This window comes from Brassica napus, chromosome C1 (assembly GCF_020379485.1).
Source record: "Brassica napus cultivar Da-Ae chromosome C1, Da-Ae, whole genome shotgun sequence".
In the NCBI taxonomy this organism is placed as follows: Eukaryota; Viridiplantae; Streptophyta; class Magnoliopsida; order Brassicales; family Brassicaceae; genus Brassica; species Brassica napus.
The window spans coordinates 24,762,846-24,907,024 of record NC_063444.1 but is presented as its reverse complement, the minus strand read 5'-3'; the positions used below and the strand labels follow the sequence as shown (position 1 = coordinate 24,907,024).

The 144,179-nt window shown below is 36.9% G+C and overlaps 8 protein-coding genes, 1 non-coding gene and 3 pseudogenes across 11 annotated transcripts; 5 read left to right on the top strand and 7 right to left on the bottom strand.

The window, feature by feature from the left end:
* The first annotated feature begins 11,238 nt into the window (after positions 1 to 11,238).
* Positions 11,239 to 11,827, top strand: LOC106373510. The gene is made up of 2 exons (XM_013813673.1): positions 11,239 to 11,718; positions 11,780 to 11,827. Exons 1-2 carry the CDS (start codon positions 11,239 to 11,241, stop codon positions 11,825 to 11,827), a joined length of 528 nt encoding a protein of 175 aa, XP_013669127.1.
* A 9,615-nt stretch (positions 11,828 to 21,442) lies between these two features.
* Positions 21,443 to 22,692, bottom strand: LOC125575212 (annotated as a pseudogene).
* Positions 21,443 to 23,835, bottom strand: LOC106373511 (annotated as a pseudogene).
* A 350-nt stretch (positions 23,836 to 24,185) lies between these two features.
* Positions 24,186 to 25,850, bottom strand: LOC106376472 (dnaJ homolog subfamily B member 13). Its single transcript, XM_013816562.3, has 2 exons — positions 25,116 to 25,850; positions 24,186 to 24,887 (listed from the first exon to the last, which is right to left on the bottom strand). The coding sequence occupies exons 1-2, from the start codon at positions 25,700 to 25,702 to the stop codon at positions 24,443 to 24,445; spliced, it is 1,032 nt and encodes a 343-aa protein (XP_013672016.1). The 5' UTR covers positions 25,703 to 25,850; the 3' UTR covers positions 24,186 to 24,442.
* Positions 25,851 to 28,279: 2,429 nt separating this feature from the next.
* LOC125580732 lies at positions 28,280 to 29,239 on the top strand. The gene has a single exon (XM_048745757.1). It carries the CDS (start codon positions 28,280 to 28,282, stop codon positions 29,237 to 29,239), a length of 960 nt encoding a protein of 319 aa, XP_048601714.1.
* A 13,594-nt stretch (positions 29,240 to 42,833) lies between these two features.
* LOC111202317 (TORTIFOLIA1-like protein 4) lies at positions 42,834 to 45,027 on the bottom strand. 2 transcript variants are annotated; one of them, XR_007318661.1, is made up of 5 exons: positions 44,747 to 45,027; positions 44,279 to 44,654; positions 43,599 to 44,184; positions 43,443 to 43,505; positions 42,834 to 43,282 (listed from the first exon to the last, which is right to left on the bottom strand). XR_007318661.1 is itself a non-coding variant. In XM_022695018.2 (3 exons), exons 2-3 carry the CDS (start codon positions 44,590 to 44,592, stop codon positions 44,172 to 44,174), a joined length of 327 nt encoding a protein of 108 aa, XP_022550739.1. In that variant the 5' UTR covers positions 44,593 to 44,654; positions 44,747 to 45,027; the 3' UTR covers positions 43,739 to 44,171. The 2 variants fall into 2 exon arrangements, 1 of the variants encoding a protein (XP_022550739.1); XM_022695018.2 differs by lacking the exons at positions 42,834 to 43,282; positions 43,443 to 43,505 and having other exon boundaries at positions 43,739 to 44,184.
* A 9,853-nt stretch (positions 45,028 to 54,880) lies between these two features.
* On the bottom strand, positions 54,881 to 58,029 carry LOC111202315 (protein NRT1/ PTR FAMILY 2.10). The gene is made up of 4 exons (XM_022695015.2): positions 57,250 to 58,029; positions 56,671 to 56,888; positions 56,039 to 56,592; positions 54,881 to 55,962 (listed from the first exon to the last, which is right to left on the bottom strand). The coding sequence occupies exons 1-4, from the start codon at positions 57,401 to 57,403 to the stop codon at positions 55,041 to 55,043; spliced, it is 1,848 nt and encodes a 615-aa protein (XP_022550736.1). The 5' UTR covers positions 57,404 to 58,029; the 3' UTR covers positions 54,881 to 55,040.
* Positions 58,030 to 79,551: 21,522 nt separating this feature from the next.
* On the top strand, positions 79,552 to 81,895 carry LOC111213633. The gene is made up of 8 exons (XM_022715430.1): positions 79,552 to 79,689; positions 79,772 to 80,036; positions 80,139 to 80,226; positions 80,309 to 80,427; positions 80,509 to 80,593; positions 81,213 to 81,336; positions 81,428 to 81,643; positions 81,746 to 81,895. The coding sequence occupies exons 1-8, from the start codon at positions 79,552 to 79,554 to the stop codon at positions 81,893 to 81,895; spliced, it is 1,185 nt and encodes a 394-aa protein (XP_022571151.1).
* Positions 81,896 to 82,728: 833 nt separating this feature from the next.
* LOC106421078 lies at positions 82,729 to 88,947 on the top strand (annotated as a pseudogene).
* Positions 88,948 to 92,332: 3,385 nt separating this feature from the next.
* LOC125580718 lies at positions 92,333 to 95,385 on the top strand. The gene is made up of 5 exons (XM_048745721.1): positions 92,333 to 92,972; positions 93,546 to 93,679; positions 93,799 to 93,946; positions 94,858 to 94,964; positions 95,115 to 95,385. The coding sequence occupies exons 1-5, from the start codon at positions 92,630 to 92,632 to the stop codon at positions 95,154 to 95,156; spliced, it is 774 nt and encodes a 257-aa protein (XP_048601678.1). The 5' UTR covers positions 92,333 to 92,629; the 3' UTR covers positions 95,157 to 95,385.
* A 2,990-nt stretch (positions 95,386 to 98,375) lies between these two features.
* Positions 98,376 to 101,180, bottom strand: LOC125580717 (E3 ubiquitin-protein ligase SIS3). 2 transcript variants are annotated; one of them, XM_048745719.1, is made up of 10 exons: positions 100,888 to 101,180; positions 100,747 to 100,785; positions 100,498 to 100,564; positions 100,352 to 100,425; positions 99,902 to 100,040; positions 99,718 to 99,810; positions 99,570 to 99,635; positions 99,341 to 99,463; positions 99,141 to 99,254; positions 98,376 to 99,013 (listed from the first exon to the last, which is right to left on the bottom strand). In XM_048745719.1, the coding sequence occupies exons 1-10, from the start codon at positions 100,914 to 100,916 to the stop codon at positions 98,678 to 98,680; spliced, it is 1,080 nt and encodes a 359-aa protein (XP_048601676.1). In that variant the 5' UTR covers positions 100,917 to 101,180; the 3' UTR covers positions 98,376 to 98,677. The 2 variants fall into 2 exon arrangements, with proteins under 2 accessions (XP_048601676.1, XP_048601677.1); XM_048745720.1 differs by having other exon boundaries at positions 100,498 to 100,609; positions 100,751 to 100,785; positions 100,888 to 101,178.
* A 6,683-nt stretch (positions 101,181 to 107,863) lies between these two features.
* On the bottom strand, positions 107,864 to 107,970 carry LOC125581092. The gene has a single exon (XR_007318803.1). It is a non-coding gene; the product is annotated as a small nucleolar RNA R71 (small nucleolar RNA).
* Between the last annotated feature and the right edge of the window lie 36,209 nt (positions 107,971 to 144,179).

Genomic DNA, 144,179 nt, shown 5'->3' with positions numbered 1-144,179 from the left:
TTGAGGAGAAGGTATACAAGCCCAAAGTAATGTACCATGCATTACCTTAGCATATGACACAGCCTATCAGCGGAAAAGAACTTGTTGGTTTTCCCAAAAGAGTGAAGAGGATCCCTTGAGGTGTTTCTTTTGAAGATGTTTATGATGAACTTCGCTTCAATTAGTTCTTCAATAACACCAGAGAAACCACTGAAGAGGTTAAAGCAGTGTTTGATAAAGCTTGAAGTGCATCTAAAGGGGTAAAGAAACTAACAAAGCAACAAGACCGTGAGAAGTTTGTGGTTCCCTGCAGTATATCAGGAGTTAAATTTCATGATACTCTATGTGCTACATAATATGTGGTTAGTATTATGCCTAAGGACATCACTGAGAAACTAGGACTTTCCACAGAAGTAACTAAGTTTAAACTGAAATTTGCAAACCTCTCCAGCAAATCTCTACTTGGTGTTGTCAACAATCTAGAAGTGAAAGTTGGGAACTGCATTGTCCCTATTAACCTTCATGTGTTTCTTCTATGCCTCTTTTTCTTGAAAGAGCTTTTCTAGCTAAATTGGGTGCAGTATTTGAAATGCAAAAGAGCATAATATCATTTGCAAACATCGATGATAATGTCTTTTATAAAATGTTACAACCACACCGAGGTATTCATCTAGCTACTTACATTGATATATCTGATGATCGTTTGCGTGTAGCTGTTTCTCAGATAGATTTAGGTGACTAAAAGTGATTTCAAGAAAGTTCTGGATGGAGACATCAAAATAAAATGACTAAAGTCTGAGAGAAAGGGAAAGAAGAAGAAGGTGAAGAGCAAAAGGACCAAGGCCGATCCTCATTTAACACTGATTCCTCAAAGTTGTTATGATGGGGTCATTGAATACAAAGTGCGCAACAAGGGTTCCGAGTTGTTTTCACTTCTGAGCTGAAAGACTAAGGAGAGGATGCAGTCAAAAGTTTCATGGGCAGTGTAATGAAGCTGAAAATATTGGCATTAACGATTGTTTTGGAGAAAGTTTCATTTCTTATCTTGACTGAATCAGCCTCCAAAAGTCGAGCTAGGGATTTAAAACAATCTCTTGGTGGAAAGCAACCCACTGGTCAATGATTATGCTGAAAAAGTATGTGTCGTGTTATTGAAAGTGGCGATCGACACTGACAATGGTGGTGATTCACACCCCGTCGAACACATGTATTTTATGATTTTTCATACTTTACGAGTTTTATTTGACCAAATTTAGACTGTATAAAACTGAGACAATGTTATTTAAGTCTAGAGAAGGTAGTTACTGAAAATGTGTTCTATTTTAAGTGTAAGTTGTTTCATTTTATTGAGTCAAAACAAAGTCAGTTGGGAACTATGAGTTTTTCTTGGATTAATCATCTAACTGTTATTTATTGCAGGTTGTATTACATAGAAAAGTCAAAGTGGATCGATCTGCCAATAATATCCATGCTTGTCCGAGTATCTGAAGGATCTAAAACTGGCCTCCAACATTAATCAACTTCAGTCTCTTATCCTAAGACTTGGTATACACTGGATCGGATTCATTTTTCAGGTCAGAAAAGACATGTATGTGTGACCTTGAAACTGTCCATTAAGGCAAGCTTTGATCAATAACTTAACTAGTTTCATACATAGATTTAATACCTTGAGTTTGAGGCTGATCAAGATTTCCCCAAAACACTTTTTCAATGCAATAGATAGCAAAATACTAGAGGAGACCTGCCAACTAAAATAATAAAACTTTATTCTCTTTTAAAAAAAGAGGTTAGTCAGACACTAAAATACTAACAATTAATCAACTAATTACTGAATAGAAGGTTCTCGATCAAGTATAATGCATACGGGACTGACAAAAGGAATAAGGCAAGGTTGGTTGCATGTTGTAATTGGAAAAAGAAAGGATGATTATTCAGATACATTTGCTCCTGATCATAACAAACTGAGGAAAACAAAGGAAAAACTTGATGTGGTCAAAGAGAAACCAAAGCTCAAGAGTGAGTATAGAGACAATTACACTTTTCCAACTAAAAACATGGAGCATAATAATCAGGTTAAATTGAGTTGTGGTCATGTTGTTTTGAGAGACACCACAAGCATTCTCCTACTCAGCTGCAATGGACTAGTTCAACCACCATAAAAATTAATGAGGTTCATGAATGATCTTGGAGAATCAATCTTCTTTCTGATCAGGATAAGCAAAGAACACATGCTGACATAACCAAGGTTGAGGTGTGTGTAAGCTTCAGAAGGGAAGAAGCAATCCGGCTCAAGCACAACAAAGTGGACAAACTTTCTGACTTAGGATTCATTCCATGGAGCAAGTCCAAGAAGTTGTTGAGGCAGGAAGAAGGATTAAAAATACTTTTTGTTTGACCCTAGATAGAATCTATGTGTGTTGATATCTCTCACGGCCAGAAGATGCACTTTGGAGTTGAATGATCATGGTTCTATCATCCTAGAAGGTTCAGATTTTAGGACAAATTATTTTTAAAGAAGAAGGGTCTAACACCCGCCCCTTCCCCATATCCGACCGGGGTTCCCGGGCACGGGGTTAAGGACACACATGTCTACATTCCCGACATCTCCGTGTGTCCCGTTACTGGTCCCATGAGTTTCAGGTGCGTTTCCTTCGTTACCATCGACACTTCCACTTATAGTTCTGCGAAAAAGGAAGGGAAAAGAAGGGTGAGTAAAGAATACTCAGTGAAGCGATTCCAGACCGGTCTCCCCCATGAGCCTTTATACTGCTCAATGCAAAACGAGAACCGGCTAGTCACTACACTCAGTTAGGTACAACTTAATTAATTAGCTGCAGTCGCTCCATTTCATGAAAACAAGCAACGCAATGAACTCAGTCATCGCTCAATACACATAATTCAATTTAAGACTCCAAGTAACCTAGAACTCTAGGACCTACACAGCTCAAGCGATCCATTCCATCCCTTTTCTTGTTGCGTTCTTGTGGAGTCGCCTACCTTGGTATGCTCAACACCCGGTTCCTTGGATGCGGTCCGCCCTTGCAGTGTATTATGACCCCTTTCTGCCAAGACTCGGCGTGACTCAATCTTACCGCGCCTTCTAATCCTAATCCGCCATTTTTGAATGCTATGGCCCTGCATTTCCGCCGTTTTTGAACGCTACGGCCGCCGCGTTTCCTTTCTATCCACCCTTTCCGGGTAATTTACAATTCATTCAATCAAATTTAATTTTCTTTATCTTTCCTTTGTTCTTATACCTTAGACTCATTCTTTCTTTCCTTATTGACGCCACCCGTTCTCGGTGTCACACTCAAGTCAGTAAACATCCATTCACGGATGTCCTACCATTCATCTATTCAATACGGTTAACAATACTCTATGACTCTAGGTGTAATTCTTTCTATACATCCTAGCTTTCACACACACTCAAATCAAAAAATCAAATCAGAGAATCATATCAATATCACCACATCAACACAAGGCAGTCCATTTAAAGTCCTTAATCAGTATGGGCGTTCTTATGCAGTATGATCAAACAACCTAGCATCAATCAGGATCTAAACAATCCCAGCTCCTCATTCAACAATATAAAAGAACATGAACGAGATCTGGGTAGAACACCTTACTTTAGCCTAGATCTGGATCTGGATCTGGAAAAAAGAGACAAGAGAGATGAGATCTGAATCAGCAACACCACACGGCCACCACCACCACTCGTGGCTGCTCACGGCGAGGAGAGAGAGAGTCAGCTGGGAGAGAGAGATAGATCGCGAGGAGAGAGAGAAGAGAGAGAGTCGACGGCTAGGGATTCCGGGTCTCGGGAATTCTCTGCAGGGCTTCGCTTCTACTTTCTGATGAGAGAAAAGAAGGAGGAGGCTCTGCATTTATAAGAGAAGGCATGGAAAGCCTAGGGTTTTAATACCAAATGGGCTGCAGGACGGGCCTTCCCTTTTTAATCCACAAAACTTTTTGGGCTTGAGTTTTGGGGTGTTACAGTTCTCCCCTTGTTAATCGGAATTCGCCCCGAATTCCAATCTTCAGGCTTCGAACCTTAACATCCCAAAACCAGAGGTGAGTTTCAAACACAATCAAGGGAGGCACACATAAAACACCCTACTTGCTCAGGATCATTTAAAACCTACAATGAATTTCAACAAATGAAATGGAGTAGGACTACAATAGTTTAATACAATTCAAGGTATCGCCCAAATCCATAGATAACCTTATAATAAAAAATGAAAGCTAAAACCCATGCGAAAATAAGGAAAGTTGTGTCCTACTCCTACTAGCTGACTCTGAGATCACCGCTAGCCACTTTGAGGTGGGGACTTGCGTTCTGCCTCCGTTTCAGGACCAATCACGCGCACTCCCAGTCGGCGACGCCGACTCCTCTTCCCACTCTGAGTCTTCCGATGGATCCTCTTCCACTTCCATTTCCTCCTCAGAGCTCGATGGCGACGACCCGACGGGTAAGTGTCCGTTCTGCCTCCATTGCCTGCCCGGCCATCCGGTTCACCAGAGCGAATTCCCATGGTTCCAACACACCAATCAGCTTGCCTTGAATTTCCTCGCGGAGCCCTGCCTTATACCACCGGCACCAATCCTCCGCTGACTTTGACTTGCATATTTTGGCTGTCTCCAAGAATTCCTCGGTGTACTCCCGGACCGAGCGCGGTCCTTGCTTGGCTTGCATCAGTGTCCCACACCGACATACCCCGGTTATGCTCCTCTGGCGGTCCGCATCAATGCAGGGAATCTTCCTCGGATGTCCACGCTTCCTTGTTGGCACACTGTCCTCCATCCTAATCGTTCCAAGACCTTCCCTGGTCAACCCTGACTACCTCGGGCACCCACGGCCCCTCTTGGGTGGCGTCATTTCGACTTCAGGCGCGAACTGGAAGGTTCCATGGCCTTGGTACATCCGCCTATACTCTGCCGCCCTCTGGAAATGAGGCATCAGCACTTGACGCCTCACGGTTGTCTCCTGGATGTGGGCGTTCGGAAAGAGGTCGGGTACAATGTTACCCCATGCGTCGTAGTAGGGCTTGCGGGCATATGCCCTCGTTCCTTTCGGTCCATAGCGTAAGCATCTTTCTCCAAACTCGTGGTGCACTGGTGGAGACATCCTGCAGTGTAAAAGAATCCGATCAGGATCATATAGCAGCCATGAATAGGTTGCAGTTTTTAATCATTTCTCAAGTATGTAGTGCTGCTTGCACAATTGCGTGAGATAATAACACGGTGTATTCCTCCTCATCCTTCTTACCCTACGAAGTCCTTATTAGCATTCCTCATTTTGCCCCAAAGCGATCCTCCAACGTCTTTAATAGCATCAACCTTTTTGCTCCATGATGGTCCTCCGTCATCCTTTTTACCCCAAAACGATCCTTTTTACCCCAAGATGATCCTCCATCGTCCTTAACAGAAATAACCTTTTTATCCCAAGACGATCTTCCATCATCCTTAGTAGCAAGCATCAACCTTTTTAACTTAATCCATTTCATCCGGAATCGGTTTTTCCCCTTGTTGCAGCCACGGAAATTCCTACAACTTGTTTACCCCATCTTGAATCATCAACTTGTCCGCTCCTTTTGCCCAGCCCCCATGGCCTCCCTCGGTTTCGCTCTTTCCTTTGTTGGCGGGGCCCACGCCAATATCTTCTCCTTTCCTTGTATTGTTTTTTATACTGGGAGACAAGCTTCACTGTAATATCAGAATGACACAATGCTACTTCTTCGCAGAGATATCTCTTCCGTGGAGCTATACACGCCTCGACTTTGGGTCCAATCCTCGTTCCCCCTCCTCATGGGTCCGACGGGAGATGGTGATGCCGACGGAATGTAGAGCCTCAAGGTAGAATGCCCAATCTTCCATTCCACCATAGTCCGTCGCGTTAGGCAGATGAGCCCTTTGTATACTTGTCTTACAACTCCTTGTTTATCCACCATATGGCCTCAAGAACCCCACCACATCACGGTTCGAGGACTTATTCGTTGATCCGATCCCAGCTGAAACTTTCGAGCTGATTGGTGTCTCTTTCAACACTGACTACAACGGGTCCAACAGGACCATAAGGGAAGTAATGAACAACAGCGGAAACGCTGATCCCTTAAGTTAGTATTAAAGGACCTTAACGGCTAGGGCTTCCGATCTAGAGAATTCTTTGCAGGGTTTTGCTTCTACTTTCTGATGAGAAAAGAAGGAGGAGGCTTTGTATTTATAGGAGAAGGCGTGGAAAGCCTAGGGTTTTAATACCAAATGGGCTGTCGGGCCTTCCCTTTTTAATCCACAAAACTTTTTGGGCTTGAGTTTTGGGGTGTTACAAAGGGGATGGTGCGATCTTGATCGGCCTCAAACTCAAAGTTTGAATCCAATGTATGGACTAGTTAATTTATTGATCTAAGCTTAGCTTGATGGATAGTTTGAAGGTCTCATTGGAATGAACTATGCGGTTCTGGACCGAGAGAAGAGACTAACTCTTTGTACGGCCTTGAAGTAGCCTGAACCAATTGTCGAACATAATGGAAGACCTGACTATCTTCCTGGATGACATTACTTCCAATATGACGATGTATTAGCATGCAACCAGAAAGACGAGTTGATTTAGACGATGGAGACGCTTGAAATGGATCATGTTGGGCTGGAGCTTAACTTGGGGAGGATGGGATTTTGAGAGACTTAATGATCAAACCACAAGTCGCATGGATTGGATACAATAAATAGAATATCAAACCAGAGCTTGTAACCGTCCAAAAGGAGTGGATCGAGCCATTGGTTCAAGACTAGACCAATTTATATTGTTTAGTTTATTTGGGCTTCTCTTAATTATGTAAACCTTTAAGATTAGGATTGGTGATTTATAAACCAACGAAGATTAGTATTTGGGCTTTCTAAACCCACGAGGATTATTTTTGGATTTCTTAAACAAATTAGAAATAGGAATAGGATTTCATTTTCATTAACCATTAACCACTTTGGTATAGGATTCAGGTTTTAAGTTATAGACATTATACGCACCTTGCCAACGATTTTGTAACATTCAACCATCTTTGTAATAACCTTTTTCTTGCTGCAAGAAAATTCGTATATGTGAATATTTTGTCTTTTTGTTCACATGGTGAACAAGTTTATATTACACTAAAAGAGTAATCTATTGTGATATACCTTAAACACAAGCAGAATTATCATGTATCTCAAAAGCAGCAAAACAGTTTTGTGAGCAATCCAAAGCTTTTAAGCAAAGTTCATCTTCATCTCCTATCATCCACTCAGCCTTCCATCTTCATCTCCTATCATCCACTCAGCCTCCTTCAAGTGATCCACAGAGAGTCTATCCAGAACTTTATCATGTTCCATAAGAAGTTCGACAAAAGAATATCCTTATTATTTTCTGATTCCAAGTTTCTATTCCTCTTTTCATCGTGTCTCGTTCTTATGAATCTATCGTTTCGTCTCTATAAATCGAGTCTATTTGAAGTTTTGTGTGTTCTTATTACTTTATTCTTTATTCAAACCAGTTATAAATTTAGATTATTCAACCATTTCTTGATGTGCAAGTTGTAAGGTTGGTATATTTGGATTCACAGACAGACAACGAGTTTGGTAGTGGGATATAGAAACAGACTTATGTATTCCAGAGTTTGTGTGTGTGGAGGTGCGGACAACTTAGTCTACATGTTGCAATGTAGCCGTGAGGTCTATAAAAGAATAATGGATAGTGTGTGACTCATCCCATATATGAAACCTCCGTTGGGAAAGCCTAATTAAAGGTTGAATGAGCAGTTATCTCACACTTAAAATTATTGTATTAAATGTATTAAGTGTCGTGCTTGTTATATGTATTAAGTGTCGTGTTTGTTATATGTAAGGATTAGATTATCTGGTCGAATTGTTATGTCTGAGTCCATAAATTTGCGCATTTATACTACAAAATCCTCACTGAGTACCTCTATGCCGCTCATCCATTTGTCTTCCCTTTTTGGGTGAGCTAGATGAGAGATTGGATTTGTAGATGGATTTGTGCTATTTGCAATCATCTTAGTTCTCCTTTCGGTTTTATTTTACATTTGTTCTTCGTAGTTTTATTCGACTTTTCAACTTGTTTTATATTGGTTATTCAGACCCTGGAAGCTTTGTTTTAGATTGCAACATTCATAATAAGCGATTTCCTCGATCGCTTTGTGATCTAGGCTCCAGCGTAAATCTTATGCCACACACTGTCGCGATTTCTTTTGGGTTAACAGAATTTCAACCTACCAGGATTACTTTGGTTCTAGCTGATTGGTCCATTAAAATACCCGAAGGAATTATTGAAGATGTACCTATTATGATAAACAGGTGTCACATACCTACAGACTTTTTGGTGTTGAAATATAGGCATGAACCAAAAGACCCCCTTATCTTGGGAAGACCATTCGTAGCCACAGCCGGCGCAATAATCAACGTCAAGGAAGGCCGCATCTGTTTGAACGTCAGAAACCTTCTTATGACTTTCGACATGGAGAAGATGATCAAACGTCCTTTAATCGACAACCAAATATTTTTCGTTGATCACGTTGCTGGGCTAGCAGAAAAATCTTTCTCTGGTATAAGCTCATATGACCCCTTAGAAAAATCCCTTACCGCCTCCGTAGATGATATTCTCAGCACTGAGAACAAAGTTATTGAATACGCTCGGTTATTGGACGCATGTGGCGAGATCATGAGTATCGATGCAGAAGAAAATGATAGCACGAAAATAAACGTCAATATATTTACAACACACTGTCGATCGGCAGCCGCTAGCGTTGGATAGTTGGAGTTCAGAGAAAGTTCCGAAAGGCTAACTGAAACAACTACCAGCTCGGCTTAAATATGCTTTCCTTCAGGAAAAATCATATCCCGTTATAGTAAACGCTAACCTTAGTAATGCGGAACTTGCGTTGTTATTAAACAAACTTCGCAAGTACATGAAAGCTATTCAATATTCTTTGGATAATATTCCCGGTATATCACCTGATATGTGCATGCACTGCATCCATTTAGACGATAGTTCAAAGTCATGAATTGAACATCAAAGAAGGTTAAACCCAAACCTTAAAGAAGTTGTGAAGAAGGAAATCATCAAACTCTTGGATGCTGGAATCATCTACCCTATCTCGCATAGTAATTGGGTGAGCCATGTGCATGTTGTACCAAAGAAAGGAGGTTCACTGTGATCAAGAATGATAAAAACGAACTTATTCCTACGAGAACCGTTACCGGATATCGGATGTGAATTGACTACAAGAAGTTGAATGCAGCCACTAGGAAAGATCATTTTACATTATCGTTCATAGATCAAAAGTTGGAAACACTGGCGAATCACCAGAGTACTATTTCTTTCTCGGCGGATATTCTGAATTTTTCCAGATCCCCATAGATCCCGATGACCAGGAAAAGACGACTTTTACATGTCCTTATGGAACCTTTGCCTACCGGAGAATGCCACTCGGCCTATGTAATGCTCCTGCAACTTTTCAAAGATGCATGATGTCGATCTTCACGGATATGATCAAAGATTTCATGGAAGTCTTTATGGACGACTTTTCAGTTCACGGATCAAATTTTAAAAATTTCCTAGACAACTTGTGTAAGGTTTTGGCTAGATGTGAAGAAAGGAACCTCGTTGCCACTTCATGGTTAACGATGGAATCGCCCTTGGGCACAAAATATCTGCCGCCTGAATAGATGTAGATCGTGCCAAAATAGAAGTTATGACCGGTTTACCTGCACCCACTACTGTAAAAGACGTGAGAAGTTTCCTAAGACATGCAGGATTCTACAGGAGATTAATCAAAGATTTTAGCAAGATCGCTAGACCTCTCACAGCATTTCTATGCAAAGAGGTCAAATTAGACTTCACACCAGAATGTTTGAAAGCTTTCGAAGAAATTAAAACCGCCTTGATAACCGCTCCCATCGTGCAAGCTCCGGACTGGAGTCTCCCATTTGAGATAATGTGCGACGCGAGTGACTTCGTAGTCGGAGCTGTTTTAGGTCAAAGGAAAGATAAAAAGCTAAATGTTGTTTATTACGCGAGCCGCACGCTGATGACGCACAGAGAAACTATGCAACAACGGAAAACGAATTACTCGCCATTTTTTCGCATTTGAAAAGTTTCGCCAATACTTGGTTGGTTCAAAAGTTGTCGTCCACACGGATCACACTGCATTAAAATATTTAACGTAGAAGAAAGATGCAAAGCCAAGACTTCTGCGCTGGATCTTGTTAGTCCAAGAATTCATTATAGAAATAAAAGATAAAAGAGGAGTGTACAACGGAGTGGCAGATCATCTTTCCCGAATAAGAGTCGAGGACGACGTTCCAATTGACGACTTCCTACCAACGGAAAATGTATATCAAATGGACTCTTCATTCATCGGGAATATATGTATTACATCTGAAACAATGTCGACCGATACAAGAGATGGAATATCGACCGCCATCATGTACGAAACTCCGAACGATACCTCTCATGTATCATCGATGGACACTAACGGACATCGGCATGAAGACTCATTACCCAATAAGACTTTTATCACCTGGAAGTGAGTGTTGCTTGCAAAAGACTCACGATATCTAAACCAACTCCTACCGGAGATAACAAGCCGATTCTAGAGGTGCACGCAATAAAAGGAAATATCACAGATAAACCCTGGTATGCTGATATAGTAAATTATCTTGCTGCTGACGTAGAACCAGAAACTTGCAAAGGGTATTCAAAGAAGAAATTTCTGCGAGAAGTCCGCAGATACTACTGGGATGAACCATATTTATAAAAACATTGTTCAGATGGAATCTATAGACGTTGTGTTGCAGAAATCGAAGTCCCGGATATCTTATTCCATTGCCATGGCTCTGACTAAGCCGGACACTTCGCCACCTTTAAGACAGTATCAAAAATTCTGCAAGCAGGTTTTTGGTGGCCAAAAATGTTTCGCGACACTCATGCACACATAGCTAAATGTGAAAGATGCCAACGAAGAGCAAAAATCAACAAACGACACAAAATGAAACAAAACTTTATCATTGAAGTAGAATTTTTCGATTGCTGGGGGATCGATTTCATGGGTCCTTTTCCATCTTCATGTGGAAATAAATACATTCTAGTTGTTGTTGATTATGTATCCAAATGGGTTGAAGCAGTAGCTTCCCCAACAAATGATGCATCAGTTGTTATCAAACTTTTCAAGAGTATCATATTCCCGCGATTTGGTGTCCCTCGAGTAGTGATAAGCGATGGTGGTTCCCATTTCATCGATAGAACATTTGAAAATCTTCTCAAAAGCATGGAGTTCACCACCGTGTTTCACTCCTTATCACCCTCAAACGAGCGGCCAAGTAGAGGTCTCTAACCGCCAAATAAAAGAAATCGTTGAAAAGATTGTAGGAACCACGAGAAAAGACTGGTCGAAAAAGTTAGATAACGCTCTGTGGGCTTACAAAACAGCTTTCAAAACCCCTTTGGGAACAACACCATTCCATTTACTCTACGGAAAAGTTTGTCATTTACCAGTTGAGTTAGAGCACAAATCAGTTTGGGCAGTAAAACAAATAAATTTCGATATCAAGCCAGCTGCCGAAAGAATACTGATTCAACTTAACGAGTTAGATGAAATTAGACACCTTGCGTATGGAAATTCAAAATTATACAAGGAAAAGGCGAAAGCCTATCATGACAAGAAAATCATCTCCCGACATTTCGAACCTAACGACCAGGTACTCCTGTACAACTCCCGTCTGACACTTTTTCCTGGAAAACTTTGTTCCTGATGGACAGGTCCATACACGGTCAAAGAAGTACGACCTAACAGAGCCATCACCCTAGAAAGCAACGAAGGAAATGAATTCACAGTAAATGGACAGAGAGTAAAACACTATTGGACGGAAGCAACTATCCCGGACAGTCAAATTCTACGATTGGACTCCCCAATCGCCGATTAGCTCTATTTGAAAGTCAAGCTTACGACTTGAAATAAGCGTTGAGTGGGAGGCAACCCACTAATTCATATAGGATATTCTATTTAGTTTTTAGCTTTCTCTCCTTTCAAAAAAAAAATAATAATATAACAATCATATAATAATAAAATATATAAGTTAAACAATCAAGATTTCTCTCCGTTGATCGACATTCACACCTTGTCATCGATCAACGGTCTGTGTTGAGACACGGGTATATTAAAATCGACACCTCTTCGACTTCTCCCCTTGCAAAAAACACCCCGAAACAGACACCCTTTGATTCCTCTCTCGTTTTTTGTACTGTTTTTGGCTATTCTTGAGCCCAATCCACTCGATTTTCATCTCTCTATCTGTTTAGTTCACTCATTCAACCGATCTACAAGGTATGACTTTGAAATCTCTTAATTTTAAGGTTTTCTAGGGTTGATACTTGAGATGAACTAGAAAACGAAATTGTTGTTCAATTTAACGACATTAGGACTGCTAGAACTATGAGAAACGAGTATTGTGCTGATTTGTGTACCTATGACAAAACATGAACTCGAATTGCGATGTTGAGATATTTGCAGGTTTCGGACTGAGCCGTCGCTCGACAAAACGATACCACCGTCGATCGACGTTTCATTCACTCTATCGATCGATGTCGACAGTCGTGTGTCGATCGACATCGATCTGCATTTCATCAGTGTTCTTGCCAACTTCTGACTCTTATCTTGTGATTTTTGTTTGCAGATGATAGACAGAGAGAGGTGAACAAAGAGACGTTTTTATCGTGCCAGAAGTTCCAACGCACACCCGGAAACAGACCGCTATCCTTGGCCAAGAGAGAGGGAAGGGGTACCCCTCGAGACCTTTGAGCACTTCGCTTACCCTCACACTGCCATCAAAGACATCAAGTGCACCCACCGTGAGATCATGGACGAGTGGGACGACTATGACAGCCTGTTCTACAATGAGTGGCTGAAGGTCTCCATCGAGCCCACACGTTTCATCGAATGGGCGACTATACGGAGACTTGGGCTCGAGACGGATCTAGAGGAGATGATCACCGAGCTGGGTTTGGGTACTATGGCTACACACTTTTACGACCTGTAGAGACAGTTCATGGCTTCAGTGCGGGTCATTTACGCCAACGATCGGCTGAGGAGGGTGAGCGAGGGCATACTGACCTTCATCGTCCGTGGCATTAGATACAAGATCCCTCTCCTCACACTCTGCGACATCTACGGGTTCCAGAACAGGCGATCTCTCACGCTGCGTCGTTCCCCCCTTCCTCGGACAGTCAGTGTTTTGGGGACATTTGGCATATGGCTACTTCAACTCCGGCACAGCCACGCAGACCAACATCCGCCATCCCACCGTGCGCTACTTCCTCAAGGTCCTTGCCAACACGCTGTTGTGCAAGATGGAACCGAGCGAGGTTCGGGTACATAAGCTCACACTGCTCTACTACACGGTGAGGAGTCTAGTCCCATCTGGTGAGATCGAGGAGCCAGCGGACGACCTATGGCCCAACCTTTGGGCTGTGTTTGCTGAGCACTTGATGAAGCTGAAGATGAAGCCGATCGGAGGTAGTGGACGGAAGAAGGAGCGAGTTGGGAGTCTTCTTACTCCGCTCTTCATGCATCTTGGGATCCCTCTGGCAGAGGCCACGGTCATCAGGACCCGAGCCTACATGGACACTGAGCATCTGACGTATGCGCATTGGCTGAAGGACGAGTGTTTCTGGAGTTTCAGCGATGGCACAGGGACATACTTGCTAGAGTTGCCACAGCGGTCTGTCACCGATCTTCAGAGCGATCTCGCTCGACTTGAGTTCCATCCAGATACGCTTCTCCTCCGCAACCCGGCGAACATACCTCGCATATGCCCCATGCCACGAGCGGCCAGAGCAGCCGAACGATCCCAGCCGGCGATTCTTGACTTCCCGCAGGATCATGGAGACTTCCAGCGCGTTGTTGTGGACGCCCTTCACGCCATCTGGGCAAAGGTATCACAGTGTCGTTGTGTCTCGAGAGAGAGTGTACGAGCACGATCTCCATCAGCTGCATGACAATTGCACCAGCACGACGACGACGAGTCCGACGACGACACCGATGAGGATTAGTCCTCATATTTCTATCCCTTAACTAATATGTTTTCTTTTTCTTTTCGAACTATTAGGATTTGTGTTTGCACTCATATTATTATGCTATGACTTGAGACTATTTATTTGCTGATTTTTATGTGTGTTTGGATTGTCTAACAGAGCTAAATGGCTTAATGATCTGATGGGTTAGGCCACAAACACATTAATCACGGTGCAGCATTTTCTGTCTCAGTACCGTCGATCGACACGAAGGTCACGGTAGCGATCGATCCCTCTATCGGAATGGCGATCGACACCAAGAATATGGTGGCGATCGATGCTTGAGACAGACTGGTACAAAATTCGTTTTTAAGTCTAACATTTGCTTTACGTACTTATGATTTATTCCATAACCGAACTTAGACTAACTATCACTCGGGATAGTGTTGTTTAAGTCTGGGGGGCGATTACTAACGTTGCATTCTATGTTGAGCTTTTATAAAAAAAATGGAGTTTTAATTTGGGTTTTATTGAGTCAAGAAAAAGATTATGATCATATACGATTTGAATACTACTCTAACCACTTTCTAGCACCATCTAGATTTACTAAATGCAGGATGTATTAGATAGAAACACCGTAGTGTATCACATAATACTTACATCCACACTTGCTAAGAATACCTGAAGAAACCAAAGCTGATCTCCAACCTTAATTTACTCTACTTGCTTATCTTGGGGCTTGGAATACATTGGATCGAAATCTTCCTGTAAGTCTGGAAGGTATTAAACTTAGTGTCCCTAGTTCTCTCTCCACCTCTCTTTAGCATCAATAATTATAAAATATTGAGATGATTTCTTGCGGTTTAGAGGGGTAGAAGTGTCTCATGCGACCCCGTTATTCTACTCTAATAGAATGATCACACATCGTTTGTAAGCCAGGGGTAGATACATTATCGATGACCCCACTCTTCGCCTACAACTTTGCAAAAAAAAAAAAAAATCTCGATTCAGAAAAGAGAGAGAGAATTAGAAAGGTTTACTTATAGATCCAGATGCTTACTTGAGTTGATTTCATGTGTTCAGTGATTTATATTCCCAAAAAGCCTAAACATTTACTTTATGCAGAAATGAGGTCAGTAGAGGGGTATGTCATGAGCTACTAGTTAAGTTGTGTGATTGTATGGTATGGTGACTAAGCTAGGGTGTAGAACATTGAAAGCATCTGAAGTTAGTGATGAATCATTTCCATCTATCATAAATTCCAGAAGCGCAAGCAGTTAATTTTAAACCAAATGAGTCTCTGCTGTTTTAAAATCCTTCTCAGACACTTAATTTTATGTTTTGCTTGAGGACAAGCAAAATAATAAGTCTGAGGGTGTTGATATGTCATGGATTTTACCACTTTCAACCATGATTTATATATGTTTTTAGAGTCTTTTATATGCATTAGGAGTCTTTTCAGAGCTTTTACCGATTTTGGTACTCATTTGAGAGAAATTGTGATTTTGGAGCATTTTGGAACCTTTTTGAAGAGTTATGCTAAAATCACTAAGGCGAATCGATTATTAGAGATAACCATCAATTGACAGATCACTTCACCATTGATCGACAGAGAGCCACGGATGTCGATCGACAGCGAGCCATCCGCGAGAACATTATTGAAGGAAATTAAAAGTTTTACCCAAAACCCGAAGTTAATGCACTATAAATCAATGGCCGCATCTTAGGCTATTTATTAGAGTTTTGTATCATTTTAGAGGCAGACCTTCTTGAGACTTGTTCCACCATTGTTACACACTTGAAGAGGAGGCATACTTGATAGCTTGAAGAGTTTAGGAGAGGAGAGAGAGATTTGAACTTCATAACAGAGAAGATCTTGAACTCTCTTATTTCTTACTTTGTCTTGTTACTTTTCATACTCATTTCACTTTAAGTATTATTTAGACCATCATGACTATGTTTCTTATGAATATGTCTTAGTAGTTCTATGTTTCTTCTCACTTTGTTTCAACGATTTCATAAAGTTTCTTTGGTGCAAAAAACGTGATCTTTTTTTACAAAATTCTGCCACCAGGAGTCAAAAATATCTATTCATAAATGTTTGATAGACTTTGCGACGATATACAAAGCGCACTTTGTCAATTTAGTAAAACCAGCAGTGCGAAGAAACGAGGGTATAAAAGATAGACGTTGAAATCTCGTCCTCACTCCGATAGTTTCATCAGAAAACCAATTCGTATGAAAATCAGTCTCAGACTTTTCGAAGTTCTTTGATGTTAAGTCGAAACCAGCCATTCCTAAACGCCAAATAAGCTTTCGATAAAATACTTACTCATACTCACAAAAATCTTTGACAGAATACAAACTTTTTTTTGTAAAAACTAACATAACGAAAATTGAAACTAAGGTCAGAAGACACGAAGAGAAGGAGAATGAAGAAGAGGCAAACCCGAATCTCCGATAAGGCTAAGGTATGTCCGACTTAGAAATTTTATCATACTTGTAATTTTTCTTAGGAAGGGAATGAAAACGCTTGGAAACTGCCGTGAATTTTAGGGAACTTAGAATCTAAGTGGATAGTCTAGCAAGCTAAGTCTTAGGCAATTTTTACAGTCTTGTCTGCTGTTCTTTAACTTTCCATGCATAATTTGCCAACCGATCTAATATCTCGTAAAACCGAGAAATGATCGCCACGCATTCAAGCATACTCATCTCGCTTCCTAAAGAAAGAAAAAACGTACATAACCCTACTACACAACACTTAGCCCGTTTTCTTTCGTAAAAAAAAAGGGAGTAAGTATGTATACTATACTCGTATACTCCCATGCTTCAAAAAAAAAATTTCTTCGGCATCAAGAAAAACACTTTCGACAAAGCAAACTATCGCAGCAATAAGTAAAAGAACACTTAGGCAATGCGATACCCCGTAAAAATCGTTCCAAAAGGCAAACGACAATCTATGATTCGTCTAAAAAGATAGCAACGTAACCAAACCGTCACAAACATAGCCTTGAAAACTATACATCATCTCTTGTTGCAATCTCACGATTAGAAAACTTGTACCAACGTCAAACTAATAACACGACGGTTAGCAGTCAAATCGAATTATACGAAGCAACTTTTGGAAATAAACATAACGGGTCTTATGTTGGGGTCAAAAACGGTTATCTCGAAATCAACGTCTAAAAGTTGCACTTCTGTACGAAAGCTTTTTCAACAAACTCTCGACAAAAGTTTCGAAGCAGAAGACTCGAGAGAAACGGATCACGGAACCAAACGAGCAGTCCAACTCGCCCGTTTGGCGAGTTGGATATAACGCACCGTCCGACTCCTCCCGAATCGTTGTAAGACGACGCGGACCGGACCTTAAGCCTTTTACCAAACCTCGACGGATCAATCCCTCTTTTTTGTATTGATCGGAGTTACCATTGGAGCCTTACAATAAGAACCACGAAGACTCGTTTTCCCGAATGAAGTCCATGTTTATCGTATAAACGGCAATGGTTAACTTAACACCACAATTGTCTAAACTATACGAGAAGTGTGGACTTCCTCGTTAAATCGACGTCGCGTCAAGAAACATTTTTCGAAGAAGTCGTAAAAACGTCTAAGTCGAAAAATGGCCCAAAGAGGCCTAGAACACGGCTAAAAGCCCACTTGCGATTTCATACGAAATTGAACCCGGCAATGCTATGACGGTGTATCTTTACTTGTTGAAGGCTCTACTTTCAGACCTAGATGGTCTTCCATAACCCTAGGTAGAATGCTGACTGATGCTCATGTGTCGCATAATGCATGTGGGAACTCAATACCCTTCACCAGACATGGTATTGCAAACTTCTCAGGACCACTCTTCTTCTTCAGTGTAATCTTATTCTTCATCTTATTTTTGGCCTCATGGAACATTCTCCTAATGTCCTCTTCAGTTTCCTTGGTCTCTCTGAAGAACATCCACAATCTGTGGGTGAAGTAAGCTTCCTCGACTGGTTTCTCCAGTGGAATCCTAAGGACTCGCTTAAGAAAACTATCCATATCCTTCTCATTAGCTCCCCTCTTCAGATGTTTAGCAACTTTTTCTTTTCTCTTTCCCAAGGTTCTCCCCATAGGAGCCTTATCAACTTGCAAAGGCTCAGGTGCATCTTCTGAATGTGTACTTGTAGTCTCTGGTGGGTTAGCTGAAGGTTTTGGTTGTGGCATGAGTGCATTGATTTGCGCGATGTCGATTTTTCAACAGCACTCGGAATGTGAGAGGTGCTCGTCGATCGATGGGTGCTGGAGGTTGTCAATCGGTGGTGGTCTCTCGTTGTCGATCGATGGCTGGCTCAGTTTGCCGATCGATGTTGACATGTAAAGGGCTGGGCGGATGTGGGTGTCTTGCTGCGAACTCCTCGTGGGTCATGATCCTCACGGCATTGCACGATGTGGCTGACTCTGTAGGTGTCGTCGATCAATGCTCTGGAGAACTTGTCGATCGGTTTAGGTTAAAGTCCGTCGATCGATGTTCAAAGTCTGACGCCGATCGACACCAATGCGATCTGCCAAAACTCATCGAACTTTCTACTTCGAAATATCATTCTTGCAGCTTCTCATGCTTCACCACTTGCAAGAAATCATCATCTATGATGGCATTCACGTGGTGCTTCATTGCATCATCTCCTACCCCCCTTGCTAAGGATTTTTGCCTCTTAACAGCTTTTCATGTCTGAACAACCTGCATCTCCAGCTTCTTCACATGAGTGCTCAAAGTCTCAAACTTTGTGTTCAGATTGTTGTAGACAGAATCAATCTTCCCATTGAAGTCCACCGTCATGTTCTGCTGTCCTTCAAGGACCCGATCAAGTATTGCTTCAATTTTACTCTCCTGAGTCTGTGGTGGTGGCTTCTGGTAAGATGAGTTCCCATAACTATTGCTGTTGTTGCTGCTGTAGTTATGGCTGTAGGGTTTCTGGTACTGTGAACTCTGGTTGAAATTACTCCTATGTCCATTGCCATAGAAGTTCCCGTTTCCATTCTTTTTTCCAGACCTCTGGAATCAAGCTCCACTGATGAAGTTCACATCCTCCTCTACTCCTATTCTATCCTATGTATCTACAGCATCTGCATCCTCTACTAAGCAAGCATGCTTCCTGAGAAGCTTGTGAACATTGTCCAGCTTTGCTTTCACCTCATCCATCTGCTCCTTTCCAAGGATGGCTGCAGATTTCCTTCTCTCAAAGTCAGTGTTCTTGGTTCTATTGTTGGATGCCAAGTTCTCAATAAGTCTCACAGCCTCTTATGGATTCCTAGTGTTGAATTTCCCTTCACTAGAAGCATCAAGAGCCATCTGATATTGCACTGTGATGCCTCTGAAGAAGGTGTTGAGCTGCTACACTTCATTGAATCCATGGTGTGGACAATCCCTTTGGTAATACTTAAATCTGATCCAAGAGCTTCTGAATGACTCTGTAGGCTCCGGGCGGATGTAGCAATCTTGCTCCTCAAGTCTTCAGTGTGTGCCTCATCAAAGAAGTTACATAGGAATGCGTTCTTGATGTTGACCCAGGATGTAAGAGATCCTGGTGGTAACTGCTTAAGCCAATGTGAAACCTCTCCAACAAGTGAGTACTTGAAGAGCTTGCAGAACAGGTGGTCTTCAGGGACTCCATTGACTTTGATAGCAGATATAAGATCCTCGAACCTCTCAAGATGTTCCATAGGATGCTCGTGAGATAACCCACAGTAGGGAGCTTGCAGAATAAAGTGTATATGCGTTGCACTTTATTGTATGAATCTTGTTGTTTGTGATATGGCACATTCTTGTGTGAAAGCTGTTTTTTTTTGGGATTGTGCAACGCATATACACTTTATTTTCGAGCTCTACAAAAAGATGGAATATTTTACTTAAGCATATTTCATGTTTTACAGTAAAAAGTTTGTCTAATACTAGATGGGAGAGTCGAATAAAAAGTGTAAAAGCTATAAGATATCAAGCTCCTCAAATAAGAGCAGCCTTAATTGAACTATATGATTTGTGTGATGATGCTATTTCAAAAAGTGAAACTGAAAGTTTGGTTGATGCACTTGAGAATTTTGAGTTTTTGCTTGGTATTGTTATTTGGCATGATATTTTATTTGCTATTAATATGGCAAGTACGAAATTACAAGATAAAACCATATGTATTGATAATGTCATGAAACAAGTAGAAGGTGTAATGTCTTTTTTTGAGAAATATAGACATGATGGATTTAGCTCTAGTATGAACATGGCTAAAGATCTTTCTCATGAGATGGGTATTGATGCTATATTTCCCAAAAACCGTCGATGTTTTAGAAAAAAACAGTTTGATAAAAGTTATCATAATGAAGTAATTCAAACATCTGAAGATGATTTTAAAATTAATTATTTCCTTGTTGTTGTGGATATGGCTATTACTTCGTTGAATGATAGATTTGAACAAATGAGAACATTTGAAAATGTTTTTGGTTTCTTATATAATTCAGTGAAGTTAAAGTCACTTAATGCTTTGAATTAAGAGAAAATTGCACTAATTTTTATAGAACATTCTCTCATTATGATTCGTCGGATGTTGATTTAGATGTTTCCTCTGAGTTAAGAATGTTGCAGGTGAGTTTGTCCGATGAAGCAATGACTTCGTTTCAGGTTCTTGAGTTGGTAAAAGCTATGGGTTGTTATCCAAATGTTGATATTGCTTACCGAATTTTACTAACCACACCTGTGACAGTTGCATCAGCTGAAAGAAGTTTTTCTAAGCTAAAGCTGTTAAAAAATTATTTGAGATCATCAATGTCTCAAGAAAGGTTGAACGGTTTAGCAATTTTATGCATTGAAAATGAACTCTTGGAGGGTATGAATTTTGAATTAATTATTAATGATTTTGCATCAACTAAAACTAGAAAAAAAAATGTTTTATGTGATTATCTTTTCGTTTTTAAAGAATTGATACCTCTTTTTCTATTTGTTTCAGGTCATAAAATTAAGTGGGCATGATACTCGTCGAAGAATTGATCACAATCAAGGCAATGGAACGAAGAAATGTTTATAGAAAGGGTTCATATTCCAAGTTACGCCCAAGACTATAAAATAGTTTAAGACGGTCCTGCCAGTAACACTGTGCGGAAATTAAGCTGTAATAGTACACATACAGAGTATTTGTTTAGGAAAAGACATTTATTAATTAGTTTCAGTCGTATGGTTTAACGATAAGAAAAGTTATCTCTGCAGACAATTATGAAATAAAACCCAATAAAATAAAATTAATCTATAAACTTAAGATCCACCAAATAATAAGAATTAAGGTCCATGAAATAAAGTCTACTATATTAAGGGCTTTCATTATATTTCAATTTTGTTAAATATATACTTTTCAATTATATATACTTCAATTTATAATATCCTCACCATGCAAAATACAATTTAATAATTTTAATATATTATTTTTATACTTATCACATCCCGCGCAGAGCACAAAATACCAGGCTATAGACGCGGGTCTTATCCTAGTACAGAATATTTGTTTAGGAAAAATGCATTTATTAATTAGTCTCAGTCGTATGGCTTAACGATAAGAAAAGTTATCTCTGCAGACATCCCCCATTCATCAGCTTCCCCAGATTCCAGATCACGTAGCTGAGAACCCGTGCAGGCATATGATTCTTCATATTCAAATTGATTGTCGTTAAGAGTCAGCGTCTTTCAAAAAATTTGCTATAGCCTTTGACTCAACCCTACTACTGATAGAAAAATCATTTCCACTTTCATTTACCTCTTCACTTGGCCTTCTCAGCACAGATTCATAACTTTCATGGGTAAACTCTGCTGAAGCCTCCTCTCTCTTCCAGCCTTCTTAAAAACAAAGGTCCTCAACAGTCTGCAGTGCTCCCTTGTAGCTTAAGTGCTCGCATTTTTCTCTCGCAGAGGTTTTGCAAGTGACAGAACTCCTTCTCAAGAATCTCCATGATCTCCAGTCCTTTAATTTGTCTTCTCGAACCCAATTTGTTCCTCGCTAGAGGATCGTGTGAAAATCCATGAAAGAAATCCATCCGCAACAGAAGACACATTACTGCCATTAGCTATCTCCCCAGAACTTGATATAGCTCCATTGTTCAATGCTGAGCCCATATACTTTTCTTGGATGCCTGAATATCGACTCAACCCAAAAGTCGCTGACAAGTGTTGCAGGAATCTAAGAATTTTACTGAGCGGGGTAGCTTCCAAGAAGCGAATGCATGTAGGTGACTGACCCAAACCACGATTTAAGAGCTGTGAACCCGACGGTAGATTTCGGAGTTCATCCACAGTAAATTGTATCACCTTATCGTAATGGCTGGCAGCTAAATAATCGTGCATGATAAGTAACTCAAAGGCTGTACGGAATTTTACGAGGAGCTTTGTACGTTCAGGATCATCAGATATTGGCCATTCTCATCACAACCGTTGCAAGCATCTCCAAGATTTTCTTTCTCTGGTGAAGTATCCATGCATCTTGGAAGTAGTAGTCACCATCTTCCATATAATCTCCAGAGTGAAACTCATTAAACTCAGTATTATGGATTGTTTTCTGGCTGCAAAGCATTTTCACCGCAGCAGGGAGATCCAATGGTTTCCATGGGGAACTAAGAAGCAGTTCAATCCTTTCATTGTGGAGGCTTTTGATAGGCCCTGATTAGGGTTTATCTGAAATGACAGAAAGGGGGAGAGAGTAGAGAGAAGGGGATAAGAGGATAAGAGTTGTTTGATTAATTATCTCATAACCATACTCGGGAATGAATTCCCTCAAGTAGCCAACAAGTAGTAAAACGACAGAGTATTACTTTAATGAAACGACATCACTTTATGAACTAATAACCAAGAGACTCTCTCTCACTTAAGAGTCTCTTCCTCCTTCTTCATCTTCTTCATTTAGCCACTTCTCTTCTCACGCTTCGATCTTGTTCTCTTCTGAGCAAAGGCCAATGGAACTGCAAGCTTATCAGCTTTCAGGCAAAACCATTTGCATATTAATTAACACGATACCAATGTGCTCCCGTACAATAATCCATGAACTTCTCACTACACCGGTCGCAAACCAAGAACCTCCAGATCATATTAGCCTCACAAAAGGACAAAGCTTCACTTATTATATCATTTGCATTTTCATCCTTTGATGCACTAAAGTGACTCTTAAGATCACTGACCTTGACTCTAGGCAAATCTTTCCTTCGTTTCTTTGCTCTTGTGAGGAGCCGTTTTTCCTTGCGTTTCCATGTTTTCTCCTCTCCCCGCTTCTCTGACCTGAACCTAGTGTTGAATCCGATCCCTTGTTGTTAACATTATCTGAGGAGGAAGATTCTGACTTCTGCTGCAACAACCTAGCTGCATCGACCCTCACTTCAATCTCCTTCCTCCTCTCTTCAGGAGTCTTGGTAGATTTCTTAATCTCGTTCGGTTCGGCCTCCTGGTCTGAATCAAGTTACTCTCAATAGGGTCCTAAAGGGGAAAACTCGAAGTTTCCCTTCACCATTTTCCAGGTGTTTCACCCACGTAGATTTTTGTATCAGTGACCTGAGCTCATCCTGCACATTTGCAGTACGAACCTCCGGTGTCAATATCTTGTGCTAAGTCTCAACCTGAAGCAAGATCGATCGGATTCTCAATCGAGAGAGCTCGGTGATACTCTCTCTCTCTCTCTCGCATCGTTATCTGCCTCGTAAAGCAGATTAGCAATAGATAGAGTTTGGTGATACCTCCACAGATTTTCTAGTAGACTCAATACCTCCTCGTAGAAGCGACCTTCACGCACACAGTTAATTAGATTCTTCTGACCCATCCCCGATTCAGCTCAAACCTAATCGAATCCGCATGAAAAAGGATCCCCGATTCAGTTCAAAGATGGTCAAATCAAAAATAAAGTTACAGTCAATATATGGCGGAGGATTGACGGATGGTGAGTAGACCGGTACCAGTTGCATTCTCAATTGGTTTAGACTGACATGTCTTGGCTTTTGTATGGATTGGTTTAACCGTAATGAAAGTAGTTAGTTCTTTGCTCAAGAGGCCTAGCCTTCACTCTTGACTAGTAACTACCCTCACCACCTTCCTACTGCCTGTCTGATATAGACACTCTGCTTAGATCTCTACTCTAAGCTTATCAGACCTCAGTTATGAAGGTAGCAGTAATAGCGGGGGAACATTTGAATTTTATTAGTAAGATAAATAGATAACAAAGCATTCTCCAATATTTGCATATTAAAAGGCCTCCAACCAAATCAAATAAATAGAATTTAGAAAAAGGGAAAAAAAAATGTCTAATTCCAAAAGCAAAGCTTGAATCTGTTCTTCGGCTTTCAAATCCAAGCCCCCTTAGAAGAATCCAACCATCCTAACATTCACAATCTATCATCTCCTCTACTTTTGCTATCTACATTTCATCATCATCATGAGACCCCACCAAGAACTCTCTTCAGCTCGGATTTCTGTTCTGCTGTCAGCTTCGACGGATATCTCACGTTAAGCTTCAACCTCAGGTTACCTTTCTTTCCAGGTTCTTTAGAGATTGGCATCCCTTCGTTCGGAACAACAACCTCGTGATCGGGGTTGATGATATCGGTTAGTGGGATCATGAGATTCCTTCCATCAAGCGTGATCAGATCAAGGGTCTTACCGGTCAGTGCTTCAAGCAGAGTGATCTCCTTACTGACCAAAAGGTCGTTTCCGTCTCTCTTGTAAACAGGATGTGGCTTCTCCTCAACCACGAAGATGATATCTGCAGGTATGATTCCAGGCTCTTCATTGCCTTTCTTAGGGAAAGTGAGCTTTGTGCCTTTCTTCCACCCGGGTTTTATCTCTATGGGCAATATCTCATCAACCACCCTCATTTTACTACAAAACCAAACAACACAGAGTCATAACAAGTCTTGAGACATCAGCCGCTTCCGAATCATGCACATTATTCATCTTATATAAGCTCAAATTCAACTCTATATATGCAGACCATTGGCCACCAAGAAGCAAGTAATAAACCAAAATCTATGATACAAGATGAGCCAGAAACGTGAAACCTATCATCTTTTAGCTCATTGTATTACGTTCGATGAGAAGGAAGCATACCCAGAAGCATCGTAGACATTTCTAGATAACCGCATCTTCTTCTTCACACCTTTGTAGAGATCCTCCAAAGTACAAGGCAATGGATTCTCCACGGCTGGAGCTTTCCTCAGCTCACTGGTATGACCACCGGCGTTGAAATGACCGTTCCTGAAACTCCCATCCCTAAACGTTCTGTGTCCTCCTCCTCCGCCGCCTTCAGGTCCAAAGATCTCGGCGTAGATGTCATCAGCGTCTCTAGGGTTGAAACGGAACGAGGCGGCGTTAGGGGGATGCTGCCTGTGCTGGTGGTAGAAGTGCGGCGTCCTCGAGGAGTAAGAAGAGGAAGCCTCCGACGCGTTGGAATCTGGGATTTTGCCTGATTTGAGGCCTTCCTCGCCGTAAAGATCGTAGATCTGGCGCTTCAGAGGGTCGGAGAGGACGTCGTAGGCCTCGGAGATCCGTTTGAATTTGGCCTCCGCTTCGTCTCGCCTTGTGGAAGGGTTCTTGTCGGGATGCCAGATCATGGCGAGACGCTTGTAAGCTTTCTTTAGATCATCCTCCGTCGCGTTGTGATTTACCTTCAGCATGTTGTAGTAATCCACACCCATCTCTCTCTCTGTGCGGTTCACGATGGTTGGCCGTCGCCGGAGAAAGAAGGGGAACAGAATCAGAGACAGATGCGTGGAGACTAGGAAAGAGGGAGGTTAGTTTCCACGTTTCCGTTTTCATTAAAAACTCTTTTTTTTTTCTCTTGTTAACAATTATTTAACAAATATTTTAAAACATCATAACTGTAACCGAAGATTCATACATTAATTCTCTTGGCCAAACTATATCTAAATCAATACTATTAAAAGGGAAAGAGTTTTAATAAACGAAAAAAAAACAAAAATAGCACTAAATCAAGTTTTTGTTCTCAAACTAGCACTCAAGGTCAAAAGTCACAAAAATAGCACTTAATGTTTTATCAAAAGTCACAAACTTAGGGTTTATAGTTAAAGGGTGGGGTTTAGGATTTAGGGTTTAGGGTTTAGGGTTTAGAGTTTAGAGTTTAGGGTTTAGGGTTTAGGGTTTAGGGTTTAGGGTTTAGGGTTTAGGGTTTAGAGTTTAGAGTTTAGGGTTTAGGGTTTAGAGTTTAGGGTTTAGGGTTTAGGGTTTAGAGTTGAGAAATGAGGTTTTGCGGATAAGATTTCAAATTTTGAAAAATAAAAAAATTAAAATTTTCAAAAGATAAATTTAGAAAGGTGCTATTTTGGTCATTTTAGTTTTTGAGTGCTATTTTTGTAATATAAACTTAGAAATGTGCTATTTTGGAGATTTACCCTTAATAAATCTACTTATGAAAATTGTTTGGACTCTTTCCTTTTATTAAATTTTGGTCTTCCCCTATATATTATAACAAGTAACAACATGTGACCAACATGTGTGCAAATCGGTTTACATTATTTAAATTTGTACCATTTAAATCGACTACTAAAACATTATACCAAAACTATAAGCCACAACGATTTCTAAACATGTCACATTAATATCAAGATTATAAAACATTACACTTATGAAACTTATACGAATTACACTTCATCATGCGATTGCTCAACTTCTGTTTGTTAAAATCAAAAACCTTCTTGGATGGTCTCATGTTGCCCTTGCATGTCGACACACTTCTTGAAATATCACTTATTAAAAAATCAAACATGAATGTATTAAAGACCTAAATCACCATAGTTTTCACAAGATCATACCGCATTATTCATCACATATTATGTTATACAATATATACGATTAACTTCAAATACATAAAAATGGTACAATTTGAAAAAGAGTGTTTCTAATCACAAATTTAAACGATAAGGTTTGTTCCTATATCACAATTTAAAATTTTAAAATTTAAAATCGTAACAAAATATGTAAACAAGAACGAATATAGTGTGAATATGCTAACTAGATATATTCTTAGATTTGTTGTTAAAAATATATACGATTATCATCTTACAAAATATATATATATATATATATATATATATATATATATATATATATATATATATATATATATATATATATACGATTATCAAACCAAAAAACACAAAAAAATTAAATAACTTGGTCTATGTTACGAAAGTAAACAAAAGCGGCCACCGTAATGTTTGAAATAATTAAAGATGTTGGTCCCGCTGCACTATTTGCACAGTAAATTTTCTTCTATATATACGAACGTTTGCGTTCGTTTATAATGTACACCTAAAAAACACTTCTCTTCTATTCTCTCTCTGTATCAGTGTTATTTCTTTCTACGGGTATAAAATTTTGCCCTTATTTAAATTTCTGCGATACAAATAAATTCCAGTTATTTTTATAACACGTTATCAGCACGATCACTCTGCGATTCGGTAAAATTTATTTGTATCATTTATACCCTGTTATAATGGTCGGTATACCGCCTCTACTATTTTTTTATATCATGTTATAATGGCCGGAATACCGCCTATATTATTTACTAGTAATTTAATTTATTTATTGGTCGGCAGAGCCGCCTCATATTCTGTTTATTATTTATTGGTCGGCCGAGCCGCCTCATATTCTGTTTATTATTTATTGGTCGGCTGAGCGGCCTTATATTCTGTTTATTATTAATTGGTCGGCCGAGCCGCCGTATAATTTATTTATTACTCTGCATTGATCGGCTGAGCCGTCGCATGATTTTATTGTCATATTTTTTTACTTTTATGAAATTTTATAGATTTGATTGACCGTTTAAACGATATTTTCAGACTAATTTTTGGTGCACTCGATTTAACCCCAACGGTCACAAAGAAATTTTTTCAAAAATTTTTCCTTTCTCCAACGGTTATGAACAGTGTTTTTCACCTATAAATACAACTCATTTTCACTCCATTTCATCATCCAAAACATTTCATCTTCTCTCAAAAATTTCAAATCGCTCTCCTCCGATTTTCCATTTCAAGAAAGATGATTCGCGCACTTTTGTTTTTATGTGCCATTTTTATTTGTGTTTCTATTTATGGTTTATTCGTTGGAGAATTTACTCCGAGTGAATTTAAGATGAATATCGGTTTAATTTTCTTTACATCGCTTCTCCTTGTAATTGCTTGTATGATTAATGTAAACGGTTTTTAAATTATGAAGTTCTAATAAAATTATTATTTTGTGTTTTAGAAATACAAATGGCAAACATCGAGAAACTCCAGTTCCCGGCTCTGAAAGTAACCGGCGAAAATTATGTCAGATGGGTCACAAATGTGAAACCTTATCTTGTAATAAAAAAGATAACCGAAGCGATAGAAGTCGGTAACAAATCGCCACCCGAGCATATAGCCGAAGCGATTATCTTCCTGAAGAAGCATTTAGATGAGAATCTAACTCACGACTATGGAGACGTTGAGGACCCAGCCGTACTATGGCAAGCCTTGAAAGATAGGTTCGATAATCAAAAGGAAATCAATCTCCCTCACGCTCTTGAAGAGTGGAAAACCCTGAGGTTTCAGGATTTCCAAAGGGTTAGAGATTACAATTCCACTATCTTGAGGATAGTTGCACAATTAAAATATTGTGGTAACCCTGTCACCGAAGCAGAAATGCTTGACAAGACATATAATACTTTCCACAAAGAACACAACGTCTTATCCCGAATTTACAGAAAATGTGGGTACACCAAATTTTCTGAATTGATGGTAACACTCATGTTGGCTGAAAAGAACGATGAGTTACTAATCAAAAACCATAATTCCCGACCTACGGGAGCCAAGGCATTTCCCGAAGTGAATGCTACGGCGGTAGAATATTCGGGAAGGAGAAACCAGACCAACCGAGGTCGTGGTCGGCGTTTCAACAACAAACGTGGAAAGCCTTACTATCCTAAAAGTATTAGATCTAACAAATGGGTTAGATCTGAACAACCTCCTAAAGGCAAAGAAACCGAAGAGGATACCACAAAGAAAAGTGAGACTGTATGTTACAGATGTGGATGTAAGGGACATTGGTCCCGTACCTGTCGTACTCCCCCACATTTGTGCAAGTTATATCAAGAGTCCATAAAAGGAAAGGCTAAAGAGGTGAACCTCACAGAAAATGTTGAAGGGACTTCATACCTTGAATCCTCCGACTTCGCTAATGAGCTGGACTAGATTACTCCTGAAGAGAATCGAAATGCCTATGATAAGAGTATTGAATAGTTTTCAGTATTACCATGTATAATTATTACATTTCTTGTTTTAAACAAATAATGATGTTTTAACATCACCTTAATGTATAATTATTGTGTTTTTCCTTATATGAATGAATTTTATGTTTCCTTTTATATTTATGACAATTTCAGAAATGGATCAGAATGGTAATGAAGCAAAATCCAAGAAACGGATTCGTGAAATATGCATACCAGATAGTGGAACAACGCACACTATTCTGAGACAAAAGAGATATTTCTCTGATATAAAACCAACAAGAATTGTCGTCAATACAATATCAGGTCCTGCAGACGTGATTGAAGGAACTGGTAAAGCAAACTTTACTTTACCGAATGGAACAAAATTTTCCATAAATAATGCTCTATATTCTCCAAGTTCTAAAAGGAATTTGTTGAGTTTTAAAGACATATATCTTCACGGATATGATACTCAGTCTGCAACTGAGGATGGAAAGAAATACATGTATGTAACTTCTGAGAAATGTGGCAGAAAACACATATTGGAAAAGTTTCCAGAGCTTCCTTCGGGGTTACATCATACTTATATCGATGAGATCGAATCAAATCTTGTAGTAGAACGGAACCCAGAAGAGTTCACGTTATGGCATGATCGCCTTGGCCACCCAGGAACTACAATGATGCGTAAAATCATAGAAAGTTCACATGGTCATCCACTGAAAATCCAGGAGATTTCTCAAGGGAATAAAATGACATGTGTTGCATGTTCTCTAGGAAAATTGATCGTAAGGCCATCGCCAACCAAAATCGATAAAGAATCACCAAAGTTCCTTGAAAGAATTCAAGGCGATATATGTGGACCTATACACCCACCTTGTGGACCATTCCACTATTTTATGGTATTAATTGACGCATCCAGTAGATGGTCACACGTTTGTCTATTATCATCTCGAAATGTGGCATTTGCGAGATTTCTAACTCAGATAATCAAACTGCGAGCACAGTTTCCTGATTATACTATTAAAAGAGTTAGACTAGACAACGCTGGTGAATTCACATCCCAAGCATTCAATGACTATTGTATGGTAATGGGAATTGAAGTTGAACATTCGGTTGCTCATGTTCATACGCAAAATGGTTTGGCTGAATCTTTAATTAAGCGTCTGCAATTGATTGCAAGACCATTGATCATGAGATCAAAACTTCCAACCTCTGTATGGGGACATGCCATTTTGCATGCAGAAGCACTCATTCGGATCAGACCGAGTGCATACCATAAGTATTCCCCACTACAGTTAGCGTTTGGTCGAGAACCAAACATTTCCCACTTTAGAATCTTTGGTTGTGCGGTATATGTGCCTGTAGCACCACCACAACGTACAAAGATGGGACCACAAAGAAGATTGGGAATATATGTTGGTTTTGATTCCCCATCAATTATAAGATACCTAGAACCACAGACTGGTGACGTCTTTACAGCACGTTTTGCTGATTGTCATTTTGACGAAAATGTATTCCCAGTTCTAGGGGGAGAAAACAAAAATGTTGGAAGTGATATAAAATGGAGTGTACCATCATTGTTATATCTTGATCCTCATACTAAAGAGTCAGAACTAGAAGTTCGACGAATTATGCATTTACAGAGTATAGCTAACCAGCTACCTGATGCATTTGTAGATACCAAGACGGTAACTAAATCTCATATACCAGCTGCAAATGCTCCTGCTCGTATCAAAATGCCAAATGAACAAGAAAAGGAGGATGACACACGAGAGCCAAAAACACGCCTGAAGCGTGGTAGACCTGTTGGTTCTAAGGATAAGAATCCTAGGAAACAGAAGAAAGCTGAAATATATGATGCACCCAAAATAGCAGAAAATATTTTGGAAGAAATAAATGATAAGGATTCTGATGAATCAGAGCATCATGAATCAGAGCATCATGAATCGAAAGATAATCATGAGATTTCTATTAATTACATCCATAATAAAAGGATATGGAATAGAAATAAACAAAATGACCTTGATGATGCTTTCTCATATATTGTGTCAAGTGAAATAAATGAAGAAATCGATGATCCAGAACCAAAATCTGTCTATGAATGTCAAAAAAGACATGATTGGGAACAATGGAAAAATGCAATACAAGCTGAACTTGATTCGCTTAATAAACGAAAAGTATTTGGATCTATTGTGCTCACACCTGCAGATGTGAGACCAGTTGGGTACAAATGGGTTTTCGTTCGAAAGCGAAATGAGAAAAATGAGATTACGAGATACAAAGCTCGTCTAGTGGCTCAAGGTTTTTCTCAAAGACCTGGAATCGATTATGAAGAAACGTATTCTCCAGTTATGGATGCCATTACATTTAGATTCTTGATGAGTCTAGCAGCTGATAAAAATCTAGAGATGCGTCTCATGGATGTTGTTACAGCTTATCTATATGGATCATTAGATACTGATATCTACATGAAAGTTCCTGATGGATTTAAAATGCCAGAAGCATTAAGTTCCAAACCTAAAGAGTATGTGCAATAAAATTGCAAAGATCATTATATGGGTTAAAGCAATCTGGACGTATGTGGTATAATCGTCTCAGTGATCATTTAACAAAAGAAGGATATGTGAATGATCCTATATGCCCATGTGTTTTCATCAAGAAAACAATATCCGGATTTGTAATAATCGCGGTATATGTTGATGATCTTAACATCATCGGAACTCAAAAGGAAATACAAAAGGCATCAGACTATCTCAAAGGAGAATTTGAGATGAAAGATCTTGGACAGACACAGTATTGTCTTGGCCTACAAATAGAACATTCACAAAATGGTATATTTGTGCATCAATCCACATACACTAAAAGAGTGTTGAAACGATTTAACATGGATAAATCAACTCCTCTTAGCACCCCGATGGTCGTTAGGTCACTTAATATTGAAAGTGATCCATTTAGACCACCTGAGGAGAAAGAAGAGATACTTGGTCCAGAAGTACCATATCTAAGTGCAATTGGAGCGCTGATGTACCTTGCAAATTGTACACGGCCTGATATATCATTTGCTGTGAATCTTTTGGCAAGATTCAGCTCATCTCCAACTCGAAGACATTGGAATGGGATTAAACATGTTTTTCGTTACCTCCAAGGGACCATTGATTTGGGCTTATTTTATCCTAAAAGTTCAAAAGGTCAAATGGTTGGTTTTGCAGATGCAGGATATCTTTCAGATCCACACAAAGCCCGATCGCAAACAGGATACGTTTTTACGATCGGAGGCACTGCTATATCTTGGCGTTCCCAGAAACAAACGCTCGTGGCTACTTCTTCAAATCATGCTGAGATAATTGCACTCCATGAAGCAAGTAGAGAATGTGTATGGCTGAGATCAATGAGCCGACACATCTGTTCAAGCAGCGGGATTGGCGAAAATACGGAGCCAACTATTCTATATGAAGATAACGCGGCATGTGTTGCTCAAACGAAGGAAGGATATATCAAAAGCGATAGAACGAAGCATATTCATCCGAAGTTCTTCTCATACACTCAAGAGCTCGTGAAAAGAAAAGAGATTGAAGTAAGATATGTCCAATCATGCGACAATGAAGCTGACCTCTTCACAAAATCACTCCCTACCTCGGTATTCAGAAAACACATCCATAACATTGGGATGCGCCATCAGAAGGATCTATGACTGTTCATTCGAGGGGGAGCTTACGTAGTTGTACTCTTTTTACCTTACTATGGTTTTTCCCATTGGGTTTTCCTGGAAAGGTTTTTAACGAGGCAACAAAGACGTTAAGCGAGAGCGGATAGTGACACCGGCCCCCAAGGGGGAGTGTTACGAAAGTAAACAAAAGCGGCCACCGTAATGTTTGAAATAATTAAAGATGTGGGTCCCGCTGCACTATTTGCACAGTAAATTTTCTTCTATATATACGAACGTTTGCGTTCGTTTATAATGTACACCTAAAAAACACTTCTCTTCTATTCTCTCTCTGTATCAGTGTTATTTCTTTCTACGGGTATAAAATTTTGCCCTTATTTAAATTCCTGCGATACAAATAAATTCCAGTTCTTTTTATAACAGTCTACAAGTTTTTTTATTATGACAGAAATACATAATTATCCTTAATTCTATCAAACAAAATATCTAATCAATTCTAGTTATATTCTCTACCAAGATTTTTGGTAACCTACATTGATTACCAAATATTCTATCCGAACTTCTCTTAACCTGCATCGACTACAGACCTCTCTTATTATAAATACTGACCATCTTGATACCCTTTTAACATCAATTCTATCGAAACAACAACAAAAACACCAGAAAAAAAAACAAACAAACTATTCCAAAAACATGGTTAACTGACCATCTTGATTCAGATGTCCTTCTTGAAAGACGTCGAACCACACAAGACTGTTTGACGTGTACAAGTGAAAGTGAGTGGAGACAATGGAATACAATTGTTGGTGATTCACTGGAAGTAGTCCTATCGAATGCACATGTAAGTGTGTTTTCCTCTTTATAGATTTGCGATTATAGATCTCTATGTTTATTTTTATTTTAAAGAAATACACTAACAGATTCATTAATATTTTTTAAAGGGTACGGAAAAGCTATGCCTCATGCAAAAAGACTTATATGGATGAATTGGCTAGCACGGTTCTTTGCTTTCCTTCAAATACCCGATGATTTGTTGGGATAAAATTGAAGGTTGCAAGCCATCCTAATCACATAAGGATTTGGTTTACTAAAGTGATTAGGATATATGTGTTTTGTTATGTCATATAAGATTAGGAGTTTCCTAAGTTCTATATAAGCCAATACTGACTTTGTGGTTATTGGCGTGAGAGTTTTGAGTGATTTTGATTGAAAGGTTTTGAGTGAATTTTATCCTTTGATTGATTAATAAGAAGTTGATACTTATTAAACGTGTTCTTGAGTTCCTTACTGCCTGTGGTTTGTGAGATAATATTTGGTATCAGAGTCTTACATTATTTCTGTGAGATTACTTACTTATCACCATGAGTGACGACGTGAAGACAGAACCCATGGGCGACATAAAGACCGGACCCTCCTCCATCAAATTCCTGTTGATAACAGCTTCCAACTACACCGTCTGGTCCATGAGAATGAAGATAGCACTCAAAGTCAGTATTGGCTTATATAGAACTTAGGAAACTCCTAATCCTATATGACATAACAAAACACATATATCCTAATCACTTTAGTAAACCAAATCCTTATGTGATTAGGATAGCTTGCAACTCAAGCTAACTTCAAGTTTATCCCAACATTCTTCCCCTTAAGCTTGAAGTTATCTTGACTCACCATTTGAACACCAATCAACTTTCTCATCTCAACAAACTCGATTCTTCCAAGAGACTTCGTTAGTATATCCGCTTGTTGCTCATTACCCGGAACATGCTCGACTTCCACTTGCAGGTTGGTGATATAGATACAGCAAAAGCGGTATGGGATGCAATAAAGGCAAGGCATGTTGGAGCTGAGAGAGTAAAAGAAGCTAGATTACAAACTTTGATGGCCGAGTTTGATAGATTGAAGATGAATGACGAAGATAAAATTGATACGTTTGTTGGGAAACTATCAGAGATCTCATCAAAGTCTGTTTCATTGGGGGAGATAATAGAGGAACCGAAGTTGGTAAAGAAGTTTCTGAAAAGCTTGCCAAGAAAGAGATATATTCATATTGTCGCCTCTCTTGAACAAGTTCTCGACTTGAACACAACGAGCTTTGAAAATATTGTTGGAAGATTGAAAGCGTATGAAGAAAGAATCTGTGAAGAAGAAGATGAGCATCCAGATGAACAAGATAAGCTGATGTGGGCAAGCTCCAATCAACATCAGACTGGTTACACTAACTCTGGTGGAGCCAGAGGATAAGGACGAGGAGGACGCTCTGGTTGGAGAGGAAGAGGTCGCGGAAGGTCCGGGAACTTTCACAGCCAGCGAGATGCGTACAAGCAAGGGCAAGGACATGATCTATCACACATCACATGTTTCAACTGCGACAAACAAGGACATAATGCGTCTGATTGCCCTGATAAGTCTCTTAATCTCCAAGAAACGGTTGAAAACAAGACAGAAGATACACAAGAGGCTGATGAACTAATGATGCATGAAGTGGTCTATCTGAATGAAAAGAACGTCAACCCGAATATGTTTGATACTACTCTTGATACAAAGAACGTTTGGTACCTTGATAATGGAGCAAGCAACCACATGAGTGGTAACAGAGTATTCTTTGCTATACTTGATGAAACAATCAACGGAAAAGTGAGGTTTGGAGATGATTCTCGTATTGACATCAGAGGGAAAGGATCGATTCAATTAGTGTTTAGAGGAGGTGAGAATAAGATCTTGAGTAATGTGTATTACATTCCAGGGTTGAAGAGTAACATAGTTAGCTTAGGTCAAGCCACCGAAGCTGGCTGCGAGGTTAGTATGAAAGGAGATGCACTTATGCTGTATGATCGATATGGAAAGCTAATGTTGAGATCAAACCGATCAAGAAACAGGCTATACAAGGTTGCTCTTGAGGTAGAAACTCAAGACTGCCTACAGATCTCTAGCCATACATCCGAGACCTCAAGATGGCATGCACGCCTTGGACACATCAATGGTGATACTATGAAGGTAGTGATCAATAAGGAACGAGTTACTAGCATACCTACACTAACGGTTGAGAAAGAGACATGTATGTCTTGCCTCCTTGGAAAGCAAGCAAGGAAACCTTTTCCTCAAGCAACTACATATCAAGCTACTCATCCTCTCGAGCTTGTTCATGGTGATCTCTGCGGGCCTATCACACCGCCAACCCCAGCACACAAGAGATACGTGATGGTACTAATCGATGATTGTACTCCCTATATGTGGACCATGTTGTTACAAGAGAAAAACGAAGCCTTTGAGAAGTTTAAAAACTTCAAGAAACTAGCTGAGCATGATTCAAAGGCCGTGTTGAAGACGTTTCGGTCAGATAGGGGAGGAGAATTTTGCTCCAAAGAGTTCCTTGCGTACTGCGATGAGAATGGTATTAATAGGCACTTAACTGCTCCATATTCTCCTCAACAGAATGGGGTTGCCGAGAGGCGCAACAGAACACTTCTGGAGATGACCAGGAGTATACTGAAGCACATGAAGGTACTTAATGTTTTGTGGGGCGAAGCTGTTTGGCATTCTATTTATTTGATCAATAGAGTCGCAACAAAGACTCTAGACAACAAGACACCGTACGAAGCTTTGCGAAGTAAAACACCTAATGTTGCACTCCTTAGATTGTTCGGATGTGTGTGTTATGCCAAGACTAATGCGGTAGGGAGAAGAAAACTTGATGATAGGTCTAAGGTTCTTGTCCATCTTGGAACAGAACCAGGCTCTAAGGCCTATCGTCTACTTGATCCTACTAAGAAGAAAATAGTGGTAAGCCGTGATGTTGTTTTTGATGAGAGGAGAGGATGGAACTGGACTAATGACGAGTCCGTTGAGGACAATGACGATGGAGGAAGCTTCACAGTTGAGTTCAAGAAGATTGATGGTGTGACTCAAATAGAGGATGAGACACAGACTGATGTCCAAACTGGTGATATAAATGAAGAGGATGATGACGATGAGAGTAGTAATGATCAAGGAGAGCAACCACAGTTGAGAAGATCATCAAGGACTAGTACAATGCCTGGTTATCTCGACGACTACGTCCTTATAGCTGAAGCAGAGTGTGAACGTCTGCTGACGATTGTGAATGACGAACCTTGGGACTACGCTGAAGCTAAGGAATTGAAGGTATGGATTGATGCTTGTCAAGATGAGATTTTCAGTATTGAGAAAAATAACACATGGGAGCTAGTTGATCTTCCTGTGGGAGTCAAACCTATTGGTTTGAAGTGGGTATTTAAAATTAAACGGAACGCTGATGGAACTATCATAAAATACAAAGCTCGGTTGGTTGCAAAGGGCTATGTGCAGAAGCAAGGAGTTGATTATGACGAGGTCTTCGCACCAGTAGCTCGTATGGAGACTATCCGTTTGGTTATTGCTGTTGCTGCTTCAAAAGGATGGGAAATACACCACCTTGATGTTAAGACTGCATTCTTACATGGAGAACTAAGAGAAGAAGTATTTGTCGTGCAACTTGAGGGCTTTGAAGTTGCAGGAAAAGAGGATAAGGTCTACAAGTTGAGGAAGGCACTTTATGGGTTAAAACAAGCGCCTAGGGCTTGGAATATCAAACTAAACAAGATCTTGCGAGAACTCAAGTTTCAGAGGCGTTCAAAAAAAAACGTCACTGTACCGAAAGGAAGAGAAGAACGAAACGCTTGTTGTTGTGGTATATGTGGACGATCTGCTTGTCACGGGAACATCAGTGCACTCTATAAACCGGTTTAAGAAGGAGATGGCAACGAAGTTTGAGATGAGTGATCTCGGGAAGCTGGCGTATTATCTAGGTATTGAAGTATGTCAAAGCAAAGAAGGTATCGCTTTGAAGCAAGATAGATACTCTCGAAAGATACTTGAAGAGTGTGGTATGGACGCCTGCAATTCATCAGCTATACCTATGGATTTTAATGTGAAGCTATCAAAATCAGTTGAGGAGAAGAGTATAAACGAGAGAGATTATAGAAGAAGCATTGGTTGTCTGCGGTACTTGCTCCACACGCGTCCGGACCTATCTTTCAGTGTAGGAGTGTTGAGCCGATACATGCAGGATCCTAAGGAGTCGCATGGTGCTGCTCTTAAACAGGTGATGCGTTATCTGCGAGGTACTATTGAGTATGGTCTCACGTTTGCACAGTCTACGAGTTTGAAGCTAATGGGTTTCAGCGACAGTTCTCACAATGTCGATAATGATGATGGCAAAAGCACTACGGGACATGTGTTCTACCTGAATAGGAGTCCCATAACGTGGTGTTCGTGTAAACAAGAGATCGTAGCTCTGTCTTCCTGTGAGGCCGTGTTTATGGCGGCTACAGAAGCAGCTAAACAGGGGATATGGCTTCAGGAACTATTGGGAGAAGTCATTGGCCGACCAAGCAAGAAGGTTGTCATAAAGGTCGATAACAAATCTGTGATTGCTCTTACTAAGAATCCAGTGTTTCATGGAAGAAGCAAGCACATACATAGAAGGTTCCATTTTATTAGAGAGTGTGTTGAGAATAATCAAGTGGAAGTCGAGCATGTTCCGGGTAATGAGCAACAAGCGGATATACTAACGAAGTCTCTTGGAAGAATCAAGTTTGTTGAGATGAGGAAGTTGATTGGTGTTCAAATGGTGAGTCAAGATAACTTCAAGCTTAAGGGGGAGAATGTTGGGATAAACTTGAAGTTAGCTTGAGTTGCAAGCTATCCTAATCACATAAGGATTTAGTTTACTAAAGTGATTAGGATATATGTGTTTTGTTATGTCATATAGGATTAGGAGTTTCCTAAGTTCTATATAAGCCAATACTGACTTTGTGGTTATTGGCGTGAGAGTTTTGAGTGATTGTGATTGAAAGGTTTTGAGTGAATTTTATCCTTTGATTGATTAATAAGAAGTTGATACTTATTAAACGTGTTCTTGAGTTCCTTACTGCCTGTGGTTTGTGAGATAATATGATTCACTGATGCTTATCCCTTTTTACAGAATAAAAAATGGAAAAGTAGAACTTTCTTCAAGCGGTATGAAGAAGAAACAAGGGAGAGAAGATTTACCGGTTCAGATTAGAGGAACCACTCGGCGGCGAACTCCTACGAAATAATGAATCGCCGTCGGAGAGATTTTTTTTTTAACTTTCGATATAAACAAGAAGAAGTCTTTATCTCTTTGTTGTCGGCAGAGAGAATTTGTTGACTGGGGTTGGGCCGGAACATAATTTAAACAAAATTAAATTTAGAACCATTTTAAATTTAAATTATGAAAAATCCCAGAAACTTAAGACCATTATATACATAAATAAACACTTATTTTAAAATCTAACTTTTAATAATGAAACATATGTCTCAAATTGATAATTTTGTTTATATTTATAGATACTGTTAAAAATAAAAAGAATATTTTTACTACTTTTTTTTAGCAACTAATATTTTTACTACTTGGGTTTATATTTGGGTAGTTCGGTAGTTGATAAACATACAAATAAATGTAACCAAAATATTTGCTGATAACACTATATCTACCTCATTTTCAAATTTCTATACTAATAAACACAAATTAATCTTCAAATAAATTTCGAACAAATTCCACAAAAACACAAACACATGATCAAATTTCATATAAATCAATAGTGCATATGCAAACCAGATATATTTGTCATATAATCATCAAAATTATATGATTCAAAATCGAAATTTCATAATTATTAAAAATAAATCAAAAATAAACCGGCGCTTCCCAAGCGCGGGTCAAAATCTAGTTTTAGATATTAAATCAACAATACTCCTATATATTAATTAAGAGGTCACTTTAATGACTTTTTCTTACGTGTCGATCATAGGTGAACTCTTACAAAATTGTTATAATTTGATTGGTCGATGATTTTTAATTTTTATTTATTTTAATTAGATCTAAAAAAAGTAAGTTTATACCCAATTAATATAACTTGCCAAATCATTTACATAATATTACAAATAATGATTTATGGTAACTGATTGTTGAAATTATAGAAAGAGAAAAAATACATAAAATAATAAACGACAAACCGTTTTTATAAATCAATATAATGATTTTATATTCTTATTTAAAAGGATTATATTTTATATAAATTATCATAATAACTATTAACATCTTCTAAAGTTCATATTATATGATTTATAAATCATCTATAAAAACATTTATCAAATTATTTATCTTGGTTTATTGTATATCTTATATGTTAAAACAAAAGTCACAACCTTGATTCATGTGTGATTTTTTAAAAAATGGACCTAATGGACCTATTCCTAGAAAATCATCTTACATTTAATATTTAATCTTATCATTTAAATTTTGGGCTTACTAGAAATTTTTATTGGGCTATCAATAATTGGATTTAAACAATAGATGATTCATTGGATTTATAGATAGTATAAATTAAATAGATATAATTTAATGTTGTAATACTATACCTCCATATGCAAAATATTTAAATATTTGTCTATGTTAACTTTTAAAATTATAAATATTTTTTTTAAATAAGAAAAATCATATTATCTAACAATGATTAATCTTTATTACCTTAAACCAATGAAATTTTTTTTAAACTATATAATTTATTTTAAAAATTAAACAAAAACTAAATGTTTAATTATTTATTTGATAATATCAATCTATGAAGAGAAAATTTTAATTTTTTAAAAACTTTCTAAATTCGACAATATCTTTGAATATGACAATAAAACAATATTTTACTAATCTTTATATATATAGTTACAATTTTAATAATGAAATAATAATCCAAATATATATATATATATATATATATATATATAGAAGAAGATACAAATACATGTGAAACTTTGAAACAATCTATTCAATGAAAAAATATACAGTAAAATTATTATGTTTTAAAAATTGATTGACACATATATATTATAATATATTCCAATTTAGAATTGAAAAAAAATATTTATATAAAAATAAATGAAAACAAAAATCTGCGCGGTTGCGCGGGTCGAGATCTAGTTTTAAATTATTATAAGAGTTTGTAAATCATCTTTTTTTTAACGCTGGATAATTATTCTATTACAACTATGAGAAATATAACAGACGATTCTACAGCCAACAATTCTACCTGTTGTATGAAGATTCACGCCTGACTGCATCACTTGGGCCGCCTTATGTGATCCACGCTTGACGGTAATCATCTATAAGAGCTTAAAATCAAAGCTATATATCATATCCTACTATATATTAATTGAGAAGTCACTTTAGTGATTTTTTCTTACGTGTCGATCATAGGTGAACTCTTACAAAATCCTACTATATATTAATTGAGAAGTCACTTTAATGATTTTTTCTTACGTGTCGATCATAGGTGAACTCTTACAAAATTGTTATAATTTGATTGGTCGATGATTTTTAATTTTTATTTATTTTAATTAGATCTAAAAAGAAAAGATAAATCTATAACCAATTATAATTATGCTATTACAACTATGAGAAATATAACAGACGATTCTACAGCCGACAATTCTACCTGCCGTATGAAGATTCACGCCTGACTGCATCACCTGAGCCGTCCTATGTGATCCACGCTTGACGGTAATCATCTATAAGAGCTTAAAATCAAAGCTATATATCATATCCTACTATATATTAATTGAGAAGTCACTTTAGTGATTTTTTCTTACGTGTCGATCATAGGTGAACTCTTACAAAATCCTACTATATATTAATTGAGAAGTCACTTTAGTGATTTTTTCTTACGTGTCGATCATAGGTGAACTCTTACAAAATTGTTATAATTTGATTGGTCGATGATTTTTAATTTTTATTTATTTTAATTAGATCTAAAAAGAAAAGGTAAATCTATAACCAATTAATATCACTTGCCAAATAATTTACATAATATTACAAATAATGCTTTATGGTAACTAATTGTTGTAATTATAGAAAGAGAAATTAAATTGACATTATTTTATATTTAAGAAATACATAAAATAATAAACGACAAACCGTTTATATAAATCAATATAACCATTTTATATTCTTACTAGAGCCGACCCGCCCTACGGGCAGGAAGTTATAGTAAAAGTTATTTTAAATGAATTTATATTAATTTTATGAAGTATTTTTAAAAATATTGTAGATTGAAAACAATATTATAAACAAATAAATAATGAACAGAATTCTGATATCATATTGTAACTTTTAATATCGTATTTGTTTGAACTGTGGTGACAGAAATATTCATTATTCTCTATTTTCAAATTATTCTCTATTTTCAAATTATTCAAAATGAACAAATCTATAAAAATAAATTGGTCTAATTCCAAGGTAAATCAATAAAACTATAATAAAATTTGATAAAATAATCAAATGTCAATTTTAAAATACTATTTAAATATTTTAATTATATCATAAATAATAATTTTTTTTTTCTAATTTAACCGGAAATGATGTTTTATAATATATTTGTTTTAGATCATAATTATATCTGGAATAAAATATTAATTCATTTTTAGTGTCTAAATGGTTATGTTTTGTAACTTATTATAGCTTTTGTTGAAATTTGTTTGATATTATTTGTTAGTAAATTTTCTCATGCTATTTTAAAATATTTTATTAAATTAATATTTTAGTAATTAATAAAAAAATATAATTTTATAGCAGATTTTTACTATAATATTACTTAATTAATAAAGAACTAAAATGTGTAACCGTCAACAATTAATATTAATTAATAATACCACTTCATATAAAATAATTTATTCGAAGAAGTTAAAGTGAAGCAAACCATAACTATACAATAAAGAATTTAAATGTAATGTAACCATTAACAGTTTGGAAATCAAGATGAACCCAGCCTGGTATTTTTTAGTTTTTTGTGTTCTTGAAGGCACTTTCAGTTCATTGGTTCGGACAGAAGAAATCTCATCGTCACAACAAACAAAAACTCTTATCATTACTAACTATAATTCTACAAATTTGAAAATGTGGCCACTACTTCGGCCTCTTAACTCTATTTGGCATGTGATATGAATAAGAAAAAATAGTCATCCAACAAAAAAGATATAAGACTAAAACATTTTAATTGTAGCAGAAGAAAGAAAAATGTATACTTGCTAATTTTCTTGCCTAGAAAGACTTTCATGTCACCTAAGGATTATCAAGCAAGATTCAGATTAGAATAAGATCCATGAACCATAAAAGCAGCCAACAAATCTATAAAAAGATAATAATATTCAGTTGCAATTTCTGTTTTTACTTATCACATTTTTTTCATTGAAAATATGTACATATGAATACATATCAAGAATATAAAATTATACACCCATCTGTGTCTGGTAGGTCCAAACACAAAAAAAAAACGTAAACTTGCTCAAATCCTGCAAGATAATATGATATCATGTGAGCAGCAGAAAACAAAAGAAAGTACTACAAAAGCAACGAACATGATGCAACTCCGCACCGTCAAGGATATCAAAAGTTGTCTGTAATCCACTACAACTAAGATGCATAAGAGCACAATCAAAAGCTTTAAATTACCATGCTTCTGTAGGAGGCATATCCACATACTTTTTACCCTCTCCGAGGGTCAGACTAATTTTGCTAATCCAAAGAACAACATACATCGAATTATTAGACACAGTTTTAAACCATAATTAATGGCTTAAATACAACATGGATAAAGTAAAAAAATACCTTGATCTTAAGTCTGAGAAGCTGTTTCAACAAAAAGACAGAAACCAGTAGTTAGTGCTCAACTACTAATAAAAAGGAATGTGACCATAGAAACTAGAAAGCATGAAGAACCATGGTTAATTAGTTTAAGGAAAGACACAAAGCATAAAGATAGGGATCATGGTTAATTGTGACACGTAAATTTTACATCAAAGCTGTCTCCAAAAAGCATAAAGATAGGGATTATTAACACCACACAGTCACACAAATCTTTACATCTATCTCTGTCCATGGTTTTGACATAACTCCAATGACACATCACATAAATATAATTTCTATTCACATCCATTTGATCTTTAAAACTCCCACTGACTAAATTATTAGAATGTTTTTCTAAAAGAGAAAGGTTACTAAGACATGTGAGTGAGACTTGAAAATTCAAACAGGCCGTTGAAGCAAAGCATCGAATCTGAGATTTGGCTTTTGCACAATTAATCTCAACCAGTCTGGTCAGCTTCTATTGTGCTTCAATCCTCACATCACCCTCCTCCCCAACAAAAATAAAATAAAAATAGAATCACTCAAGTGCACTCCTCAAGTAGATAATCTGAAAAATACAAACGCAGACCTTTAAAATCAAAGTTTTATTTCTTCAACAGAGGAAATCAAAGATTGTTTCTTCACTAAAAGATGGTTTTTACCTGGTGGATGTATGCATAGAGTCTTGAAACTGGTTTCTTGCTGATCTCTTCTGGTAAACAGAACCACCTCCCCTTTGGCCGAAGTTGTTCACATCTGTCTTTCCCTGGTCAAAACTGTTCTCCTGCGCAGCCATTTCACTTGCTGTGTTTCTGGTCCGTGTCTGCATTGGTCTCTCCTCGGTTTTTCTCCAGAACTTGGGGCTTAAGAACTCTGTACCACGTAGTTTTGAACAACTCTCTCCTCCGCAGCTACTATTCTTACGGACTCTCCCGATTGAAACGGCAAGATCACATGATAATTCATCCAAAGCCATCTCTAGACCGCTTACTCTAGACTCCAGAGACTGGATCCCGTCTGTGAGCTTCCCATGAATTTCTACATCCAAAATAATTTTCTTTATTTCAGTGAGGATCAAGCCATCTATATAACAATCATAACCAAACATTTCATCTACATTAAGGTATTACCTGAAGTAGGTCTAAGAGACTGGACTGCTGGTTCTCAATCATAGCAAGCTGCTCACGTATCAAAGACAGATCCTTGCTGTCTTTCCCCTCTCATCAACATCATCTTTACAATCTTCACAACCGGATCAAAAGAATCATCACCGTCGTCACTGCATGGTGCAACCCTTGAGCCAGACCTCAAACCACCACCAAAGCCAGCCATTAATAACACCGTTTCAGATCAAAAGAAGAATCGCGAAAAGTCCCCGCTTCGCCGCCGCGTCGAAGAAAAGAACGATTTCGTAATTTCCTGAATCTGTACGTATTAGGGTTAGCGCAATCAGCACTACCAGGCCGTATCACTCGAAGCCCAACACGAACTCGTCCCGATGTCACAAAAACAAAGCCCACGCACAATTTTGTTTTAATGAAACGACGCTGAGCGAAGGTAGACACGTGGCACGCGTACAGGAGACGAGTTTTCAGGCTGATCCGACGTGGACCCCCTAGGAAGGAGGCAAACACTATTATATAATAATAGAGATAGATTAGGGATTAAGCCGGGCTACGCCCGAGATTTTTATTTTTTTTCTAATTTAAGTTGTTAAATTATTTATATTTAGTTATGATATATATTTATATAAATGTTAAGATGCATGTCATAATTAAAATTTATTTTTAAATTTTAACACGTTAAATTAACATATTTTTTACTATTTAAATATTTTTTTATAATTTTGTTGGCTATCTAGTTATCATATTTAGCAAAACTATCTCTTGAATGTTGGAATAAATGTTTTAGATATTTAATTAAACTGTAGAGTATTTTCGGATCGACCACATGCTCAACAATCGATCGATCCGAAAAAAGATGGTCGATCTCCTTGCAAGGTAAGTAAAATTTTAGCAAAAATATCTTTGATTTTCAAATATTAAGTATATAACTATTCTTTTGAATATTGTTTTTTTTAATTGTATTTTTGATTAAATTATTGTATTATAATGTTTATGTAAATATTTTTTGTGATGTTTGAATTTGTGCCGTTAGTATAGTTAACCTAGATGATATTGATGTTTAACAATTTCTTTTTTTCTGAAAATAGAAAATAATGATATATCAAAACGTTTCTAATACTTGTTAAATGATAGTATAATGTAAATTACTTCCATTATTTGAAAATAACCATTTGTTGTTTTTATTTTTTTTTTAAATCAGAAATTATTTTTAGTTAAAAACATTATTAATATATAATATAATAGTTTAAGTTTGGAAGATTAATCTAAATATATAAATTATGTATATTTTTCTAAAAAATAATTTAAGATATTATATATTGAGTAACTGAATAAAAGCTGAATTTCTTATCTTGAAAATGAAATATTTATATTTTTGTCTTCATGTTATACTCACCAATCCAGCATTGATATTTATAACTCAGTATGTTTTTTAAAAAAAACTTAGTTTTAAGTAATAAATGAATTTAATAAATTAAATTCATCACCTATAATGTTCTGTAAACTATATTTGAAAATTCTTTAAAATTATATTTTAAGCATAATATTACTATTATTTAATTTAAGTTAATTTAAGCATAATATATGCTAAACCAACTTAAATTATATTTACAATAGGATCATCCTAAACCGGTTAATAAACCAAAAAAAATACTAAACCAATATGAACCAATACCTGATTCGGCGAGGAAAGAAGTGTTTCGGGATAAACGCTTGAATGGTTATTAACTGTAATGGTTTGATCATGAAAGAGTAATATAAATATTAACAATAAAATTATGGATTAGATTAATTTAAATCTGTAAGAATGCCTTTGAGTCTATGAAAAGCAATTCAATTCCCATGAATAAGTTTAGCTTTTGAAAGTTGCGGGTTTCCCAACAATGAATCCACCTAACAAAAAGTTTGTTGTTATAAAAAATCTCCTTCAAGGTCATTAAAGGTTTTTGGGACGGCAAGAGTTGATGGTGGAACCATTTTTTTTGCTCGAGTGCTTTGAAGTTTTCCTTAATAGTGTGAGGTTGATGTTGATGAAATAATGAATTTTATAGGGACTTTCTTGATGTAAAACTATACATTTTTTTTTGTTTAATGTGGTATTTCCATTTTTATATAATTTACTATCATTTTAAGATAGATGTACATTTTAAGATAGATGTTTAAATCTTAATGTATTTTTTCCATTTTTTTAAATGTTTATTTTCATTTCTTATATTTTTTATTTACGTAATATCTATATTTATATTTTACATTTTAAAATAGATATTTAAATCTTAATGTACTTTTTCTATTTTTTTTTAAATTATGTATTTACTTATATTATATATTTTAAATTTTAAGATAGATGTTTAATGCTTAATGAAATTTTTCCATTTTTTAAATTAAATTGTGTATTTACTTATTATTATATATATAATTCATATATTATATATTTACATTATTTAATTATTACTTATTTTCCTGTATATGTATTTCTATTTCTTGTATTTTTTGTTTACTTAATATCTCTATTTTACATTTTAAGATAGATGTTTAAATCTTAATGTACATTTTCCTTTTTCTTTAAATTGAATATTTCCATTTGTTATAATTTCTATTTACGTAATATCTATATTTTAAATTTTAAGATATATTTTTAAATCTTAATGTAATTTTCCATTTTTAAATTGCGTATTTATTTATATTATATATTTACTTATTATTTATTTTTTTATATTGTGTATTTCTATTTCTTATACTTTCTATTTACTAATAATTTTATATTTTAAATATTTTTTACTATTTAAATATTTTTTGTAATTTTGTTGGCTATCTAGTTATCATATTTAGCAAAACTATCTGTTGAGTGTTGGAATAAAAGTTTTAGATATTTAATTAAACTGCATAGTATTTTCGGATCGACCACATGCTCAACAATCGATCGATCCGTAAAAAGATGGTCGATCTTCTTGGCCTGGTAAGTACAATTTTAGCAAAAATATCTCTGATTTTCAAATATTAAGTATATAACTATTCTTTTGAATATTTTTTTAATTGTATTTTTTGATTAAATTATTGTATTATAATGTTTGTGTAAATATTTTACATTTTACATTATAAAAAATGGAAATACTACATTAAAAATATGTAAGATTACCATTTTACATTTAAAAATAACAATCATATTTTACATACAACATAAAAATAATGGAAAAAATACATTAAACATATGTAAGATTACCATTTTCACTAAAAAAACGGCTTATCTTCATAATGTAACATTACCATTTTATAAAAAAAAAACATAAATATAACTATTTGACTATTTGTCCAAGTTCTTCTATTAAACATTGCCGTTTTACATTAAAAATGGAAAAAAAACATTAACATTTAAACATCTATCTTAAAATATAAAATATAGATATTAACTAAATATAAAGTATAAGAAAGAGAAATACTCAATATATAGAAAAATAAATAATAAGTAAATATTATAAATATATAAATATATGAATTATATATTTATATTTACTTATTTATTTATTTTTTATTTTTTAATAACCGAAATATTTTTTGTTTTACTTATTTATTTATTTTATTATACTTTTTCACATAAATGTTTAATGTAAATTTTCTATTTCTTATAATGTGTATTTACTTATTATTTATTTTTCTTTATATGTATATTTACTTATTAGTTATTTTTTATTTTTTGGTAATATTGCCACGTGTCATCTTTGGAGAGACTTTGTTTCGCTGATGTGGACGCTCTATGGAGCCTCAAAATGTCTCTTTTATTAGTATCGATTTATTTATTTTATTATATTTTTTCACATAAATGTTTAATGTAAATTTTCTATTTTTTATAATGTGTATTTACTTATTATTTATTTTTCTTTATATGTATATTTACTTATTAGTTATTTTTTATTTTTTGGTAATATTGCCACGTGTCATCTTTGGAGAGAATTTGTTTCGCTGATGTGGACGCTCTACGGAGCCTCAAAAGGTCTCTTTTATTAGTATAGATTTTCGAAATTATATATAATGTTTTTTGTTTTTTTTTATAAAACGGTAATGTTACATTATGGAGATAATCCGTCTTTTTTTTTAAGTGAAAAATGGTAATTTTACATATGTTTAATGTAGTTTTTTCATTTTTTATGTTGTATGTTTACATATTATTTATAATTTTCGAAAATTAGTAATATTAAAATGTAAAACTATATTTTATGTCACGTGTCATCTTTCAGGAGAAGTTGTTTTGCTGATGTGGACGCTCTATGGAGCTTCAAAAGGTCCCTTTTATTAGTATAGATTTCGAAATTATATATAATGTTTTTTTTACAAAACAGTAATGTTACCTTATGGAGATAAACCGTCTTTTTTTTAGTGAAAAATGGTAATCTTACATATGTTTAATGTAGTTTTTCCATTTTTTATGTTGTATGTTTACATATTATTTTTTAAAAATAAAAATGTAAAATGGTAATCTTACATATGTTTAATGTAGTGTTTCCATTTTTATGTTGTATATTTACATAAATTTATTAGTTTCGAAAATATATATAATGTTTTTGTTTTTTTTATAAAACGGTTATGTTACATTATGGAGATAAGCCGTCTTTTTTAAAAAGTAAAAAACGGTAATTTTACATATGTTTAATGTAGTTTTTTCATTTTTTATGCTGTATGTTTACATATTATTTATAATTTTCGAAAATTAGTAATATTAAAATGAAAAACTATATTTTATGCCACGTGTCATCTTTCGGGAGAAGTTTTTTTTTGCTGATGTGGACGCTCTATACGGCAATGTTTAATAGAAGAACTTGGATAAATAGTCAAATAGTTATATTTATGTTTTTTTTTTTTTATAAAATAGTAATGTTACATTATGGAGATAAGCCGTTTTTTTAGTGAAAAATGGTAATCTTACATATGTTTAATGTAGTTTTCCATTTTTTTATTTTGTATGTTTACATATTATTGTTATTTTTAAATGTAAAATGGTAATCTTACATATGTTTAATGTAGTATTTCCATTTTTTATAGTGTATGTTTACATATTATTTATTATTTTCGAAATTATAGATAATGTTTTTTTTTTACAAAATAGTAATGTTACATTACGGAGATAAGCCGTCTTTTTTTAGTGAAAAATGGTAATCTTACATATGTTTAATGTAGTTTTTCCGTTTTTTATGTTGTATGTTTACATATTATTTTTTTTTAAAATAAAAATGTAAAATGGTAATCTTACATATGTTTAATGTAGTATTTCCATTTTTTATGTTGTATGTTTACATATATTTATTATTTTCGAAATTATAGATAATGTTTTTTGTTTTTTATTTATAAAACGGTAATGTTACATTATGGAGATAAACTGTCTTTTTTTTAAAGTAAAAAATGGTAATTTACATATGTTTAATGTAGTTTTTTTCATTTTTTATGTTGTATGTTTACATATTATTTAACATTTTTGGAAATTAGTAATATTAAAATGAAAAACTATATTTTATGCCACGTGTCATCTTTCGGGAGAAGTTTTTTTTGCTGATGTGGACGCTCTATGGAGCCTCAAAAGGTCCATTTTATTAGTATAGAAACTATATTTTATACCACGTGTCATCTTTCGGGTGAAGTTTTTTTGCTGATGTGGACGCTCTATGGAGCCTCAAAATGTCCATTTTATTAGTAAGGATTTAAAAGCATTATATTTTATATAAATTATCATAATAATTATTAAAATCTTCTAAAGTTCATATTATATGGTTTATAAATCATCTATAAAAACATTTGTCAAATTATTTATCTTAGCTTATTGTATATTTTAAATTATTATAAGAGTTTGTAAGTCAACTATAAGAGCTTAAAATCAAAGCTATATATCATATTATATATTAATTGAAAAGTCATTTAAGAGATTTTTGGTTATGTGTCGATCATTTATGAAATCTTAAAAAACTGTTATAAATTGATCTACATAATATTACAAATAAGTCTATAAACAGTTAATATCACTTGCCAAACAATCTACATAATATCACAACTAATTATTTATGGTAACTAATTGTTGAAGCTATAGAAAGAGTAATAATGTTTGATCAATTTTTATATATTTATAAACTACAAAAAATAGTAAACAAAAAAGTTTATTAAAGTCTATATAATGATTTATATTCTTATATAAAGCCTTATATTTGTATATAAAAAATTAACTATTAATATCTAATAAAATCATACATGCTTTATAAATTATTTATAAAAATTATAAATACATTTATAAAATTATTTATCTTTCCTTATCATATGTTTTAAATTATGATAAGAGGTTTTAATTTATTTATACAAGCTTATAACTTAATTTATAAAATATATTTTTAAATTTCATTTTATATTAAACTATAAATCACTTAATTGATTTTTCTTAGGTGTTGATCATATGTAGAGTTTGAGAAAATATATTATAATTTTATTTGTTAATGGATTTTCAATTTTTATTTATTTTATGAGTACAAAATTTTGTTCTACAAATAGTTTTATCAGTATCCAAACGGCCTAAATATATTGCACAAAATCATTTATGGTAAATATATTGCCATGGGAAAGCAAAGGTCGCTTGGGAAGATGTTTGTACACCGCGTGAAGAAGGTAGGCTAGGGCTGCGTCGACTATCAGATATGTCTAAAGTCTTTGCACTGAAACTCATCTGGAAGCTTTTCACGACGTCAGGCTCTCTTTGGGTAGCTTGGGTCAAAGAAAATTTATGGAGCAATGATTCATTTTGGGACATAAGGGAGTCAGTCAGCTAAGGGATCGTGGAAAAAAAACTGTCAAAACTAAAATTCACAAAAATTGGAAAAAAAACTGTCAAAATGAAAAACGTTTTTACCCAAAAAAATATTTTTATTATTTATTTATATTCATATATCTTTAGAATAAAGCTATAAGAGGCTTTCAGCGACAAACAAAAAAGAAGATATAAGAGGCTTTTACCTTTTAGTGAAATCTATTTTAATCATTTTTTTGTGTGTTATTTTATTCAAAAAAACTAAAGTGAATTTTAATTTTACCATAAATTTGGTACAACTTTTCAAATTTATCTTCAAAAAATGATCATTTTCATAAAAATCTTAAGTTTGTAATTAAAAACAACTAAACTAAATCTTTAAATCATTAAGAATAATTAATAAAACATTTATATAAGTTAATAAGCTCAATCCTACCCCCTAAATATTAATCACCAAACTCTAAATTCAAATGCTAAAATATTTTTGATTGAGCGTACTTTTTAAAAATAACAGTCGAATTACGGTATGCAACCAATTTCTCCAAAAACTATTTTTATGATCTTCTCGGAATTTTCCTTTTTGTTTATTAAACATATATTGCCTTTGAAGATTGTTAAATGGCCTAATTCTGTTTGGTAACTAATGTCTTATTTTAATTTTTATTCCTGGAAAACTACATATATATTTACACAACACAATTTTATTCTATCCCAATAATTAGGACTGATGTGTCCTAAGTTAAAAGCACCAAATTCAAGTAATAGACAGAAAATTAAGAGAAGACAAATAATGTATTTTAATAAAGAATTAATTAGTACAATGTAAACATTATTTTTTTGAGACAAAGGGAAATAAATTAAAAATATATTATGATACTGATTTAGACGAAACAATGTTGTAAAAACGCGAGTTATATGTTTTATTTACAATACTTATAAAACAAAAAAATTGCAAGCGTTAAGCTATTAGATTAGATGTTCAATTATTTAAATATTTCATATCAATAAAGTAGATATATATTGGTTTGGTTAGGTATAATGTAAATGTTTATGGCTAAGTACAATTGTTAAAGTACCACCAAAATATGACAATTAAACAATGAGTCAGTGAAAAAAATAGAAATATGACATATTAATAGTCTATATTATATTATTTAATTTGTTAAATTACTAATGAATGATGAGTAAAATATATTAATGTAGAATTTTTTAAGACTCTATTTTAACAGAATAGATATACAGTAGAAACTCTATAAATTAATATTCGATAAATTAACAAACGCTAGAAATTAATAAATTCATCTGGTCTCAAATTATGCTGGTTCAAAATATGACACAAATTGATAAATAATAAGATAACTTTTTTTAGAAAATCATATGTAAATCTATGGTCTCATTAAAATCATTAATGAATAAATTATATATTATATATGTACAAATAAAATATTGTATTGTTTTCTATATTCACAATGATATTACCTCTAGTTTCTTAAAAAAATAATATATTTTGATAATATTTATTAAAATTATATCTAAAACCACATTTAAATTTTATAAAACATATTTCATATACACGAAGCAGTATAAGAAAATATTATGAAAGTCGAATTTCAAAAACATTATTAATGTATATATATAGTAAAATTAATTATTTTCTTATTTTATATAAAAGATATACTCTAAATAGAAAAATCGAAAAATGAAACTTTTGTAAATTAATAACTTTATAAACTAATAACCAACATTATTGATTTATAGAGTTTTTACTGTAATAATTCATGTGAGAGCTAAATTCCGCAATGAGAATTTTAATGTGAATAGAATAAGGTTTAGGAAAACGATAGGAAATGATCTCAAGATAGTTTGCTTGAATTAGAGTAATATTATTGACAATGAATATGATGAATACAAAGAACAAAACACAAAATAATATGATGTCAAAAAAAACACAAAATAATACAGATCGAAATGCATTTTCTAGGTCTAAGTAAGTCAAAAAGTGTGTCTCAAATAATGATCTTGGCTTGTTCCTTATACTGCTCAGCTCGCTTCAACTACTCCGTATTTCTAAGACGTAGGGCTGGGCACAAATACCCGTGACCCGCCTTAAACTCGTTACCCGTATCGTATTTGCCCCGTAAATACAAGTACTTGTCATAAGCAAGGCAAATAACAAGTTAGGAAATTTTTTTTTTTTTTTTAAGTTAGGAAATTTGATTACTTGCAAGTCCAAACCAAGTAACAAGTCTTAAATTTATTTTAGCTACTTGACTCGTTTTGCCTCGTTACTTGACTTTCAAAATATTTTATATTAGCATTGTTATTTCAGCTAGTTTAATACTTATATAATATATCAAACATGTGGAATCAAATAATTTTTTTTTTCTTTTTTCTTTTATCAAATTTTACGCTATATTATCTTACATTGGTCATAACATAAAAATCAAGCAATTTTTTTTGCTATAAATAAAGACAATCATCTAATTTAAAATAATTGAAATGAAATTTCTATTTTAAATGTTCAAATACAAAAAAAAAATACTTTAGATAAACAAGTACAAATACATCAAGTTACTTGCAAGTATCTTATATATGAACGGGTACTTGCTAAATCAAGTACTTGGTATTAGCAAGTACAAGTACAAGTACAAGTCAATATTTTTAATACTCGAACGGGGCAAGTCGAGTTACAAGTATAGGAAAAATTCCGAGTACTTGCCCCGTGCCCAGCCCTGCTAAGACGTGACATTCCTTGCTCCGAAGATCTTGGCCTTTTGTGTAACCGATTGACTGTGAAATGATATGGTCTTGGTTGTTATCCGTACTTGAGCTCGCTACCTCGAGCTATGAGATAAACCTTTGGGCCAAAATAATTGGGTTCCGCCGATAGATCATGTCTTCTGCCTGTTTATTCCGCTTCGATTGGGTTTATAGTGGACCAGATTTGTGTAATAAATCCTGCTCCAACACCTCAACAGGACAGTTCATTAACATGTTGTTAATCATGAACTTAATTAGAGGCAAGTTCTATAGGATTGTTTACTAATAATTACAAATTTAAAATAAAAAAAATTAATTATAATACTATGCAATATCTCAGTTGTAAAGCTGAGTAAGAAACAATAGACTTTGGAAGAAAACTTATACCCAAATAAATTTGAATATATTTTTGTTAAATCAGATTGGATTTACATTGACCAAATTGGAAAGTCACTAATGAAACCTTTCAACAAGCTTAGACTATCTGAGACAGAGATAGCAAGCTTATCTCAGTTCCTTCATGAAGTTTTCTCTATTAGTCCGAATTACATATGTTCCGAATCCTTGTAGTGGTTTGTTCTGCTATGTTGTGGTGAAGGACTGAAGGACGAAAGAGAATCTTCCTACACTGTATGATACGATCAACAAAAAGCTTCTTGTACAATACATGTTTAGAAAGATGAAGTGGTTTATCTTATATCTATCAGGTACAACAACAAAGAGGGAGACTAGAGTAGAAGAAAAAATAGAATTAAAGTCTCAAGATCAGACATAGCTCTTGTCTTGTTGCTGATTCTCCTTGGTCTCTTCTTCATTGGTCTTAATCACAGAATTTGCTTCATCGTTAGTGACTTTGTATCTATAAAATTTAGCCATTAACAAGAAGTAACCCATGTTGACAAACATGAGGCCAGTGATCATGAAATAAAAGTAATCCAGCTTCCCTTTGTTCAGATCCTCAGCTAGCCAATTCCCGGAGCGTGAATGCTCAGTTGTTTTATGAACAGTCGAGATCAAGAAGCTAGCGAGGTAGCTAGAAACTCCTGCACCGACATAGAAGATAGAACCCGCAAAGCTCTTCATGTTTTCAGGAAACTGCTTGTAGTAAAACTCCATTTGTCCAACAGCTGCAAAAGCTTCAGCTATCCCTGCAAGCACGAGCTGCGGTATCAGCCACATCGCTGACATTGATGAGATTTCTCCAGCTCGAGGCTCGATCCCGAGAGTAGGTTTTGTCAGTGCAATGGCTCTTCGCCGTTCCTCAACGAACCCAGAAATCAACATACTCAAAAGCGCAAAGAAAATGCCTGATCCGATTCTTTGTAAGAGAGTTATACCATTGTCTAGCCCTGTCACTCTTCTGAGCGACGGGACAAGGACACGGTCGTAGAATATGATGAAAACCGTCATACCGGACATCAAGAACACTACATAGGTGCCGCCTGGAATCTTGAAGCCACCTGAACCCAATCTCCGGTCGCTCTGGAGCGCTTGGAAGACCGGATAAGTCATTTGCAATGTTATTGCGAGGTAGTAAACCGCGCAAGCAAACCAGATTGGAATCACTCTTACAATGCATTTCACTTCTTCCACCTGCTGCATCGTACATAGATTCCATGGATCTGAAGCCGTTCCATCGGGTTTCAACTTGTCATCAGGGGTCGTGACTGCTGCTTTGTCGAGAAATCTAGCAACATAACATGTTTTCATCAAAACAAAACATAAAGCAACAGAGAGAGAGAGAGAAACTTTTTGAATTTTACCTAAACTGGTCGGAGTATTTGAGTGTAGAGTTTGCATAGTTAGGCGGGATGTGATTGTAAAGATCGGAGCAAGGCTTCTTAACAGGCTTCAACCCTCGTTTCTTGATCGCTGCAGCTATAACACGAGCGATGCCAGCCAAGGGACTACCCGAGGCTTTCACTTTTACGTAGAGATTATGGCCAGCAAAGTAAATGACGCAGGCCAAGAACATTAGACCCACAGGGATACTCAAACCAATGGTCCAGCTCACGTTTGACTGGATATACACAACTAGCGTGAGCGAGATGATCTGCGCAAACGTGAAAGTGAAGAAGTACCAGTTGAAGAAACTGTTGATTCCTTTCTTTCCAGATTCTGACTTGGGGTTGAACTGATCAGCTCCAAAGGCCAAATTACACGGCCTGATACCACCAGCACCGACTACGAGAAGCGCTAAACCCAACAGCAGAAACAAAACCTGCCCCCCATTTGGCCCTTGGCACGAACTTTTAGTTCCACAAGGAGTCGGGTGCAATCCCGGAACTGCAGCCGTCATTAGTATAAAAACCGATCCCTACACAGACGAAAAATGATCAGCATTAAGAGTCTTGGCGTAAGAAAAAAAACCCATTAAGATCAGCAGCATTAGTACCAGAAAACAAGCGATGACAGCCACACTGAGAGTCTTGTAGCGGCCAAAGTAAGTGTCACACAGAAAAGCAGCGAAGAAAGTGCCGAAGTTGATAGTGCCACTAAAGGCATTGATAATAGTTGCAGCTGTGTATTTCTTAAGGTTGAATACTTGAGTTAGGTACACTAGAAGGTTTGATAATGTCCCTATGATCCCAATCTTCTCAAATGTCTCATTACCTATCAAGATACAAATTCTTTTCGTTAATGAATAGTCAAACCAACACGGGTTTCTCATAAAGTAACACAGTTTGGAACCAAGATTGGACTTCCAGTGATTCAAAGTCCTTCCCACAGACATTTAAAAACGTTACTAAAGAACACAAGGTAACATTTCTTTCTGTACACTACACCTGGTAGATTATCTAGAACACTGACACAGTCAAGCCAACGTGACAAGATAAAAATAAACAAAATTATTAAATGACAAAAAAACCCATCACGGGGAAAAGTGTTCTGTTACACGAAAAAACAGAGTTAGTTGACAAAAAGAAAACAGAGTTTAAAAATAACGGTCTAGAGAGAGAGAGAAAAGCGTTACCAATGATATAAGGCATGACTTTCCAGCCTCTATAAACGAGCTTTTTCTGCTCGTCGCCAGATGAATCAACCGTCGACGTTAAATCAGAACCACCTCCATCGGAGTAGGGTTTGTGATCCTCCGTCGTCTCAACCTCAAAGGGCTTTCTCTCCATTGTCTCAATCTGTGTGTAATTATTACACGAGATGTCTTGATTGTTGTTCTTGTCTCTTCTCTCCCTATGGCTGAGGAATGATTCTACTCTTCATCTCAAGCTTCTTCCGCATCTTATATGGAGGAGGATCTAGAGAGTGGAATTATCGGAATCTGGAAAAAATAAATAAAACATAATCTTGAATCTGGAGAGAGGAATTGATTTGCTCTTTATTAATTTACCTTAATAATCAATCGATGCTAAAATCTTAGAGAATAGTCTGGGCTGAGTTACTGTGGTAAATGTAAGCCCATTTTTACATTCCGTCAACTTTTTTTTAGAGCCCTTTGGAAAAATATTATCCAATCAAATGTTTGCCTGATTAATGGTAAAATTAGTCATTTTCTATCTAATTTAGTTATAAGTTCAATTTTAGACGACAATCTTTTGTTATTAGTTATACTAGGTAAATAATCCCCGCGATATCGCATGAGAACTCATTTTGTATTAAAAAATATGCTACCTTTTATATAATTGCATTTGGGAAAATACATGTATTTGCAAGACTATCTTACATACAGCTATATTTCTTTTTTTTTTGTTTTGAAGAAATAAAAAAAAAGGTTAAATTCGGGTCTATTAAAGACACAGATCTATCCTCCGGGTGGAGGTACAGTCCACGGATATACCCTTTCCTGAGCATTCAAATGAACCGAAAGCAATAGTCCATATCCGTGTGGCCAGCGGGGTTCGAACCAGGGTTCGCCGTATTGGGTATATTCCCTCGAGCGCCACTGGACTACCACCGCTGGTTTACAGCTATATTTCTTTATTGACAATATTAAAAATCTATAGTTTTATCTATAGATTTGTTGTAACAAAATTACCAATATATCAATACCAAATAAGATATTTGCCTAATCATTTATTAAATTTATAATGTAATTTTTAAAGTTAAAAGATTTTCTTTGGTAATGATTTGCTTAAAACCATATAAAATATATGTACAGTCGGTAAATGATTGCATGGTATAGTTAGAATGCTTAGATTTAGGGAAAAAAATCATAGTTATAGTTAGAAATGAATCTTTATAAATGAAAAAAAACATAAGTCATATTCCAAAATGTAGAGTTGTGTTAGTTCGGTAGCATAAACTATATTTTCATTAAAATTAATTTATGAAAGTTGGTTGATTAAGTAGTAGAAGCTATTTTTATTAGATTTCTTAAAAATATAGTATATAAAATTGAACGAAAAATAAGAAGAAAAAGATACATTCATAGATCATTTTTTCAAAAGAAAAAAAAAGAAAAGAAAAAAAATATATATCTTTAGATATTTATTTGGACTATTTAGAAGTACAATAAATACTAACTAACAAATTTAACATCCATTAAAACCTATAAAATTTTAAAGATGAAAAGATACACTTTTCAATAGAATATTTTTTTAGTATTATTAGTAATTATATTATTTATTTTGAAGTTGATAATGATTGGATCACGCGTGAAATCACTTTATTGAAAAAGTATCTGACAATTAATTTTTCTGTGTTTTAGGATAAAATACATAAATAACATGAATAAGGTTTCTCGTGTTTATTTATGTTTCTTCAAGATATTTGATGATTGTTTGAAAAGATGGATTTTTCTCTTTATTTCTACGAATTATTTGTTTCTAATTATTATTTTTCCAATACCTACAACTTCTATATAGAGTTGAAACTTACAATGGTTAACAAGCAAACATTGCAATGGTTAACCAATAGTTAAAATCATTACCATAAAAGTTTACAATGGTTCATCATTAAAGTCTACCATTACCAAGAGTTACAAGGATTAGCATTAAAAATTGCAATGGTTCATCACTAGAAAGTCTACTATTACCCGTAATTGCAATGAGTTATCATAGTTGCAATGGTTAATCACTAAAGAACATTATCACCCATAATTACAATGATTTATAAATATAAAATAAAATAAATAAATTACCGAAGAAATCAACTTACCCTGAATATTTTTAGACAAATTTAAGATTCTTTACATGTATATGAAATATATATGAAAAGATTCTTTACATGTATATGAAATATATATGAAACGAATGAAAAGACAATTCTTTATAAACTTGTGCAATTTATAGGATAAAATACACATCTTTAAAAATGTTAATAATCCTTTAAAAGTCATTGCAATTTTTAAAATGAAAAGCATATACTTAGAGGAAAAGATAACTCTTTAAGAATCTATGCAATTTTAAAGATAAAATGACACATTTTAGGCATTTTTACAAGGAAAATTTGCCAAAACTAAGTCACAACTTGATTTTAATCCCAAACCTATACCTAAACTTGAATCAAATGCAAAACTAACCTAAAAGCCTTGTTAAATTACAGCCCAGTCCCTTGTGACCAAACAAAAAAACAGAAGCCATTTTTACGAATATATCTCCTGTAAGTCGTCTTAGTCGTCTGAGATGTTGGAAGTAGTCTGGACGAGTCGTCTGGTACCAGTTTATCTTAAAAATAATTTATGAATTTTGTAAAAAATATTTTGATGAGTGAAAAATAAAAATCATGTAATTATAAACAATTTTAAGTGATATAAATTAAGATATGATAAAATTGATTTGTTTTCAAGATAGATGAGTGGAAGTAGTGAATCATGATATTCTTTGGTTTAGGGGTTTGGCAAACATATGTTGTAGTATTGTATGTATTCTTAGGGTTAGATTTTGGAAAGCTGAAATGTTTTTTTCAAAAATTAATTTTCACCTATATGTGTTTATTTCTGTGTATAGTAAACATTTTTCAAGTTTGATTTGATTTTATGAGGTGTTTAATTAGATAATTATGTTTAGGGGTTATGTTTAGGGTGTGGACGACTTATATTTCAGTATTCTGGTGAATAATTTTACCCAGACGACTGGTATTTTAGTCGTCCAAATATTCCTGCCTAAAATTAAAAAAAAAATATTTTTCCGCTTAAATAATTTAAACCAGACGACTCAAGTAAGTCGTCTAGGAAGTCTTCTATTTTAGTTTCCCGCTAAAAATAATTTAGTTTCCCGCTAAAAATATTAAAGTCTTCTGGGTGATTTACAAGTAAGTTGTCTAGGAAGTCGTGTGAATCAAAAATATTTAACCTAATTGGATTTTTTGTCTCCCTATATAAAGAAAAAATTACACATTCTCTTTCATTCTCTCAAATGGCTGCAACAAAAATGTAATGTTCATCATTCTAAAACTCTTCAACCTCTCTCTAATCTCTTTGAACTTATAAACACTAAACTTTATATCAATTTATTGTTTTTGTCTCATGTTTTTCTCACTAATTTATCTTGTTTGTGCATGTTTTTAATCAGATGGTTCTCATCTTCCACTCATTTAAAGGTAGATCTATCAATTTTAGATATGTATTTTTGTGTGTTCTATAATGGTAGATTTATCTAATCTTCCACTAATTTTCTCTTTTTTTAAGCCATTTGAACGTTTTTGGATATGTAGGTTTTTCAGATCTGGATTTGGATATGCAGGTTTTTTAGATCTGGAAAACGTCTGGGACGACTAACCTGTTAGTCATCTAAAATATAATGCGCTAGACGACTTCCAGGAAGTCTTCCAGACGACTTCCTCTGGACTTCCTGGAAGTCGTCGAAGTCTTCTCCCATGTCCCTCCCTTTCATAACAGATCTGAGCGTTTTGGTAAGTTTTTATGTCTGATTTTTCTTCATTTGGTAACTTTATGTTGTATAAAGTTCTTACTTTTTTTTCTCAAACTAAAACTCTTCAAACCCACTCTAATCTCTTTGACTTGAAAACACCAAACTTTATATGAATTTTTCAGTTTTGTCTCATGTCTTTCTCACTAATCTATCTTTTTTTGCAGGTTTTTAATCAGATGGTTCTTATCTTCCACCCATTTAAAGGTAGATCTATTAATTTTAGATATGTATTTTTGTGTGTTCTATAAAGATAGATTTATCTAATCTTCCACTCATTTTCTCTGTTTTTAAGCCATTTGAACGTTTTTTGATATGCAGGTTTTTCATATGCGGGTTTTTCAGATCTCGAAGACTTCTGGGACGACTTACATGTTAGTCGTCTAAAATACAATGCAATAGGTTTTAAGCAGTAAATGAAATGGTGAGCAATGCAGTTGCTCGATTGGTTTGATTTGAGGTTGTTAGCTAGATTTATATACATTCTCAGGTATGATAAATAAATAACTTAATTTGGGCTTTTAGGGGTTTAGTAATATTAATTATTCTCGTACTAAAAATTAGTTATAATCAATTAGATTATCTAATATGGATCTCGGATTTCAACTTTCGTATGTTGCATTCTAAAACGAAGCTGCCAGGATCAGGTCTCTTGATCGGGATTTCGCCTTGGATTATAACACTTACTTCCTCTGAAACCATCATGACGCTGTGTTCAGCAGCTGGAAAGCTGTTGGATACCATGTCCTTTACATATTTCTTTATCGAGAGTGATACTTTTATGGCTTCACTTAGTGGCATTTCTAGCGTGATTTTATCGAATGCTTTCTTGCAGATCGCTTTATCCAATTCTCGCTTAGTTTGCGACTTGCTGGGAGGAAAGGGCGTTAAAGTCCTATACACTCTCTCTACTACCGGTTTGGCAGGAGTCGAGTGTCGATCGATATTTTTTCCAGTTTGTCGATCGATATTTACCGTAGTTGGTCGATCGACGTTGTTCCCTTCTTGTCGATCGATTTCCACATCTTCTCCCGACTCCTCCTCTTCTTGATCGAGGTTGATCGTCGCTTTCTCAGCTTCTCCAATGTTGGACCGTTCCTTTTCACGAGAAGGTTCTGATCCTGGATCAGGATTATCGAGAAGTATTGATCGTTATCTACTTTCGCCGGTCTTCTCAACTTCACCGGGTTTTTCCGCATAGTTAATTTCTATGGTGCTTGGGGTGAGGCGTTTTCTGCTTCTTAGTAACACAACATTAACTTGACATTTCAGATTTGCGTCAGTTCTCCCAGGTCTTGTTTCTCTTTTGATGGCAGTCGAACTTTGATGGCAGTCGCGTTTTCCGCTACTTGACTGTCCAGTCTCTTAATATGTTCACTTAGAGCGTCGAACTTTCTCATTAGCTCACTGTAGATTATATTTATCTTTCCGTTCAGGCAAGTGGCCATTTTGCGATTTCCCGTGAAAACTTGGTTTAACCTAAATTTCGCTCTGCCTCGGCGTGATCCAACAGTAGCATCATAATTTTGGGTGAAGCTGTTAGTGTCAGGATTGGGATGCCGATCTTTCAAGGTAGGAATATCCACGAAATCTACCTGTTGTTCTAGTTCAGAAAGGGTATCATCATCAATTTGGTAAATCCCAAATTGATTTTGCTCATCTAGAACAGAATGAAGTGAGTCTAGAGATTCTTTAATTTCAGCGAAATGTGGCCCATCTATGGAATCATCTCTTCTTCCTCGTTCTACGTCCATCATCTCGTAGGATCTACCCGTTGCTACATTCTTGATCAAACGTGTTGCTTCTTCAGGGCTCCTGGTACAGAAGCTCCCTTAACTGGTTGTGTCAAGCGTGATTTGATAATGAAGATTAACACCCCCGTAAAAGGTGTTACTAAGTTGTGGTTCTGAATAACCTTGGTGGGGACATTCAAGTTGGTAACTCTTGAATCTTTCCCAAGCGTTTCTGAATGATTCCCGTGGATCTTGGCGGAATGTGGAAATTTTCTTCCTTACATCCCAGTAACGCGTCTCATCCAAGAAGTGATTAATGAAAGCACTCCTAATTTCCTACCAGCAGGTCTGAGATCCTGCTGGTAGTTGGTCTAGCCATTTTCTGGCTTCGCCCTCTCAGGAAAATGAGAAGAGTTTACAGCGATTGCGTCATTCATCATGTCTTCTAGGTATTCAATGTGATCGTGTGGGTGCTCTGAGACGGTTCCACGGAAAGATTTCTGACGTACCAAGATTAGGTATTCGAGGCTGAGCCCAGATTTCTTGGTATCGTCCTTTGGTAGTTTAATAGCTGGCCTATTGGAATTGGTCCTGCCAGGATTGCAGTCCCATGTGCATTTATGATTTGGTTAATTGTGTTGCTTAGTTGACCTTTAGGTTCACCTAGGACTACTTCCTCATTAGCATGATTGGTAAGAGAAAACTTACTTGCTTCCGGCGGGGTATCGTTGATCGATGTTTCTGTTGACTCACTGATCGATGTCTGTAGTGCAGGGTCGACCGATGTCTGTAGTGCAGCGTCGATCAATGTTTCCGTCGACATGTCGCTCGATGTTGTTGTTATTCTATCGATCGATGTCCGGCCGAAATCCATGTCCTCCATCTTAAGTACATGTGTCAGCATGAGAAAAAGAAGGAAAACTTTAGCAAATTCAATAACAAAATCTAGACTAAATTCTAAACTTAGTCTAATGGTAATAAGAAAGAGTTTCCGGCAACGGCGCCAAATTTGATATCACTCAAAATACCATAAGGAGTGAATTTCTCTCTCAAATAAGAGGTTCAGATGTAGTACTTAGGGATCGAATCCACAAAGACTGTAGGATTACAAAATAGATTTTTAGTCTTTGAAATAAAGCTACATTTATAGGTTTTAAGCAGTAATGAAATGGTAAGCAATGCAGTTGCTCTATTGGTTTGATTTGAGGTTGTTAACAGTTTGAAAAATAGCTAGATTCATGTATATTCTCAGATATGATAAATAAATAACTTAATTTGGGTTTTTAGGGGTTTAAGCATATTAATTGTTCTCGAACTCAAAATTAGTTATAATCAATTGGATTATCTAATCTGGATCTCGGATTTCAACTTTTGTATGTTAATCACGAGAAAGTGTTGATCGATGATTTGTAAAGAATATCGATCGATACACCTCTCAAAATATCGATCGACAGAACTATCGTTGCGTCGATCGATGCTTCTTACAGAAAGCTTTACGAGCGGATTTGATGGTGTTCTCTAATTTACTAGACCAACTTTCGTGTGTATCTAGTCAGTTAGATCATACTAGCTTATTTTCAGGTATTGAGTCAAGCAATGGCTTGTTCTCAATTAATCCTAAGATCTAAGTTTAAAGGGTGATCAATCCTAAACTTAGCTTAAGAACAACTAGATGAAGAACTATATTTTAAACACCCTAGCAATAGTTTTAAGTTAGCAGTACATATATCATTCTATTTAGAAACCTAAATCTAACAGTAAGACTACTCAGACGTATTCATAAAGTACATGGTTATGATGGTCTGAATAATAAATAAAATAAAAAGAGTAACCAATAGAGTAAGTGAAAGTAAGGGAGTTCAAGATCTTCTCTGTTTTGTAGTTCAGATCTATCTCTCCAATCCTAAGCTCTCTCTTCCTCCAATGGTGGTGTTTTGCTTCTCTCCAAACTAGGTCTAAAGGATCTCTAGGCAAGTCTTCCTCCAAAATAATACAAAACCCTAATAATATAGTATAACAGGCGGCCAGGGACTTAACATGTCATTATTGGAACTTTTGTGAAACTTGCAATCATCTAATTTTGTCATTAACTCGTGGGTGGCTTCACCGTCGATCGATGCTACGAGCTTTCCATCGATCGATTATGCTTGGTAATCGTTGGTCGATGTTCTGATAAAAAAATCAACACTTCCTCTGTTTCCAGGAAAGTTCTCAAATAGTCTCCAAATTGCTCCAAATACCTCATTTTCTTCTAGTAAGTACATGAACATGTAATTACTCTAAAAAGGGTCCAAATGCATATAAAAGACTCTAAAAACGTATATTAACCATGGCTAAAAGTGTATAAAATCTATGGCCTATCATTCGCTTTCCAAGCTTTCCTGTACGTGCATGTATAGTTTAACTCCGTACGCAGTACTTCCGACAGTTCACAAGCACGAGGCCCACAGTGGAGTCTTTCGTATTTTGAGCGCAAAAGAGCTGCAAGCACTTTGGATGTTCCATGTTTTCTGTACTGCCCTCGAACATCAGAAGGGCATGTATGGTCCAAAATTTCCTTCTTGACTAGATACGTTGGAGAATCACCAAGTTGCTTAGCCATTACCTTCCAAGCACACTCTTTATCAAGGCGTTTTGCCGTAATGAACCGTTTTGCATGCTTGAATTTGAACCTGCACACCTTGGTTATGGCATAGATTGCCATTGTTAACTTGAATTGCGCTTTGTCCTTAAACATCCTTCTAACGTATCTATCCGAGTCCTCCTTGCTGTAGCCGATGTCATGCAGGTTGAAACCGCTTTCTCCCATATCATTAAACGCATGGACTACATCATTATATTCATACATTTCCGAAACTTGTATCCCTTTCATGAATGCTTCTCCACCCTGGAATTAGATAGCTTTGGTGACCGGAGGATCAACAAAATCATCTTTATCTTCGATCACACGGTTGTGTTTGGGTGGTGTTACAAAAACATCATCAACACTTTCGCCGTTATCTGTTTCTTTATTATACCCACAGCTAACTGTGCGCGGCGTCGATATAAATTCACTTCCTTTCGACGATGTATCTCCACTCTGAACTTCGGTAACATCAGTGACAGGAGGATGAACACAACCATCATCATCTTCCATCACACGATTGTATTTGCTGTAAAGTTTTGGTGGAGTTACAAGAACAACATCAACACTTTCACATGTTTCTGTTTCTTCAGTATGCGCCAAGCCAACCCTAACTTGGGTGAACATTTCTACATCCTGACTTTCGGTTACTCGGGTGACATGAGGATGAAGAAAATCATCATCTTCGTCATCTTCCATCGCACAATTGTGTTTGTTGTTATGTTTTGGTGAAGTAACAAGAACTACACAGACACTTTAACATGTATCGTGAATCAATTGACTGTTCTACCCATTCTATCATTATATATCTTGAAATCCCAAACAGCAGTATCATACATTATCCACCGACTAACCATTATGACAATGTATGAATTAGAGAGACCTACACTCGAAGAACAAGTAAACATTAACTTTGTGCTAAAAATAACGCACACAATCATATTCGCTGTCCTGTTTCTAAGGGATTCGACGCCGTACCTTCGATGTTGTTGTTGCCTATTTCCTTCCCTTTAGCAACAGAACATGCGCCGCAGCTCGGGCTTCCCTTACTAGTTTCCACCAATTTTAGATATGGTGGATGCATTTCAACGAATTCATACCCACAACACCTCTTCTTCGGCTAGGGTTCCGTTTATATTATCCAGCATACTTATATTATGTCTCACCATTACCCGTTAATCAGACCCAAATCTTATTATATTCATTTAATAAAAAAAATGAGGTTAAACGTTTTGGCGGGAAAGAAAGGTTATCATTTTGCGTTTTACCTTTTCATTCTTTTTACCAAGATCGGAATGTAATTCCGACAACTCATAGGGTCACACTCGCACGTGTGGGATGAAGAAAAATCTGGGTCATGAAATTTGTGGGTCGCTTTTTAAGGGTCAAAATCATAAGTTATTTGGATCAAAAGCACAAACTTTATGAGTCAGGGCCTAACCGGTTCAAACGCAGCGGTTACGGGTGGTTGCGGTTTATAGCGGTTTTAAGAGATTTATACGACTGGCTCTACGGTTAGAAATTGTTGCATTTGCGGAATACTTATGACTGGTTAACTACCAAATGCAGCATCGGTTAAATAATAAATTAACAATATTTACGTTTTATATAATTATAAAAATATCAAAAATCATAGTATTATAATAAATATAAAAATTATAAAAATTATATTTGGAAAGTTATAGTTTTAAATTTTTAAAAATTATAGAAAATATTTTTATTTTAAAATTTTATAATATTAATTAAAATATAATAGATATATTTTAGTATTTTTATGATTCCAATTAAAATTTTTTATTGAATATTTTTAGTTTTGTATTTATATTGTTTTTTTAAAAAAGAAAACAAAATTATCCTCCCGCAACCGCAAACGCTAGCTGGAACCATCTTTTGAATTTATGAGGTTTAGAGCAGTTTGAAGTGGTTTGAGCGATTGTTGCAAAACGCCAACAACCGCTACCAACCGCAAAAACTGCGTTTGCAGGTGGTAGGAGGGAAACCAGTTATACCTAAGGCCAAAAATGTCACCAAATGTTTCTTTCTCCCATAAGTATGTAAATAACTTGGGCTGGCCCACTTTCACGTTAAAAATCTTCTTGCGACCCAAGCAAAAAAACGGACTCCACTTTATTTACTACTTCACATATATGTTGGATTACAGATGTGATTGCAAAGTTTGGCATACGTGAGTGTTTGTCCAAAACAATCGTTAGATTTAGTGAAAACCCTAATTTACAGAGAAAAACGCACATATAAATCTGTACTATTAAAATAAAAGTTATTATTCTTTACATGTGTGATATTTAAAAATGGAATTTTTTTTAGAAAGTCATGTATCAGTTAATTCTTAGTAACATTTTGCAATCATTACGGGGGTGATTGGTAATGACTGTAAAAGATGTATACAACCTTTTTAATTTCTAGAGCCAATTTTTAAAGTGATCATGTTTTTACTTCAGAAGTTGTAGACAGACTTTTAATTTCTACAGCTATTTTTAAAAGCGATCATGATTTTATTTTTAAAATTGAATCCAAAGCCAAAACATTAAAATAGAAAAATGTTAGCTTTATAAAGCATTTTCTCTAGAGTTTTTATTTAGTCCTCTGAAAATTTTCTACGGCAAAATAAATGAAAACCAATACTAAAAATTTAAAACCTAAATCTTAGAACAAAAAATAGAAAGTAGAGCTTCAACCAATCAAACTCTATATATTAATCGAACATAATGACAACATTCTCCTGTGAAACCAATTCGGTTTATGAAAACATTTTATAATTAATCACCTAATATATACTTACGAAACCATAATCTATACTATTAAAAGGGAAACATTCTGAAAAAATCTACTTAAAAAAGGTTGTTGCATCCTTTCCTTAGACTTAGATATTTTTTTGGTCTTACCTTATATATTTCTAGCAATAAGTTAGTCAATAACATTATACCATAGATTTGCCGATTTTTACTCCTTCCCTTTTTTGAGTTATCATATAATTGACCAAATATTTCTCTAAGATTATTTTAGTAAATTTGCTAACGTATTATACAAAATGGTTTGGTCGACTAAAACACGAACCAAAACAATAATTGTATCAGCTCTCCAATAAATTATTATGCCACCCGTCATTTTAACAGCTTGAGTAATGTATTTACGTTCAGAAAATGCATACATATAATCACATTGTTATCACATTTTGATTCATTATATAAGTAGATTTCTATTTCCATATTTTTAACATGTTAGCATCATACCATATGGGTTTATCTGGTATAACACAAACTACAGTTTACTTTGTTTTCTAAACGATGATAAAACTCTAAAAAAAAATTGAGATCAACAGAGATGATTTGAATAAACTGTAAAAAAGCTCATGTTGGTATGATATGGAAAAAATCGTAACAGACCATTTAACTACAATAATTTAATATAAAGCTTAAAATCTACAATTACCTAATTGATCAAATAATTTCTTATAATTTTCAGCTGATTGAATATTTGAATTTAACTGAGATCTTTAGATATGATTTGGATTTTATTTAAACTAAGATTACTGGATCTTACCAAATATCTAACAACTTTGGTAAACGTAACTCTAATAATATACTTGCATGATCTCATTATTTTTCAATATACAGAAGCATAAAATATATGTGAAATATAGTCTCATATTCATTATAAATGAAATAGACCAAAATATACACATATAAACTTCAAACTACCACAAATTTTCTATAATTAGTGAAGATTTGCCAAGGTTTAGCATAAAATTTAAAGAAGTTATTGTATCATCAAAATAAAACAGGCTTGGACATTTTACCCGGACCCGAAAATCTGAAACCGGAACTGATTCAAAAATATTCGATCCGAAACCAAACCGAAAATTTAAAGTATGTATTGGATCGGAAATTCTTATATCCAAAAGAGCATGAACCAAAAAAAAAAACAAATAGACTCGGCCTGATAAAAACCAATTAATACCTGACTTAAAAACATGAATATTCAAAACTATGATTTTTTTGTATTCTATTTTCTATATTTATTTTATGATTTAGTTAAAATATCTTTTTACAAACAATCTTTGTTATTATTTTGTAACATTTTCAAGTAATATGAAGCTTAAAATGTAAAATTTAGAGTTTAAAAATATTTTATTTTAATTATTAATAGTTTATTTTAAGTTATTTTGTAAAATTTTAAATATATATAACAAATTTCGACTAAATTTTATAGGGTTTGGGTATATCATGTACTTTTAAGATCCGAAAATACATGAATTCAATATGGATCCGAAAATTAAGAGTATTGTACATGTATTTTAATTATAGACCAGAACCAATCAAGACCTGAAAAAAACTGACCCGAATCCGAGAAGAACCGACCCAAACCCGAAAAAAATTTACGAATACCTATTCGATCCAAATTTCTAGGATCCGAAGGACCCAGACCCGAAAAAATTGGACCAAACCCAACCCAAAGGCCCAAACATCCAGGCCTAAGCTTATGAATGAGCATCCGGGTACCCATTTGGGTACGAGTCAGTTCTTTAGGGTATTAGAGTTTTGAGTTTTTGGGTAGGATTCGAATCAGTCCTCCCAGATACATTTATTTTCGGTTCTGATGTATATGAACCTCAAAATAACTAAATAGCCAATGTATCTGAAACATGTTTGTCATGTTTGTAATACTTGAATCGGCCTAATTTTAAAATATAACTAATATATATTTACATTCTGGATATCTTAGAATACTCATTCGGTTTTCGGTTTAGGTCGGGTAATTTTTTTTCCTTTTTTTTTTAAATCCGAATTCTTCGAGTCCTCGACATTTGGATCCAATTAGGTATTTGAAATATTTCCGGTTATGGTTCAGTTTGGTTCCTTTTGGGATCGAGTCAGTTCGAGTCCATAATTCAAATAACCCTAAAATACATGTAATTTAGGTACGTAATAGTCTAGCTCAATTTGGATATTTAGGAGCAAAAGAAAAATTTTAAGTACCCGAAAAGCCGAAAGACCAAAAAATACCTAAAATACAATTCATATTCAACTTTATTTATAACCCAAACAAAATCCACGTTTTCGAAGCGCGGATCAAAATCTAGTTAATGTATTACTTGAAAGGAATAAAAATCTGTCATCGTCGTTAATGAATCACCTAATATATACATACGAAACCATATTTGTTGAATTACTTTAAAGAAATAAAAAAAATCCATCTTCATTTAACTCTTATGATGTCACGACTCTCTAGAACATCAGAAGTTGTCGTGCTCTCTGATGATCTATAGTTCATCACTAGTGAAACACGATATAAATTTTAATTTGAATACTTGAGTTAATATGAACCATATGTATTCCTTTTTTTTAACAACGAAAGTATATTCTATTACTCCACTCGAAATAGTTTGGATAATGACATAGATCTTTATGAATCACCTAGCTATATGTTTCTTATTAGTTTATCATGACAAAGTTTTGAATTTGGCAAGACATTGATCATATTTATGATGATGGCATATTGGTTTAAAGGACCGACGGAACCTTGTCGGTTCTGAATAATGTTGACTATCTTTTCTTAACTATGAATCAAACTACTGCTCTGTACGACCGGATCGATTTAAATACTTTCAAAAAATAGATGGGTTTCTGACCAAATCGGTTATCCTTGCACAAAATAACATTCAAAACGATATATATATCGAACTCTTATCATTTATCAACCTCTCTTTGTTCATTTCTTGTAAAATCTGGTTTTCATTCTTGTTTACACCATTAATCTTGCAACTCAATATTCATCAATGCAATCCATTATCATCAAACTCGAATCTGTTTATATCATTGTTATTTTAAACAGTTTGTGCACTCTGAATATTTAGTGTGAATTTTATGAATCACATTCATGGTAAATATATTTCCGGTATCAATTAATCATAATAATATATTTATACCACTGAACATTTTAATTTATTTTTATGGATGCAGGATTTGTTATTATATTATTTATGCTATTTTTAAGAGTAGATAATGTCTATGGTGGATATTTTTTATTAAAAAAAAAAATTGCAATATCGTTCAAACAAATTATAATTAAGTACATAGCTATAAATAAAGTTGCTCATCCACTATTTCTATAATATATACTATAATGCTCTTTTTATTTAGTTTTTCTTTTTTTTTGTTTTGTTTATTTCTTCCCCTTTAGATTTTATTTGTTTTAATCTCTTCAAATATATAATAAATAATTTTTTGATTCAACTAAAAGAATAAAAATCTTTTTAACATATAACATGATTTGAATATTTAAAATCTGATATTTTTAGAAAAATATTTACTTAGATAATTATAAAATTTTCATTCATGCTATATAGAACATAATATCATTCTATTATATATGTTTATCATTTTTTGTCAACGTTATATCATTGAAGGCCAAAGGTCCAGATATAGTATATGCTATTTTATAAGAGTACGAAGATAATGTCTATGGTGGATATTTTTTATAAAAAAAAAAGGAAATTGGATTCAATATCGTTCAAACAAATTATAATTAAGTACATAGCTAAAAATAACATTTCTCCACTATTTCTATAATATATACTATAATGATCTTTTTATTTAGTTTTTCTTTTTTTTTTGTTTATTTCTTCCTTTTTAGATTTTATTTGTTTTAATCTCTTCAAATATATAATAAATAATTTTTTTGATTCAACTAAAAAATAAAAATCTTTTTAACATATAACATGATTTGAATTTTTAAAATCTGATATTTTTAGAAAAATATTTACTTAGATAATTATAAAAAATTTCCTTCATACTATATAGAACATAATCATTATATTATATATGTTTATCATCTTTTTTGTCAACCTTATATCATTGAAGGCCAATGGTCAAGATTTAGTACAAGTGGTTTTTATGATTAAACCCATTACCAGAATTCCCATTCCCATCCCCAACATCTAAAGATAAGCAAATGCGTGTTAAGGATCTCAAACTTCAACGTGTTTCTAACGTGTCTTCTCTTGGATCTGGGAAACTGAACCACCACAAGCAGGGGTGTCAAAATGGATCAAATGGGTCAACCCAATCCATAACCCAAATGGGTTGACTGTTAATGGGTCATGGATCAACCCAATCCATTTATAAATTAAATGGGTTAAATGGGTAAATGGTTGACCCATCAACCCAATATCTTTATAATGAACCATTTTTAAGTTAAGACCAAGTTGATCGAATTGAGAAATCCATTTGTGGTTTTGGCGGAAAAACGCCTTTTGTGGTTTTGGCGGGAAAACGCGTTTTACGGTTTTGGCGGGAAAACGCGTTTTGCGGTTTTGGCGGGAAAATGCGTTTTTCGGTTTTGGCAGGAAAATGCGTTTTTGCGGTTTTGGCAGGAAAACGCGTTTTGCGGTTTTGGCGGAAAAACGCGTTTTTCGGTTTTGGCGGAAAAACGCGTTTTTCGGTTTTGGCGGGAAAATGCGTTTTTGCGGTTTTGGCGAAAAAATGTGTTTTGCGGTTTTGGCGGGAAAAGGCGTTTTGCGGTTTTGGCGGAAAAACGCGTTTTTGCGGTTTTGGCGGGAAAACGCGTTTTTCGGTTTTGGCGGAAAAATGCGTTTTTGGCCGAAAAATGTGTTTTGCGGTTTTGGCTGGAAAACGCATTTTTTGGTTTTGGCGGGAAAAACGCGTTTTTGCGGTTTTGGCGGGAAAACACGTTTTTCGGTTTTGACGGAAAATGCGTTTTTGGCCGAAAAATGTGTTTTGCGGTTTTGGCTGGAAAACGCATTTTTTGGTTTTGGCGGGAAAATACATTTTTGCGGTTTTAGCGGGAAAACACGTTTTTCCCTAATCACCGAACAAAGGATTAAACTTTAGAGAAACCCACGATTCCCCAATTCTATCAAACCCTAGAAAGCTAATGATTGAATGAAATCAGATCAATGCAACGATAGAGAAAGTGAAATTGAATCGTTGGTTTGGAAGAGAATTGGGTTTACTGATGGTTTTTTTAATTGAAAACTAAATGGGTCAGAGTTGACTCAACCCAATAGACATATTTAACATGTTAACTCATTAACATGTTAACTTGTGAACCCATTAACCTGTTAAGTAACCTATTGAATCAAAATTAAACGGTTCATTTGGGTTAATGGGTCAACTTGGGTTGGGTCAACTTGGGTTGGGTCAACCCATGGATCATGACCCATTTTGACACTCTTAACCACAAGCACCACCGGGATTTCGCCGGTATTTTGTAAATCGGATTTAGATAATTCTGATGAGAATCAACCGACTGAAACCCACTTGATTGCTCTCTCTTCTACATCCGCCGTCGATGAGTCTTTGAACTTCTCACCGGAATTGAAAACCAGCGATAAAGCTGGATCAAATTCCCAAATGGACCACAAAGGGTCAAAAAATATCTAGAATGACCCACCCATAATTTTTATTTATTTTACATTAAAATTTAAATATAAACAAAAGTAAATAACTAAAAAACTAGAAGATATTAACTTATTTACAACATGTGCCACTATTATCCTACTCAAATCCGACCCCTTTTTTGACCCAAAACCCGACCCATTTGTAACTTCTCATCCCCAAATCAAAACACAATCTCTTTCACCTCCCACAATCCAATTTTTTTTTTCTTGTTCTTAGTCCAGATTTATATTCTTGTTTTCTTGTTTTTATCCCAAATCGATTTCCTCTTATCTGAATCGAATTTCATCTTCATGATGAAAAATTCGCGTCAAAGAAGAACACATAATATTATTAGTACAACTTAAACCAGTATAACTAGGTTGAATATAACCAGTATCACAAGTGCAACTAGAACGCGTAGAGTATAATTTTGCAATTAATATGGTGATATTTGGTGTTTGTTTTCAATGTATTAATGATGCCATAGAAGATGATGATGCAGAACCAATGAAAATGTTGGTCTAATCCTCCCGCCTAGATGTGTCAAAATATGTTAATAATTTGTTTTCTATAATATTTAATTTGGATAATGATTTTGTTTTACTAGTTGTACTAGTTGTATTATTTAGGAAAAAAATTCATCTTCATTTTTTTGTTCTCGAAGCCAAAGAAGACAGTTGCAAAGCCAGAAAAAGTTTTAATTGGTTCAAATATGTTTTGCAATACCCTATAATACAAATAGAATGAATATAATCTGTATAATTAGTAAAACTGAAACGTGTTTAACTAGTACAACTCTGCAACTAATATGGTTATATTTTTTTCAGCGTATGAATGGTGCGAGAAAAAAGAATTATGTATAACAAATGGACATGTTATTCTAATCTTTCCTCGCGTGCATGAGTCAAAATACGTGAATATTATGTTTTATATAATATTTATTTGGATAATGATTTGTTTAATTGGTTGTACTAGTTGTGGGCCTCAAAAGTTGCAATATAAGAAGATTTAAAAGATGATACTGCAAATAGGCATGGGCGTTCGGTGGTCCGTTCGGTTTCGGTCTGGGTGATTCAGATTTTCGGATTTTCGGTGTTATGATCATAAGTACCATTCGGTTTTTACTAATTATCGGATAGGGTTCAGTTCGGTTTCTTCCGGGTTCGGTTTCTTCCGGGTTCTGTTCGGATCGGATTTAACCAATGTTTAAAATCGTACAAAAATATATTTTTAAAAACCTCGAAAATTGACCAAAATTTTTTCAAAATATATAAATTATTTACAAATCTAATTAAAAGTTAGTTAAACTAACTAAATTAACTAAAAAGTATTCAAAATAACAAATAAAACAAACTACAAAAATATTTTGAATACTCTAAAATATCTAAATCACCTTAATATATATAAAAACATTAACATATTTAACTAATTTCGGATATCTTCGGATCCTAATTCGGATTTCGGTTCGGTTCGGGTTATAACCAAAGTCCAAAGTAGTAAGCTCATAAGTCCCATTCAGATATTTTTGTAAAACAGTTCAGATTCGGTTTTGGTTTTTCCGGTTCGGGTTAAGGTCGGTACTTCGGGTTGAGTAAAAAACGCCCAGGCCTACTGCAAAGATGATGTAGAAGCCCCCACGGGTTTGAAAGTAATGTATAGGCTTCATGTCTGGTGTTTGTACTATGAAAATAATAGTCCAACTTGTGCACCTGGTTCAAATATGGCAGTAGTACCAATGTTTCGATATTAAAAATGAGATACCAATGTTAGTTGTATTTTCGTATTTGATTTCAAATCACTTTTTCTTCTTATGTTTTCCAAATTATATGATAATATGAAGTTGTACAAGTTAAACCAGTATTACAAATCTAGTATATGAGTTATATGTTTAGTTTATGAGTTGTACCGGTTGTACCATCTTCTATAAACCCACTCCTTTAGCAGTTTCATAATTTAACTTATATTAGCATCATATTAAAATTTTAAAAACATTCATTACACTAACATTAATTTAAAATGTGATGCACATTTTAAAAAAATACTAAATAAAATAACAACATAGTTGTACTAGTTTTTGAGTTGTACTTTGATAGTGAAATTGAAAAGTATTAGTTGTATCACATAATAAATACACTTACATCAGTAGTACCACTTATTTATATGTTTACATGCATGTGTCTGGTTACAACGAAATCATCAATTTCGTAAAAACATATTTCATGTATGTTTTCCAAAAATTATGTGGACAAACAAGTTAACAAGTCTTAAAAGTATACGGTAAATGATGCAAACTTATATGATGGTGTAAGAATTGCAAATTAAAAAAGCGAAAAGTCAAGGAAAAAATAAGAAACATATCTTAACAATTACCAATTTATCCATTTGATTGTTTTTTCATATGGAATACCTAATGGAATATATAAATTTTAGAAACTGAATAATTGTACCAGTTATACCAGTCTCGTAAATAAAAACATAGTTGTACCAGTTATACAAGTATAACATGTATGGTTTGATTAGGACTGTTCAATATGGTTAAACCGAACCGTACCGAACCGAACCGAACCGAAATAGACAATATGGTTTGGTTTTGGTATATACCATATAAACCGAATGGATATAATTTTATAAAAACCGTAGAATTTGGATATGGTTTGGTATATAACCGATTAAACCGAATAAACCGAACAAAACCGATTAAAAGTAGAAACATGTAAATATGTATCTATTTTATAACAATACATGAAAATCTATTTGTTACATAAGTTAAATTTGTGTTAATAACTATTACCATAATTTTATAGTAATAAAGAACCTTAATTTGTAAAACACTTGAACTATAATTAAATAACAATACATCGCAATTCAGACATCTTATTTTCTAAGTTTTCTTTTGATCTTTTTGCTTTATTTTAGTCTTCACTAAATTAATATGAAAATTATAAATTTGATGGACAATAATTAATGAAAAAATTTCACAACTTTTTTCTTATCTGTAAACAAACAGAGTTTCGTGTTCGGTTGAAAAAGCATGACTTTATGAACACTAAATATGGAAGAGTGGAAAAATTTTTCTTTCATGTTTCTGTTTTGTTTCATATTTTTATTTTCAAAATTTGAAGCATTGATTTTAGTTATAGATTTTATTATTTTATTTGATGGTAGAAGCATTTTTATTTTTTTGTTCATTTTATTTGAACATGTAATATATTTTTAATAAATGACTGTGTTGACAATATGATTCTAAAATTCATATAATATGATCTCAAACTAAATAATAATGTTTTTTGGTATAAAATCGAATAAACTGAAAACCGATGGTATATAAACCGAACCGAACCGAAGTAAATATAGATTTAGAATGGTAGTTATATTTTACTAACCGAAATACCGAAAACCAAAAAAACCGAACTTAAACCGAACCGATATCCGGATTGAACACCCTTAGGTTTGATATATAGTTTGACAAGTTAGACCAGTTTTTTATATTTTATTTAAGTCATTTTAGAATGAATTTAGATGCTCATATTGCATACTTATATACATTTACATACTATTGGGGTTGGATTGCACATTTAAAAATTTGGGGTTAATACAAGAGGATTTATCTGCACATTCAAAAGTTTAGGGGTCAAATTGAGAACAACCTAAAGTTAAATGGGCAAAGGCGCAAAAGTTGAGGGACCATTTGCGAAATATTGAGAAATTTGGGTCGAAGAGGATAGGTCGCGGATCAATCTCTGGTTTGAGTCAATCGGGAGCAGGAAGCCACTGGATTGGAGGCTGCGACACAAGGAGCTAAGAACGGCACCGGATTACTAGCTCGGAGGCGCTGCCGTAGGTTGGAGAAACTTTGCTTTAATTTGTTTAAAAAGAAAAGATGGTCTCAACAAGATAAGACTTTGAGCATGACCAGTAAAAAGACAATAGAACTAGCAACATCAAACAGGATTTAACTTTCAAAGAGGAAAGGAGATTAAAACAAAAGGATCCGATCATGTCGGCAATTATTGTCTACAACTAGAAGAGTGCAATATGTTTATCATTTACTCTACGACTAGATCTAGATCCGCCTAACCACGTGGATTTTTGTATAAAATTTTTATTTTCAATTCTAAATTGGTATATATTATAATATATATGTGTCTATCAATTTTCAAAATATAATAAGTTTACTCTATATTTTTTTCATTAAATAGATTGTTTCAAACTTTCACATGTATTTATATCTTCTTCTATATATATATTTTCGGATTATTATTTCATTATTAAAATCGTAACTATATATATAAGCATTAGTAAAATATTATTTTATTGTCATATTCAAAGATATCGTAACATTTCACAAATTTATAAAGTTCTTAAAATTTTAAATTTTTCGCTTCATAGATTTATATTATCGAATAAATAATTAAGCATTTAGTTTTTGTTTAATTTTTAAAATAAACTATATAATTTAAAATTTGTTTTCATTGGTTTAAGGTTTTATTTATTAGATAATATGATTTTTGTTATTTAAAAAAAACTTTATAATTTTAAAAGTTAACATCAACAAATATTTAAATATTTAGCATATAGAGGTATAATATTACAACATTAAATTATATCTATTTAATTTATACTATCTATAAATCCAATGAATCATCTATTGTTTAAATTCAATTACTGATAACCCAATAAATTTTTTTGGTAGGTCCAAAATTTAAATGATAAGATTAGATATTAAATGTAACATGACTTTTTAGGAATAAGTTCATTTAAAAAAAAAAATCACACATGAATCAAGGTTGTTATTTCTGTTTTAATATATAAGATTATATATATTTTATCCTTATTGCTTCTGTTTCATGTATATACTATTTATAATCTTCTCTATAGTATTTTTTAAAAATAAAAAAGAAGATTCTAAAAATTTAACTTATATTCAATAGTGTAGATCAAATCTATCTAAAATATTAAGGCAGAAGTACAAATAGTAATTACTCCTTATAGTTGCACAAAAATTACATCCCTATGCCACTACCATTAAACTCTGTCGTTTGACTTTTTTTTTAATTCCTGAAACATTTTTGCCTTTTCGTATTTCTTACCCACCCATGATATTCTCGGTTTTAAAAAAAGAAATTCCAATCTTCCATGCGTATATGAATAATAATTTTTAACTTCCTAAAGTGAAGATAACAACTAACTGAAAAGGATATTCTACTGCGTGATACCCAATCTTTTTTTCCAAGCCAAAAAGCGTGTTACGAAAGCTACACCAACTAAACAGATATTCACATATGTTGTTAAAGGAAAATTCTAATTTATAGCGCCTATAATCTCGCCTAAATCTACATAATTAATTAAGATATTAATGTAATCCCTATTTAATATCGGCCGTTACTAGCATATATAATTATCTTTCAAACAACTTGCCAACCAAGTAATGCATATCTCTAAAGATCTAATATTCTCTTTTCCCTATTAGATAAAAAATAATGAATGTACATTAAATAATTTTGCAAAGATTTTGCCATTGATTCTGCGTTTAAATTATAACTACCAAAATTTACCATATAATTATTATGAATTAACCTAACGGGATCCCATTTGCTATCACAACTATATATATCTCATCATCTATTCTCCAAATCATATATAAAAAAAAACACAAAACCGCAAATGTCTAAAATGACGACATTTGTTCCTCTCACAAAACTCAGGCCATTCAAAGACAACTGGAGAATTCAAGTGAAATGTTTACATTCATGGAAGCAAAACACACCTTTTGCAGGTGATACTTTCGAGATGGTCTTAGCAGATCAATGGGTAAGTTTTGTAATACACATTTCTTTCTTTCATTGTATTACTAATGTCAGAAATCTATCTAATATGACTGTGTTTTTCTTAGGGTAACAAGATCCATGCTACTGGCAAACGATCTCTCATGCAACGGATTCAACGTGTCTTTCCTATAGATTCATGGGGAGTTATTGAACATGTTACCGTCACTCCAGCTGGTGGTCAATATCGAACTACCAACTACAAATACAAGATGGTTATAGCAGAAGACGCTGTGCTATCAAGATCAGATTTAGCTGATGATAGAATTTTCCTATCTCTTGCTAATTATGAAGAAATTGAAAATGGGACCAAGAAGCCAGCTTTCCTCATAGGTAATCTCACTTTCTATTATATTCATATTGTTTAAAATCATTTCTGTTAGTTGATATAAGTCGTTACCTATGTTTCTCTTTTTTATCTCACATATGTTATAGGAAGAATTCATGAACTTGGTGATGTACAGACTGTTCAAGTTTCTGGCGAAGACAGAAAGAGGGTTCAGTTTCGCTTAGTTGACGCAGAGTTTGTTCTCACAACACTTTGTTTTCGTTAGCTTATACACTTTGTTTTTCGTTTACTAAATAACATGTTTTGATTTCGTCAGAGGAAACAATCTAGCATGCTGTCTCTGGGGAACATATGCCGAGCAACTTGAACCATTTACTGGCAAAGATCAAACAATTATTTGTTTGATCAGGTTTGCAAAAATCAAGGAATTTAGAGGTATTTGTTTTGACTCTTATAACAGTAGTTGATTAATTTGTTTTTTGTTCGAATTCAAACACTATGTTTAATGCTTAATAGGAGAGCTGCAAATCACTAATGCTTTTGATGCTTCACGTCTGTTCCTGAATGCAATGATCCCTGAAGTTACCCATTTAACTGAAAGGTTTTTCTTTTGTTATGCTTTATATATTATTACATGCGTATTTTTCATATCTAATTTTTAAAATGTCGAAATTTTACTGATCTTAATGCATTTAAGGCTGTCAAATGATGATCTCTCTATTGCTCTGGTCCAAAAACCATCTGGAAAGACGGATGGTAAAAAAAAATTTATATAACTGGAATGATGCTGAGATCAAAACAATTTCAGAAGCCGCGAGGCCACTCAGGTACATTATACATTTTTTCAGAATTTAATTGTTTTGCCTTATGGTTATGAGCATTGTAAAACAAATCGATTTTAATTTTATAAAATATTTAGGTGGAGATTTGCAAAATCATATGTACTATTGAAGCAATAGATACAAATTGGTCTTGGTTCTACATTGGTTGTAACCGGCACCAAAAACGTGTCAATAAGATTCCTAATGTTGATTATGGAAGGATGACAAAGAAAGATAAGCCTTTGTTTCGTTGTGAACATTGTCGTTCTAATATCAATACGGTTGGACCCAAGTAAGTGGTGATATTTACTTAAACTAATTATTGACAGTTCACATATTTTATTTGATCCAATTATTCTTACTATATCCTGAGTTTTTGTTTTTTTTGTTGTTGTATAGATTCAAGCTACATTTGGTTGTCAAAGATGACTCTGCAACATGTAATTTGATGTTGCTAGGCTCTGTTGGTAAGTCCATCGTTGCAGTGGATGCTGAAGAATTATGGGATGGCTCTTATGAGGAGGTATATTTTGATATGAATTTGTGCTTTGCAGATACTATTTCCCACGATAATAGTTTAGATTTAACCCCCTTATATTTTTACTTTATATCAGATTGAAGATCCAGAGATACTACCAGAACCTATTCTTAGTTTGGTGGGAAAGTCTTTCTGTTTTGGTATTTCCATAACGTCAGACAATGTCACAAATGGTTCAGACACTTTTGTTGTTTTAGAGGTTTGTTCTGGAGATAAAGTTCTTACTATCGAGACTGACTCTCAATCTAATTCTGATATGGTCACTACTTCTTCTACCATGTCATCTGGATCAGTAAGTATATTTTTTATTTATTAAGTGTTTGCCTTACATGTTGTTATTACTGTGTGCGTAATCATAGTTTCTAACAAAGCCTAAAATTTTAAATGGATTTAGGCCATGATGTTGGATCAAATTTCCTCTGATGAGTGTCCAACTCCTATAACAAAGCGCAAGAAAGATGATTATGACCTACAGGACCTAACATCTTCTTCCAAGAAACAATGCATCAAGATCATCAAACAAGAGAAGACCAAGAATGATTAGGCTGAAGATCAAGTTTCTTTCCGATATCAAACTCCTTTCCCTATTTTTCAAGTTGTTGTTATGCTTTGATTTATTCCGTACTTTCGATTTGAGGCTTTGTGCTTTTTTTTGGTTTTTTGTGTTATTTGAATTTCCTATATTAAATAATAAGCTGGGTTTTTATGTGGATTGCATTAAAACGATGAGTTATATTAGATGCATCCTATATTTTTAGTCATTCTTTCAAAATTTAGTTTAAACTAATATAATGTAATTACTAATCAAAACAATCTTATTCAGTTCACACAACAGCCTAACTAACCAATCAACTCATATAGTTCTAAAGTAAAACTATACTAACTTGCGTAATCTAAAGGTCTCAAACTGACAAAAGAGTAAGATTGTTTAAAAGAGTGTACCTGTCTTAAAGAGTATGAATGTTCGAATCTGCTCCATCTTTGTTTCTCATGCATCTGTAGTTTTACTAACAAAGGCAATATCAATTTACATGCAGTAAAAGTAGGAATCTATATAAATGTCATACAAACCCCCGTTAATGTTACATATGTTTAAAAAAATAATTACTACTTAAACTTCATAATTGTAACTATTATCCTAACTTTAAGGTAAGTATATATTGTCAATCTAAAATTACACCCCGTAATATAGGAGATTACCTCAATATATGCAAATCTAATCTTAAGCTCTCCCATTCTTCCCACAATTTTTTCTTCTTTGTGGTCGTACAAGGAACATTCCTAGATCCAAACACTCAAGTGATGAATCGCAAGAGAGGAAACGTCCAAATAGGATTTGACACTGCCAAAAAAAACAAAACCGCATCATGCAGTGATATGCCTAACCTTGAAGAGATTCAGAGGTTTTCTAATCTCATCTCAAACCAGCCGATTCCATTAAGTTCTATTTACTTTAGACTCTTCGAAACTATTGAGAATCAACATGTTCCAAACTACACTATTCCTCCATATCAACAAATACGCAAGCTTTCACCGCAAACACCTTTAAATAAAAGAAGATGTATCCTTGGTAAGTGATTCATCTAAAATGACCTATTAACTATCATCATGTACAATCATCAAGTTCTATAAAATGTATTTCATTTTCTAATGTTTCTAAGGTCTTGAAAAGATAAAAGACCAAGTGAATGACATCCCAGTGTTAAGCAGTTGCTTGACCTCATTATCAAGTAAGTGTTTGATTGGGTTATTACTGTATATATATGCTCTAACCTGTTCATTTTTCATACTCATTTCAACTTTCTTTAATATTATAACAGAGGATCTACAAAAGAGGAGTTTCAAATCTATGAAAACTAAGGGATTCCATCAAACCAGAAGTTCAAGTAATGTATTGAAAGACATTACTAATATAGAACATCTGAGGAAAAAAAATGCAATTCATCATCATCTACATTCGATGCGTCAGCTCAGTCCATACAAGAAGAGGATGGATTAGTCGGAACTGATTTGTTTGGAGGTAGCCAATCTTTTATCAAGTGTACGATTTTTTATGCTCTTTGGTACTTAAATATAATTGAAGTTTTTGTTTAACAGGGTTCATTGATACAGATAGCCAGCAAGTCTTTGAATGTTCTTCTCTAGAGAATACTGATACAGAAAATGAGGACTCTGATTTAGATGATACTATGGATTTTGAGCCAGAGGTTGAGCCAAACGATAGAGAGAGAGTGGCACCTAATTCAGAACACACTGTTGATGTTATAAAGGCGCCAAAACCACCTAACCAAAAGTGTTTTAGTGAAAACGGTATTGATTCTGTGTGTTTTCTTGATTCATTAACACGTTTTATGTTCATCTTTGTCTTATTTAAGCATGTTTCTATTTTGATGTGAAATTTGTAGAGTACTTAGATGAAGGTGATCCGGACTACAACTGTTCTTATTGTGGTGCTATCATGTGGTATGGAGAACGGCTAAACAAGCGGAGAAACGCAAAGAATCCTACATTTTCATTATGTTGTATGTAAGGACAAGTGAAATTGCCGTTGTTGAAGGAACAACCAACAGTTTTAAAAAATCTCTTGCAAGGAGATGATCCAAGAAGCAGACATTTTCAAAAACATATAAGGCCCTACAATATGGTTTTTTCCTTCACTTCTCTTGCTGGAAGAGTAGAGAGGTCTCTGAAAAAAGGTAGAGGCCCTGATATGTTTCAGCTTCAAGGAGAAAATTATCATTTATTGGGTGCGGGTATCACACCACCTGAGGGGAGTGAACCAAAGTTTGGACAGCTATATATAGTTGATACAGAGAATGAAGTTGAAAATAGAGCAAAATGTTTAAGGTATAAAGTTTATTTTTTTAATGAAAAACTGTGCTTTTAATAGTTTAGATTACTAACATTGTTATTTTTATTTTTTTTTATAGCTTGGGTAAACAGAAAATCCAGGTCAAGAAAAAGGATCATCTCAGAAAAGATATTATAGAGACTTTAATGAAGATGTTGAATGAAGTCAATCCATATGTTAAAAACTTTAGATCAGCAAGGGACCGCTTCAACACAGATCCTGGAAATTCTTTTCATATGAGGATTGTTAGTGAGAGGTTAAAGGATGGAATGACGTATAACACACCCACAGCTTCAGAGGTTGCTGAGCTGATTCCTGGAGATTTTAGTCTTGATATGGACACGAGGGATATTGTTCTACAAAAAAATTCAGGAAAACTACTGAGAATAAACGAGATTCATGCTTCATATCTTGCACTTCAGTATCCTCTTTTGTTTACATATGGTGAAGATGGGTTCAGACTTAGTATTAAGAAAGGAGCAACAGAAAAGACAAAAAACCAGAAGAAGCCTAATATCAGTATGAGGCAATGGTTTGCTTTTCGCCTGCATGAGCGTAAGAACGAATCGCATTCTCTCCTACATTCTAGAAGGCTATTTCAGCAGTTTGTGGTGGATGCTTTCACAACGATTGAGTCTAATCGTTTACGATATTTGAAGTTAAACCAGCCTTCTTTGCGATCAGATAGCTATGACTCTATTAAAGAGTCTGAGAATGCAGGAAAAGTGGATATGAATGAGCAAGGAACTGAGTTTACATTACCAGCTTCATTCGTAGGGAGTCCTAGATATATGAAGAATTGTTACTTAGATGCTATGGCAATATGTAAGCATTTTGGATTCCCTGATTTTTTCATCACTTTCACATGTAATCCCAAATGGCCAGAGATTACAAGATATGTTAAGGCGAGGAAGCTAAAGGCTGAAGACAGGTCAGACATTATCTGTAGGATTTTCAAGATCAAACTTGATTCATTGATGGATACTCTAACCAAAAAAAATATTTTGGGAGAGACACAGTCATGTAAGTTATACCTGTCTGATCTGTATATTTAAATTGTATTCCTTACGTTTGCGTTTATTTATATTTTGACTAAAATGTTTTTTTAAACAGCTATGTACACAATTGAGTTCCAGAAACGGAGTTTACCACATGCTCACATTCTATTATTCATGAAGAAGTTAAAGAAGCCTACAACAGACGATATTGACAACATCATTTCTGCTGAGATTCCTAACAAGAAGGAAGAACCAGAACTGTATGAGGTCATTAAAGATATGATGATTCATGGTCCATGTGGACGAGAAAATACTAATTCTCCATGTATGGAGAATGGCCGTTGCTCTAAGTCATATCCTGAATCATTTTCTGAGAAGACCACTATTAATAAGGATTTCCGGTTTACAAGAGGCGCCATCAGTCAGAGAACTTTGTTATGAAGAATGGAGTGAGATGTGACAATTGGAGTGTCATTCCTTATAACCGGAAGTTATCTCTTCTTTACAGAGCTCATATCAACGTCGAGTGGTGCAACCAAGTTGGGTCTATAAAGTATTTATTCAAATGCATTAATAAAGGACAGGATCGTGTCACAGTTGCTGTTGAACCACCAGACAACATTGTTGCAAGTGAGTTAGGAGATGTTGAGCTTAATAAAGATAATCTTGATAAGAAAAGGAATGAACTCAAGGAATTCTTCGATTGCAGGTAATAGTAGCATTGTTTTTCTTTACAGTATACCAGTTCATTAATTAAGCTGCGATTTTTAAGTATATGTTTTTTTTCAGATACGTGTCAACGTGTGAAGGAACATGGAGAGTATTCAAATTTCCTATTCACTATCGATCAACTGCTGTTGAGAAGCTTAGTTTCCATCTCCCCGGAAAGCAAGTTATTACATTCAGAGGGAAAGACAAATTGAAAGCAGTTGTCACCCGGAAGCTCATTCAAAATACAATGTTCTTAGCTTGGTTTGAGTTGAACAAGATTGACTCCTTCGCAAGAACATTGACCTATGCTCAGATCCCAAGCTTCTATACTTACGACAAAAGGTCAAAGAAGTTCAACAGGAGGAAACGAGGATTTGCTTTGGGGAGGATTTGCTATGCTCCTAGGACCCAGGAAAATGCTTATTACTTGCGTGTATTGTTGAATGTTGTCAAAGGACCCACGAGTTATGAGGACATTAAAACATACCAAGATGTTCTCTATCCAAGCTACAAAGAAGCATGTTATGCTCGTGGGTTATTAGATGATGATCAGGAGTACATTGATGACATAGTAAGAAGAAGTTATGAGAGCACATCAAGTGAGCTGCGGAAAGTGTTTGTTATGATGCTTATGAGTAACACTTTATCTAAGCCGGAGTCAGTATGGGAAAACACTTGGATGTTTTTGTCTGAAGATATCGAGCACTCTAGGAGAAGGAATTTTAATAGACCAGGTATGTTTTTAGTTTATGACCTGAGATTGTTCAATTTAGATACATGAATTTAAGTTTTAGATTCTTGCCTTTTTCATATTCATTATAGGTCTGTTTCTAAGTGATGACGACAAAAAGAAGTATGCTTTACTTGAGATTGAAAAAATATTGAAAAGGTCTGGAACTTCTCTCGCCAAATTTGATTCTATGCCTAGACCGCCAAAGACAAGTAGCCACGATGAAAATGTTTTGGTGCTAGACGAACGCAGCTACGAGCGTTCTGCTTTGTTAGAGACTCTTCGAAGAGATCTTCCGAAGATGACGTGTGAGCAAAGAAAGATATATGAGGAGATTCTTTCTGTTGTTAATAAAGGAGATGGTGGAATGTTTTTTGTCAGTGGTTTTGGTGGAACAGGGAAAACTTTCCTATGGAAATTGCTTTCTGCAGCTATCAGATCTAGAGGAGATATTGTTCTAAATGTGGCTTCAAGCGGCATTGCATCACTGTTGTTGCCTGGTGGTCGGACAGCACATTCCAAATTCGGCATTCCTCTAAATCCAGACGAGTTTTCTTCATGTACAATGAAGCATGGAAGTGACCAACCTAATTTAGTGAAAGCATCATCACTTATCATCTGGGATGAAGCGCCTATGATGAGCAAGCATTGTTTTGAGGCTTTGGATAAAAGTTTATCTGATATTGTTCGGAAACACGACACACAACCATTCGGTGGAAAGGTTATCGTGTTTGGTGGTGATTTTTGGCAGGTTTTGCCTGTTATAAATGGTGCTGGTAGAGCTGAAATAGTTATGGCCTCACTTAACTCATCCTATCTTTGGACGCACTGCAAAGTTCTTAAGCTCTTCAAGAATATGAGATTGCTATCAGCAGGATTGTCACCAGCAGAGGCAAAGGATCTTAAAGAATTTTCAGAGTGGATATTAAAAGTTGGTGATGGTAAACTTTCAGAGCCTAATGATGGTGAGGCAGAGATAGAAATTCCCTCTGAATTTTTGATTACAGACTGTAATGATCCTATAGAAGCAATCAGCGAAGAGATTTATGGCACAACAACTTCATTGCATGAAAAGAAAGAGGCCAAGTTTTTTCAAGAGAGAGCTATCCTCTGTCCAACTAACGAGGATGTTAATACAGTTAATGAATATATGTTGGGCACGCTAGAAGGTAAATTTTGCTATTTTCATCTATTGATTTCGCTTTCTTTGTATTTGAGTCTTATTCTCCAAATATATGCTTTCTCTTTCAGGTGAGGAAAAAACTTATAACAGTGCTGATAGCATTGATCCTTCTGATACAAGTGCTGTGAACAATGAAGTTCTTAGTGCTGATTTTCTAAACACAATTAAGGTTCCTGGTTTACCAAACCATAGTCTTAGATTAAAGGTTGGTTGTCCTGTTATGGTTTTGAGAAACATAGCTCCTTCTGATGGCTTAATGAATGGGACGAGACTGCAGATCACTCAGCTAATGGATTTTATTGTTCAAGCTAGGATTATAACAGGAGAGAGGATTGGGGAGATAGTTGATATTCCTAGATTGCTAATTACCCCTTCTGAATCCAGATTGCCTTTCAAAATGAGAAGAAGACAACTGCCTCTTGTTGTAGCTTTCGCAATCACAATCAACAAAAGTCCAGGGCAATCACTATCTCAAGTAGGTCTTTATCTACCAAGACCTGTCTTTTCACATGGTCAGTTATATGTTGCTGTTTCTAGAGTGACTTCCAAAAAGGGATTGAAAATTCTGATTTTAGACGAAGATGACAAACCACAGAAACAAACTAAGAATGTAGTTTTCAAAGAAGTTTTCGACAACTTTTAACAAATGAGGTAATAAGTTATGTCTTTTCATATTTTTGATGTCATATACAGTTTTTGTTTGGATGTGATCTTTGTTTTAAAAACCAGGGAATGTGTTTTGACTCGCCCATTACATATAATAAAAACTATTTGTTCTTTGCAGATCTCAGAAGTTCACGTGTTCTATGGTGGAAGCATGCTTGCTGGTTCACAAAGTTCTCTAATAGTTATGCAAACAACATTTGTTTTCTTTTTCAACGAATCTGGAATGCAATAAGTTTGTTATTCTTTTGATATAGACAGATGCATGAGTTTTTTGGTCTTTAAAACCATATCAAAATAAAGCGCATGTTATATAAGACTATCATTAACATATACCCTTACCAAGCAACACTCAAGCAAGTCAAAACAAAGCATACTAACTAAAGGCAGGGTTCTCTAATCTAAAACCTTATTCTACACTGCCCTACTTCAGAAACCTTACGACTTACTTAGAAGAGATAAGTAATAACTAACCGTATTATAAGATGTTGATCCCCAATGGTTGTTGTTTTCTTTTGCATCTTGATAACTGATACTTTGACCTTTCCACGTCCAACATCATGCTACAGATTTAAAAAGTTTAAAATCAGGGCTTAGCTCTGATCAACAAACCATGGGACCTCAACAAGAACAAATTTGTAATTTCCTATTGAAAAATGATTAAAGCAAATATCTAACATTTTACCAGATCTGTCATGTGTCGTAGTGACAACATGGATTCCTCGCAGCAACCAATGGTAGTAACAGCTTGCAATATCAGCATCAGCCGACTCTCCCTCTTCTTTCATAAGTTCACTACATCTTGATAAGTTGATTCCCCTGGAAATGATTATTGTGTAAGGAAAAAAGCATTAAAGTAATTTACCTACAAAGAACTTTAACAAGTTCTTTGACTTACGACTTACTCAAACATGTTACTTGAGCCAGTGATCCTCACAACACACAGGTCAATCTTACACTTCTCTTTAGCACTGCATCCTGTGACAAAAAAAATTACAACATGAGTTAGCTTGCATTGCTAAAAGAAGAGCCTGAAAAACATGAGCTTTCTTAGGCTAGCATAAATATCAGAACAACACTTCACATATATATAGAAAAAAATATTGTACTTCTATATTGCTTGGTGATGGATCTGCCTCGAGCAAATACTTGGAGTTGAGTTTGTTATCGAAAGCAGCAACATGTTTAAGAAAACAATAGATTAATCCACAGTGGCTTGTAGCTTTATTACTGGAACAAGCAGCAGAAACTTACAACAGTTTTGTTCGCATCCTCTATTCCGAACAAGGTCAAGAATGGCATCGCAAGGTTCTCATTTGTTATATCAATGTATATAAACATGAGCTGCAAGAAAATTAATAGTATACGTTAAGAGAGAACCTAAGAACTAAATCTATCTAGCCCTTTTAGACTCAGCGTCAGAAGTACCTTCGATTTAAACCTTCTTGCAATATCTTCAAGAGGCTGAGCCATACTCTGAAAATCATCAGCCTTGGCAAAGATCATAACCTAACTAAGGAAGAAAAGAGAAAAACAGAACTACGATTAAGCACACAAAGATAGACTTGCAACTGGTATTCTTTTACAAACTGCAGTGACAAAATATTCAAACCTGAAGCTTAACAGGAGTGGAATAAACCCAAGCAGTATTGCTTTCACTCCATTTTGTAATCAAGGGAAACTTTTTCTTGCCTAGAAACTCCAATATCTTCTCCATTTTGTAAGATCCATCTATATGAACCACACAAGACTTTTCATCATGATTCCAATAAACCATCACAACAAAAACATCTTAACAAAAGATCAAACATAACAACAAGAAAGGTCTTCCACAATCAGCAGCAAGCTTACCATACTTAGTGTACCTTTCCGCCTTAGTTTTAACCATGCCAATAAACACATCACTAGCCTTGAGCTCAGGAAACAGAAGTTTCACAACACCATTAACACCATTATACGTCATCTGATTCTTTTCCGATCTGAAACCACATGAGGCTTTTTCTTCGTGATTAAACAGGAGACGGGATCTATCTATCCAATTGTAGTGTCTTCGTATTACAAAACTGTAATGGATATTAGAAAATCATAACAAAGAACATCGATTAGAACAACTAACCGTGAATGTAGAAAGTTAAACATAAATCTACAAACTCGAACCTATATTTGAAATCTCCAGAAGTAATCAATAGATCTATCTTCTTTCATCCTTTGAGTGAAAAATTCACAGCAGTTTAGGGATTTGTCGAGGAGATTAATGGAAGGCACCGACAAAGAGATTGACTGGATCAAGAGATCTTTCGTCTGAAAAAAAAAGACATAGAAGGGTTACGTGTTTCTGTTTTTTTTTCCCGGAAAAAAGTGTAAATGGGCTTTGATAACTGTTTAAAGTCCACTCTAATCTGGGTTAAATATTAAAATTGCTAGACTTATCTAATCTAAAAATTGTGGGTTGGGTTACTTTAACAATTTTATTTTTTGCTGACAATATTATTTTCTTGAATTATGTTAAAAATCATTAAAAATATTGAGTTAGTAATCCAAGCCATATTTGAATAATTTTATTAAACTTCCAAAATCTACACTAAACACTCTAATATTTTACCCTATAATATTTTTAAAACCAATTTTACTGCAAAAAAAATACAAAAAAAACACAAGACAACGTTATAATCTAAAATTAAACACAAAACAAAATGAACACCAAACACCAATGTCAGAACTTACTAACCTATAAAAAACATCATTAATTTTACAACAAACCAAAAAATTTGAATTACCGGTTCCATACATCCGCGCGGACGTGCAGATCAAAATCTAGTACTGATTAATAATGAATACACGTAATTTGTACTCATTGTTCTATCAAGTTTAATTTATTTAAAAACTAACAATACCTAATATCATATATTTATAGTATAATAAAATGTATCTATAGTATATAAAGGAGTAGAAGATTAGGAATTACTTTGTAAAGCTTTGGGATTCTCTGCTTTACCCAAATCAGTGCCAATCCTATAATATTCATAATTAATTCTTCTTTCGGTCTACGGCAGTAAATTACTTTGTAAACTATATAGGACAAAAGAAAAAAAAAAAAGTTATGATGCGTGAAGAACAATTAAGGAATTGACCTTTTGAACCAGCAATCGAAGATTCGTTCCTCACTGAGGGAGGACAACAAATTTTAGGTTTATGTCAAAAATATGTCTATATTATCTGATAATATATTTTATTTTAATTGGTGTTCACGATTTGAAACATGGGACATGTGTATGCATGTGAAGGTGACAACTTACAAAATATAACGGAGACACAAGTACAAATCTCTGGTTAGTACATATTAAACGAACTCAAAATAACGAGGCGTAAGACTAATTTATGTATTATAGAAGGCACTATTGTTATCCAATGACCTTTCGGCTGATGAAAGAGGCTCACATTTGAACCCCATCCACCTCTTATATGGCCACTGCTTTTTTGGCATATTCACTTGCATCTATCATTTTAAAATAGAAAGCCATTCCTCCATTAATTACTACTATAATACATGTAGGTCCTTTTTCTTATTCAATTATATAATCAGTATAAATAATATCAACTGAACAAGTAGTTTGGTCGAAAAGGAAATAAAAATCCCGTCAGCATTTTGGTGGTTTTTGACGTGAGCGGCGAGATTTGCAGCGTCATTTACATGTGGAAAGAGGTTAAAGAATATAAACACAATTAGTTGGTATTGAAAAATCTAAATAAAAAGAAATGTACCAATATGTTTTTTGTACTGATTTTTTAGAACTCAGATCTCAACTAGTATTTCTTAAACTTAATTGTTCTAGTTCCATTCAATATTCGGTTGCCGTAATTTATTAATGTAAACAGTCCGTTTTATTATTTTGTGACCTCTGCATTATACAATAATTCCAACTTGTGAACTCATATATTCACATCACTAACACATATACATATATGCATAGACATATATATTTATAGTTTTTTTTTTGATCAAAACATATATATAGTTTAAATACACAAATCTGAGTGTTTATAAAAGTCATTGTACACTAGTGTCTCCTCTCTCTCATCCTTTTGGTATAATTAGAAAGAGGGGGACATGTTTTGAGTCTTTCTTGAGCCTCCCAACAACCATGGCCTTGCTTCCGGTGAAGCCTCTATCTTTCCACCGCTTTCAGGTTTTCCCCCGGCATCTTATTACTCCGGCTGTTTCAACAGTTCCGGCAATGGTTTCTGCCGGTTTCAAAAGCCATCATTTCGTAGGGCTCCCTTCTTATGATCTATGTATCCATGAATCTGTAAGTCATATGAGAAGCCTAAGGTCGTGGAGTAATCGTCGCCGAGTAAGCAAAACCGTCGGCGTGTCTATGCCGGTGGCTTCGGCTGAGGATTTACCGGCGGCTTCTTGGGATTCTTGGAAGCCCGATAAGACCACGGTGGCTCCGTCACCTAGTGACGTCATTTGGCCTGCAGCAGGTTAGTTTTTCTTATAAATATAAAAAGATTGTCACAAAAAAATGAAAATAATTGTTACACAGCAATTTTCTTTTGTCCGAAGCCAAGGGAGGAGAGAGACAGACAGTGAGATCGTGTCTCTTCGAGCGACCAAGTAGCTATTGATAATAACTGTTTGAGGTTGACCAGTTCTTGAATTTAGTAAGAAATAAGAATCGTAACTATTAATAGTTATTAATTAATTCGTTTTTTGCAGTTGTCAAAAAAATCTTTCATTTTTTTTGGTAATTGGTATAATCTGTACACATAGAAACAAGATTGTTTGTGAATTATTAAAGATTATACGTATTATAAAATAGTTATCGTCTATGCAAATCTTGAGAGGATCGGAGGCATATATTATTTAGTTGGTTTATATATATTCGAACACGCATGCAAACGAAATTACTTGATAAATTATAGGTCACATAGCCTTCATGTATGTCTAACCTTGGATCTATGATCGGGACATCGGGTTGATGAATCAAATATATGTATGGATGTATTGAAAAAAATTAAAATGTTTTCTATTAATATTTTCTGGTACGAGAAAAGGAGCGTTTGCGGCTATGGCAATAATGGGAAGGATAGATCAAATGTTAAACCCTAAAGGGATCTCAATGTCGGTTGCACCACTTGGTGCCGTTTCTGCCATTCTCTTCACCACTCCTTCTGTACCTGCTGCTAGGGTAATTTTCGCATTTCTTTTCTTGCCATTGAAACGCTAGTTACGATAAACGTAACATAAAATGCTAGCTACTACTATTGATCAAAACGGTGATGGGTGGTGCATGTTTATTCATTTCAGAAATACAATATATTCATGGCTCAAATAGGTTGTGCAGCCATTGGAGTATTGACTTTCTCCATCTTTGGGCCGGGTTGGCTCTCCCGCAGCATCGCACTCGCTGCTTCCATTGCATTTATGGTCATTGCTCGTGCTAATCATCCTCCTGGTAATTGAATTCTACCTTCTTTTTAAATAGTTTGGTATCTTTGAAAGTATAAACCAAGCGCTTGTGGTCGAGTGGCGCGAGGCGAGTTCGTTGGTCCTAAGGGCCGCGGGTTCGATCCTCCCCTCAGATATGCCCAAGTGTTTGGCCAGACAATTGGGTATCTAATTCCCATAGTAACAAATGGGCTGCCTCGCGCCGAGGGGTTAGTCTCCTGGGGGTTGAGATCCCTCCAAGTTAATCAAAAAAATCTTTGAAAGTATATAAAATTTCCATTACTAAAATTTTGAATTTACTTAAACATCATAGCATTAAAACTTTTGAATTAATCATCATAGCATAAAAAGCATAAAAACTTTTACTTTGTTAATGTATGTTGAAAGGGTTAGAAATATGAGAAACAGATAGCGAACGGGAAATATGTGAAATCTGGAATATCAAATCCCTTCCATTTCCAAACGATTTTTTTTTATCCCAACTAAATCAAAATCAATAAAAAGAGTGGCAGTACGTAGGAGATTTTGAATAGCGAAAATTTGTTTAATAGTTCCATCTACAAATTCTTAGTATTAGCCCGTTTTCAACCCTATGCTAGAAACATTTTATTCTAGAAACTAGTTTGAACTTCAATATCAATTCCTCGTTACATAAAAAAGCATGAATATGGCGTTAGAGTTCTATAACACGGAGATATACAAGTACGGCCTCGTGAATGAAGGAGATCAGTTCTATAAATTCCATTTTCTTGAATATATTATAAGATTTTCTTTCAATCTGTTCATACTTTTGTACGTTTCCTTATTGATTCATATTTCCTATGATTTATATATCTGAACTGAAATATAATTGATTATCTTCTTTTGACAAAGTATAATTGATTAATCTTTTCATATAATTTATATATCTGGAAACAGCGGCAAGTTTACCACTACTGTTCATAGACGGGGCAAAGTTACAAAAGTTAAACTTTTGGTACGTATTATTCCCCAGTGCAGCGGCTTGCATCCTCCTCTGCTTCCTCGTAAGGCTTGCCTAATTAATACATCTTCTCGTTTTCGTCTTCAATATATATATTTTAAAATTACTTTCTCATCTGTTTTCATAAACGAGTTAAGGATATTACTGTTTTCATGCTGTCAAAATATGTTACTGGATGTTTTAAACTTTGCAGCAAGAGATCGTGTGCTACTTGAAGAAAAACTTGAAATTTTGATGAATGGAAAAGGGAGAAGTCAAGAGTGTTATATGCATGTATAGACACATTGGTGGAGGAGTTCATGTGCCGATTTTTTATATATATTAGACGTTTATCGAAGATGGTCGACGTACACATACATAAAAAAAAAAATACGTACAAATATACATACTTTCACAAAACTTGTTTTTTCTGGGGGTTTTTTACGTTGAGCTCAGATATTTTAATGAAACAATATTGCATATCAGTACTATATATCATCATACATCTTAGACACATGGACACGGTATAATTAAGATTGTTTTCTCGATCTTTACAAAGGTGTTCTATGGTTCGATGGAAAATCTTGTTCTTATGACGGTGAGTACACACTCCAGATGTTCAAAGTAGAAATTCACAGTGGGGTGATTATTAGGTTTTTGTGTTTCTTTCAATATATAGTCCACTAGTTAGTTATACAATTATTCGCAAAACTTTTGACGATTATATATCATTTCACTATGGTTACAATCATAATAAGACATTGTTGACAGGGATGTTTTTAATTGATTAGTTCACATGTTTGGAAATTTTGAGGTATTACAGGAAAATTCCCGGTTATCATAAGAATATGAGGAGGTATTATTATATCTTCCACATTGCGTTATTTTATGTGGTTACAGGGGAATATTTATATACAGGGTGTTTTGATTGGTACTATCAACATTTCTTATATTTTCTACAAAATAATATACCTGAGCAAGAAATTTTTGTTTGTTCTTCAGTCAATAACAATTTCTTATCAATCATATAGTCTTTCTCATTCGAAACTAGCCATTACCCAATCTCACCTTACGAAGAATGTAAATCATCTAGTCCTAAATTAGCTTTTTGTATGACTACTGGAAGCTATTTATTTATGCATTACCTGTGCCTGATTTCATATATGTGTAGCTGTATTCCTCTTTTCCCGAACAAGTAGAAGAAGCAATCGAAAATATATAGTATTTAGGATTAAGTGCAAAATGATCATGATGATGAGATAGGAGTTAATACGCAAAATGACATTAGTTTTAGTAAACAATCAGATCGTCGTAAAAAAAAAAACCCCCCATTCAGATGGATTAGGTGAGTACACAAAATACTTGAGATTGTAATAAAAAGGCGAAATTTATTCTTATTTGCCCTACTACCTCTATGGTTTATTCTTATTTGTCCCACCTAATAAATCATTTAATTTTTTTTTTTTTTAATTACAAAAATACCAGTAAATACTAAACTACCCTTAATAAACTTACAAAACTACAACTAAACCTAAGTTAACCCTCTAACCTAATCAAAGTCTTTTCTTCTCTCCTCTTCCCCTTAGGACTCGCGTCCCGACCACCCCGACTGCACTCATTTTCCTCTTTTCTTTTTGGCGGAAACCCTAATCGACGAAATCACCTTTTCTTCTTCTCCTTGTTCGAAATCATCCAAAATCAAGTGCGGCGAATCACCTCTCTCTTACAGAAGCCTTCGATTTTGTGTGTCTCCTTCAACAGAAGCCTTCGGTTCCATTTTCCTCATTCTCGAAAATCCGGGTAAGTTTTTTCTTTCATCCTCTTTCTTTTGAGTTCTATGTTCATTTGTAATGTGGGTTCAAAAATAATTGGTAGAAATTTGTGTGTGAATGGTTAAATGATTATTGGAATGGGAAAATAGAAGCAATTTGAAAGGGAAGCAATGTAGATCTTTCTAGAAATAGGGTTTAAAAGGGAAAAGATTTATCTATGTTGATTGAAAGCGATTTGGTTATAGTTCTTATTATTACTAGTGTTTATATAATTGTTTGTGTGAAACTTTGGAATGTAATGATATGAAATTGAATGTTGGATAAGTGAAACATAAATATCCAAATTGCTTGTCTATGGTGATTGAGTGGTTGAGTGTAAAATTGTTTAAATTCGTGAGATTGAATGAGTGAATGTTTGAATTTAAACATATGGAAATGTGAAAGTGAGTTAGAAATTATATTGAGCTAGTGTTGAATGTTTGAGTGTTATGGTTGAGCATATCTACAATGAAAAAGTGATGTTTGCATTTCAAGTTATGTAGATTGAAAGCCGATTTCAGTTTCAATTATGAATGAATGTTTTTTGTTACAGGATATCCAGAAGATCGAGATAATGACAGGACGAAAGCGTGGAGGAAAGAAAAATACTAAGCAGAAGAAAGGAAAGTCTGCAAAAGGAAACATTGCTCATGTAGAAGAATAACATGTAGAAGAGCTTTCAACTGGAAATGATAGTGATGATCTGTCAGCACATGGAAACGAGACTGATCATCCTGCACAGGAGAATGAGACTGATCATCTGTCAGCGACATCTCAGGTACTCATTCCCAAAATTATTTCTTTCGTTTTAGTTAAAAAAAATTGTTATTGTTGGTGTATTACTGGTGCGACTAGTATTACTAGGAAAAAAAATTATATGACCCTTATTCCTACTGGACATATTAATAAATAAAATGCTAATATAATTTTATATGGTTTTCAGGAATGCCAACTATTGCCACCTGATGTGCTATACTTCAAGAACACCGAGTTCACCAAGAAATGCAAGATACAAAGCAAGTGCTATGTGAGTAACACGGTGGCTATCATCAAGAAGCTTCAGCCTGAGTTGGAGTGGTTCGAGAACCACCCTCAGTTTTGTCATATTTTTCACATGCCCGATGAACCATACTTGAAGCTGCTGGGTGTGTGGGAGGCTTCTATTGCGAACCATTCCCTTAAAAGAGGGAGATGGCACAGCTTGGTTTGCGGTTAATAGCGTGCCCATCCGGTATACTGTTTAGAACATCTCTATTATATTATTCTATTTTTCAAAAAAAAAAAATGAAGCACTTTTATAATGCAGTTGAGTTTCATTTCAACTCAACTTAATTTTGGAGTAAAAATGAATTAAAAGAATTAAAAACCATTATTCTATTTTATTAAGAATTTCATTTTCATTAGACTCAAAAATAAAATATGATTAGAGAAGATTTAAGTTAACTCATTTTTGAAGTAAAAATGAAATATTTGAAAACGTTTTCATACATAAGTTATATAGTTCAGGAAAAGTTGCTCTTTTATGAAAAGGATTTGAGAAAATATATGGATTTTAAATGGGTAATGAATTATGAATGTAAACATAAACTATACAATTTTGAGGTGTAAATGTGTAACGTATGCTATGAAATTAGTTAACTGCTCACATGATTTGGGTAAACAAAAATAGAATTTGGTGGCAACCTGAAAAAACCATAACTAAGCAAAAGTAGTATGAACGTCCTCTACCGTTAAAGAGTATGGACATGTACAGTTCTTCATTCCCAATGTAAAACCCCAAATATTGTTTTATTTTTTCCTTTTCTTTCAACCCCTCAATTTATTTACATTGTAAGACTGTCAAAGGTGAAAACTTACAAGGGGTAGGAAGACTCAAAATGTTCTAATTATTTTATTTATTTTCCTACGATCAGTCGAGAGTTAGTAATGAGAGAATAAGCATAGACTCGACGCACACTTATGTCTCTCATCTCCCAGATGGAGATCGACCAGCCAAGACAGGAGGAACTCCACCGTTCTCTGCAGTCTCCAGAGCGGTGTCAGTATGGACCGGGTGAATTAGAGACTGAAGTCTCAGGAAGTAGCTCTCGCTTTGTGGGTGGCTTCTTATGTACCGAGCTTCTGTTGTTTCCGTGTTCCCCTGTGGGGGCTGTTGTGTTGATGAGCTCTGGAGATTGGATAATGCGCTGAGATCAAGGTCTGGAAAGACTGAGCACCGGCACCGAGGACATTTCACGTTCAAACGCAGCCACTGGTCTATGCACTCCACATGGAAATTATGGGCGCAAGGTAAACCTCTAACCTGTAAAATTCAGACAATTTCCACTCATCTAAGGAATAAAAGCAGGCAAACACAGTATTGTAGCAAAACTTATGCATAAGAAGTTGGTTAATCCCCTCACAATGTTAGGAAAAGAGATGTTTAGTACCTCATGTCCAATATGGAATTCCTCTAAACAGATTAAGCATTCACCGCAATCATCTGGGACGGCTTTTAACCTGAACTTTGGAAGTTCTTGTATGAGTGCCTCCACAGCTTGAGTCTGGATAGAGTAGCTTCGAGTCATATTCACGTTAAGGATAGTTACTTAAATGCTTAACGTACTGAGACCAAAACGACGAGACTTGCCTGAGCAGGAGTCAAGTAAAGTCCAGGATGGTATGCAGCAGCAGCATCTTGACTTATGCCTCTCATCTCTTGGCCCGCGGCTTCAAATGCCCAGTCAGGAACCCTAATCATGTCAACTAAAATCTGGCCACAAGTAAACAGAACAAGTGTCAGAAGATAACTGCATTTCCGCAAATGATCTTCTTTGTATAAAAGAAGTGAAGTTGAATAACTGGATCCTGAAACTCACCCCGAACTCTGAGCTCGGGATTCCCTGCTGAGCACGTAATACGTGCACCTGTCTTCGCGCCAACCACTATCAAGTAAACTCACATAAGTGCACTCATATAGCTGGCGTGTCCTCTTCAGAGTAACAAAAGGCTTGATGAGAGTCTTACCTTTCCGACACAGATGCAAGCAATGCAGAGGAGGCCAGAGTAGCTGAATATCAGCCAAATGAGGAAACCCCATTTTTGGCCTTCTTCAGGTAACTATCACAAGAAGAGAAATACATAATAAGGCTCAGCAGCAGGATTTGAAACAAGAATAACCATATGGGCATGATCATGAAAAACTGCTTACACAGCTTCTTGCCCTTGTAAACCATATTGTACCGATTACAGTCCAAGCCCACAGAAATGGATAGAGCAGAAGAGATAGGATAGAGAGCACCACCACTCTCCCACAAAACCCAATGTTCCGCTGTTGACTTCCAAAATCCCTAATAGATGTGAAACAAAATTAACATCAGACATTCATATATCCTTGCTACCTAACAAGATAAGAGAAACGTTTGGCAGTAGCTCTCACTCAGAGATCAAGCTTGCAATTCTAAAGATAACCCAAAACTCAACTGAAACTGCAATGAACGTTGATGTTTTTCCATTTTCCTCATAATATAGACCTTTTTCAATGAACTAGAAATGCTTAAGAAACAGTCCTTTTGCAATAACAAGTCTAGGAGAGAACCATCAATTTACAACAAAATCAGAAAATTAAGAAAGTGTAGGAGGAGCTTTAGATGGGACTTACAAGCCAAGGCCAGCAGCAAGACCATTGTCAACAAACATTAAGACGCGGAAGATAAAGACGGTGGTGTAATCAACCTGAGGAAGTTAGAATCAAATGAAAAAAGCTCATAGATAATAAACAAGAGGTCAAGTGAGGGAGGCAGATACCACAATCCATATATGCAAGGGGTAATGGCAAGTATGGTATCTCTTCCAATTGATAGCTACAATGATTCTATCAACCATTAAGGAAACAAAATCCACAAGATCACCTTAAACCCTATAAAAAAATCAATATGAGTTCCTCAATTCCATGAGAAGACCAAAACTAAAATTGGATCTTCAAGAGTAAAAAAGGAAGAAACTTTCGCAGAACCCAACACCCAGAGAGAGAGAGAGAGAGAGAGGGAAGGATACACACTAGTTGCAAGCATCGACAAGAAGAACCCATCGTACCTGCACAAATTTACCCACAGAAAGTTAACAAGCGAGATGGGAGTGATCTCCTTTAGATCGATGCAGATTGAAGAAATGGGAGTGAAGTGAGAGGGCTCTCACCACTTGAAATCGACACCTCTCATCGCCATTACAGAGGGTAGAAGAGGAGAGTTATTATCGGGAACCCCTACGAAAGTTTGAAGATTTCAGAAATGCTTGAACAGAATCCGAAACGGAGATCCAATCCTTAGCTGATGGATTATGAGAGGGGAGAAGAAAGGGGATTCTGGAGCCAAGTAAAGTTATTGCGATGAAGAAATGAAAGCGAAAACGGACACCTCTCGCTAAGAAAGAAGGGTTCACGACTTGATGCCTTTGTTTTCCGTCATGTCATGTTTATCACTAATGTGGATCAACGTAGCTTTTCACAGATTAGGTTTGTTCAACTTCAAAACGAATAAAAACAAAAGATTGGTACTTTACTAGGTTCAATATTGTAAATACCCATCTACATGAAAATATAGTTATTAGTTATACCAAATATTGTCTTACCTAATTTCTAGAAAATGATGTTAAAGTAGATTATCTACTAACTTTAAAAAATTTATACAAAGGTCTGTCTTAGTTTAGTGGCTATATGTGGTAGTAGATCTTTTTTTTTTTTGCTGAAATTTTAAATTGATTATCAACAAAAGAAAAAATTACAGACCACTAAAATTTATGTTTTCAATAATGAACACAATCAGTTTATGCTTTCAATAATGAACACAATCAATGGAGAGAAAATAGAAAACTGGAGCTTTCTTGACTAAACAGTCCATTGGAGCCAGCGTTGCATCATTTCGCTATAAAAGGATGGACGCCGGTGACGCAGGGATGAGATTCTGTTCTTGATGGTCTTATCAATCACACAGACCATATAGGCTGCACTCTGGATTTTAACTTGAAGCCGCCTATTGTTTCGCTCCCTCCATAAGCTATAGATAGTAGTTTGGAAGGCAAGCTTCGAGACACAAGTATCGATCTCTTTGCGACGTGTGGAGAGGAGGGACGCGATGGTGATAGACCAGTCAGGGTCCGTCCTAGATCCTAGAAGGAACCCCACAAGATCAAGCCATACGGTGAACGAGTAAGGACAAGCGAAGAATAGATGATCCCTTGTCTCGTCGGATTCTCCACAAAGTGAACAAGGCTGAGAAACGCCCCATGCTCTGCTTCTAGCTCCGGTGGAAAGGCGGTCCTTGAGAGCCAGCCATGTTATAATTGAGTAACGATGGATAGCTTGCGGGAACCATACAACTTTACTCCATTACACTGATGGGTGTTGCTCCCTAATATGTTCCCATGTTTCCTTGCTGGAGAAGCTCGGCTTGTAGTCTATCTTCCTCGTGACGCCATAGACAACGATCTGTAGCCGCATTGTCCACCGGAGCCGGAGCAGAGTTAATGCAGGCTATCATCGCCCGTAGGTGATAGCCACGACATCGACGGATGCTCCACTGTCCAGCAGACGCCGCAGCTGAGACCATTGCATAGCGAGGAATACCCAAAACCCGAGTTCCGGAGTCGCCTGCAATGTTAATCAATCTTCCCACACTGAGCCAGTTATCGAACCAGAACAGAGTTATTTTTCCATTTCCAATCTCAGATCGAAGGAAAAGAGCTGCTTGGTCTCGAAGCTGTGAGAACGCAGCAAGTAAGCTTGTGTCCACGATACCCATAGCGACCTCGAGTTAGTAAGGAGTCTCCATATCAAGTTTAAAGCAAATACTCGAGACGTGTCGGCTAAGCGACGAATACCAAGTCCACCTTCTTCCTTGGGTTTGCATACTTCATCCCATGCTACTTTTGTTTTAGTGTGCGTGTTCGGCGAACCTGACCAAAGAAATGCACCACACATCCCTTCAATGGTATCAAGACATCGCTGGGGGAGCCAAAAGACTGAAGACCAAAAGTTTGTGATGCTGCCGATCACTGTTTTGATGAGTTGTAGGCGACCCGCATAGGAGAGAGAACGACTAGACCAAGAGAGTAACCGCGTACGGATCTGGTCTATTAGAGGCTCGTAATCTGATCTCGTCATTGATTTTGTGGTGAGAGAAAGTCCCAGATATCTTACTGGAAGCGACTCTATCGGAATACCTAAGCGTTGAACCTCGTCTTTGAAATCTTGACTAATGCCACCAGCCATGAATATAGATGATTTAGCAGGGTTTATCACCAGACCAGAGATGCCCGCAAACTGAGAAAGAACTTCGAAGATGCCTCCCAAGGATGAAGTTTCACCATCTGTAAAAATCATTTGATCATCTGCAAAGCTTAAGTGTGGCAAGTTGACCTCACTGCATGAAGGATGGAACCCTATACTTCCTGATTGAACAGCCTTATTTAGCATTTTTGACAGCACATTTATAGCTATAACAAACAGATAGGGTGACAATGCGCATCCTTGTCGTAACCCCCTCTCGCTTCCAAAGAACCCTCTAATTCACCATTTATTGAAACAGAGAACGCGGCTGTGGAGAGACAGGTATGTATCCACTGGACAAACATATCAGGAATGCCCATAGCACGGAGAGCATCAGTGATGAAGGACCAATGCACTGAGTCAAACGCTTTTGGAATGTCTAGCTCGAGCACACTACGGGCCTTGATCGAAAGCTTGTGATAGTCTTTCACCAGTTCCGTAGCCAATAATACATTCTCGAGGAGTAACCGCCCCTTCACAAAAGCGCATTGGTTTGGTTCAATAAGTTCCAGCAGAAGCACTTTGAGTCTGTTTGCTAGGACTTTCGAGATCACTTTATACAAGATGTTGCAACAACTGATGGGACGATAGTCTTTGATTTCTTTGGCGTTATCATGCTTTGGAATGAGCGTGAGAATGGTCGCATTAACACCCCTGGGCAGTAGACCGTACATGAAGAAAGACTGAACAGCCACGACAAAGTCTTGCTTGATGATAGGCCACGAAGCTCGATAAAATTCAGCTAGGAACCCATCGGGACCAGACGCTTTATTAGCAGGCATCGAGAACAACACATTCCTGATCTCAGCCTCGGAGATAGGACGAGTAAGTAACTCCGTGGTATGGGCAGGGCAGCGATAGTCCAGGAGCTCAGATATATTTGGAGCATTCCCCTCATTGGTGTTGTCATGGCTCTGTTTCAAGAAAGTTTCAAAGTGAGTTGCTGCAGTTGCTTTGATCAGTTGAGGATCTGTGATAATTTCCCCGGAGGGCAGGGTAAGTTGCCTAATCAGATTGAACGAGGCTCTGCACTAGACGGTTCTGAAGAAGAACAGTGTGTTCTGGTCCCCATTCTGCAGCCAAGTGATACGAGATTTTTGTCGCAGGAAATTTTCCTCGATCTCTGCCCAGTAGTTCCAAGTGGTTGTGGCTTCAGAAACTTCCTCAAATATAGTTGCGCTCAGATGCTGTAGCGCAGCTTTTTGTTTATCGCACAGCACCTCAAATGCCTCACGTGTACGTTTAGGAATGTTACCAAACTTGTTCCTATTCAGCCTGCGCAGGACCGGTTTTAGAAGTTTCAGCTTGCGATGAAACCGGTATAGAGCAGAAGTGGAGTGGAAGAGAGGCTCTGTTGATTCCCAAACCGTAGAGACTATATCTGCGAAATCAGGATGGTCAGCGAGGAAGTTGAAGAATTTAAAAGGCCTCTTGTTTCCAGGTGGTGGGTACTCCAGACGAATCCAACAACGAGTATGGTCTGAGACTCCTGAAGCCTCAAAACTTATGTATGACTGGGAAAAACTATCCAGGCAGTGATCATTAACATGAACCCGATCTAGTTTCTTTGCGAAGGGATTGTCTGACTGTTTATTTTTCCAGGTAAAAGTAGGTCCAATAGAAGCGAGATCAGTGAGGTTGCAGGATGTTACAGCCAATTGAAAAGCCTGCATGCCCCGTTGAGTCGCGTTTGATATGGAACCCAGCGAGTGTTCCGAGGTTGCCAGATTCTCATTAAAGTCACCCATTACAATCCAAGGAACTCCCGTTGCAGCATAATGGCTTTTGATTTGTGCCAACTCACTCCAGAGGCGCTGCCTCTCCGCGGTGAAGTTGGAAGCATAAACACAAGAACATAGAAACTCTTCTCCAGTTTCTGAAGTAAACCATACAGTAATGCATCGAGCACTTTTATACACTAGCGATACGGATACATTTTCATCCCAAAAGACCCATATCTTTCTGAGACGATGATGATCATAATTATTGAGAAAGTTCCAGTGAGGAAGAGCATAGTTTAGAATAGATATACTGTTGGCTTCTTGAACACGAGTTTCAACAAGACAACCAAAAGAAGGACGAGCAGTCTGAATCCAAGAACGAAGAGCCGTATGTTTGCGCTTTTTATTGAAGCCCCGGGTGTTCCACGCAAATATTGATATCATTACATCAGTGCCTCCGTGAGGAGGCTTGATTTTTTTGCTTGTTCTTGGCACCTTTGTTCTGATCCTTTTTTATCCTAACATTTATGTTTAGGTTACTTTTCTGAGATTTCTTCTTCTTACCAGACTTTTTCTTCTCCATATGTTTTTTTTCTTTTCAAGGACTGTCTGAGATTCAACCGAGCTTTCCTCATCAGAACTGTCTTCTTCAACCTCTCCCTCTTCCAACTCATTACTGAGCAGGTGATATCGAGATGGTGAGCCAGTAGGGGTTTCCACCTCAGAGCTCCTGATCGCTTTCCCATTATTCCGACGAGCCGAAGGTGACTTGTTCTGAGGGATTGTCAGCCAAGCTTACTTATCTACTTGTTCCACAATTTTCTCTGACGAAACCTGACCTGAGACAACCTCAGCTGCAGCGATCACAGGGCCAGACTGATTATCAGAGCTAGACTGATTATCAGGGCCCGACCTATTATCAGCGACCACAGGGCCAGACTGATTATCAACATCAGTACCTACTAAAATTTCCTTCGTGAAGGACTCCTGTGGAGTAGTTTCATTAGAGTTTAACTTCGTCCCTTCCATCACAGGTTCCTCGATATCAATGGATTTTGATAACTCTCCATTTACCCCAGGGGTTTCCTCATGATCAACAGACTTCTCAGTAGTTTCTCTTGAGGTTAAGCTTCGCTCAACATCTTCAGCGTCCTTAATTTCCTTATTTTTGGAACAGTTTTTATATGTGTGTCCCCACATCTGGCAGCCCACACATCGTGGTGGTAGCCACGTGATATATGATGTTTTTGACATCATTGTGTATATGCTTTCTAACTTGTTTTCGTTGTTTTATCGAGTTAATCTAGTATTTTTAGAGTCATTTCAGGTCTGGAGAAGATTGAAGAGCTTAAGGAATATGCATGAAGAAAAGAGCAAGGATTGGAGATTTCCCCTGAAGAACAATCCGCGGAGCAGTCTGACGGTCGATCCTACCAGGAGCAGCCAGACGATTGTTCTCGATAATTATGGAAATTTCCATATCTTCCAAAGATTTTCCCTAGTTGCCGATTCCCCACTCTGAAGTCTATGGGCGCCTCCATATAAAAGCGACCCCTATCTATCTTATTTCTTAACGCTAGTTTTTGGCAAAAAGACCTAGACCTATTCTTGGATATTGCTATTGTAAGGGAGACGGCTCCTCTTCTTGACAGAGAAGATCATCCTGAACCCCATTGTTTTACATTTGATTTACATGCAGTATTATTCAGTTATTATGTCATGTTCATCTCGTGTTTTGGCTGAGTAGTCGTCTAGCTTGTCTAGGATTCTAGGGTGTTAAACGCAAGGTTACACATAAATAAGCACTTATCGTTTCTTCGTTCATTCTAGTTTTTAATGCTAGTTCTAACCTGATCACTTATTGCTAGATCTTAAGTCCGATCACCCACTAACAGTGTAGTAGTCTACCTGATATCGAATGAATGAGCTGAACATCTCTAGCCAGCGAAAGTAGATGCTAGAGTGTTCAGTGAACTTATCGGACTTGATCTCTATAGCTTGCGACCGATCCTTGAACCAAACGACAGTTTAGGCGTCAAGGTCGGACCGCAAAGGGAACAGCACCACGACAATGGGCTGTTCTACTAAGAGTGATCCATGTTCTAGATCGTGTCTTAACGAGCTTGAATAAATGTTTGACTAAGTTTTAACACCCGATGAGAAACCCTAGATCAGCTTATTCTCAATATCGAATCTAAACCTTTTAAAATCTTTTACTTTACTTGCAAGTCACTACTTAATTCAAAACCCATTTTAGTTTTAGCTAAGTTGAAAACGCATAAGAATAAAGTGTAGACTGGTCCTCTGGATTGAATCTCAATTACTACAATTATCATTGTTAACTTGACAGTAAGAAAGGTTCAGTTTTAGTGTATCAAGTTTTGGCGCCGTTGCGACGGGGACCAGATATTTTACCTTTGTTTTTCAGTTTTATACTTAGTCTAAAGCATCTAACTTGCTTTTCTCTGTTTGTTACAGCTAATGATCCAGGTGCATGACCAGTAGACATACTCGGAGCAACGCACAAGGACCATTATTCACACTAAGTAACGAGGAGCTCGCAAGATTAGAAAGACAGAACAGACAACAACCGCGGCCTACTAACAACACAATGGTTGATCACGGAGGCCAAGACGATCTCACTGCTGCAATGGCGCTTATGCAACAACATATGCAGCAGATGACACAGACAATCAACGCCTAAGAAGCTGCTCGCCAAGCAGAAGCCGACCTCGCTGCTCAGCAAGTCGAGCAACAAGGCGCCCCCATCGGAGAGCGGAACCTTCCGCGTAACTTCCCCACCACTCGCTCCGCCATCAATCCGCCTCCCTGCACTAGACAGGACTATGAAATCAAACCAGCTTTGATCAGCTTGGTGCAGAAGAAAACATTCAACGCTCTCGCAGCTGAAATCCCTTTGGACCACATTAAGAACTTCGAGAGAGTCTGCAATTTCTATCGCGCGAATGGAGTGCCACCAGATTACGTCAAGTGCACGTTGTTCCCATTCTCCTTGGAAGGGAAATCAGCTTGCTGGCTTGACTCGCTCCCAACCGGTACGCTCACTACATGGGAAGAAGTCAGAGCGGCATTCTTGAGCCACTTCTATACGAAGTCCAAAACCGCAGCTCTAAGGCATAAGATCTCGAATTTCAAGCAAAAGACCGACGAACCTTTCTATGATGCTTGGGAACGTTACAAGGAATACCGAAGGGAGTGCCCTCACCATGGGTTTGAGAATGACTATATTCTGGAAGTGTTCTATGATGGAGTGAGCTATGAATTCCGCAACGCTCTGGATTCCTCGAGCAATGGGGATTTCATGACACAAACAACACCAAGCGCATTCGCACAGATCGAAAATATGGCGTCCAGCTCCCTCAACAAGAACAAGGAACATGATCGCTCCAAAAGCGTAAACAGCATAGACGACCTTGCGGCTAAGGTTCATCATGGAGGAAGCTGCATCAGAGAACAATGTTTCAGACGCTACAACTGAGGGAGACAACACCGTGGATGATCAGCAAGAAGTGAGCTACGTCAATGGACAAGGATGGCAGTACAAGAACTACCACTCAAACCCTAACGTTAGGAACAATCCTCACCTATTTTCATATCCCAAGGCTGACAACCCGGTTGACAACGCTCAGAACAGTCAAGGGCAGGACAACGGCTATCAGAAACCATATCAGGGAAGAACATATGTCCTGAGCCAAGCGCAACATAACCAGTTCCAGAACCAGAAACAGCAAACTGCTCAACCTACCGCTCCTTCGCCAACAACTGCTCCGCAAGACGAAATAAAAGGTCTAGTGACGATGATGCAGCAGCTGCTCCAAGGTCAGCAGATTCAAGGGAAAGCGTTGAATCAAGTCACCACGGACATCAACTCCAGGATGAACCACATGTTCAATGACCTGAGTACCAAATATGATAATGTAACCAGCCATATACGCCAGATGGATGTTCAGATCGCACAGACAGCTGAGAGCGTCAAGAGGCAGCAAGGTACTCTACCTGGAAAGACCGATAAAAATCCTAAGGAATGTAATGTTGTAGCACTAAGGAGTGGAAGAAACCTACCGGATGCAATTCCCAAGAAGTTGTCGGCAGCAGAAAAGGGTAAGCAGAAAGAGGGTGAGCAACCACGATCTGAAACACCTCCTTTATCTGACGAGGAACCGGAACAGTCTGCTGAGACTGATCCGACACCTATCGCTCCACCAGTTGAGCCTGTTCCTCCACGCGAATACACCCCCAAGGTTCCGTATCCTGTTCCGGCAAAGACGTCTCGCAAAGATCGGGAGGAGACCAAGTGTAAAAAGATGCTGGAAGATCTGACTATCAAATTACCTCTTGTAGATGCGATACAGATGATACCTTCTATGCGCAGCTTGATGAAAGGGTTGATCTCTGGTAAAGTGACTGGAGATAGTGAGCTACTGATGGTTTCAAAAGAGTGCACTGCGGTACTTCAGAACAAGCCGATAAAGAAATTGGATGATCCAGGCAAGTTTGTTCTCTCCATACAAATCAGGAGAACTGTATTTGCTTGTTCTCTATGCGATCTGGGTTCCAGCGTAATTCTCATGCCTTACTCCGTGGAAAAACGACTAGGCTTCACAAACTTCAAACCGACGAGAATTTCCCTGGTGTTCGCCGACAGATCAGTCAAGTCACCGGTGGGTATTCTGGAAGACCTTCCTGTCCGAGTGGGTAACACGTTTGTTCCGACAGATTTTGTGGTTCTGGAAGTTGAAAAAGAACCGAGAGATCCACTCTTCCTGGGACGTCCCTTCTTGTGCACAGCTGGTGCGATCATTGATGTTCGGCAAGGGAGGATTGATCTCCACCTAGGAGACATTGCGATGAAGTTCGAAATGAACAAATTGCTGAAGAAACCGATGCTAGATGCGCAGACATACACCGCTGAGGATAACAACCTGGCGCTATTCCCTCAAGAAGGGATGATCGAGGAGATCCTGACCGACGATCCACTCGAGCTAGCTCTGATCCGCTCTGCGACGGAGCACAATGTCATGAGCGTGGATGAGGACGGCTACGAAAAGATGCTTCACTCAGCCAAAAGCATGGAGATACTTGTAACCTATCTAAGTCTGGGGGAGAAAGACGAGAGCAATCAGAGCGATACCTCTGGAGCAGTCGCTTCGAAGGGCGCTACTAAGCTGAGCACGCCACGCGACGATCCATGGAGCGAACTGAAAGCTCCAAAGATCGAGCTCAAATCACTCCCTACGGGGCTCATGTACGCGTTCTTAGGGCCAAATTCTACTTATCCTGTTATTGTGAATTATGAACTGAACAATGTAGAAACATCTAAACTCCTGTGTGAGCTGAGAAAATACCATAAGGCGCTAGGTTATTCATTAGCTGACATTCATGGCATTTCACCTGATTTTTGCATGCATAGAATACACCTAGAAGATGAATCGATGATTTCTATAGAACATCAGAGGAGGTTAAATCCAAATCTAAAAGATGTTGTAAAGAAAGAGATAATGAAACTTCTAGAGGCTGGTGTGATTTATGCCATCTCTGATAGTAATTGGGTTAGCCATGTTCATGTAGTTCCTAAGAAAGGTGGAATAACTGTAATAACAAATGAGAAAAATGAACTGATCCCTACTCGAACAGTAACTGGACATCGCATGTGCATAGATTTTCGCAAATTGAATGCTGCGACTCGCAAGGATCACTTTCCATTACCTTTCATTGATCAGATACTTGAACGATTAGCTAACCACCCATACTATTGCTTTTCAGATGGTTATTCGGGTTTCTTTCAGATCCCTATCCACCCGGATGATCAGGAGAAGACGACGTTCATGCCCATACGGCATGTTTGCATACAGGAGAATGCCATTCGGCTTGTGCAATGCTCCTGTGACCTTTCAACGTTGCATGATGTCTATTTTCACTGACCTGATTGAGGATATAATGGAGGTTTTCATGGACGATTTCAGTGTCTATGGAAGCTCTTTTTCTGTTTGTTTAAAAAACTTGTGCAGGGTACTGCAGCGCTGCGAGGAGAAGGATCTAGTGCTGAACTGGGAGAAGTGCCACTTCATGGTGAAGGATGAGATTGTTCTCGGGCACAAGATCTTTGAGAAGGGGATCGAGGTCGACAAGGCAAAGATTGAAGTCATGATGAGCCTGCAGCCACCAACATCAGTCAAGGGGATAAGGAGTTTCCTGGGGCACGCTGGTTTTTACAGGATATTCATCAAGGATTTCTCAATAATCGCGAGACCACTCACGAGACTACTCTGCAAGGATACCAGATTCGAGTTTGACAGCGAATGTTTAACGGCATTCCACACGATCAAAGGAGCCTTGATCAGTGCCCCGGTCGTTCAGCCTCCGGACTGGGATTTACCCTTCGAGATCATGACAGATGCTAGCGATTTTGCGGTAGGAGCAGTGTTGGGACAGAGAAAGGATAAGAAACTGCATGTGATCTACTACGCGAGCAGGACCATGGATGAAGCACAATGCCGATATGCGACAACGGAGAAGGAGCTTCTGGCCATAGTCTACGCCTTCAAGAAATTTAGGTCCTACCTAGTAGGATCTAAGGTGATAGTGCACAAAGATCATGCGGCTCTGAAGTACTTGCTGACGAAGAAAGATGCCAAACCATGCATGCTCTGATGGATCCTCCTACTCCAAGAATTCGACCTTGAGATAAAAGACAAAAAAGGGATTGAGAATGGAGTCGCCGACCATTTGCCTAGAATGAAGATCGACGATGAGACTGTTCTTGATGATAGTCTACCTGAAGAACAAGTCTACTCGATTGGTCTGTATGCCGAGAACAGCCCAGATACTCACACCACAGACTGTTCCGCTGATTGTTCCGCGGTGAACTTCTCTGATTGTTCTGTGGACTGTTCCTCCAACCAGGAACACTTCGTTGCAACCATAAAAAAAAGGTAGTCCCACCTACCGTGGTTCGCTGAGATAGCCAATTTCTTAGCAGCAGAAAAAGAACCTGTTGAGTTTACTGGGAATGAGATGCGAAAATTTCTAAGGGATGCAAAACTCTACTTTTGGGATGAACCGTTCCTGTATCGACACTGCAAGGATGGAGTGTTCCGACGCTGTGTTCCGGAAACTGAAAATCTTGTTTCATTGCCATGGTTCTTCTTATGCTGGTCACTTTGCAGCATTCAAAACCGTCTCCAAGATCTTGCAAGCTGGTTTCTGGTGGCCAACAATGTTCTGAGATGCACAAGCTTTCATCTCCAAGTGCAGTTCATGCCAAAGACAAGGGAACATTAGCAAGCGGAACGAGATGCCCCAGAACTTCATACTCGAGATCGAAGTGTTCGATTGTTGGGGGATCGACTTCATGGGACCATTCCCACCATCGTGCAAGAACGAGTACATTCTAGTGGCAGTGGATTAGGTTTCCAAGTGGGTAGAGGCAATCGCCAGTCCTACTAATGATGCGCGGGTTGTAACCAAAATGTTTAAAACCATCATTTTTCCTCGATTTGGAGTACCTCGAGTGGTCATAAGCGACGAAGGCACACAATTCATCAACAAGGTTTTCCAAGGGCTCTTGAAGAAAAACGGTGCAAAGCACAAAGTTGCTACAGGATATCACCACCAAACAAGTGGCCAAGTGGAAGTGTCTAATAGGGAGATCAAGAGCATCCTGCAGAAAATGGTCGGAGCTAAACGCAAGGACTGGTCTTTAAAGTTGGATGATGCACTATTGGCCTACAGAACTGCCTACAAAATGCCATTAAGGACAACTCCATATCATCTGGTCTATGGGAAGGCATGTCACCTCCCTGTGGAACTCGAGTACAAGGCGGCATGGGCTGTCAAACTACTCAACTTTGATATCAAATCAGCCAGGAAAAGGCGTTCCATACCGATTCACGAACTTGAAGAGATCAAGCACCTGGCTTATGGAAGCACGAAGATCTACAAGGAAAAGACCAAAGCCTATCATGATAAGCGGATCATCTGCAGAAACTTCGAACGAAATGATCGAGTTTTGCTTTTCAACTCCAGGCTGAAGCTCTTCCCTGGAAAGTTGAAATCTAGGTGGTCCGGACCTTTCACTGTCAAGGAGGTCAGACCGTATGGAGCCGTGGTGCTACTGGATCCGAATGGAGGGGAATTCGTCGTAAATGGTCAGCGTCTTAAGCCATACATGGCTGATACGACAATCGCAGCAGGGGAAGAAATCCCCTTAGGCGATCCATCCCCAGCTCAATAGGCTGATCAAAGTCAAGCTAGTGACTTAAATCGAGCGCTTGGTGGGAGGCAACCCACTTGTAAGTGTAAATATGTTTTTCCTTTCGTAATTTGTTCCATTTTGTTTTTATTTCTGTTATAGGAAGAAAAAAAATCGAAGACCCCCGGAGGAACAATCCACGGACTGCTCTCGCTGGAAGAATAGTCAACGGACTGCTCTCGCTGGAGAACAGCTACTCCTCCAGGTAAGTTTTCGACAAAAAAAAAAAAGAAAAGAGGAAGCGGTTAGGGGTTTGCCTATTTAAGGCAACTACCCCACTTCCCCACTTAGACTCACATTGCCGCCAACATCCTCCCCATAAGTTTAGAACCCTAAAATCGAAAACCTTAAACTCTTAACCTTCTCGAAATCGATTTTGGTTCTAGCACTTAATAGATCTTGAGATTTCGAACTTGATCTCCTTTTTCCGGCACTCTCTCAACCGGACAAGGTAAAACTCGAACTCTCTCCAGTCGCAAGTCGGGTATCTCTCATATCTCTTTTAAGCGATTGAATCGTTTTCATGGCAATGCACTTTAATAAGATCATCTCATGATTGCTAGGAAGATAAGAAATTCATTGTAAAATGATATATAATGAGAGCCCCCTTTTTTCGAATTGAATTGAGAATTGCGACTGATCATTGTGTTGATTGTTGGTTGATGCGGGTCGAATTTAGGGTCGTTATTCTTCATGATGTGATTTGGGTTGTTCGAAAATTGAATGGACTTGGATTTAGCTGAGAAATGGTGAAGTTCCATCATTTTCTACACAACTCAGGAACGGTACTAATGCATAATTCATCGTTCTGTTTTGCAGATGGCTCCAAGAACCAAGCAAAAGGCGATAAAAACCCCGAAGATCACCCGCGAGAACTACGCCCCGCCAACAGGCCACAATGCCCCAGCCTCTTACCCATGGCCGCGCGTTGGAAAGGAGGGTCAGTCGATTGATCTCGACGACCCAATGCTCCTTACCTTCAACTACGAAGGATGGGACAAGGAGTCTGCGCAAAAATAAAACACGCTTCTCAACACCGAGATCTTGCCCACTCGATTCAGTCACACCGAAACCCTCGCTGCTCTTGGGCTAGACACGGACGTGTTCGAGACGCTAAATGCAATGGGGGATTGCTCCCCTCATATCGGCTACGACAACCCTCAGGCACCCACATATGAGAACTGTTCTTTCTCCTTCATGGCCGATGGCAAGTTCTGCTCCATCTCGCTTGACCAGCTAAGCGTGATATACGAGATCTCGGACGAGCGAAAGGATGTGGCAGTGGAGAACAAGTTCACTCCGACGGAGCGCTTTTGGGACCTCATAGCAACTGGTACCGGATCATTCGCCTCCAGAAAGGCGTATCAGTCCCAGATCAGAAACCCTACGTTGAGGGTAATCGCGAAGATGGTCTCCAACCTCCTTTTTGCAAAGGATTAGACCTCAAAGGTCACCAAAGGAGAACTGAAAATGCTATACTCGGGTCTTGAGGATGAGATCCGCAGGTCACGAGCTGGAATCTCATTTCAGCATGTCCAGACCAACCCCGGTTTCCATCTCATCTGGATGTTCTACACGCGAAAAGACTTCCTGCTCAGGACCGACAACAAGAAGGATTGTTGCGGCAGCCTGCTCACTCCGTTGTTCAAGCACTTCAGAATCAACCTTCAAGCCTACGCGGTCAACTACAACATTGAGTATGTGGACACTCCATATCTGATATCGTGCCACATCCTCCGCGACGAGACCACATACAGATTCACAGACAAGGAAGGAAACATGTTGTTCATCAAGCTGCCCCAACTGCACCTCACGAACTTCAGTACGATAGAGAACATCCGTTTCTTACCTGAACCAGAGGTCATCTGTGCCGACCCGCGAGCACCACCTCCTGACGATGATATGGACGAGCCAGAAGACATCACACCGAACGAGGAAACGGCCTATGACCTAGGTCCACTCGACGATGACGCAAACGAAGCAGCATACCGTCGCTGGATGGTTGACTCGCAGAGGAAGAACAACAGCCTCAAGAAGAGGATCCTCAAGGCGATCACGGGGGGATGTTTCGGAGGTCAAGAGCCGCAACCAGCCGCAGCTGAGCAGACTCCACAGCAGTACCATCGAGCAGGCAAGGAACCGGCCGGATCTTCCGCTGGACCAGAGCGTCTTCTGAGGAACATGCGGATGGCTGGACGCTCTGAGAGCGGGGAGTCAGACTGATCCCGCCTTTTCACCCTATCTCATTGTTTTATCCATCTGAACAATTTATTTTCTTGCTTTTTATTTGCTTGTTTGGTTTGTTTTTAGCCTACCTCAAATTTATTTTCACAACCAGGGATGGTGTGAACTAAGTCTGGGGGAGGTGATTGTGTGAAACTAATCTCTTTCGGTTTTTATGTTTGAGTCAGTCCAAACTTTTGTGGGAATTAGGACCCTATTCTGTGATGATCTTTTAACCACCTCGTGCTTTAACATTCTTATTCAGTGACCTTAGCAGCGACGAAAGACCCACACTTGGACCTGGAACGGCCCTGACTTATCTCACCTGACTCTCCAGAAGTTTTCAACAGATCAGGTTACACTGGGCCGACTTAACTCCATCTAAACTCGAACCTACTGCAAATTCCTCTTGTCATTGGCATTAGATCAGGGCAACGAGACTTACACTCAGGACCTCTTACTTTTTTTTACCAATCTTGCTGATCCTGAGTGGCTAGTTCATTTTTAGATAGTATCCACCTTGTACCTAAGCCTTTATTCCGCCTTCATGCATTCTATTCTTCAGTTTCGTATGTGCAGATATGTGCAAAAAAGTTGGAGACGAAAGGATCGACGCAGCCTCTTACTCGTAATCGTGCAAGAACAATCAGCAACAACCAGCTCCAGAACAATGAGAGGAGCAGTCAGTCAAGAGCAAAGGAGCTCGACCACAGGGCACCGATCATTCCGCGTATTATCTCCTTCTCTGTCACTTCATCATCTATGATCTCATCAGTTTATAAGATCATCGATAGAGAAGGAGGACTAAATCGGTCAGATGCCCTTTTGAGTTAACTCGGTCAGAACTAGAACAAGGAGAGTTGGTACCAATGGTGGGGAGCAGAAGAACAGTCAAAGCGATAGCTCCAGAAGTCAGCAAAACGAGTGAGAGGCTGTGGACGTCAATGGATCCATTCTCTCTTGCTATTTTGCGCGATATCCTGCATCCACTTCAAAAATTGGTAGCCCCTAAACACTCTTTTGACTCACTATAAATTAGCCTGTTCATACCTACCCCGTCTACCCTGAATGATGTTTTTGACAAGAGGATCACGACACTTTAAAACGAATATAGGGAGTTATGTCTAGAAAGTGTGCCTTTTCAGGTTTGAGATGTAGAGTATGGAGCCGATCTTTGAACAGTGATCAGCGAAAGTTCTGGTAAAAGTGTGTGGTCCTAGTCGGTTGCTCTTATGGTTCAGAGATTTGAGGTTAAGGTATGGTTATTGAGGATTAGGAGAGTTCCCACACTTTCAAACCTTTTCCCTGTTCTTGATACTTGCCTTATTCGAGGACAAACAAGGATCTAAGTCTGGGGGAATTGATATATGGTGTTTTTGACATCATTGTGTATATGCTTTCTAACTTGTTTTCGTTGTTTTATCGAGTTAGTCTAGTCTTTTTAGAGTCATTTCAGGTCTGGAGAAGATTGAAGAGCTTAAGGAATAGGCATGAAGAAAAGAGCAAGGATTGGATATTTCCCATGAAGAACAATCCGCGGAGCAGTCTGACGGTCGATCCTACCAGGAACAGCCAGACGATTGTTCTCGATAATTATGAAAATTTCCATATCTTCCAAAGATTTGCCCTAGTTGCCGATTCTCCACTCTGAAGTCTATGGGCGCCTCTATATAAAAGCGACCCCTATCTATCTTATTTCTTAACGCTAGTTTTTGGCAAAAAGACCTAGACCTATTCTTGGATATTGCTATTGTAAGGGAGACGGCTCCTCTTCTTGACAGAGAAGATCATCCTGAACCCCATTGTTTTACCTTTGATTTACATGCAATATTATTCAGTTATTATGTCATGTTCATCTTGTGTTATGGCTGAGTAGTCATCTAGCTTGTCTAGGGTTCTAGGGTGTTAGACGCAAGGTTACACATAAATAAGCACTTATCGTTTCTTCGTTCATTCTAGTTCTTAATGCTAGTTCTAACCTGATCACTTATTGCTAGATCTTAGGTTTGATCACCCACTAACCGTGTAGTAGTCTACCTGATATCGAATGAATGAGCTGAACATCTCTAGCCAGCGAAAGTAGATGCTAGAGTGTTCAGTGAAATTATTGGACTTGATCTCTATAGCTTGCGACCGATCCTTGATCCAAACGACAGTTTAGGCGTCAAAGTCGGACCGCAAAGGGAACAGCACCACGACAGTGGGCTGTTCTACTAAGAGTGATCCGTGTTCTAGATCGTGTCTTAACGAGCTTGAATAAATGTTTGGCTAAGTTTTAACACCCGATGAGAAACCCTAGATCAGCTTATTCTCAATATCGAATCTAAACCTTTTAAATCATTTACTTTACTTGCAAGTCACTACTTAATTCAAAACCCATTTTAGTTTTAGCTAAGTTGAAAACGCATAAGAATAAAGTGTAGACTGGTCCTCTGGATTGAATCTCAATTACTACAATTATCACTGTTAACTTGACAGTAGGAAAGGTTCAGTTTTAGTGTATCACCACGGGTAACTGACAGAGAGAACCTCTCCTGATCCTCGAACTGAAATAGTCTCCGGCAGAGGCTCCTCATGATTCATAACAACTAATAAGCGAGCAACATCAAGTCGAACACAACGTTCTGTGTTTGGGTGTAGCTTAACTGTTCTTCCAATGGTGTCTCCAAAGAATGTAAGACCATTACGAGAGAAGAGATGATCCGGAACACCCTTAAGGTCAACCCACAGTGGAACAGCCGTAAGATCAGGGTGAGCTGAAGCTGTTTTAGGACTCCACTCACGAACAACAATAGGAATATCAGCAATGTGCCAGAAGTTCCTTTTGAGGATCCTAGCTTTAAGCTGTGGGTTATCAATACGGAACAACACTGTTTAGGGCTGATGAACTGAGCATCGATCTTCGCGAGTTTTTCTGGGAAAGACCAAATCCTATTAACAATCGCATGAACTTTTCCAATATGGGGTGCATCACCCATGAAATGGCCAACAATGTATGCAGACCACAATGGTTCAGAATCAGATAGCAACTCTTCTGGCAAATCGACAGAAGCAACGCCTCCTTTTACATCAGCAACATGAGCATAGCAGACAACATTCGAAAACTGGTCATCAAGGGATTTTGAATCTGGAGAAGCGGCTTGTCAGTAGGTCTTAGACAGTGTTTGGTGTGAGACCTGGGCCACCAGGCGGAGGGGGGGGGGGGGTCCCCATATCACCTGTCGCTAGAGCCGTGGGCCAGAAGCAACAGGGGCGGCTAAGTGTTATGGTAATATACCCTTTAACAACTGTTTATATTATCAATATACTAAAAATAATTTCTATAATATTATTTGAATAGTCAATTTCCTACATATCACACTCAAGTTAATTTTTATGATAGTCAATTGGGTTAATAACCGGTGCACCAAAAAAAAATTAGGTTAATATCCCTAAAACTATTATGTAATTGGCATTATCGGTATTTCTATTTCAATTTTTATTAATTGTTTTTTTTTTCTGAAAATAACAAAAAGGAAAATATCTATAAATATTTCAAAGCTATTTGGGATGTTTTTTTAATAAACCATACTTGCCTTAATTTTTCAAAAGTCAATAATATATGTATACTTGATTAGTAAGAATAATTCTAAGAAATAATTTGTTTTCAAAAATATTGTGAACTTATATATATAATCAATTATAAATTAACGAGTATACTATTTGTTTTATTTATTCATAATAATTATACTATTTGTTTTATTTATTCATAATAATTGTGGGTTTCTATTTACCGTTCAAAACACATATAATATTTTCTTAAAAATAAATAAAATTATTAATCATTATTCACATTCTAGTCTAAGTAGAACAAAAAATAGTTAGTTCAATTTAGATAAATAGTAGCAATTCAATATCTTTAAAAATAGATAATCAAATTTGTTTGAATTCGTATACCTAAAATTATATGTTAGACTTAAATAACAATACAATTTAAAGAATAATATATTTTAATTTAAAACTAACCAATTATTATGATTTAGTTATTTCAAATGTTCTAAATATACCTTTGATCTTAAAAATCTCTTTTGTGGTTGTACTTTGTAAATTTGGCGGCATAGATTTTATGGAGTAAACATTTAAAATATATAGTTCATACGATCAAGATTATGTAATAAGTGGAGATTATGTAATGAGTGGCAGTGATTTTACGAAAACAAAACGTGAAGAAACATACCATTGTCCGGACGAGGTAGTCCAAGTGCAAGGACGGGCCTGTGGTGGCAATCATCATCCGGGTTCGATCCCCCCCATGCGAAAACTACCCTGCTTCATCTGGACACCAAAGCGGGTACTGGACTTTCGGGCTCAGGGAAAAACCTCCCGGGTGAAACTGGCCTGCTGCCTGACCGGGCCCAGGGATTGACCCGCGAAGCGGGGAGCCCTGGATTACAAAAAAAAAAAAGAAACATACCATTGTCTTACAAACAAACAAAAAGAAATTATTGTTTGATAAACTCACTAAGCCTCCAAGGTACTCTCTGCAAATTTAATCTCCTTTTCAGTGTCTTCAATGATATGTTCTTTGAGATAGTTCAAACACTTAGCCTCGTACTTTGTGAGTCCTTCCAAGTCGGTCTCAATGAAAGCTTTCACACCTTTCTTGCACAAATCTAGTACAAATTGCTCAGTAACAAAAGCTCTTGCCAACTCAGTTTTTGTTGTCATGAGACAGGAAGCTTCTTAGAATCATATACACATCTTTATTTCAATACCTCTGCAGTCATTGATACAATGGAGTTGAGTATGCAATTTGAAATATTGATGAAAGCACTGGGACAGTGAGTAGCCACTGTCTAAACACATGCTCTCACCATCATTATGTTGGCAGCGAATTTATCTTCTAACTTTCCTTTAGATGTTGGATAAGGAGTAGCGATCACTACCACATCGGAGTAATGATCACTACCACATTGGAGTACTTTAGTAGCTCCTCTAACCCACTGAGGTGGTCCTGAAAAAGGGTAGTAGCATCAAGACATGCATAGAAGTGGTTCATTTGCCGATGGAGTAAAAATAAAGTGTCGAAACCAATGTGTTCTTCCCAAGGGAAGTTGACAAAGTTGGTCCTATGCTAAGATAAAAACCAACAATCTGACACTTTGGATGAACGGTTGACATTATGCACATATGGCTTCTTGTTGTTAGATAATGCTTGGGTTTTGTGGACAAAGCCTTGATGTAGGAGGAAGTCGTTGATTTGAGAGTGTGAAACTTAGGGGTTGAGTTCAAGACCACACCTTGAGATCTTGTAGACTGTGGAAGTGAAATGGTTGTGGTTGAGTAAGAAACTTAGAAAGAAGACAATGGCATTTTTTTCTCCGGTTTTATAAGAGACATGAAATATTTTTTTAAAAATATATGTTAAATTTCTCAAAATAAAATATCTTTTTTACAACTTGTGCAGCCTAACTTTGAGAAACAAATAATCTTTTATCAAACCAGAAACATGATTATCTTGTGGCAAGCCACAAAAACAGTCATTCTGCAAGTTAAAATTTTCCTTGTTGCATGGATGATAAGCATCGATTTCTAACTTGTCGATCCACCTGTTTTGCAAGAGATACTGCTGTAATGGGGGTACCACCGTGTCTCATGTCGTTTCTCTCTCCATATAGCATCACTACAAGAAAACAGCGGTATTCTGACGGACATTCCGACGGAAAATGAAATCCTCGGAATTTCCTCGGAATATACCGACGGAATTCCGAGGAAATATCAATCCGTCAGAATATTCCGAGGAAATTCCGAAGAAAAATGTGTTCCTCGGAAAAAACCGATGAATTCCGAGGAAATATTATAGGGAATTTACAAAATTTCGAGGAAATTCCAACGAACTAGTGATCGATCGATGCGTTTTTGGACATATACCCATCGATCAATCACATTGTTACGCTTTGGTCCATCTTAGTGATCGATCGATGCGTTTTTGGACATAAATCCATGGATCGATCCGTTTATAAAAAAACATTCGAGATTTTGAAACCCCAAACACTAGTTCCTCGGAATTTCCTCGGAATTTCCTCGGAATATCCTCGGAACACTTGATATCCTCGATCGATCGATGGGATAATCTCATCGATCGATCACATTGTTACGCTTTGGTCCATCTTAGTGATCGATCGATGCGTTTTTGGACATAAATCCATCGATCGATCCGTTTATAAAAAAACATTCGAGATTTTGAAACCCCAAACACTAGTTCCTCGGAATTTCCTCGGAACACTTGATATCCTCGATCGATCGATGGGATAATCTCATCGATCGATCACATTGTTACGCTTTGGTCCATCTTAGTGATCGATCGATCCGTTTAAAAAAAAAATTGACGTTTTGAAACCCCAAACACTAGTTCCTCGGAATTTCCTCGGAATATTTCGACGGAATTCCGAGGAAGAAAAGGGTTTCCTCGGAATTCCCTTGGAATATTCCGAGGAAATTCCGAGGAAATAGGGTTTTTAAACCGAAAATAACGTTTTGCGGTTTGAATAACACCTATATAACCCTTATTAAGTGTCTTACGTTCATTATGAAGTCAAAAATTTGTTCCTTACCCTATAATAACACTACAAGAAAACAGCGGCATACTGAGGGAAAAAATCGTCGGTATGTCGTCGGAATATCGCTATTCCGACGACATACCGACGAAAAAAGTCCTCGGAAATAACTCCTTGGAAATTCATCTTTCCTCGGAAATCCCTCGGAAATTTCCGACGGAATTCCGAGGAAACCCTATTTCCTCGGAATTTCCGAGGACCACAAGTTCGTCGGAAATTCTTCGGAATATTCCGAGGAAGATGTCGTCGGAATATTCCGAGGGATAAACTTCCACGGAATATTTCCAAAATTAAAAAAAAAATTATAAATTTATTTTTTTTAATTGAAATTCGAAAATATAAAATTAAAATTGAAATATAAAACATATTTAAAATACAAAAAATAATAAAATGGTTTTTATAAATAAAAAAAATGTTTTATAAATACAAAATCAGTTTTAATAAATATGAAATGATCTTTTTATAAATACAAAATAGTTTTTATAAATATAAAAAATAATAAAATAGTGTTTATAAATCAAAAAATGTTTTATAAATACAAAATTAGTTTTATAAATATAAATATTTTTATAGATATGAAATCATCTTTTTATAAATACAAAATAGTTTTTATAAATACAAAAAATAATAAAATAGTGTTTATAAATCAAAAAAAATATTTTATAAATACAAAATTAATTTCAAAATATGAAATCATCTTTTATAAATCCAAAAAACGAATTTATATACAAAGAACGGTTTGTATATTTAAAAATAGTTTTTATAAATACAAAAATAAAAAAATAGTGTTTATAAATCAAAAAAATGTTTTATAAATACAAAATTAGTTTTAATAAATATAAATATTTTTATAAATATGAAATCATCTTTTATAAATCCAAAAATCAAATTTATATACAAAAAACGTTTTGTAAAATCGAATTTATATAGAAAAAACGTTTTGTAAATAAAAAAATAATGAACAATTTATAAAAAAAGTTCTAAATCAATTCAACACAACCAAATCACAATTCTAAACCTATTACACAACAAATCACAATCCTACCCAATCACCCTAACAAAAATCTATCAAAAACCTTCTAAAATCATCAAATCTACTTAAAAACCTAACAAATAGGACCTAAGAGAGTGAGATAGGGTCCTTACATGATTTGTAAGAGAATGGAAAGGATTCGTCGGAGAGATCGTCGCGAGAGAAGGTGGAGAACGCCGGAAGGAGAGAGAGATCGCCGGAGAGGAAGAAGAGAGAAATGGGGAAGAGGATGCGTTTCGAGTTTATAAAACCTTGGGTCCGACGGATATTTTCCGTCGGAATTCCCTCAGTATTTTTAATTTCAATTTTCGCGAAATATTTGGCGGCTTGTTTGCCCGGTTAAATGAAAATATTCCGAAGAAATTCCGACGGCCACTTAAATATCCGTCGGAATTTCTTCGGAATATTTTCATTAATTCGAGAAAAAAGAATATCTTGTGCATGTATTTCTATTAATTTATATTGTTCCTCGGAATATTCCGAGGAAATATCGAGGAACTAGTGTTTGGGGTTTCAAAACATCAATTTTTTTTGCCGTATTTCATTTCTTATACAATTGTAATGCATACCATTGATGATTCTTTGTATAGATGAGCATAAACCATGAAATAACAAATTTCAAAACGAATTGTAAGTATTCCCTTTACCGTTCATTAAAGTGTATAAGTGTTTCTCTTATGTTGTGGAGATTTCGTTCATACAATCGGAAAAGTGTTTATTATAGAGTAAGGAACAAATTTTTGACTTCATAATGAACGTAAGACACTTAATAAGGGTTATATAGGTGTTATTCAAACCACAAAACGTTGTTTTCGGTTTAAAAACCATATTTCCTCGGAATTTCCTCGGAATATTCCGAGGGAATTCCGAGGAAACCCTTTTCTTCCTCCGAATTCCGTCGAAATATTCCGAGGAACTAGTGTTTGGGGTTTCAAAACGTCAATTTTTTTTTAAACGGATCGATCGATGGATATATGTCCAAAAACGCATCGATCGATCACTAAGATGGACCAAAGCGTAACAATGTGATCGATCGATGAGATTATCCCATCGATCGATCGAGGATATGAAGTGTTCCTCGGAATTTCCTCGGAATATTCCGAGGAAATTCCAAGGAACTAGTGTTTGGGGTTTCAAAATCTCGAATGTTTTTTTATAAACGGATCGATCGATGGATTTATGTCCAAAAACGCATCGATCGATCACTAAGATGGACCAAAGCGTAACAATGTGATCGATCGATGAGATTATCCCATCGATCGATCGAGGATATCAAGTGTTCCTCGGAATTTCCTCGGAATATTCCGAGGAAATTCCGAGGAACTAGTGTTTGGGGTTTCAAAATCTCGAATGTTTTTTTATAAACGGATCGATCGATGGATTTATGTCCAAAAACGCATTGATCGATCACTAAGATGGACCAAAGCGTAACAATGTGATCGATCGATGGGTATATGTCCAAAAACGCATCGATTGATCGCTAGTTCGTCGGAATTTCCTCGGAATTTTGTAAAATCCCTATAATATTTCCTCGGAATTCATCGGTTTTTTCCGAGGAACACATTTTTCCTCGGAATTTCCTCGGAATATTCTGACGGATTGATATTTCCTCGGAATTCCGTTTGTATATTCCGAAGAAATTCCTCGGGAAATTCCGAGGATTTCATTTTCCGTCGGAATGTCCGTCAGAATACCGCTGTTTTCTTGTAGTGTAAACACTTTTCCGATTGTATGAACGAAATCCCCACAACATAAGAGAAACACTTATACACTTTAATGAACGGTAAAGGGAATACTTACAATTCATTTTGAAATTTGTTATTTCATGGTTTATGCTCATCTAAACAAAGAATCCTCAATGGTATGCATTACAATTGTATAAGAAATGAAATACGGCAAAACAAATTGATGTTTTGAAAAACACTAGTTCCTCGGTATTTCCTCGGAATATTCCGGGAAAATTCCGAGGAACAATATAAATTAATAGAAATATATGCACAGAATATTCTTTTTCCTCGAATTAATGAAAATATTCCGAGGAAATTCCTACGAATATTTAAGTGGCCGTCGGAATTTCCTCGGAATATTTTCATTTAACCGGGCAAACAAGCCGCCAAATATTTCGCGAAAATTGAAATTGAAAATACTGAGGGAATTCCGACGGAAAATATCCGTCGGACCCAAGGTTTTATAAACTCGAAACGCATCTTCTTCCCCATTTCTCTCTTCTTCCTCTCCGGCGATCTCTCTCTCCTTCCGGCGTTCTCCACCTTCTCTCGCGACGATCTCTCCGGCGAATCCTTTCCATTCTCTTACAAATCATGTAAGGACCCTATCCCACTCTCTTAGGTTCTATTTGTTAGGTTTTTAAGTAGATTTGATGATTTTAGAAGGTTTTTGATAGATTTTTGTTAGGGTGATTGGGTAGGATTGTGATTTGTTGTGTAATAGGTTTAGAATTGTGATTTGGTTGTGTTGAATTGATTTAGAACTTTTTTTATAAATTGTTCATTATTTTTTTATTTACAAAACGTTTTTTCTATATAAATTCGATTTTACAAAACGTTTTTTGTATATAAATTCGATTTTTGGATTTATAAAAGATGATTTCATATTTATAAAAATATTTATATTTATTAAAACTAATTTTGTATTTATAAAATTTTTTTTTGATTTATAAACACTATTTTTTTTATTTTTTTATTTATAAAAACTATTTTTAAATATACAAACCGTTCTTTGTATATAAATTCGTTTTTTGGATTTATAAAAGATGATTTCATATTTTGAAATTAATTTTGTATTTATAAAATATTTTTTTTGATTTATAAACACTATTTTATTATTTTTTGTATTTAAAAAAACTATTTTGTATTTATAAAACATTTTTTGATTTATAAACACTATTTTATTATTTTTTGTATTTATAAAAACTATTTTGTATTTATAAAAAGATGATTTCATATTTATTAAAACTAATTTTGTATTTATAAAACATTTTTTTTATTTATAAAAACTATTTTATTATTTTTTGTATTTTAAATATGTTTTCTATTTCAATTTTAATTTTATATTTTCGAATTTCAATTTAAAAAAATAAATTTATAATTTTTTTTTTTAATTTTGGAAATATTCCGAGGAAGTTTATCCCTCGGAATATTCCGACGACATCTTTCTCGGAATATTCCGAGGAATTTCCGACGAACTTGTGGTCCTCGGAAATTCCGAGGAAATAGGGTTTCCTCGGAATTCCGTCGGAAATTTCCGAGGGATTTCCGAGGAAAGATGAATTTCCGAGGAGTTATTTCCGAGGACTTTTTTCGTCGGTATGTCGTCGGAATAGCGTTATTCCGACGACATACCGACGATTTTTTCCCTCAGTATGCCGCTGTTTTCTTGTAGTGCATGAATGGAGGCTTGTAGGGCATATGCCTCCATTCATGTCCATTATTAACTCCATTAATTCTAGCCACTTTGTGGTGAAACTAGATTGCAGCATCACTCGCATCACTAGCATCCAGACTTATCTGAGCATTCAAAGAAAAGATGATCCCGAGTTTCCAAAGGGTCCTGGCAAAGAACACATACCGAATATTATCGTTGGCAGTCCAATTGAGCATTCTATCTCCAGTCGCCAACCTATTTAGATATGCAAGCCAATGAAAGAAAGAAAACTTTGGAGTACTATGCTGAGACCATACTCCTTTTGGTCATTGTAGTGGATGTGCTTGCTTTATGGTCAATTCCCAAGTGAGCTTTGTCTTGAAGACATGCTTGAACTTGTGGTTACTCTGTTTCCATAGTGATTGATCCTTCACTGTTGTCGACTTTACTTTTTGGGCTTCGGTGATTGTTTCTAAATCATTTAAAAGATCATATGTATGACGATGTGTCTTCGACGAGTTACCATAACTTCAGACTGTTGCAGTTGATTTTAGGTCACGTCTGGTCACTTGCAACAAAAAAAATTTTAATAATAAAAGAGACAATAAATTTAGTTAAGAAAACTAAATATTTAATTGGGGTAGTTTAATATTTCAACACCAAAAAAATACTATGAATGTGACTGGTTGACATCTATAACGTTAATAAAGTAGAGTAAAAAAGTTTTCAGCTGACTTACGCTGTTATTAACCAATCAGGTGGAACATATATTCAGCCACTTACGCCAAAAAGAAATAAAGTTGAAGTAATCTGTTTCTCTAGATTAGCAGAAAGAGGAGGGAACAACACCTCCGAACCCTCTTTTCTCTTTCGACAGCCAGAAGTACAAAACCTAAACTCCGGTGAACCCTAACTCCGGCCCGGTTAATCCGGTGCCGGAGGAACCCTCTTTCCCCTTATCTCGTTTTTTCCTTTGCTCTCTGTATCCTTGCTCGTCTATTCGGCCGAGATACTCGATCTATTCTGGGTTAGGGAGATCCATTAGAAGCCTTGAATCAAGACTAACGGTGGCGAATCCCATCGTGACCTGGAGTAGCGGTGAGGTTGAAGCGACGACGGTGATGCGAGAGTCGGCTTTTAGGGTTGCGGAGAAACCGGATCTGTTTTTCCCCTTTCAGATCTCCGGCGTATCCGGCTTGGCGACGGCGCGTGACTTCGGGAGACCCCTCCCTTCTCATGGATCTAGGTCTGTGCGCGGCGGTGAGATGAGAGGAGGAGATATCAGAAGGCAAGCCGACAGGGTATGGTTTCCCATTCCCCGGAGACCACACGAACCGAGGGCTCCACCGTTTGGGTGGCTAAACGGAAGTGTGAAGATAGAGACGGATCGTGGCGACAGTCCTAAACCCCAGCGATAAAAAGATACTATTTTAAGGAAGGGTAAGGGCTTCGCTCCCCGGAAAGCTTGGATATGTTACACACCGGCTCGTGCCTGTTAGTCAAGACCCGATTTTCATTACGGATCGTGGTGTCCGTTTGTTTGGCTGAGGGTCGCAGCATTGAACAACAAGACGATGTCGCTAGCTCGAGAATGCACCTTTGGTGAAGAAACTACTCATTCATGTACTTAACTGTTGATCTTATGGAATCAGTAGGTAAACTTTGAATGTACTCGGGAGTAGATCGGTTATCCTCTTGTATTAGTAAATGTTGGTCGCACCATTGGGTCGAATGTAGGAGGTAGAAGTGTTTTGTTGGCTTAGGAGCGAAGCTTTCAGACTAAGGGTGTTGGTCCTGTCAAGAGATGCACCGAGAGGTGTTGAGGTGTTGGTCCGGTGTAGCATTCGGATCCTTAGGAAACCAATGCCAAGCGTCAATGTGGTATCTTGGTTAGCGATGAACATCTATCAGTCTACAAGGCTCTCGTCTTCTTGGTCCAAGTAGGTGGTTAAGAACCGGCTATTCCTAGGTCGTGGGAGTAGTATCGTGTTCATTGGGGTTTAAATTGCAGCAAAGGTTTCAGATTGGTAGTGTAGGATCCATGTAGTGATTCTAGATGATACTAATCTCTTTGTTGTAAGTGTGGTTGAAACACTGTGGTGTAAAATCATGTGTACCCTTATTTGGCTAATGAAAAGTTGAAGTTGAGTTAAAAAAAAAAAAATTAGCAGAAAGAGAAATGTTGCGCTGAGTTTCACTATTACTTTTCTTCTTCTCTTTACCTTTTTTATTTCACCTTTTTCCTTCATTTGTTACAAGCCACAACAACTTATTTGTGAAGGAAAAGTGGTGCAAAGTGTCATATTATGTAAATGAATCTTTGGTTAACTACTCTAGTAACGGAACTGAACAAATTCTTACTCATCATCATAAAGAACATGGTGAATTCATGCCTGCACCATCAGTTTCTTGGTGATAAATATATATAATTTAACACTGCACATAAATATTTCCAAACTATAATTTAATTTGAAATGCATAACCAAATTAACTAGCCGTCGTCAAACATTTTTCAGTTTTGCCTCTCCGGCGTCCGGCTTTTGCCGGCGCTGTGAGAGGTGTCTCTCCCCCGCCTTTGTTAACAGTCTTTCATCTGCGGAAGAGCAATCTTGATTGGTGTGAGTTGAGGCGGTATCTTCTTCAACGAGTTACTTCGTCAATGCATTAAAGTGAAGGTGGTAGTTGTAGTAGCTCTGAAGACTCTCACTGGTGGAGACTGGTGATATCTATTTTTACTCTATTTACCTTGTCCTTTGCGATGGAGTTATTGTGTGCTGAAGTCATGGGGGTGGCAGAGTGGAGTGTGGGATGGAGGTTTTCCTTTTGACGGTTGTCTCCTGACCTGTTCCGCTAAGGAACGGTGTTGCTGCGAGTGGGGGGGTTTTATTGGTGGTTTATCAATGGTTACCGGCTGTATTGAAAAGGATCGTATTAGTACTAGTGGTGCTTCGTTTGGCCTGTCCGTAGTGTGGAGTTGCATCGGAGCGCATGGATATCCCATTCACATCGGAGGCGGTGGCCTCTGGAGAAATGGTGCTTTGTTAGGCATGTTCGTGGTGTGGAGTCACATGGAAGGAATTTGTAGAGCCCATTCACAGTCCAATGGCGTGTCTTGGTTGGATATGGAGACAACTCTATAGCTACGGTTATTTATTGCAACAGGGCCAGCGGACTATGAATCCAAATTTTGGATCATAATTGTTTTTGAATTGAATAAAAGTTCTAAGTTCTCATAGTTTCAATAGATTGGAAGCTTTTTAATGAGACATAGATCCTCAATTCTTGGTTTGCTTATGGGAAATCTTTAAAGTTGATCGTGGGAATATTCATCTCCGATGAGGAATCAAGCTGTTATGGTAATAGTGGATAATATTATAAGTGATCTCATATTTTTACAAATTTGAGAATGCATGCATCTCATGGCTATGTCACTTTTGGATGAAGAAGCCAGGGTTGCTAAAAAGATGATGGAAGTTGGTCTGAAATAACCATTTTGTTGGTTAGACCTACCTTCTTTTTGGCTTTGTTTTATATTATCGTTAATTCCACCTACTGGCGGATGTATGTGTTGATCACAGAACTCTGTTTCTGTTATAATTTCAACTAGATACGGATCCGCGCTGTGTGCGGATATTGTTTTTTCAAATTTTCATTAAAATTATTCGGATTAGTTCTTAACATGAGTCGCTTGTGACATAGGGTCACTTAAAGTTTTTAATTGGCCAAGTGGGTCGCTGGAAGTTTTAATTGTCGAAACGGGCCGCTAGGAGGAGAGAAATAAACCGGTGACGAATTTGGCCTTATGACCCGTAATGTTCTGGGCCGTGACCCATGAAACTCTTGAAAGTGACCCAGACGAAACGACCCTAAGACTTAGCGACCCAAGCGGCCCAGAAGTTTCCGCACGTGTGAGTTTGAGATTTTTTTTTTTTTTTTGTGACCGGTAGCAAAGGTTAAAGGTAATATTAACCATTCCTTTTCCCGCCGTTCACTGTTTTCTGATATTTGTGGTAATATTAATTAAACTAATATGTTATAAAACGCTAACTGGGTAATGGTGAGAAGCAGCTAAGAACTGGTGTACAACTAAAAGAAGCAACCCTACGATAAGAAGATATTCCCATCCTCTGAGGCCGTCGATGCTTATCCACCATAACTGAAAAGGATGAAAACAATTAGCGGTGGTCGGAACGTCGGATCAAGTAGTGGTGGCACAGGTAGTAAGGAAATCAGGACCAACATCGGCGAAGGTACAGAGTTTGAGCTCTAAGTTTCTGTATTTGTTTTTTACAATTGTGTGCTTCCTCTATTTGGCAAATGACACTAACGGGTGCTCATGCTTGGACCGTAGGTCTGTGTAATTCTTGCATTGTGGTTATGGCTGGGAGGTGGATAATGTTTGACAATGGAGCTTGGGATTTCAAGATAGACAATGATAGAATGGGTAGAGCCGTCGATTCGTCCAGAATTAGAGGTGCTGAGGAGTTAAAAACGTGTATTGTAGCTGCGTATGGGCTTTTGGGAAGGGAAGTGTTGGCCGAGATGTCGTATTGGCTGAATGATGGAGAGAGTGAAATGGTGGGCCTACTGGCTTCTCCCGTCGAGATAGCAACGGACAAAGATTTCAGGATTTTCAAGGCGCTTCACCGGGCAGACAAATCCGTCAATCTCTTCGTAACATTAAGAGAAAGTGTTGGAGGAGAAATGATATTTCTAAGGTCGGAACGAGTAATACGGGTCCAAATGAATGCACCCGTTCGACCTCCTGATGAAGATGTTGCTTTTTTGATGGAAGTTCAGCAAATCGAAGAACGCTATAAACACAACTCTCAGTCTGGCGGCATGGTTGCGACGTCAAAGGACCAAGACAAAAGCGGAGAAACTCTTGCCGACGGGAGTTGGGTAATTCAGAGAATTGCGATCAAGAAAAGGGGAATGTTTGTGGAGATGACATGGCAGTGGATAATAGAGAGAATAAGGAAGGCAAAGTGGAAGAAGGAGGCGCAGTAAAAACGGCGCCAGATAATCTGCCTCAACAAATCTGTCTCATAGAAGATACGAGAACGCTAAGTGTTGAACAGGTCTCAGTGGAGAATGGAAATAATGGAGGAGCTCACGAAGATGTTGCTGCAGAAGATGAAGGCGATGATAGCGATTACGACTACAATGGCTGGCATGATTATTGTAGAAACGATTGCGTGACGGACGACGACGACGCTTTTGTAGAAGGTCCAGGCAAAGGAAGAAGTGGTGGACAGTCTGGTGGGAAGGGTATTCGGCATCCTGGCGGTATTGGTGGCACATGGACTGCAAAATCGGCGTGTGGTAAGAAGCAACGATCACGTGGAGGTGGATATATATCCAAAAATAACGATTCTTCTGTGGAAATCACCGATCTAGCAAGAGATCTTGGGTCACCCTCCAGATTGGAGACAGAAGTAACAGAGACCGAGGTAGGTGTTGATGTTGTTCTTGTGACGCCCCCTCAATCTAAAAACAAACACACCCGGGTGACTGAAGATAATGATGATGATGCTGTTGTTGACACTCCTATTCCCCAGCCGGCCGCATTTCAGGGTGAAGAAGTATTGACGAAAGCCGGAGATAATGTGAGTGGTACTCCTACAGACATTGGTTGTGCGCCCAATCAAGCAACAGAGGCCGTTGAAAGTGGTGACATATGTCTCGAAACTCCCCCAAAACAATATAACACGCACAACCGTGAGCTCGAAGATGAGGACGATGTTGATCCTCCTGTCACCGCAACTAGACAAGTTCAGGGTGGAGAAGCATTCATGAAAGGCATACAAGTACCAGATATGTATGGATATAATGATGTAGATGGTGTGTATAATGAAATGGATGGAAGCAGCTGCAACCCTCTTGACATTGACTTCAGCAAGGAGGACTCTGACATATACGTGGGAAGGACGTTCAAGCACAAAGCGGAGTGCAAGTTGACGTTGGCTATCTACGCAATTGCTAAGGTGTGCACGTTTAAGCTCAGGCATTGCAAACGCCGACTGACGGCGAAATGCTACGAAAAAGAATGCAAGTGGAGAGTAGTGGCTGTTCAACTCGGTGATTCTCCAACTTATCTGGTTAAAAAGGCAATTCTGAATCATGTATGCGTAGCCGACGTTAGAGGGAAGTATAAAAAACATGGTACAGCCAAAGTGCTTGCAGCTCTATTGCGTTCGAAATACGAGAGGCTCTACTCTGGGCCGCGTGCTATGGAACTTCCGGAAATGTTGCGAACGGAATTCAACTATACATGCTCATACTGGAAAGCTTGGAAAGCGAAAGAACTAGCGATTGCATCTGCGCAAGGAACAGAGGAGGATTCATACAAGATGCTACCACAGTACTTCCATGTACTCAAGCTAGCAAATCCTGGAACAATCACCGATATTAAAACAGAAAAAGACAAAGAAGGAAAAACAAGGTTTAAGTATGCGTTCATGTCCCTGAAAGCATGCATCGATGGATGGAAGTACCTGAGGAAGGTGCTAGTGGTGGACGGCACCCACATGTTTGGAAAGTACAAAGGTGTTTTGCTAAGTGCCAGCGGACAAGATGCTAACAGCCGCGTATTCCCGATTGCTTTCGCAGTAGTGGAAAGCGAGAACACAGAATCTTGGACATGGTTTTTCCAGAGGTTATCTACTATTGTAGAGGATGGTTCTGATTTAAGTATGATATCAGATAGATGCGCAGCAATTTTCGCAGCGAAAGATAAATGGTACCCACGTGCACACCATGGTATTTGTCTCGTACACCTCCAGCGTAACGTTAATGATAAGTTTAAGGGGCTGCAACAGAAAGCAATGGTTGGCAGAGCTGGGGATCCGTTCAGAGTTTTGGAGTTTAAGGAGATAATGGAGCTTATTAAACTGACGGATTGGAGATGCTGGGATTATTTGGAGAAGATCGACAAGAAGCTATGGACACGTTCACATTTCGAAGGGGAGAGATTTAACGTGATGACTTCTAACTCTGCTGAATCGTTGAATAATGCTCTTCTGCCCGCTCGTGATAGTCCTATAATGGCATTGTTCGAGTTTATTCGCCGGAAGCTGTGTACATGGTATGTGAGCAGACGCACCGAGATCAGTAAGATGAAGGGAAATGTTCCAGATAATATTCAAAAGATACTGGTCGAACAGCTGGTGCTGTCAACGGGCCTTCTAGTTATGCCATGTTCGACTTGGTTATTCGAAGTTACGCACAGGCCAACTAATTTTGGTTTCACGGTTGATCTGGATAAACGAACTTGCACTTGCCTCGAATTCCAAAAGCTTGGTTTGCCATGCCGACATGCCATTGCTGCTGTTTCTTGCCGTAATATGCAGTACACCATGTTTGTTTGCAAAGACCATCTCAAAGAGACATGGGCTGAAACAGTTAGGGGTATCATACTTCCGGTTCCGGATCCAAAGGATGTTGAAGTGCCAGCCGAAATACTAACGGTTGATCTTTATCCACCAACGACCAAACGAACGAAGGGAAGACCAGGAATCAAACGTAAACTGTCCGCAGGAGAGATACCGGTAAGACTGTGGTGTTGACTTTGAACAATAATTTCAGTAACGTATAGTAAATTCTCCAATTATACCAACTTTATTGTTTACATCAGGGGGGGGAGCAAAAAACATAAGCCGAACAAGTGCTCAAACTGTTTTAAGGAAGGTCACAAGAAGACCACTTGCAAGGAAATTAAGCCCTGAATAGAGGATGTAGAAAGTCTGTATTTTGATAAAAACGACCAACCTCATTTTGGAATGTATTTTTATTGTAGATCACCGATGAACCTGTGTTTGTTTGGATACGGTGTACGGAACTGGTGTTGAGGTGTACGGGCTTTTCGTACTAAAAATATTATGGTTGTAGCACATATTTGTTGTACACCTATAGTTGATCAATAGATGCATAACATTAATAAAAAAAAGTAGATATTATATCCGAATAATGTCACAAGAAGATCACTTGCAAGGAAGTTAAGCCCGGAATAGAGGATGTAGAAAGTCTGTATTTTCATAAAAACGACCAACCGCATTTTGGAATGTATTTTATTGTAGATGACCGATGAATCTGTGTTTGTTTGGATATGGTGTACGGAACTAGTGTTTAGGTGTACGGGCTTTTCGTACTAAATATATTATGGTTGTAGCACATATTTGTTGTACACCTATAGTTGATCAATAGATGCATAACATTAATAACAAAAGTAGATATTATATCCGAATAAAGTAACAACACAGAGGGAAAAAAAGTACTTAGTGTACTAGCCGAAAATAGAACTTGGAGTAGCATAGAGTTTGTCAAAAAACTGCAGACAGAAACCGAAGCTATTACATGTAATTATAGTTATCAATCATCGGAATGGATACGACCTCTTCTCCCCCTACGTAGTGAAAGATCCGCCTCGAGTCCGCTAACATTTTGTGGCTGACCAATTAGGGGTTCATCACCTGGAAGAGCCAAAATGTCCCTTTGAAGATTGAGAGTCTGATAGATCAAGTTGGGGAGAACAATTTTCTTGTCCGCATCAGACTGACGAGACATTTCGATGATCTGGTCATAAGCCAGTCTACCAAAATCTATCGGCTTTTCTCTTACAAACGCGAAGAGAAAACGAAGATGCTTTTTTAGCATTGCATCTACATGGAATCCAGGTAGCCAGTTTAACTCACACAGTTTGTAGAGGCAAAGATACTGTGGGAGGAGCTGTGTTAGGGAGAAAGGCTCCCAGTGAGTACAGCGACCACCGGTTAGGAACGCAATTGCCTGCGACATATCACCATCCTCCCATGTGTGAGGTTGTTCCACAATTGGAGTCATAAATAATTGATTAATCACAACGGGGTCGAAATCGAAACGGCATCCCCTGATATAAACGCCCGCGTCCGAACCGTATAGGTTAGAGATGCATTCTCTAACCACCCTTGGACAGAAAGGCCGCACATGCAAAACAGTGTACATCCACCCAATATTTTCTACTATTGAGCGAGCCTCAGCAAATCCTGGATCATCTAACACTAACATCCCCTGGACTAAAAACCCTCGTAAGCAAAGTTTTTGATACTTACGGAAGCTTACTTCAGTTAAATGACGATTAGACCATGGGTTTGGCACGGGTGGGCTGGCGATAAAGAACATCCGACTGGCTTGTAGCCGCGCTTCAAATGTCATGAAACGAGGTTCTTCCTCGGCCGGCTCAGGTGAGGAACTTGAGCGGTAATCTGAACTTGTGGTGCTGTATTCATGACGGCTTCGATGGGTGGAGGCAGATGACGAAGCCGACATTTTTAGGGTTTCAATTTTTTTTCTCAAATTGGATCTAGAAGATGAGTAGGAAGGAGAAACAAATACAGTTTCCGAGAGGATATAGTGGATTTCGAGCAGCGCACCCATCAAGTCGGTATGTCTTCCTCATTAATGAAAAAGGTGGATGAAGGGACCACCAACGCAACAAAAACATAATCTTTGGGCCATACGTGTTTAACTCCCAAATTAAGTTAGGCCCAATACTTAATCCAGCAACCGGGGTTGATTAAAGCACCGGTGTACAATGATAAATGGAAATTAAGATTTTTAGCGTATATAATGATTAAATGTATATTCATTGGAAATATTGCGTTGTAACTAAATTGTAAAAGTGAATATACTTGTCAATATAGCCGTTGTTAGTCATTTCAAACGAATATAGCCGTTGTATATGGGTTGGAACAGATTATAACAGTTAGAATTAATTCCTATTTAAGGAGCTGTGCCTCCCTCGCACTCTACTCGCAACTTTCTCAAAATATTTTTAATATCCACAAACTAAATGACCGATTGGTAAAATGACGGATATGGCGGATCCTTACTATGCGGAGATGAAGCAACACAAACGGGATGCTGACTGGCTCTTTGCTTGCATGTATGCCAACTACTGCATTCCTAAGAAATGTTCGTGCGGTGGTGCTATAACGGTCGAAACTGACGAGAGAGGAAGAAACTACTATGTATGCAAAGTTTTTGAGGTTAGAATGGTTGTTACGCTAATCAATAGTTCGAAATTATTAAACGGTAATCAATCACATAAATATTATTTTCCTTCTAGGACGATGGTTTGCACATCCGACGTGCCTGCCATGACGCAATCGAGGAAGAGTTTGATGTGATGAAAAGTAAATTTCGCGAGGAGGTCTCGCTCCACCGTAGGCTGCAATTTGAGGTTGAGGAAATGCGTAAGGATATCCAAGAGCTTAAGAATTTACTGATGAGGGGTCGCTGATCGAATCTTATCTTCAATTTGATGTAATGTTATATAATATCTTTTGTAATGTATGTGGGGTCGTTTATCGGAACAATTGTGTCATTTACGGTGGGTGATTTGTAATGTATGAGGGATCCAATATACAACGGTCGTATAACACGAAACGGTGCCTAACTATGTTTAACTTATTTCCCACAAACATATAAATAGAACGAATGGTTCGGTTGTTTATGAACACACAACCTTAAAATGAAGCAAGGAGATTCTACAGTTAGAGAATACAATACATTGTTCCTAGAATCCGGACTCCTTGAAATACACCAACAGGAGACCTTGGTAATGATGTATCGAGATGGTTTACGCGAGGAGATACGGGCAGAGCTTGGGGTTCACGTGTTCTCAACCATTGACGACATAATGCAGGCAGCTTTAGATGTTGAAGAGGGTGATGAATCTGATGAATCAGGGAACCGGTCGAAAGAGAAATCCCGAAGCGGAGAATGTGAGACGTCGGGTGATACCGATGGCTCTACAACCGAATCTGACGAATTGGGGAACCGGACGAAGAAGAAAGCCCGAACCGGAGAAGATTTCCTTGAGAACTTAGACGGAGAGGAAGAAGATCCCGGCCAGGCGGATGACAATGATGCTTTTAACGACAGTGACGGGTCTGTTCCGCAGGGGGTCGGAGGGAGCGATGAGGAATCCGATAGTAAGGTTGATCTTGAAGTCTATAAGGAGTACCTTGAGGAACATCAAAGGAGCGAGTCCGAGTCAAGTCGAGAATCCAAGTGATCAGAAATATGGCAATAGATTTATATGTATTAGATTTATATTAACTTAATTTATGTATTAGATTTATATGTGTGCTACAATATGTTCTACACTTTAACAACAAAAAAAATGTACACCTTTGATAATATGAACTAAATTTATGTATTACATATTACCGAGATGGGTATACCTGCATAGATTTTAAAAGAAAACATAATTAACTAAAGATTTTAAAATCAATCATAATTAAGCATACTACCGAGATGGGTATACCTGCATATATTTCAATCATAAACCCGTACACCTGCCGCCAATATCCGATCATAACGTACCTCTATCAAAATTAACCATATACTGGAATAAATATAATATATAAAAAAAAAATAGTGTCTGCAATTTAGCGACACAATGAGTTGTACACCCTTTAGAATAAGTTGTACACGTTTAGTTATTTATAGTACGTGGTATACATGGCTAGACTTAAATACGAAAGTCAAACGGAAACACAGTTTTAGTCCACAATAATGTATCTGTACTTTTCTGTTGTAAGACCGATGCATCATTCGGCCCAATGTAAGTGGTATCGAAGAACGAAAGTTGGTGTAAACAATTGTCATACCCGTTAAACGGTTAACTGTCCTCATACCCGTTAAACGGTTAAGTATTTTTATCTTGCATCATTTCGTTTCGTCCCTATGATACTCCTTCGCTAGTCACATCATTTCATCTCTGTTTGTTATGCAAACCTCGATTATAAATTGGGTTGACCCTATTCGATTTTTGGAACCGGTGACACATTCTTGTCGTAACGTATAAACTGAAATCTCCTAAAAATGGAACAATTCCCTATACTCAGCCTCCCCCCTGAGGTCCAGGGGTTAGTCATTAAACTCGTGGCACATAACTCCATCGAAGATCTTTTCAGCCTCCGCGCTACTTGCAAGGCTATGCATTCGTTGGCAGACGATGAAGACGTTTACGCTTCGTTCGATTTGTTTAAATACCCGTGGAGACTTAACGGGTTTAGGCTCCGTTACCTATTGAGAAGATTCTATGCCCAGGGAAACCCAAGTACACTTTACATCAAGGGCGTTGAGTATTTTTACAGGCGAAATATGTACGTTGAGGGTCTTGATTTGATGAAGAGAGCAGCCGATGCTGGATTCGAGCGAGCCTCGTATACCTACGCCATGACAAGCAAATTATGGGATGATGATGGCGACCACTTCAGGGGATTTTCAAGAGACTACGTCGCTAAGATCGGACTGCTGGTAAGATCCTCGGCTGGATTGTGGAATTGGGACCATAACGACTACTTCCACATAAGGAGGCACGTCTTTATATCAACAGTCGCACCGATATTTTACAGCTGTCCTTGTTCTCCTCTGTTGGAGGGACATTGGGCATTATGGGACATCGACAATAGGAAGGCTGAAGACATGTGTAACCGGTGCTTCTGGATAAAAGAGGTTGGTCTTTTTCTACGCGACTTCAAGGCATCCACCGGTCATCCAAACTTTGAAACGTGGCGTTAAGACTTGTTGGATGGTGGTAATCTTCATGCACACTACTCTATCCTACGTACACCGTTGTTAAATTGTTGCACACCAACAAATATTTCTAATCTTTCGAAGAGAATACTATTATGTCAATTGAAATGTAGGATACTATTATGTCAATTGAAACGTTGGATACAATTACGTCAATAAAAAACTTGCACACCATATATAAAAGTTGCACACCATATGTCTGCCGGAATAGATACTACAAAATAGATGCAACAATATATTATATTAAAGTTTCTCAATAATTTCCTTGAGTAATGCAATCTCCTCAGTGTTTTTCTTCAAGACTTTCTCCATCTCGTGGATCTGATAACCAAGGTTTGCAATCTCACCGTCGTTTTTTGGGCATCTTCGTCAATTCGATCGATCCGATATTCAACACGACCTAAGCTACGTATCCTGGATTCGTGGTCGTCAACTGTTTTCTTCAAACGTCGGGTTTCGTCTTCGATAGCAGCGGTCCATTCTTGCTTTCTGTGCAACCCGTCATTCTGGAAATAGGATTACAACTTACCTTTAAATCTTTGGAAGCATAGCCAACAATTACATAAAAGATTGCAACTCACCTTGAAATCTTTGCATACAAAGTATTTCTTCGGAATGGCTGCCGCTTCTGTAGAGATCTGAATGATAATTGAGCTTCCGCAAGGACAACGATCCGGGATTCCAAAGTTGGAGTCGTTCATAGCGTAAAGCATGTCCACATACGAGGCACCATCGGAGCTGCTGGAAGTCGACATCGAGGGAATTTTGCTGGTAAAGGAGAAAGGGAGATGTTATTAGGTCGAAGTTGGAGAAAGTGCTCATCACTGTGCACTTTATTTCAAAATTTAAATTAAAGTAAATTCAAATTTCGGTTCGGGTTGCCCAAAAGTCCGCCCCAGTCCAAACACTAAACCCGACCCATTTACATTTTTTCCCAAAATTCTTATCTCCAATTCGATTTCAGTCCTTTTTTGGTGTTCATTATTGTTCTCCAACTGGGAAGAGATATGGAATTCGGTGGCAGATCGAGCTATAAGGGAAAGGGAAAGGGAAAGGGTAATGAAACCGATGTGCGTTGTTTCTGTGCGTTGCCGGCGAAGAAATGTAAATCTTGGACAGACAAAAATCCTGGTCGGAGGTTCTACGGGTGTGAACGCTGTAAGGTAGAATGGTAGTATTGTGTTGTTATTTATCGAAAGGGTTTTCATTTCGTTTATCTTGTAGAGTCCACTTGATTGTGGGTTTTTCCAATGGATCGATGAGGAAGAACCTTTCGGATGGCAAAAGCAAGCTCTGATTGAAGCTAGAGACGAAATTTCGGAACAAAAGCGGACTATCATGGAATTGAAGAAGACCATCTCGCACCTCCAGAGTGATTTGGGAAAAAATGCAGAAATAGAGGAAGACATCATTAACGGGTTTCTAAATATGTGAAGAGATGTTTAATTTGTCCTGCAAGCTTGTATTTTGGTATCTCAACATCTGCTGTAAACGTGTTATAACCTATGAATTAGTTATGAATTAGTTTTTTAAATTTGCAAAGGTATTGTTCCAACAGAAATTATATGTAGTATTGGGATCGAGGAACTACATTTGGGAGGAAACAGCAGATGTTAAAACATAAATGACATAGGAGAAAACCAGAGAGATTTCCCTGTCAATAATATTTAAAGGATGTTTGCAATGTTGACGCAAATCCAAAATAGCCTGCAGTTTTTGCAATCACCTTCTAAGTTGTCTGCGTAATCATGGCCATACACGCACCTGGGTGTCTTGATAACGCCATCATCCGGGAACTTGAAAGATTCCCCATATTTGTTGCAGTTCAGGTCTTCCGCTCCAAAGGCTTTCAATTGGTTCTCTATGGATTCTCCCATTTCACAAGTATCATCCGATCGAAGGTCATGGTGATATGCTGCGAACAGCTGAAACACTTTGCTCGCTTCCTTGTCGTTGCCAAGACAAACATTGAATATGGCGACAGCTAGGGTTGAGAATCCATGCATTGGGACATTTGGTTCCAATATTTTAATACTCTCCTCAAGTCCTATGCTCGGTGCTGTAAGGAGACCTTCATAGTAGATTGCCTTTCTGTTGCCAGCACTGACACACTTGAGATGAAACTCCCGGAACTGACAACCTTGGCGTATTTGACATGTGACGAACCCGTCCTCCATTTCACTAACATCGCACTTCTTCAAGACTGAGGGCTCGTGTGCGAGGGCGTAACCGCGTTTTCCAGCCCGCAGAAAAGGGCCAAGATTGTAAAATGATTCCTCTCCGACAAGCTCAATGATTTTGCACACAATTTCCTGGGGAAGATTTGGGAGTACGTGAGCTTCCATACTATTGGGGTCACTTGTTGGAGTTTTTTTGTGGTCTGTTTTATGGTTGGTATGAGAGGGATTATAGAAATTTAATAGACAGGTTTGTTGAGAAAACGTGTGAGGTTAATACGAGAATTTATTGTCCCACCTACATTTGAAACCTAACACTGTCAAATCATGTTTTAAAGGGTCAATAAAAAATCCATTATTTCGTTTGTCTCGGTATAGGGTCAATGCGTCTCCTCGATATAATGACTTATACGGGTGTGACCATCGTAAATAGACAACCCTTCGCTTGCCGCCGTCCGCTCACTATAATTACTGAATTTTGGACATCATTTGCACAACGCTGAAAACACAATCTGGCTATAATAGCAGAGACGACTTTTCTAGATCTCCCTTCAGAAATCCAACAATTGATTGTCTCCTGCGTCGCAAAAAATTCCTTTCAAGATCTGTATAGACTCAGATCTACTTGTAAGTCAATGCGTGCGCTGGCAGACACGCCTGACGTCTATTCTTCGTTTGATCTGTATAAATACCCTTGGTGGACAGACTGCGTGATACGTTGTCGAGAAGATGCTACGATGTCGGAAACCCAAGTACTCTTTACATCAAGGGTGTTGAGTATTTCTACGCCCTACTACGCCACGAAGAAGGTCTTGCTTTGATGAAGAGAGCAGCGGATGCTGGATACAAACGAGCGTTGTATACCTATGCAATGACTCGCAAACTCTACTGGGATGATGAGGCATACTTCACTAGTTTTACGAGAGAAGCAGTTGGTACAATTGGATGGCTTGTTAGAATGGATGATGTTCCGTGGGTGCCGGTCGTTAACGAGGGGTTCTTAACAAAGAAGTTCATGTTCATGTCAACAGATCGACCCTTGTTTTATAATTGCCCTTGTGCACCAACGTTGGATTTCGATTGGGATCTGTGGCAGATGGAGTTAAGCAAGACTGAAGACATGTGTAACCGATGCTTCTGGATAAAAGAGGTTGGTCTTTTCCTCCGAGATTTTCGTTGCGCCACGAGTTTTCCGCCCTTCGACAATTGGCAGTAATTATTATTTGTTGTAATGCATTTACCACATTAAGCATTGTTCTAATTCCGTTGTCGAGTATAACATTAGCTGTTATTTTGGAAAGTGACGTATACCTTCAAATCTAAGGAGACAAACTCCAACATCGGTTTATCGTTTCTTTACTCATACAGTTATCAGAAAAAGATAAGACTCGGTGTACAACATTAAAACAACGGTGTACACGATTTAAAAACCAAACAATGCGTTTTACATAATATAATACAACAACCGTTACAAGGTCTAAGAAAGTCAATACATATGGTTGATGTGAAATGTCAGACTTGGTGTGCATCATTACGCCAATGGTGTACGATTTTTAAAGACCAAACAAAACGTTTCACTTTATATTGTACACCAAACGTTACAAGGTCTACCACCGACAATACATGTAGTTCATTTTGTTCAATGATGTGACTTTATATAATACAATCAAACATCACAAATAGTTCTAATTATAACACAATAACATTCGCAATCATTTTGTTCAATGATGTATACCTTCACGTAGTTACAACAACATTACAACAAACGGTGTACGAGGGTTACAAGGTCTACCAAAGTCAACACATGTAGTTGGTGTGCAGCGTTTTAACTCAGGTGTACATATCTAGAAATACCAAAGTCAATACCGATAAACTTTTTTGTTTCTCGATGATCATAAACGCATAATCACACAAACACACCATAAATATACCATTAAGTTCCATTTCGTTCACACAAACATAAGTACCATTGGGTTCGAACAACATTCTGACAAAGAAAACAACTTCAAGTTTACTCATTGTTTACTTTAGCATCGCCCACGAATTCTTCATAGCAGTCCATTGCATACTGCTCTCGAAATCTGTCAACATCTTTGTCGGTAATCCGACTCATTTCCTCCGTTAAGCCGGCAGCATGCATCTCTATGAACTTGGCAGCACATGGCCCACAGTCGCCACCCCTTTTGTTGTGATAAATGCCTTCTGCGCGGCTCCAAGAGTAAATTCGAAGACCTTCCTTCACCTTATAGCATTTATGCCCCGCATATTTTTCTAATATATAAGGCAACGACTGTACAACCGAACACATATGTCCTTCCGCAACCTCGATCTCAGTATGAGGAACATAGGAATCAAATACCGTCACATGACCTTCAGTCAGCTTAATGCAGAGACCAACCCAGTGATCTCCACCCCAATTCATCGGGGTGTACACGGTGTCGACATCGCGGCCAAGTCCCAACTTCATTTTCTGCCCCTTGCTCTTTCCTGTCACATACTGTGCTACGTTTTTCCCCCATTCGAACTGCAGCTTATCATTGTCTGCGCTAAAGGCACTCCAGTTTGACTGAATGGTTTTTATAAAGTACTGATCCAAGATCACCATCCTCTCCTTCTGTAGATAAATCCCGCGACGCCTCCACAACATGTTCATTATCACATGCATGTGCTGTCCCAAAAAATATGTAACAAATATTAGTTACATAAGGTGACTGTCAAAGGTATAATGTGACGACGATGCAGAGCTTAATAGTACCTCGTCAGACATCCATTTCCCCGGTTCAGCAATTTCAAGGAAGAAGTGATTACACACAGAGTGACCGGTAGCGATATCCCACATCCTGCAAATTTAACCAACAATCAAGAACTTATGCACGAGTGTATGTATATAACCTTAAAAAGAGTTAGAAACTTACTGCTCGGGGTTTTCCCTCAAAATTTCGGCAAACTTCTTAAACTGTGTTTGATTCGTTTTGGCAATGGGCTTATACTCAACCTTCTCCTCGCTCTTAAACAACTTTTTCACCCTTGGGTCAGGGGTGTACACTCCAGAAATCTTGCTGGATCTCATGCGATGCCGTTTACCACCACTGCCCACATCTTCAGAGTCCGCATTCGTTTCACCACACAGATCACGTGGGTTCTCTTGTATCTGGCTATCACTGGACATGTCG

What these genes read in the sequence shown, in the direction of transcription:
- LOC106376472 (XM_013816562.3), bottom strand. Translation starts at nt 25,702, where the DNA reads ATGGGTGTGGATTACTACAACATGCTGAAGGTAAATCACAACGCGACG. An exon ending in AATGTCTACGATGCTTCTGG is followed by an intron (nt 24,888 to 25,115) that starts GTATGCTTCCTT and finishes TTGGTTTTGTAG; the next exon opens with TAAAATGAGGGTGGTTGATG.
- LOC106373510 (XM_013813673.1), top strand. Translation starts at nt 11,239, where the DNA reads ATGGTGGTTCCCATTTCATCGATAGAACATTTGAAAATCTTCTCAAAA. An exon ending in ATTTCGAACCTAACGACCAG is followed by an intron (nt 11,719 to 11,779) that starts GTACTCCTGTAC and finishes CCTGATGGACAG; the next exon opens with GTCCATACACGGTCAAAGAA.
- LOC111202317 (XM_022695018.2), bottom strand. Translation starts at nt 44,592, where the DNA reads ATGGCTTTGGATGAATTATCATGTGATCTTGCCGTTTCAATCGGGAGA.
- LOC111202315 (XM_022695015.2), bottom strand. Translation starts at nt 57,403, where the DNA reads ATGGAGAGAAAGCCCTTTGAGGTTGAGACGACGGAGGATCACAAACCC. An exon ending in AGTCATGCCTTATATCATTG is followed by an intron (nt 56,889 to 57,249) that starts GTAACGCTTTTC and finishes GTATCTTGATAG; the next exon opens with GTAATGAGACATTTGAGAAG. An exon ending in CTGTCATCGCTTGTTTTCTG is followed by an intron (nt 56,593 to 56,670) that starts GTACTAATGCTG and finishes TCGTCTGTGTAG; the next exon opens with GGATCGGTTTTTATACTAAT.
- LOC125580718 (XM_048745721.1), top strand. Translation starts at nt 92,630, where the DNA reads ATGGCCTTGCTTCCGGTGAAGCCTCTATCTTTCCACCGCTTTCAGGTT. An exon ending in CTTCTGTACCTGCTGCTAGG is followed by an intron (nt 93,680 to 93,798) that starts GTAATTTTCGCA and finishes TATTCATTTCAG; the next exon opens with AAATACAATATATTCATGGC. An exon ending in GCATCCTCCTCTGCTTCCTC is followed by an intron (nt 94,965 to 95,114) that starts GTAAGGCTTGCC and finishes TAAACTTTGCAG; the next exon opens with CAAGAGATCGTGTGCTACTT.
- LOC125580732 (XM_048745757.1), top strand. Translation starts at nt 28,280, where the DNA reads ATGGCAAACATCGAGAAACTCCAGTTCCCGGCTCTGAAAGTAACCGGC.
- LOC111213633 (XM_022715430.1), top strand. Translation starts at nt 79,552, where the DNA reads ATGACGACATTTGTTCCTCTCACAAAACTCAGGCCATTCAAAGACAAC. An exon ending in GAAGCCAGCTTTCCTCATAG is followed by an intron (nt 80,037 to 80,138) that starts GTAATCTCACTT and finishes CATATGTTATAG; the next exon opens with GAAGAATTCATGAACTTGGT. An exon ending in AAAAATCAAGGAATTTAGAG is followed by an intron (nt 80,428 to 80,508) that starts GTATTTGTTTTG and finishes AATGCTTAATAG; the next exon opens with GAGAGCTGCAAATCACTAAT.
- LOC125580717 (XM_048745719.1), bottom strand. Translation starts at nt 100,916, where the DNA reads ATGGCGATGAGAGGTGTCGATTTCAAGTG. An exon ending in CCTTGCATATATGGATTGTG is followed by an intron (nt 100,426 to 100,497) that starts GTATCTGCCTCC and finishes TAACTTCCTCAG; the next exon opens with GTTGATTACACCACCGTCTT. An exon ending in TTTACTTGACTCCTGCTCAG is followed by an intron (nt 99,255 to 99,340) that starts GCAAGTCTCGTC and finishes TACTCTATCCAG; the next exon opens with ACTCAAGCTGTGGAGGCACT.